Consider the following 144,179-nt stretch of genomic DNA (forward strand, 5'->3'; position numbering starts at 1 on the left):
AGTTTGCCATGGGATATTACTCTAATGGGGTGATAACAGGCATGCAAAAAGACAGAGACAAATGGTGGTTGGAGGGGGGTCATTATTCATGGATCTGTTTTCCTTCTTTTCTTGGAGTCTTCAGTTTTTTGGTTTTTGGTTTTCCCACCACGAAACCCAGTCAACCTGTGCATTATCATAAGAATGACTGCAGGGTGCCGTATGGTGCCCTTTTGCGGGGGAAGACCGTTTCGAAACATGTAGCCCTTTGTTTACCATCAGATTAACCGGTTGTTCGGATTGGTCTCAGGAATGAGCAGCTTCACACGCAGTAGGACAAATAAGTATGTCGGAGATTGGAAAGAAACTGGTAAGATGCCAGATTTGCTGAGTTTAAAGGCACTCAATGTTTTGTTCTCGATTTCAACAATATTAGTTATAAAACACACAAACACATTACTTTAATCACTTCATTGTACTGAAGGGCACCTCAGCAAAGCATATATGCCAAATATATCTTGGAATATTTGATACACAGAGTTAAAATTCCATTCCTAAGCTGCCCTCTGTAGCTTCCTCACGGGAAATGTTCGGCTTCCCCTAGGAGATACACTAGATTTACTGCTGTAGAGGTGAACTCGATGCCTTTCCACGCGTTTATGTTATGTTCGGGTATGAAAGTCATCGCAGAAAGCTGAAGAATAAATAAATAAATAACCTACAAACTCAGTGAGAAAGGTTAGTTTTATTGTTATCAAGCCTCGTCATTATTTACCAGCATATTTGTGATGAGTGAAAACAAACCAATATATTCACCACGTTAAATCAAAAATTATAAAATCCAGTCAATTCAATCAAAAGAATTATTTTCGGTTTTGGAATTTATTTAAGTTTTCATTCATCTTATTTGTTTTCCTCTTTCTGTTTTACATTTATAGCAGCGGTTACCTGATACGAACCCGTGTTTGGTTTAACCTGTTTGCACTATTTGCTGTGTGAATGTGCAGGTGATGGGGGAGGTGTGTACGTGTGTGCGCGCAAGAGGAGGGGTTAAATCACACTTCCGTATGCTCGACAGTAGACCACTATAAAAAGTCCATCAGTCAGGCTGTTACTCATATCCTGAATCCTGGTTTCACTCAGAGAGCACACGGGCGCGGAGGACAGCATCTGCAGGACTTCGGCGTTTTAAACTCGTTTTAAAAACGGTCAACATGGCTGTGGCTGAAGCAGTGATGCCTGCCTTAATCTCGTTTCCGAGTCTCAAAGGACTGGATAATGTAAGTAGAGAACATTTAAGTATGGCACATTGTGGTAACTCTAGTGTGTTATCATAATATGTTTGTAGATTTATTTCTCAGTGTTGATCGACTATGCAGCTTGGATTTCTTCTAACTGAGGTTTTTTTATTTTGCGCTCCTTTACATCTTTAAAAGGTGGATGAGGGTGTGCAGAACAGCGCAACAGGTGACGCAAATAACCCGCCGTGGGAAGTGGAGTTCAACATGGTGCGTTCTCCTGCTTTACCCTCCAAAGATGACGACGAGCTGGGAAAGTTTTTGGATCTCGATTTTATTTTGTCCAACACTATCGGCCGCGATGCTCTAAGCGACAGCGACGGCAATGGGAACATCCCGCCGACGCAGCAGCAGAACTGCATGTATTCTCTCCCGGATTCGCCGGAAAGCTGCAGCGGTGGTTCTGTGCCAGAGTGCAGCGATCATCCTCCCTCTCAACTGGGATGCCACGGGACTGTAAACGTCGCAAAGTCAAGCCCAGCTCACAGTCTTATGGTGGAGCTTCTCAGGCCTGAGATAGGTTACCCGGTTGATGCTTCACCAGACTGCGCAGGCAAGGAGAGAGACGACCGGGAATTCACCGAACTGCGAGCTTTGAATTCAGCTTCAATTCCATCGGCTCCCCTTCACCGCCCAGCTGCCACCGCACCGATCCCGCTTGGATATAAAATCAAAACCGAGTCTGGGGGTCCATCTTGCATGATGGCCGCCAGCGGTGGGAACTTTATGGAACACGTTCACGGGAAAAACATAATGCAACCAGTAACCTTTGCGCACCACCAGGCTGCATTTCATGGTGGGTTGCAGGCTCACGGCGCGCATCCCATGCAGCACTCTGCATCCCACGGACAAACGGCACACTACCACTTAAATGCGCAAATGAGCTCTCACCATCCCAGTAATCAAAGCCATCTCCAGGGCCAATATATGAACGCGCCATATCACTCGATTTACGCACACCAGGGTGTGCCATCGTTTCAGGGACACTACAACGCGCAGAGAGAGCCAGTCCACGTTCACCAGCAGCAACAGCAGCAGCATCCACTGTCGATGCAGGGGATGGTGCTCACTCCTCCCTCTTCTCCTTCTCCGGTTCTGCTCGAGTTTTACTCGCAGGATGAGGCCGGGTGCATGAAGCAGAAACGAGCCCGCAGGTCGTGGGCTAGAAAACGCGCAGCCACGCACAACTGCGAGTTCCCCGGCTGTGGAAAGACCTACACAAAGAGCTCCCATCTCAAAGCGCACATGAGAACACATACAGGTGAGAATCTAAAATCTAATAGCCTTTTTGTTTTCTTCTGCTTTTTTTTTTTTTTTGTTTGTTTGTTTTGTGAGCATGTCATATAAAATATGTTAATATGCTTCTGTTTACATATTTCAGGTGAAAAGCCCTACCACTGTAACTGGGAAGGATGTGGCTGGAAGTTCGCCAGATCAGACGAATTGACCCGCCACTTCAGAAAGCACACCGGACACAGACCCTTCCAGTGCCACCTCTGCGAACGTGCCTTCTCCCGCTCAGACCACCTGGCTCTCCACATGAAGAGGCACATGTAGGCCACAGTTCTTCTGGACTCTTGCATCCATAGGAATCCACCCCTCAGAAGAGGACCGACTTGGTTTCTCCCTGCTGGACTGTCCAAAATCAGTGTAGCATGAACTGTTTCCCCCAGACAGTTGCAGTTGTCCCCTTCCACTCCACTTTTATTTTTTTATTACCACTTGTATCATATACTGCTAAATTAAGTGCCTCTGGTGGTTACTGTACATACAGAATCTGTGCATACATGTATAACACTGCCTAAATTCTAGTTCAGTAGTATTTAAGACACTTTCTCACACTGTCTCTAAAATAAGTTATTGACTTGACGTGAGTGCCTTACCAGAATTACACAGGCCTATTTGCTCATCCTGAGCAGTTTTTGTATTTTTGTAATGTTTACATCTTGTATCTTTGATACTATAATCAGTCAGGGTGGTAATGACTTTTTTTTGTATTCTGTTTTCTTATCGTAGATTGTAAACATTTGCTAAGCATTGTAGACTGCTGTGGATCGTTATAGTTTGGTTCAGCAAAGATTCAGGTACTAAAGATTGTTTATAGGATCCCAAGAAACTGGTGCAGTGTGAAATGTATTTTTTTTTTAATGAGAATTTTTGGCAAAGTTGTCCCTGTGTTTTTTGTTTTGTTTTGTTTGTTCTTTTTTTTGTTTTGTTTTAATGTTTGCTGTGAGAAAGAATCCACTGCAACCAATGGTCTATTTGGTGTACTTGAAAATTAAATTGCAGAGCTAACAGTGTCATTCTCCTAACATGCAGTTGTTTTAAACTGCGCTCAAGGGCTCCAAAATAAAAGTTTGTTTACAAATGCACCAAGTTTGTTATTGTGTATTTCTCACTCATATATAATATCTCCAGAAGCAGGTTTGTCTGGTCATGGTGTTTTATCCTTCCTTCTGTGTCCTGTGTGATCCCACAATCCCAAGAACGGGCAAAAGCTTAGTGGGTGCATGTGTTACTCTAGTCCATGGTTGGAAATGTAGGGGACAAAGTTTGTGCCTAACATCCCATCAATCATTAACAAAAAAAAATAAGACTCAAAGTGAAATCTTAGTGAAATTGCTGGATGTAGAAGCATCAGTAAGCTCTTGTTGCTTTACTTTACCTACACAAATTGTACTCATTTAACTCTGCTTCACTTCCTGTCTCCTGGCTTCAAACCCCACAGTTTAAAACCACGCTTTACCCTTAATGGCCAGGGGTTTCTCTAATAACAGAACACATCCATGTTATTGAACATGGATGTTGCTACCAAAAAAAATCATATTCATATTCCCACATTTTTCAAGTTGAAAAAACTGAAATGCTTTCATTTATTTTAAATGCTTAGATAACCTGACATGCTCTGTACTGACACCTGAAATCACAAAATTTCTAACTACAATAAAGCCACTTTTCATAGAGGATTAATGACTCAAACAGCTTTGGATCACTACTTATGAAAGACTGCCATCTAATGTCAGTTCATATAATAACATTATCTTTAACAGGGTGTTCAATGTCTTAAACTATCCTCTTGCATGTATGTAGTGTTCAACTGTCTAATATTTATTTAGAGATGGTGAAATCTGGAATCAGGAATATGTTCCACACTGCTTTGTGATACAATGACTTCTCTTTCCCTTGTTATCACTGTTATACTTAAGAATCAGAATATTTTAATCCCAGAGGAAAACTATGTTTAGAAACGACTTTAGAGTCAGTTGAAAGGATATGAAGAGAACCCAGAGTAAATCATGAGACAGAAATTCAGCCAGGACAGTCACAGCACTGTGTTTCTGCCAAGAGGAAACTTGATATACAACAGTATGCTCAATGTGTTCAATTTACAACCAACATTCAAACGGACCACTAATTAGCACGGGAGCAATAAAGAACCAAACGGTCAAAGAGGACTGCTTTGTTGTTCCACCTCAGTTTGATAGATCAATTAACCCTGTGAAAACACTGGGGACTGGGGTCCTGCTTCTGTCTGCCCTGGAACATGTAGAGAAACCTGTTTTGCACTGTGCAGGTATCCATAAGCTAATTCCCCACAAGCACCCGTGCTTTACAGCTCACAGGTCCTCCTACACAGGAAGGCGGACCTGCCCATGTATGAACTGGGGATCTATTGTGAAGTGATTTCCTGATAATAAAACCAACCGTCTACAATAAAAATGCATCCCAGGCGCCGGCGCACTGTCACCACACCCGGACATTTCACGAGCTTTTCATCTCTGCTTAAGCAACACTGCCCTCTATTGTTAATGTATATGATAATCTCCACCTGTTTGTGGGTGAAATGCGACGAACTGCCATTTACTACCAATATTTAAATGTTGGTTGTAAATGGGAAATAGTACTTAAACCATGAAAGGTTGCCGGAGAAGATAAAGGAGCCAAAGATGAAACAAAAGTCGTTTTTAGCTGCTAGTTTTCCCACATCAGGCTGTTAGAACAACAGCGCCCGTTGACTGTCTCACTCCTCCCCTGTTTTAATAACCTTTCAGTAAAAATGTTAGCAAAGAGCCAGTTATGCCACCTAGCCCTCTCGGACTGATTTTTGGGCTTCTTAATTAAACACAATTCGTTTTCTGTTGTAAATGTTTTTTAATTGTTCTCCTTTGTCTTTTTGAATCATACATTGCTAAATTGAGGGATTTTACACATATGGAATCAAGGTTATTATAGTTCATTCAAACTAAACTAAGACTAGATGTGGGAAAAACGTAACATAAGTTAATCGCATTAAAAATAAAAACTAAACTTTAGAATAAAAAAATATACAAATTGGAAACTAACTAAAATAAAATAAAATAAAATAAAGTGTTTTAGTATCTGTTATCGACTCTACAAGTCTCAATAAACATGCTTACTGTGTTGGCTGTGAGCCAACTGCTTTCATTTCATGCTCCTGATGTATATAAAAGACTAAAACTAACACGGAAACTAAGAGGAATTAAGCTGAAAGTAAACACGTTCATAAAAACCAAAGTGAAACAAGAAAATCAACTCTGGAAACTAAACCCGATTAAAAAGTCAAAATGAAATATGAATAAAAGCTCATTAGAAAATACAAAATTTAATAACTCAAATAAAATCTATGTGTACCAGTACTTTAGTTGCAATTAAGACATTTCCTCACACTCTTTAAAATAAGTCACTGACTTGAAATAAATGTTTTACCTGGATAACAAGCTAAGGAATTTTTGTAATGTTTATTTCTCATATCACTGATACACTTATCATGCATTATTTAAATTTGTATTCTTTACCTGCAGATTACTTAGTGGATTATTTCTTGTTTGGCAAATGTTTTGTTGTTCAAGACCAAGAAATAATGTTGCTAAAAATTATTTTCAGGATCCCAATAAGGAAGCACAGTGTGAAATGGATTTCTTGTTTCTGACAAATTGTCTTTTTACTCATTTAAAACATAATTCAGAATAAAGAAATCTGTATAAATCTTCTATGTGCTACACTTTTCTTCTGAAAGTTTTTAAAACTGAGCTCAATATATCTGCAGGACAATGAAAAACAAAAACAAAACGTATAAATGATTGGTATTTGTTGAGCACTTTTAAGCCAACAAACTGAAAAATTAAAGTGAATTCTGCCCCCACTCAAGAGGAAAAAAGTAATGAAATCTCTGCACTAACAATTTGTATTTCCAAATTGTTTAAGAATATACACAACTAGTAACTTGCCTATCTCGAAGGTGATACTAGACAGACAAAAAGACAGAGCCAAAGGGGGGCTGGGGGAAACATTATGTAACCTGCTTTTCTTCTTTTGGAGACCCCTGCCTCCTTTTGTTATAGATGAAAAATGATGTAGGCAAAGACTAAAACTGGAGCACCACTGTTTATTTTAAAATGAATACATGATAGTTCAATAAATTTCATCTGAAATTGGTGCACTGTACATGTTTGCAAAACAAGGGTAAATAGTAGTAGGGAAAGCGAGAGCGCAGGTAAGACTGGAAGGAGGAAAAAGAGTAGAGGTTTGGGTTTATATCCTCTGCTCGAGCTAATCTCTTTTCTTCTTTCTTGCTCCTTTGCGTCTGCCACCTTTGCTCGTTTCTTCTCAGCTGTTATTTTGATCTTCTATGTTCTCATCACATCTTTCTCTCACTCTCAAAGTTTTCTTCACTTTCTTCTGTTCTTTGTTTTTCGTCCTTTTCCTTTCTGCTTTCTATTGTCCTTTCTTTCTTTGTTCATTTCCTCCTCTTCTACCTCTCTGATTTTCCAGTTTTTCCTCATGAGAACTTGTTTCTAGGGTTTGTTCCTGATGTTTGGCATTGGGTGCAAGCTCCTGGTTAGAAAGACTACAAATTATTTTGCTAAACTCAGTCTAAAAAAGATGTTAAGACCAAAAATGACATTATGATGGAGTGACACAATCAGCTAACCTGAAGCAAGTTTTCCCATTCAGCCTCCTTTTCCTTTAATTTCTCACAGAGAAGGCTTTTCTTAATTTGAAGCTCATCCATAGGCTCCCCTCAGACGTCTGGTAGGTGCAGCTCCAGTGTTGTTTCCTGCTGTTCATCTCTGTGTCTTTTTTAGTTAATGCTGGTCTACGCAGGCTGGGGTTTGAGCTCTCCTTTTTTAAGGCATCTTTGAAAAGCCTCATCCTGGCACTTGAGACAGTGCAATGAAAAACATCCATTTGTTCATATGAGTAAATTAGCCAAAGCATAAGTAATTTTTTAAAGATCCCTGCAGTGCATCCTTTTGTCAGATTAGTTTTATCAGATTAACCATTTGTTCTAATGAATGGCTTCACACCAAGGTATTTGTGCCAGACTGCCAGAAATATTATTCACCAGATTTCTGGGTACCCAGTTAGGTTTTTTGCACATTTGTAGTTTCAGAAGATTTCAAAAATCTTTAAGCATATGACACACAAATTTCAAAAATTTCCTGAAATCAGTTTATTGCATTGGAAGGCACCCGTGTGCAATTGTTTTCCCCACAGAAGCGTATATTATGGAATATCTGATTTACACAGACCGGCAGTTCAGGGCTTTTGCCAGGTTTTGTGTTGCTCCCAAAAACTTTATCATGGAAAACATTTCTCTTGAAAAGAAACCAGAGTTGTGAAGATGACATCAATATGTTTACAGGTTTATTTTTTAATGAGTGATGATGACAGTCATTGCAGAAGACAAAAGATGTAATAACTGACCTCCAGGTACACTTAGAAAAGTTAGTTTGGTGTGCGTGATCTTGTTCGTGTGGTGGTAGTTGTGCAAATGTTCATACTGGTTAAATCGAAACACCATATATTTTTTAAAATTTATTTTGCATTTAATACACCAAAAGCAGTGCTTGTGTGCCACTAACCCCTGCGTGATTGAACATGTTTGCACCATTTGTGAGTAAGCTGTGTCGTCTACATTCACCAGTAGCAGCTTCCACTATAGTGCACAAAACAGCGCTCACTTCTCCATCTTCTCCCTCTCCAGCTGCCCTGGGGTTTTACTCACAGAATGATGCAGAATAAAGCACAAGAAAGGCTAAGAAAAGTCTTAGCCTAGAAAAACACAACTATGAGTTTTCCGGCTGTGCAAAAATCGACAGCAAGAGCTCCCATCTTAAGGTACACGTGATGATACACACAGATAGGAAGTCAAAATGTGTTTTAAAACTCAACTCTGTACCTTTTTGGATTTTACTAAGTGTATTTTAGTACAAAAAAAAAAAGCTGGATTGGAAATAGTAGGAAGGAAATACTCCAAAAGAACCAGGCAAGCCATCTCTTGTGACTGACTGAGGGTGATGGGAGGGAGGACAGGTCAAAAGACACACAATGAACGGTAGTTGCTGGTGTCTCTAGCTTCACCAGTAACCAAAGTGTTTTCCTGAGTTGGTGTGTCGTCGAGTTGACAATCTGCTGGAGGGGGGGGGGGGTTAATTTTGGTATAGCCACTGTACCTACTACAGGGCCCTATCACGCTACAGGATTTTCAAGGCTGAGACTGGTCTCTAAAGTTACAGGCAGGCTACAGGAATGAATATTACTAAGGCAGGTGGAGGAGTAGCTAAACATTTGACACACTGAGCAGAAAAGTATGGAAGGGAAGGCTGAAGACGCCATGCTTCACCCTTAGCTAGGCTAAGCTAACAAATCCCTAAAGACATATTAAGTGAATACTATGAATATAACTTTCTGGTGATTCAGCAGAAATTTTGTTTTGGATAAAACATGTGATGATTACACTATGAAATAAGTCACCATCTAAAGTTATAATTAAAACAACCTACTTGGATTAAGCTACAATACTACAGTGAGAGCCAACACCAAGTGTAAGATAAGATAAGATAAGATAAGATAAGATAAGATAAGATAAGATAAGATAAGATAAGATAAGATAAGATAAGATAAGATAAGATAAGATAAGATAAGATGACCTTTATTAGTCCCACAGGTGGGAAATTTGTTTCGTTACTGCAAAAGTGCAAAGTTATGTAGCAGAAATTAGTAGCAAGAAACACTCAGCAGAAAGTATGATTAAAGCAAATGTTGCACAAAAAATCATTTTAGTCATTATGGATCAGAGAAAGTGTCTAGGTATAAATAAACCAGTCAAACAAGAGTCACAAGTTTATACATTGCAATTGCTGCCAATTTCAACTGTCATAAGACTTGACTGCAACGTGCATTTAAACTGTTTTTACCATTTACCATGAAAGTAACAGTTGTTAAAGGTTTTAAAAGGAACAAAAAGTACTAGATTTTAGCTCTGTTAGTACATTGCATGTTGTTGGAAACATCTTAGAATTAGGTTCTACTTCTGTTTCAGGCCCCATGTAGTAAAACCTGTTTTGCACTGTACAGGTATGCATATGTAAATTCTCCCCACAAGCACCCATGCTTTACATCTTTAAGGAAAGTGTTGAAGGGTGATTCTCACATGTCAGCATTGCAAACATTTGCCAGTTTAGGAGTGCCTGAAATGAGTTCTTGACAAATGATCTGTTTCCCAGCGAGTCATCTATCATTGCTGCAAGTCCAGCTTTGTTAGCTTTGTTTGGAGAATTAACGGCCCCATCTAACCTAATGAGACAGGAATGTAAAGTTGTTAACTAATGTTAAGGTTTATTCACACAGAATGATTTATCACTAAATACAACTCAGTTCACTGGTTGTTGGGAAACTGAGAACCAAGTGCTCCCATCTTTAGGATCCACATGAGGATACTTGGAAAGTCTGTCAATCCAAACTTCATATGCATGATTATTTTCCTGAGCCCTGATACAAGGTCCTTTGCCACTTTGTTTCTCTACCTTTAGTTCTGAGCCAAACTTATGAAGATCATTAGATTCATTTTGCCTATTGTGGGTTTGTGACTTCTTTTTGGTTTTAAAGCATGTTAAAGCTCCTTAGCTTCCTGTTTATGATGTTACTTTTACTTTCCTTGTACTTTAAAATTGCTTGTTTCTCTCTGTCTTTAGTTCCTTCTTTAGTTCTCTTTGAATTCATAACTGTAACATTAATCACACAGAGTATTACACATTATTCTACCTGACAAACAACCCTCGCCACCAGGGCATTACACTGATGTAATGATGCTGGGGGCTTCAGCATACAGACACACTAGGTGAAGGGACTTTGCAAAAATACTGGGAAGAACAGCTTCATTTCAACATAGCAGACTCAGTGTCAGATTTGATAACTCCAGTTTTAGGTGTAGGAGGAATCTTCATGGAACAATAGGGGTAAGATTTTCCCAGTCAACTGGAGAGCTGTCTTTGAAGTCAAACACAGAAACAGAAAAATCAAAACATAAAAGAATGTCACTGGAGAGAATATCATAGACCAGGAACTTCAGGATGAGAGACTGACTAAACTGATTGCTACACTCCTGTTATACTCATCTTTCCACCATTTTCTGCAGACACATTATCAGTACAGTCATTTAGATCACAATCCCTCTCATCCATAATTGCTTTGGGATTACTGACTGTAGGTCTGCACTGTCTAGCCAAACTGCTAGAAGGTGTTAACCTCTTACAAACCTGAATGGGAAACATCATTCCCTGCACCTAGCATGTTAGAATAAATTTCACAAGATTCCAGCTCTCCTGCTAGTTCTTCATAAACCATGATTTCCTTCTCTTACAAACAGTAGCCTTGCCACCACCTTTGTTAGAGGACCCGACATCATATTTAGGAGGTAACAATGTTTCGGTCCTTAACACACACTACTCACCCATCAGAACTAAACCATTTCGGACTTCATGATTGAGTTATTTCATGTCATCGAGATTTGGTTTATTTTGTTTGAGCATATATCTGTGTATGTGTGTATACATATGCAACTATCTATGTATATGTATATGTATATATTGGTTTGTTTGTTTTATATGTCCAAAATAAAAGATTATCTTCATCATCATCATCATCATCATCAAAAAGGTGAGTGAAGAAGAAAAACTCAGCAGACTTGGCCTATTGCAGTGTAACTAAGGGATGATTCAGGATCACTTGAAGCTTTATCAAAGAGGAAGGTTTTAGGCTTAATCCTAAAAGTAGAGAGGGTTTCTGTCTCTTGAATCGAAACTGGGAGCTGGTTCCACAGAAGAGTGGCCTGAAAGCTGAAGGCTCTGCCTCCCATTCTACTTTTAAATACTCTAGGAACAACAAGTAAACCAGCATTCTGATAGAGAGCTTTGTATGAGAGGAGGATTTTAAATTTGATTTTGGATTTAACAGCTAGCAATGAACAAAAGCCAATATGGGAGAAATATGCTGTCTCATGCTAATCCCTGACAGTACTGTCACATTTTGGAACAACTGAAGTTTTTTCAGGAATTTTTTAGAACAACATGAAAATAATAAATTAAAATAGTCCAGCCTCGAAGTAATAAATGCATGAACTATGTTTTCAACGGAATGTTGTGTACTTGAAATAAATAGTACATGTGATGAAACCCACTGGTATCCCAAAATTAAAGCTCTTCTGTACAGAGGAATAGGCTAAAATTCCTGTTAAATTAATGTTTAGCCGAACCTATTACTGCAGTCACTCTGAAAACAAAGGCTCATATACTGCAGCCTCTCACAGATGTGTATTATTGGATCTTTTTCCTCAGATCAAAAATGTATGAATTACTTTGTCATGTGTTGAGTTGAACTTCTCTTGAGATTCATCCACCTGGACATTACCATAATAATGGGTGCATAATAAAGTAGAATGAGGTTGTTTTCGGGATTTCCAGCAGCTCACAAATACCTAAAATATATCACCAGAAATCCATGTTACTAATATCGTTTGTGTTTTTAAAAAATAAAAATGAATTTGATCTAAACTGTAGTTCAGTTTCAAGGCTTATCTCTTATCTCTGCACAGCCATGTAATGTGTGTTTGTATGCAGGGAGAATACTGAAAGTAACCCCAGTACAAACGTCTGGGCATTGTGCTTGTGTTGTTTTAGGCTACTGCCAGTTGGGAGCAGTGTATATCAACCATACTGTTAGCTACTTCACTTCAAGTTTTTACTTGAAGTTTTTACTTTTGTTGTTGCTTTTCCCATGTTACCAAGAAGACTAGTTATACAGAGAAAAGGAATGCTGGGATTCAACTAATGCTTGTGTGCAATTATCCAAAAAGCCACAACTTACAGCTCATCAAATGTACACTAATCTGGTGAGAGCGAAAAGTCAAAAGATAACTGCTACTGCTAATCATTAGATTTATATCGCAGGCTGACTTGTATCGAAGGCTGAACGAGGCATAAGACGCAGAGAACTGTAGTCTTATACCCTTCGTCCAACTCCAGTGCTCGTGTTGCTTTGTGAAGCTCTTTGTAAATCCTGAGGTTCCTCACTAGTTGTCCTTCTTGCTTGCAGATCACAGGTAGCCGACCACTACAAGGTACAGCACTGCATTTAAAAATCAGATTAGCTGCTTGTTTAAACCTCTTATAACTCATTATGCATAATAGTTATGTTCATGCATTTTAGATCCTACAGTCCTTTATTGATTTATTATATACTCTTATATATTGTACATATATTTATTACTCTCAGATTTAGCCATTCTTATATTTTGCTTGTTTTATGTTATTGTATTTTGCACACCTCTGTTGCTTGTGAAGCTCGCACACAAGAATTTCACTCGCATGTACTGTACCAGTGTACCCGCACATGTGATGTGACAATAAAAGTGATTTGATTTGATTTGATTTGATTTTGTGTCCACTTTCTTGTGATTAAATAAAATAATGAATTTTGTTTGTTTTGGGGAGTCAACCGCTGTACCTAAAGACTTACTGTGACGCTTTGCTTTAATGTATTTATGCATGTATAAACATGAATACTTTGAATATTTTTTATCTGTAGTGTGTCCAAAAAACGAGGAAGTCCTAATATTTTGACCACACATTTTTTTGTATGTTTGTCGCTCTGCAATTAAGTCAGCATGCGGATTATGTGTTTAAAGAATTTACAAGAAAGGTGCCTAAAACAGCTCAGACTGTGTTGAAGAATTAAGGTGGTTATCATACATAAGAGCCTTTCTTTTTATACTGTCTATTTATCTAAATTTGTTAACTTCTTATCCAAATCAGAGTCTCCAGAGGTCCACTGGAGAGGTTGGTGAATTGTGGGAATTATTACAGCACCCTGCTACCAGTAAGGAGTACTCAGCTCAAGTGCATCATCTTCTGGAAAAATCTGGCTATTGCTAACAATGCACTAAGCAAGCTAAAGCAGTACCTGGAAATCAAATTTTGAAGGGGGATGAAACTAACCGAAAAGGCTGTTAAACCGCTTACTGGCTTGACTGAATGTATTGGATAAGGAGATGGAGCTAAGGCATATGCTAGTGGAGTTTAGTGTAAGGCTGAAGAAACATCACACAATAATGGAAAGACAAAAAAGATTCTGCTGCCACACTAGGTTGAGATATGAGAAATGGGCTATAAAACATCCCTCTGTCTTAGGATGTAAACATAAGAGGAATTTATGACATCTCAAATGACACAGAGGCTAATTTGCACAAATAAGAATTAGAAATGGCACTATACCACTTTTTTTTTATGTCCGATACTGATACCAATATCATAAATTTGGATATCTGCCAATACCGATATGAATCCGATATAGTCTATTTTATAATCAATAAAAATGTTTTTTTTTAATATCTCGCTGCATTTTGTATACTCAAATCTAAAAAGACAAAACACTAAAGCTATGCTATTACACTTGTATGCAAAAATACACTGCACCCAAAATATTTTGCAGCAATACAGATCTTTTTATTTAAACTTTTAGCAGAACTTTAAATCTTAGTATTCAAAAAGTAATTTAAAATGCAATTTTATGCTGATTTCAAAAATTCTTTGGTTCTGAAAAAAAAACAAGTGCAATATCAACACAAAATAATATTTATATTCAACAAGTTAAAAAAAAACAAGTTGTAGAATGGACCCTTTTATACTTAAAGCTTAACATAAATAGACATCCAGGGTGGAAAGCAGTGCAAATAAATGAGAAAACAGCTTCATGACACTCATCTTTTATCAAGATGGATGTCAGTGTAAGCTGTTTCTATCACATTTAACCTGAGACTGAATTTTGTGTAATTTATATGTGTGTGTTCCGAACCACAGAACTGTTTAGCCTGCAACACAGTTTTTTTGAGTCCATCCATTGTATGGTCAGACTTAGCAACAACAACGCACAGACCTCCGAGCTCCATATATCGGTTGTTAAGCTTAACGTAAGAATGCTTTAAAAACATTCAGAGATGAACTTACACACTTGCTTTACTTCTCTGGGATAGCTTGCATGGAGATATAATGCTGGTTGGCAGCATGTAGCGAGGCTCCAGGTGCTTTCAGTGTGAAAGCACCTGGAGACTGCCGACAGGTCTCGTACAAAACAGCCGCTTTATCACATAACGCACACTGCTCCGACGTGCTAAGGTCACTACCTGGGTTACGCCATGTCGCAAGTTTTGTGAGGTGCTTTTGTGATATTTAATGGATCGAGTTACATTTTTTATTTCTCCCCAATATCCGATCCAGTAATTTAGGTCAGGATCGGACAGATACTGTTCATCAGATCGGTCCATCCCTAATAAGAATGCAGGTGAATCTCCAAACTTTGCCATGCCCATTAGTGAGACCAAAGTTTGAGCTACACTAAGGTTAGAAGCTACTTTACCGTTGGATCATAAGCTTTGGTAGTGACCAAAGTAGTGAGTTTGCAATGTACCCCATACAGAAACAGTGTGAGAAGCTCAGACACCCAGAAGGAGCTCAAAGTAGCTGTGGGCATCTGTTGCAGATCCCAGATGGAAAACTTCCATCATTGTTTTTCTTGGGAATGTCTAACTCGATAGAGATTGACCAGTAAACTCACATAACACCCACAGAAAGTGCTGAAAATATTCATCGTGAGAGGGATGGGTGGGTATCCTTCTTCGGCCTGCTGTTACCATGATCCAACATTGTATAAGTGGAAGAAAGTTAATGAATTGATGAATGAATTTAATTGTAAACGGAGTCCCATAACCTACAGCAAAAAAGGACCATTTATTTAATGATACATTTCTTGCAAGGGTGCTTGACCTCTTATAACTGTATAAATCTAATAAAGAAAGATATGCTCAAAAGGAGCAATGTACGGTGTTGCAAGTCCTCATGTTTTGAAATAAACGATCATGTATTTAAAGTCAATCTCACTAATTACAGGTTAGTTTTTAAAACACGAGTCAACAATATTATGTATTGAGCCACTCTGTAACACAACTCCTTCCTAGTTCACTTAGTGAACTAGGAACTCTTCCTCTCTTTGCTCTTTAAATGCTTTGCTTCTTTTATTGATTTTTATGCTGATTTTTTCCCTTTTTTCCGTATGAGCTTACCTGCGATAGCTTCTGGACACTTATAGATCATTAGGACTAAAGTGTTCTTAACAGAAACAGCAACATTTTTATAGTTACCTTATCTTCAGCGCTCCGTGTGTCTGTGGCCTACACACAGCTGAAGCCTGATTACAGCGTCTGGGCACCGAACAGCCTCAATAGCCTGGAAAGGTGCTAACCGCTAGGCTAACTAGCAACAAGATGCCTTCCCTCTCCACAGATGACTACATCAGCCTCCTGCAGAAGATTGCAGTACTGGAGACAAAAATTCATCGCTTAGAAGTAAACGTGGAGGTAAATGGACTGTGTGGAAATGAAACAACCTTGCCCTTGATTCAAAACAATGGCGATGAGCAAGCTAGTACACAGCTAAGGAGCACAGATAACATGACCAAGAAAGTAGACTCTATGCATTATAATAAATCCTCAAGCGATAATCCCCCCTTGGACTGTCTTGGTGCAAAACCAAGACATAAATCATGTCTCCTGGAAGGGGGAGGACGTATCATAGGCAGGGCACAGCAAGCTGAAATCTCTGAAACCGACTAGGCTTCACTTCCTACGAGACAGAGAAGCTCTTCTACCCCTGTATACGGGAGGAAACAGGACTGGACAACCGTGAATAGGAAGGTTAACAACAAACCTCCAAAACAACTGAATGTGAAACTGCAGAACAGATTTGCTCCACTATCAAAGGACCCTGGATCTCTATCGGACAACCATCCATCTAAAAGTAGCGAAGTAAGGTCTGAAAATCTGTTGAAAAGTGAAAGGCCACAGGGAAAGCTACAGGCTAGGCCTGAAACTCTGATTGTGGGTGACTCTGCCGTAAAGGATGTACAAAGGATGTGCGGTAAGAACACTAAAGTCCTCTGCTTTCCTAAGGATATGGTCAACAATCTGAAGGACAGAATTCTTCAAATTGCAGATGAATATCCAACTGTGACAAACATTGTTCTGCATACAGGGTCAAACGATGTGTCCAAACAACAGTCGGAGGTTCTGAAACGGGACTTTACTGGATTATTAAATACTGTAAACTCTCTGAATGCAGCTGTATTCATCAGTGGACCTGTACCGCCCGTCAGAGGAGGAGACGAGAGATTCAGCAGGTTGCTTGCACTGAATAAATGGCTTATATCAGCATGTGCTGACCACTCAGTGCATTTTATCAACAATTTTAATATTTTTTGGGAACGCGGGCATCTGTTTAAAGCAAATTGATTTAATTTTAACAAGTCAGGGGTGAAACTGTTCACCTCCAACTTGTTTTGTTCCATACGTCATCCATCTGTGCTTGGTGCCAAGGCTGAGATAAACGAGGAGTTATCTCATAAAAAGGAACAAACAGTACAACAAGAACAGACAAAGCCCAGCAGAAACCTTGAGGAGCAGCTTCATCTGCCCCCACCTGGGAAGAGCCTCAGAAAGGAGAGACATCAGAGGCAAGAAGAGGGGTCCCTATTTGCCTCCAACTCTCTCAACAACACCAACGACCAGGACTAGGGACCATGACCTTCCCCAGTCCCCCAAACCCCTGACAGGCCATCACCCTCCTCCCCCTCCCTTTCTCCCTCCTCTCCACACCTGAAATTCACTGAGGATGATGGAGCGGGTCAATGCTGGGCTCTGATCTACCCCCCGGCCCAATCCCTTTTTGTCCTCCATAAACCCCCCACCAGAGCAGCCAAAGGTTCACCATCGAGCCCCGCCCTCAACAGAGCAATCGAAGTTACATTGCCCAGCCCCGCCCCCCTTAGTTCCTCCTTACCACCTTCATGCTCTGTCTCCGCAGTCTGATGTGTGATGTGTGGAGGGTCCAGGCTGTGAGGATTATGGCAGTAGTGACTTTTCCCAGGAGAAGCTGGGACCCTGTTTACTAGAAGGTTTTAAAATTTCTGTACTTTTAGGTGACAGAAGGAGACATGTGGCTTGGTCAAAACACAGAGAGCTGCACGCTAAAAGATCTTTAAATATAGTAAACATACCTTGTGTGCCACAGACTGCTCCCAAACACGAGGGGGCAAATAATACCTCTAAAACACTTAAGTTGGCTTTATCAAATGTTAGATCTTTAGCTGGAAAAACATTTTTAATTAATGATTTAATCACTGAGCACAGCCTTGATTTTATGTTTTTAACTGAAACTTGGTTGGACCAAAATAACAGTGGAGCTGTTCTCATCGAGACGACCCCTCCTAACTACAGTTTTATCAGTGAGGCCAGGGTGAGCAGGATAGGAGGAGGGGTTGCCGTCTTATTTAATGAATCATTTCAATGTAAGCAGCTATCTCCTGGAAGTTTTCAGTCTTTTGAATATGTGGCTTTACAGCTGAAGGCCCCATCCAAAGTTGTGTTTCTTAATGTTTACAGGCCTCCCAAATACTGCACAGACTTTTTTTTAATGATCTCAGTGAACTGCTGTCTGTGATCTGTGTTGATTTCGACTGTGTAATTATTGTTGGGGATTTTAACATCCATGTGGACAACCCTCAGGACAAAGGGACTAAAGACCTGAGTAACACTCTGGGCAACTTTGGGCTGACTCAGCATGTAACAGAGACCACACATAATAGAGGACACACTCTTCACCTACTGATCTCCAAGGGCCTGAGCATTTCAAAGGTTACTGTGTCTGATGTGGGCCTGTCTGATCATTACTGTTTTCTTTGAAAGTAAAATTTCAGCCCACACAAATATATCAACAGCAGTGATCACAAAACGGTGTATAACTGAACACAGTAGTGAGATCTTTAACCAGGTCTTCCCATTAACACCTGACCTGTCCAGAGGTTCAGTCAATGAGCTCGTCAATAGCTTCAATGCTAAAATGTTAAATGTAATGGACACTATTGCTCCCATTAAGGTGAAGGTTATCTCTGGAAGGAAAAAGTCTCCATGGAGAAATTCCACACTGGTGAAAAATGAAAAAAGAGAGTGTAGGAAAGCTGAGCGCAGATGGAGAAAAACAAACCTCCAGGTTCATTATGACATCTATAAAGAGAAACTTCACAATTATAATTTACAACTGAGGAGTGCAAGGAGGTCCTACTTCTCTGACATCATCACTAAAAACAGTCATAACGCTCGGGTCTTATTTGCTACAGATGCCAGGCTAACAAACCCTCCTGTGTCAGGTGCAGCTGAACTTCATTCAACCATAGCCTGCAATGACTTTGCCAAATTCTTCACAGAAAAAATCCAAAAGATTAGACAAGCAATTGGTACATCAACAGCAGATTCAGGATATGTACTGTGTCCACTGGAAAACTGTTTAAACACCATCAAACAGTTTCACCCTATTAACAGCAAAGACCTGGAGGACATTTTACATCAACTGAACTCCTCCTCTTGCTGTTTAGATGTCCTGCCAACAGGTTTTCTCAAAAAGGTCTCAAAGACTTTGGAGTCAGACCTGTTACAGATCGTCAACTTTTCTTTAATGTCAGGTGTGTTTCCAAAACCACTAAAAACTGCTGTAATTAAACCTATACTGAAAAAGGATAATCTTGACAAGACACAAATGAACAACTACAGGCCGATCTCAAATCTCCCATTTTTAAGTAAGATCATTGAAAAAGCAGTTTCTCAACAGCTCAATTACTTCTTAAAACAGAATAACTGCTATGATGCCTTCCAGTCAGGTTTTTAGACAGAACTACAGCACTGAAACTGCTCTGACCAAAGTGTTTAATGACATAAGGCATCAGTTCATGCACTGCACTGGCCTGCACCACGATTAGTATAAGGTAAGAATGAATGATTTTTTTTCCTACTCGTTATTTCCATGGTTGCATTTGAATAACAGTAAAAAACTCGTTAATGTTGTACATTAACAAGTTTTTTACAGTTATTTACGTTGCTCCCACAAAATGTGGGAGCCCGAAATTGTGTCTATACTTCTTACAATCCGGCAACAAATAAATTGCACTGCGAACAAAGTATATCAACAAAGAAAACATTTTCGTTTCATAATTTCTTCGTTATATTCCCTTACAAAGCTAGCTTTAACCTTCGAGGTTTCCTTTGTTCTTGCCGTCGCCTCGGCGCTTGACCCAGACTTTCGCTCTGTAGTTGCTTAGTACTACAAAAAATTCTAAATCTGTGATATATGATTGATAAACGTAAAGTTAACTGTATAAACGTGTTCAATGACTTTGTTACTTTTGATGATTGGAGAGCACTCGCTTCAATTCGCACACGAAAACTTTAGACTCAGTTTGAAAGCTCACGCAGCATGCGTGACTGTACGTTGCACGCTCACCTAACTTTAAGTTGCACGCGTACATGACTTTCCGTTTGTGCCTTGAATAATGAATAAGGCTACGTCCACACGTACCAGGGTATTTTTGAAACCGCTGATTTTTCTATGCGTTTGCACCTTTTGTCCACACGTAATGTATGTCTGGCCGTACATTGTGTTTGTATTTCCAGGCACATTTCACGAAGCAGAACGCAGTCTTCAGAGATATCCACGTGAACGCTGTGATACGTCTGACCTTCAGTCCGAAGAAGAAACCCAGACCAGTCTTAAAAGAAAGCACAAGTAAAACCTTTTTATTCACAAACATATCTTTGATTGTTAAGAATTTATGATCTTGTCTTTTATACATATCTGTGGTGCTTGCATACTGCAATATCGCCAAATAATATAGTCCAAAAAGTGGAAGTTTGTAAACTTTTTAAAAATGCAAAGCCGTGTACACTTGTGCACTTCAAAAATTCATTGTATACTGTACCTTCTTGCACGTCTCTGTTTCCTGTGTGTGTTGTTAGAAATCAAACTAACTTTAGGAAACAATATGCCAAAAGCATATTTACAATTACTTAAGACCGTTTTTAATTTATTTTCTTTAGACCAAATCCCCTGTACACATATACGGACTCAGAGGATGAGCAGCCTACAAAAAAACGGTTTCCCCAGGCCCCTCGAGTGAAAATACCAGGTAATAAAATACTGTCTAGTGTCTGTGTACATATCTGTGTCTGACACAAGGAGACTTTTTTGACAAGTTGTCTGTATTCTTAAATACTTAAAAAATTATCTTTTTCTAAACAGCCCTCATCACTCCGCAGTCTGCCCCCCAGCCCACTGATAGCAACCATCATAATGCCCCACCCAGCTTCCGGCACCTTTCGCCACTCCGGCACAAACCGACACAGCTTTGCGATCTCGCCAGCATGCAGAGTCTGATGTCTTCCCTATAGATGGTATGCTTTTAAAAAAGCTTTAAAGCTGCATCACAATGTCATTGTACTCTTATCTTCAAAACACCAGTTTATACTCCTGAATGTCATCTTGTTGTGATTTTTTTTTCTGTAGATTCCAGAGACTCTGTGAGGCTACTATTGCAAGGCAAGTTTGAAAATCTTGGAATTTCACAGTTTACATGGTATAACAAATATATGTGACAGGCAAAAACTAGTAAACACTTTTAGCAGTTACAAGAACTAACAAATGAATATCCAACAAAAGGGAATAGAAATACATTGTACTGCCAATACTTTGGTTTATTCTTTGTATGACTTGAAAATCAGGCTTTAGGGAAAACCAAATGACATGTTTCTATCATCAATTACATGAAGTAAACACACAAGCACTTGCATACACATTTAAGACATGAGACACGCTAATTCCATCTCTTAAAATGTGTCTATAGGTGAGACGCTTTGCGTTGATTGGTGCTGCTGGACCACACTGGAGGTGCGAGTCCGCCGTGTAATGGTTTATGCCATTACAAAGGAGCTGGCCTCTGTACTCAACTGGGCAGGGAAAAAATACCAAGGACCAGACAAAGCAAAAAAGGGCATTTAAAGAGACAGCGCTGTGCAGATGCATATTTGGTAAGTTTTAACATTTATTGTAGTTTTATGAGCCTAAAGTGAACAATAAAGGGATCAATTGATGTGCTGGGTGCATTTCACATTTCCTATGTCTGTTTTTTGCTATATTACTTTGTCTTTCTTAATAACAAGACTTTCATGTCCGGTTAATCTGGAGATGGAGTCTTTGGTCTTCGGCTTGTTTTGTCCTCGGGTTGTACACTTTGTACAGTCCGAGGACCCATGTTTTCTTTTTTTTTTTAAAGGATACACGGCACACCATGCTAAGACATATCACATTTTCAGCTTATAGCTCTTTGGGAATCAAATGCGGCAGTTTGCTGATTTCCGCCTGGTGACTTTCATGTTTATTAGCCTAGGAGTTTACATACTTTCTCCCTGCTGAAGACAATTAACAAGAGCTTATTCATGTGCTCTAATTCCCTTTTTTTGTCTTTGTTTTTTTGTGTGTGTGTCTATTTTTGTCCTAGATGGCCTGGCGCAGCAGGTAGGGGCGAACTCTATGTCTGAGTTGGTCTTTGCTCAAGCAGTCCAGAAATGGCTCAGATATGCTCCAGATCGTACGGGTGGCACGCAGGACGCACATCATCCATCCCCATCCCGGAGTAAATAAACATGTCTATTGACCTTTTTTGTTTTTTTGTTTTTTTTCAATAAAAAGCAACTGTGCGAAAGAGGTGGAAAATCAACACCATAGCTCAACAGTGTTTCAATATCAGAATCTGACATTGTTTCAATGTCAACAGTGTTAGAAAATATATAATCAATGTCAGGTTTCAACATTGATTCAACATCAAAACCTGACGTTGTTTCAACATTAAAAATGGGTGCAAGAGTGACGTTGGGTCAACGTCAGATCTCAACGTTGGTTCAATGACATTGCCTGATATTGACTCAACATTGTTTCAATGTTTCCTTGCTATCTGGGCGGTCAATTCCGCTGAGAGTAAATCAAATGTCCCGCTCTACTGTAGAAGACAATACCTGGGGGGATGTACCAATGTGAGAGGGGTGCTGTGGAATAGTCCAAGTGATCGCTGCTTTAATTTCCCGGTCAACTATACATAAATTGCACGTAGACACGATTTTTTAAAGCTGGTGAACTAGACCAAGTCATTGATAACAAATGAACAATAAATCTACTTTCTCTGGTACTTTATACCCGATCAGTTGCAATGCAATTTAATGCTCAACTACAAATCGATGGTTTTTGATGGTGACCAGAGCCGAATGATCGTCAACTATAAATAGACGTTTTCTCGACGTTGTTGTTGTCACCTGGTCGACTATAAATAGATCAAATATCAATGACAAAAAAACAACGGTGAATCAACATCGTTACAACGTCTCTATAGTAAGACCGTCGGTTTACCACAGTATTTCAATGTTGTTACAACATTGGCATTTCAACCCCGACCATATACGACGGTTCGGATGAAAAATCAACATAGATTCAATGTCGTCTTGCTATCTGGGATATGTCTGAATACAGACAGTGGAAAAATGTCAGTCTTAGTTTTACTGGATCTCAGTGCAGCATTTGATACAGTTGACCACAACATATTACTCAAATGACTGGAGAACTGGGCAGGTCTTTCAGGAACTGTACTAAACTGGTTCAAAACATACTTAGAAAACAGGACATACTTTGTATCAATAGGTAACTTCATATCTGAGCAGACAAGTATCACATGTGGAGTTCCCCAAGGTTCCATCTTGGGACCCCTTCTGTTTAACATTTACATGCTCCCACTGGCACCGATTATAAAGAACAACAAAATAAACTATCATAGCTATGCAGATGACACACAAATATATATATCACAATATCACCAGGAGACCGAGGCCCTGTACAGGCTCTTGGTAAATGCATTGAGGAAATTAATGACTGGTTGTGCCACAATTTTCTCCAGCTAAACAAAAACAAAACTGAAGTAATAGTCTTTGGTGCCAAAGAAAAACGATTACAGGTCACCAGAGAACTTCAATCTATACACCTAAAAACCACAAATCAGGCGAGAAATTTGGGTGTAGTGATGGACGCAGACCTAAACTTAGAAAAACACATTAAGACAATAACAAAGTCAGCTTACTATCACCTCAAGAATATATCAAGGATAAAAGATCTGATGTCTCAACAGGACCTGGAAAAACTAGTCCATGCATTCATCTTTAGTAGGCTTGATTACTGTAACAGCATCTTTACATGTCTACCTAAAAAATCAGTCCGACAACTACAGCCCATTCAGAACTCTGCTGCTCGAGTCCTCACTAAGACCAAAAAAGTGGACCACATCAGTCCAGCTCTGAGGTCTTTACACTGGCTGCCTGTCCGTCAGAGGATAGACTTTAAAGTTCTGATGCTGGTCTATAAAGCTCTGAATGGTTTAGGACCAAAATACATCAGTGACCTCCTGACCCAGTATGAACCTTCCAGATCCCTCAGGTCATCTGGATCCGGTTTTTTATCAGTTCCCAGAGTCAGAACCAGACACGGAGAAGCTGCATTCAGCTTTTATGCTCCATATATCTGGAACAAACTCCCAGAAAGCCTCAGATCAGCTGAAACACTCAGTTTATTTAAATCCAGGTTGAAGACTCACCTGTTCTCAGCTGCATTTGAATAAAGCACCAAATCCACACTTTTAAGCTTAAATTTCAAAACTTACATTTTAACTACTGACTTTATCTACTGTTCCTTCCTTCTTCTTTTTTTTTTCAATTTTAAATGCTTTTTATTTGTTTTTGTTTTTTAATGTCTCTGTGAAGCACTTTGAATCACCTTGTTTTTGAATTGTGCTATATAAATAAACTTGCCTTGCCTTGCCTAGTGGAATATTTGCATTCTGTGTGAGTGTTGTCAAGGAGGTTAAACTATGCATCTCTGGCTTTGTTTATCTAACCCAAGGGATTCTGGGCCTTGTCAACTGTGACTAGGTCAGAAGTCACTGCCCATCTACAAATGCTAGGCAGGAAATGGTTGATAATAGTAATGAATTCAAATTTTTGACTACTTACTCTTATGTCACCTTTAGTTACACTTTGCCTGAAATTATGGAAGCAGTGAAAAAGTTGTAAGTCACTTATTTCTGTATTTTCTGAAAACATCCTTTTTGACAGGGTTTCAGACATGCCATTCCTTAAACACTTAGATGCTATCTTTTGGGGTCAAAGGTCATGAGAAGACTCATCCTTCTGCACCATTCAGTCGAAATAACTTTCAGTTATAACTAGTTGAAAAACAGCTTGGTTTTACTTACTTACTTTTCAAAGTGACTCTTAAAGAAAAAACAAAAAAATACGTCTAAATGTATTTTGTGCATTCTATTTGTCAGCTGAAAAAACTGCACTGTAGAAACCAATGAATATTTAGTGGCTGTACTGAGGTCTTAAAACTGCACTAGGCAGTATGTTTACAGTGGCAAATTCACAAAATCACATAACTAGATAATCGATAAATAAAAGCAACATTAAATTAACCCATTAGTGCAGTTTATGAAATATCCAGATAAATATTGTCACTCATCGACACTTTCTAAACACTTCATATATATAATGGCACTCTGCACGATTCCAGTTTCTTTTTTAAAAGCATCAGACAATGGAAATGCTTTAAATGTCCTGACATAACTTTTTTTCCATTCTTAACATATGTAACCTGTTTTATTTTAAGCTATGTAACAACCATTTCTATGGAAGGCATGTTTCTTTACAGCACAAAAATAACTTCATCAAGCGCATTAGACCAAAGAAATTTGAGGAACTGTGATAGACAAGAAATTGAACAGAAAATTTTCCTCTTGTAACATCTTGTAGATTTTTAAGTAAGTTCCTCTTGCAGAATTATAGCCTCTTATTGTAAAGTGTGCTGTCCAAAAAAACCCAAAAGGAAGCACAAAGCAAGAAGTCTCTCTTTCCTCCTCTTTCGGTTTGAGTGATTTCCCACGTGTTTGCATCGACAGGTTACTAGATTTATTTCTAAGAACCCTTTTAGTCGATAGACAAAACATATTTTCTAATGTATGTTTAAAGTACGTCTTGAGTAACGTTGCGGTAAGCACAGAGTCCAAAATTGTTTGTACTTAAATACAAAGTGTCCAGTACTATTCAAATGGGCTTTAGAGGTTGGCGATATTAAGTGAGTGACAAAAACTGTGCTATCCTTGTCCAAATTACATACAGATCTACATAGTATAGATTTAAAAATATTTACATCTCTAGGCTAAAGACATGAAGGCTAATTGAATTCAGGAGTTTGCAAGCCTCAAGTCTAATTCACAAGAGACACCTGCTGATTGAACCATATCTTCCAAAAATCAATTTTACAAGGCTTATGATCATAGAGCTGAAAAGTCTCAAAGATAGAAATGCATAGAATATGTAATATAGACTCAAAACACACAACTGAATGTTTAGCAGAACAGACCACCAGAGCAGAGCAGACCAAATCTGCAAATGTATCAGATCACAATTTACGAATGGAGAAAATCAATAACTTCATGTACAGTAATGTGCAAAAGTCTTGCATTAACTGCCATTTAAAAAAAAATATTTTGCAAGGACAATGGGAAATAAGTACAGCAATTTTTCAAAACTTATTACAAGGTACATGGAAATACAGTGTATACGGTAGAAACAGTTTGTACAATTCTAGCACCGCTGAAAGACTAGATTTTGTATGACCACCTTTATTCTTTAACAAAGCCTGTAGTCTCTTTGGCTAGTTTTCTTATTTCTTTAAGTGGTCTTCAGGAATAGTTTTTCAGGCTCCTGTGAATAATTCACAGATCAGTGTTAAGTGGCTTCCTCTGAAACGGGTTAGGTACAAAGCAGTCAACGTTGAAAGAAAAATTCTTGAAAGACCTTCGAAAACCTGAAGAACTACTGCTCAAAAGTACTTGGAAAAAATATATAAGAAAATGTGTTTCCTTGGAAGCAAATTATAAAGAAATGAGGGGTAGTCCAGTACTTTTTTCTTGATATTGTAAGACCGAAAAGAATATTTTTAGTAATATTATCAGTACATTGTTGATTTGCAATAGATGTTCATATTTTTATGTATTCTTATGGGTATATATGTGTATTGTTTATTTATAAGGTTTATGTCCATAGTGTTCATTCAGCAATTTGATTTTTTGGAAGAAATATAAAGATAAATGAACTTTACCCAAGAGTCAGCTGAGGTAACTGAGGTTGTCAAAGCCCCGCAGAGATTATTCCACAGTCCTATTTTGTTATACATTAAAAGAAAAACTTCAGAATCCCCATAATTGCCATATTATTAATTTCTAGATTATATAGTGTTGATCGAAATTGCCTCTAAGAAAAATGTAAGCATCCATTTGTGGATTCATTTATTTTCATACCTTTATTGGCATTATAGATAGACATTATTATACGGCATTCAACATGAGCACCTTCACCAAAATGTTGTCTACCACCCCAACTGTAGGAAAACCCTCACCTCCCTCCTCTCACGCCAGCCTCTGACCAGCACCGTGCCGGCGTGCCTGCTTTCTCCTCGGCGTTAAACCTAACAAGCCTCCAATCTGATCTCTCCAGAAGCAAGGTAGAAGGTAAAGCCCATATCTGCATGCCATTCAAAAACCCCCTCCGGAGTATTATCATTCATTCTTCAGCTGCGTCTTATCATCCGCCACACACCCATCATGTTTTCTGTGGACGCCCAGAAGCTTCATTCTATCAGCAGTGGCTTACTGCACTACACAGCCTATAGGCTACCGCACCTGTCTGGGGCATCGCATGGACTCATTACCTCTGCCTTTATTGGGCTCAATTCGCTTCTTCATCAGAACACACTAACCCATACCGGACATACAAAATGTCAGAAAACACGCACACGCGGTGAGTCACAATCACACTGATCTGCGAGAGGAACCGCTGCAGTGTAACAAAAGAAAAAGCGTCCAGCACACCGCTGAACACGTGTAGCTTCACTAATTATGCGTTATGTAGAGGGGGAGGGGGTGACAGGCACCTACATCGTGTCACAGCAGTTTAAATGCTCCCGTAGTAATCTACAATGTTTCCATGGCACCCAAGTTTGGCTTCTAGTCACCACATAAGGGCTTTTATTCATATATAGAAAAGGCACGTGCTGTTCGGGATCGATACTTAAATACTTAAACGCGTAATTGGTGAGTGTCTGAAGCTGGCCATGCACTACAGTGAGCAGATACAGGGTAGCACCGCCAAACTGACGCAGTAACCCGCATCAATAAGAGCCTCTGACAGGTCGGTTCTGTCATTGTGCCCTCACATGGTCGCCTATTTTGGAGTAAAGCGAAAGAAAGAAAAAAAAAAAAAGGAGGAGCTGCTGTTGGCCAGGCGGTGACAGACGCCGGGGGGTGGACGACAAAACCAAGGTGATGCAACTTCCAATGAGCCAAAACTGGCGGAAAAACAACTTGTACACAGTGCAGAGTGCGACCAAGGTGGCAGGATCACCTCTACACGGCCAGATCTCCTAACGACAGGCAAAAGAAAAAGTAGGTTGTGTTTCAGTTTTTCACCTCAGTGGTCTTTTAACGTGGAGTCATTAAGGAGCAACTTTGTCTTTTACCTCGTTGCGAGTCGAGCGGCTGATGTTAAAGGGAGACAAAGCGCACAGCCGGCGGTCTCGGTTTGAAGTAAGGGTGATGATTGCTCTGCTAACTAAGTGATGTTGAGGAGCTGTTATTTGAACGGCAGCAGGAAACACGTGGCACTGCTTGTAAACCCTCCTTGTTACTACTAGAAGGGGGAAAGGAAGCATTTTTTTTGGGGGGGGGGGGGGGGGGGTGCTTGGAGATGATGTGGTGGTGGTGTTTGGGGGCGGGATAAAGAAATTGGAGGGGGGGATTTCCGCGGTAGAATGTTCTTCTTACTTCCTCTCCCCTTTCTTGCTGTCTCAAGGGTGAAAGGCTTGTATCACTAACAGAGACACTGTTGAATGAAATCAGACAAGCCCACGTGTTTATACAGTACTCCAAATAACAAAAGCGTCGGTTTTTATTAGATAATGAACTACAGAAACTTAGTTGTAGCGATCTAACATGCTAGATAGATTTAAAGGTGGCCTCAATCAGCAATTGTCCAGCTTGATCAAACACATTCTTTTTGTTCTCATGCAATGACATTACGGTGACATGGTTGTGGCCTTTGTCAAAGTGGGTGGGAAGCAAGTGCAGCGGTCAGACTCTTTTCTTGGCACCGTCTTGATCATTCCTGACAGCTCTGTTGCTGCTATTCTTCCTTCCTTACTTTGATGTTGTCTACCATTACATATCTGAAAATTGCTTGTGCTCATAGTGAACTTCTTTGAAAACAGCACTTTTAGTTATATGATTTGTTATGTACCTAAGGTAAGATGCCAATCTTACATTTATTTAATTCAAGTAATGGTTATTGAACTTCTAGTGTTATTACTGATGATAAACGCTGTAATGGCCTGAAAATCACAAAATGATGCATTTCTTGTAATATTACAGCAAGCCAGATTATTATTATTAATTATTATTATTATTATTATTATTATTATTATTATTAGTGGTAGCAGTAGTAGTATTTACAGAGAATTTCTATACATAAAATTAAAAGTATCAAATCCCTGATGATGTTAATTGAGACAACTTTTAGTTTTATATAAACAAAGATAAACATCAAATAAAGAGTTGCTGTTTCTTTGATGATAAAATGAATCATTATGTCATCAATGGTGATTCTCTAGTTTTTCAATGCAGTCTAAGCTTCCCACTGATCAGTAAAGAATTAATGTGTTCTGTATGCTTCAAGTGCATCGTCACAACTTATTCAAATTGTTTGTTGGGCTGAATGATAAATGTGTAGTATGTCAACAGAGACTGTGCATGCATTAACAGTAGTCCAGCCCACTATAAATGGACATGCCACCCTTTTCCATTGAATCTTTACTCCCACAAAAGAGTACTTTTCTTTAACATTTTCTATTTGTTTTCCCGAGGCACTGCTCTCTAGGCCACATGGATTCCTTTACCATGATTACAAGTCCAGCCCTCCTTTGAGTGTTTTAAAAGCTAGTGAAAAGTAAATTACCAATAAGAGTGTTATTTCAACAATATAATGTGGTAATTTAATGCTAGAAAATGAAAATTAAGCTTTTCCAACTTCGTTATGTCTCCAACACATCCTCATAGCTAAATAACAGAACAAGTTTATAGGTGGTGACTCCTGAACTGTCAAATATAACCATTTACATGAAAAACATCAGGTGTGTTACGTCAGAGAGTTGCTCTTGCTCACATGGTTTCATAATGCACTTCCTGACACACAGTCTCATTCTCTTAAAGAGTTCAGGTTTTCTACAAAACATGCGTGCATCTGAACAATTCAGGTTATACAAAGTGGAGAAGGGGTCTAGACAGGGCTGACAAACCTGTTTTGATAGCTTAATTAAGGACATTTAAACTTTAAAATGAATAGCTTTGTGTGCTTAAGCTATTATTCAGTGGCTTACCTGCATGTTTCTTGTTGAACATTGAAGGGGAAGTGGTAGTTTAGGAGGAAGCTCTAACATTTGGCAAGTGGTAAACTTGCTACCAGTAGTTAACACGAGCCTTCATTTTTTCTACTTTATTAAATAGTTCATAAAGTTTTGCTTATAGGTGATAAAATTTGTTCCCCATCACCGGTTCTGTAAAGTTAAACCCTACCTGTAAGTTGTCACATTGGTTCCTTATGTTTTCATATATAAATATGAAATCCTACCTGTCTGGAATTGGAATGCCAACATCCAAAGAACAGTTTCAAAGTTAAATGCATTAGGCCTAGGTTGCTGGGGGCTTTCCATGATGAGTGTTTTTTTTCTTCACTCGCCTCTTACCACTCTCCACGTGTTTATACACCACTCAGCATTTAATCATTAGTTATTATGAATTTCTCTTCCACAGTATGTGTTTTCTTCTGTCTCCTGCCCCTCATCTTCAGCTGGTCATGGCAGATGGCTGCCCCTCCCTGAGCCTGGTTCTGCCAGATGTTTCTTCCTGTTGAAAGGGAGTTTTTCCTTCCCGCTGTCACCAAGTGCTTGCTCATAGTGGGTCGTCTAATTGTTTAGGTTTTCTCTACTTGAGGCAACTGTTGTTGTGATTTGGCACAATATGAATGAAATAGACAATATGAATTAAATAAACTGTCAGCTGGATGTGGAAGTAGTTAAGTCTTAACACGTATGCCATAAAAAAGGTTATGATAATATGTCAATGTTCTGTTTAAAAACATGTTGTTGCTCACTTAATCTTTAACTAAATGGTAACTCTGGGGCTCCAAAAACTGGTTAGTTGCCGTGGTGATGTTGGTGCCTTTTTGGATGTTATCTGACAAACTGTGTGACAGCTTGAGAAGTCTGTGGTCCATTCATCTATGTTCACTCAATCATCATCTATGTTTCACCTTGTTACTTAATCATCAAGTTATAGAAAAACTCTATCCTTTGGCACTGATTATCAGTCCAGATGTCAGTCATGTGTCACAGAAGGGTTTCATGTGCTTGTAAGGTATCTTGCAACACATTTGTCTATAGCTTTGAATACCTGTAACTGTGGAATTTTCCCATGGCTTGCATCAGACAGTTTTCACAGAATGCTCTCAGATATTTCAGTGTTATTTTTGTGAAGCGTTGGGTCGGACATGTCCAGATGTCTGGAATGCCCAGACAACTAGAGCAGAAGATGAGCTTTACGCACTGAAAGACATCAAGACAAAAACAAAAGAAAACTGAGCAAAGGTATGCAGAGAAGTAGCAACACAGCAACACAACATCAGCTGTGGTGTCACAGATCTCTGTAATTAATAGCTGTAATTGCAGCTGCTTTGAAGTAGGATCAAAATGAGTAATTGATGGTACCGTTAAGTAATGCATAAAAGCTTTCTGTTAAACTCCACCCTAAAGTGGAGGAGATGACACTGGACTGGTTTAAAAGGGTGGATGGATTCTAGCCACAATATATGTTACCACCACTAGGGGGCACCGAAGTTCCTCTTTCTTCTTGCTTTGTGGTATTTGTTCTCAAAGATCCAGTCATGAAAAACATCAGGTGTTTTTTGTACACAGCCCAAGTGGATCTGGTGCAAAAATAATCTGCAAGGAAATCAAAGGCAGCTCAAAGTGGGGGGAAATTACTAATTCTGGCAACCCTGCTTATGTCCTGCATGTTTTGCTGGACTGACATATTTTCACAAAATACACAGCAAAAACCTGCATGTTTTATCCAACTTCCAGAAGAATTTGACTGACTTTTCATTTTAAAGAAAAAGACAGCAACTGTAAATTTACACTGTTTTGGATTTTTTCCATTCTTCTTTGCAGAATTTGTCCATGTTCGACGGGTTTTGAGCACAAATGGCTTGTTTATGCCAAAAAATCTCCATTGAACTTGTGTCCAAATTATATCTAGGCCTGTTATGTCTTGGTTCACTGACATCTGACCTAAACTCTGTTAAGTTCAGTGATATCTGAGTCACGATGGCTTTAGTTTTTTATCTCTTACTCATGAGCAGAGGGAGGCACGACTAGCATGAGGGATCTTAGTCTGTGGACCCCTCCCCTGGCTGGAATTTAAACGCTGACTTATTGTTACAAAAAGGGTAATGCCACTACGCTATTCAGCTACTATTGGAAGTCCAAGGTGGTCACAATGGTAATAGGAGTGTTCGGAGCTGTAACCTCCAAAGCTTCATTCGAGGCACAACATCAAAGGTCTCTGTGCTAAGAAGAACTAAGATACTGCACAGAACCCTCAAACTCTTACTCAAAAATGCTGATGTAACAATAAAAAATTTTGTAGCTGATAAGACATCAAATCAAGCAGTAAAGTTTCATCAAATGATATATATTTCATCCATTCATGAGGGATCAACAAAGACTCTTACTGTTTTTGCACTAATGTTTGAGGGGTTTTCCAGGAATGGTGATGCTATTTTCAGAGAACCTGATGGTCAGTAGGTAGGGGTTTACGATTATGACCAAAATGATTATTTTGATCAATATAGAGATCACGATAGTAGACTTTCATGTAAGGATAACACTGCTTTCACACTCATGTTGCGCAACATTCCTGATAATGTAAAACCTTTCGCCTAAAAAATAAAAATAAAAAAACCCTTCTTATTCATCTAAATTCAGTGCAGCTCGTAGAAGAAATATAACAAATAGAAAGATGTTTCAAGGCTTATCACAAATTAATTCAACAGGGCTTTCACCTTTTATACTGTGCTGTGTTCCGGTTCATTAATGCATGTTTGCAGACAAGTAAGTTGTTTATTCACCTGGCCTCAGTGTATCTCCTACAATCAAAATGTAAAATATTTACCTTCATTCATTCAGGAGTTAGACTAAAGCACTTTTTGAAGCACTTTTTACGCTGGGAAGTAGTAGAGACTGAGTTTATTTATTATCATGAACTCTTTGAGATGTACAATCACAAGGGGTCCCAACATATATCGAAGTTACTGTATGACAAAACACAATTGACAGAGTAAGTAAGGATGGCTACAGTTACTACAAGTATCTCTACACCAATAAACACACAGATGGCGCAAGAAGAGATACAAACTGAAAATTCAGAAAATTACAGCTCAGAGGCAGAAGTTCAAGTTGTATTAGCAGTATAATGCAGTTGTTTCTGTCCTGGACGCAGTTTCCATTTCAGCATTGCATTCTTATCTTTTAGTACGATGCCAGGTCTCTCTTGGAAATGAGATTTTTAATCTCAATGAGATTTTTTTACCTGGATAAATAAAGGACTAATAAAAAAAAATAGTATAATAAAAATAAAAGTAACAGCCATCCCTCCAATCCTTAAACGCTGTGGCCGCTCCACCATTTTCCACCTCCCAGCACACACAGCATTCCATAAACGTCTGGGAACTGAGGACACTGCTTGCTGGAGCTTTGGGAGGGGAATGTTTTCCTATTCTTGTCTGATAAAGGATTCTAGGTGCTCAATGGTTCTGCGTCTTTGTTATATTTATTGTTTCATGATAATCCAAATATTTTTAGTTGTGAAAGGCCTAGACTTCTGGCAGGCCAGTTCAGCACCCAGACTCTCCGACTCTGAAGCCATGCTGTTTTAATGGGTGCTGTATGGGGTTTAGCATTGTTTTGCTGAAGTATCCAAAGCCTTCGCTTAAAAAAAGATGTAATTTGGATGAGAACATGTTGCTCTAACACCTGCATATAACTTTCAGCATTAATCGTGGCTATCCAGATGTGCAGGCTGCCTATTCTACAGGCTCTAATGCAGCGGTCTTAACCTTTTTTGCACCAAATGTTGTCGGTTTATGTCCGACAACATTTTTATGGACCGGCCTTTAAGGTGTCACGGAAAAATACAACAAAATAAAACCAGTGCCGGTACCAAAAAAAAGAAGATTAACAATAAAAACGATAAAAAAAAATAACAATAAAAAACCTGAAATCCATAAATTTCACACCCACCTCAACTCTCGCGGCCCGGTAGAACTTGACCGGTCCGCTGCTCTAATGTACGTCCATACCATTGAGGTTTAAGCTATTAAACTGAATACTGATAACAAGACAGATTGTCCCCGTCGTCCAGAGGATGTGGCCTCTGTTTCAAATTTTAATTCATCTGACCACAGAACAGTTTTCCGGTTTTGCCTCAGTCCATTTTAGATGACCTTTGACCCAGCGAAGATAGCAGTGTTTCAGGATCATGTTCACATATGGTTTCTTATTTGCATGGTAGAGCTTTAACCTGTGTTTGTGGGTGGCACTGTGAACTATGTTCACAAACAATGAAGCGAAAGTGTTCCTGAGCCCATGCAGTGATTTCAGTCATCATGTTTGTTTGTTTATTAAATGCAGTGCCACCTGGGGGTGCAGAGATCATGAACATTCAATACTGATTTTTGGCGTTATCTCTTGCACACCAAGATTTCTCCAGATTACCCAAATCTTTTGATGCAGACATGTATGCTAATGATGAGATATTTTAAAGTCATCACAATCAAGGGAATTAGAGAAAGGGGCATAAAATTTATACTTTACTGTACTGGAATAAGTGTACCTTAAAGACACTTAATAGATCACAGTAATTAGAGTGATATTTAATTACCCACTGATACAACCTTTCTCATATGACATGAGATGATGTGAGCATTTTCTTTTGTGGCATATGTCTGTAAAGCGATGTGTATTTGTGGTTCTTTAAATCGTTATTATCTCTGGGCCAAAGTCTCCATTCCATTAAGTTAGAGAGGTCAGGCCCTCTTCAGGTATGTATATGCCTGTGTGTGTTTTTATTGTACCGGTTGCTTCTCACTGATTGTCGTCAGAAAAGGTTTTCTCTGCTATCTGCATTTCTATATTTAGCACTAATTTTACCTGTTGTCTTGGCAGGAGATTTGCTCCTATTGATGATATGTTGCTGTGTTTCAGCAGTCTCCTTCCACTCAAACTAGTGTACAACAGCAGACGATATAATTTAAATGCCACAATACAAAAATAATAAATCACGTTTGTGTGCTTCACAAATCCCATATCTTCTCATTCCCAAGCCATTGCCTTATTGTGAGAATCCCTATTTTTTTCTGCAGTCCACAAGTAATGCATAGTTTGCTGGCTCTATTTACTGGAAGCTGAACAAAGGCCCAAGCATAGTTACCGCTGTTTTGAGTACCCTCACAATGTCTTAGTCGTATTTAGAGGCATTTCTGTGCACAGACTGCCTGCTATGACAAAACGGAGCTTGTGAAGCTCCAATCATTCTGCTGCATATTTACTTTATTGAAAGTAGACACGGCCGATTTGCAAAAAATATGATGCATTCTAAACATGGCAAGCAATAATAATGGGTGCTGTTTTGTCTTAAATCCACTGCGTTGTACGTCGTGTCTCACAGTGCTACAGTGTAGATGTAGTGTACAAATCAAGTACAGATTCTGTGACCGTTTCACTCAGGAGGCTGGTGTTGCATCTGTCTGGTAAATAAAGGAAAGTAATTCATGAGTTCTTCTTGCGTCAATCCACCTTAGCCCTTTTATTTGCTGAAGCGATGGCTCAGCAAAAATGTAATTACAACAAACTATCTGTCATTTGTGAACCTCGTTCCTTCCAATTCTTTGACTCAGCACGCCGTTTTATCCCCAGATCAATGGGGCCCCAACAAAAAAAGAAAAAAAACTGCCTATGCATTGTGTTTAATGTGTAACTATCCAGGGCCATCATGGCTTTTTTTCCCCCCACCTTGATAAACAGCATAATTCTAATGCAGCATTTAGGATAAGTGGATTAACTAAAATATATTTACTACATTTTCTTTTGCTTTGTGAGTTTGATGGAATTAACTTGAAAGCAAAAAGTAAACCTTGAGCCTTGACTTTTGAACCCTCTTTATTATTACTCACTTGTTATTTTGCCATGACCTCTGTCGTAAGTCGTCTGTCACCTTTATGAACTTATTTAAATTTAAAGATATGGAAAGTCAAGAGGTCATAAATCAAGGCAAGGAGAGGCCCGAAGTGTCGGGTTTTGTTTGGGAAGGATTTTGTCCCAACCCAGTGCTTTAAGGCAAACTTTATATTGCACATTTTCAGGCAGCCTCCTACTCTTTTACATTTGGGGATTCACAATGAAATGCAGATTCTTTTTCTTATATTGTTAATCATGTTAGCTATCTTAGTTTCATGTATTAGCATGCATTTGTTTTCAACATAAAAGTAGTGCATGTACTTGGGCACAAGTGTGAAAATATGTGATTTTTCTCTAATCTTTGCAAAAAAAGAAACGTTGGACTTCATCCTCTGACAGCACCAGTGCTGAGGTATTTTATTCTGGACTGGAGAGATGGGCTGACACTGCTACTCACCAGGGTCTTGTAGTTGCCGTCACTGAAAAGTGCCCATCCTCAGCTTCTACCTCTATTAACTACTTATTAATTTACTCATATTTTCATTGATTAAAGAATCAATCAGAAGAAGTCTATTCATAGTTTCTTAATTATCCCCATTAAAATCCACTCACACAAGAATATGAACAAAAAAAAAAACTCTATTAGAACTGAAAAGTAGCCTTGTAAAAAATCGAATAATATAGCAATATTCTGCTTTATGGAACAAGGCATGTTGTTGTTAGCTGTTGTTGCTGCACATAGCTGTGAAACAAGTTTCTAACCTTTTGTTTGGAGGTTTATCAGGTGTGAGCTCAGGATTGTGTATGTTACACATTAATAAGATTGTGCCCAGTTGGTTATTGGCTTTGGCACTGAGACATACTGTCCTGGAAAGCTCTGCTCTTGACTACCTGATGCTTTAATGCCAGGGACATTTGTGACAATAAAACCAAAAACGGGGAACCAGAGAACTGAAGGAGCAACTGAAGGAGCAAGGAAATAAATGCAGAGCTGAGCAGGAGAATGCTTCTGAGGGTCTGTTTGGGGCCCAGCATTGAAGACGGAGCAGTTCAAGAGGCTGGCCCGCAGGTTGGCAGCGGCATCAGAGGGACCTCTCCGGAGGTGGCCAGAAGTGGTGACGGAGGTGTTCTGGGGGCTATATCAACACTTCTGGCCAGTTGGCCAGTGATGGAGACGAAGACCCTGTAGAGGCAGGCATTTACGAATGAGGGTGACCCCCTCATGGCAGGAGACCAACAACAGAGGCAGGGACCATCTGAAGTCCAGTAGTGGTCAAAGAGACCTTCTGGAGGCCAAACAGATGATCAGCAGTGGAGTCAGAGACCTTCAGATGACTCGCAAGGAGACTGTCAGGTGGATGAGCTGGAAGCCGCTCACAAACGAGTCATCCTGGCTCAATCTTAGGCTGTTCAGACTCGGGGGGTCAAACAACACAAGTCCCTTTGGGCTCAGATTCTGGAAGCTGGGGCTGCACAGTGCACACAGTCTCCTCTGGCTGGGATTGTGCAGGGCACACAGTCTGCACTGGCTCGGGATCTGGCAGCTCCTGCTTAGGCTCGGGATACACCAGAGGCTCGGGACAAATGAGGGTCACCAGCTGAGGCACAGTCTCGGAGGCATCCTGCACAGACTCTGGATTATCCACAAAATCTGGAGTAGCACAAACTACCCAGTTAGTCTGAATCTGAACATCTTGTTTCTTTTGGGTGGTGAATGCAGAAAACCATTATCCATGGAGCCTGACTACCTAACAAAAGAACTCTAATGTAAACAGGTTGTGTCTGCTGGGGCTGTGCCTGGTCAGACCATACTGTCACTGTCTGTAGGTCCTGAAGACTATGTGACGTTGAGGACCCAAAATGCAGGCTGGTTTCTACAAAAGGGAAACCGTTTATTTGATAGAGTCCAAAATGCAAAATATAAAATGATTTAAGAAATTAAGTATAAACAAAACTATAACTTTGAACAAAACTCAATTGCAAAACATGGAAAACCTGAGAATGTAAACCTTGAGAAATCAACCAGGAACCATGTGCTGGAAAACGACAAACAAACTAAGAGCTGTTGATCTGTATGGCCATGCATACAGATCAGTTTGAATGGTACTGAAACAGCTTTTACAGAGAATTTTGTGCCAGAAATGATTATGATGATGATCTTTTTATGTTTTATAAAGTTTTCCCCTTTTTATTCTGCAGGCTTGTGATTCTTTTGCTCTTTATAGTAACTTCCTATGCATTTCTTCATACAACATCTCAGTACGGTAGACTTGGATTGTGATATATTGAACTCTTAGAGAGTGTTCTTTATTTGGACTTGATGTTGTGATGCATCCTCCAAACAAGTCCTGACCCGTTTAATTTATGAAGAAATAACTAAGCAATAGCACTCACCTGCTCACGAAACGGCTTTTCAGTCAACTTTCCAATTACTTTTGGAGTGCTGTAATTCCTAAACCCTCCCTCTAATTTGGTCGTGAATAACCTCAAATTAAAAATGTCAGTCTGCACAATAAGCTCATATTCATCATCATAACTGATTTTTTTTTTTTTTTAATATTCCTTAAATTTTGAAGATGTCCAAGTAATTTTACATACAAGGGTGGAAGAAATGAGAGGTAACCAGAGACTGAGGAGCTCATTCTTACCGGGTTTATCATTAATGCTGTGTAAGCAGTCGGCTCTGAACCTACTTTGCATCATCCTTGGCTTTTTGTGGTGTAGTCGGGGCATGTATTAGTGTTCAATCTGCAGCCTGTCTTTTTACTAAGGGAAATGTTTAAATTCTCTAAAGAGCCTACGTCATCCAAACCAAAAACATTTTGTTTTTTTATCTTCGAGATTCACCTCCTGAGCCCCTCTTGCCAAGCTCATTGGTTATGGATATTTCTGCTCTTCTTTTTTTTTTTTTCTTTTTTTTTCCCCTCACAAGCAACTTAGTGGTGAATGGGGCAGGGAATAACATAATTCTCATTCTCAGTTAATCCATTAATCCGCTCCTCTGTGGAAAGTAATATAAAGTTCAAAACCAGAAAACACTTCATTTAAAAAAAAAAAAAAGTTCTCACATTTACAATAATCAGTTTTTGGCATTTTTTATTGATAAAATTACTTCATGTTAGTGACAAGGTGGTACCGTGGGACATTATGCAGTCGGTGCTTGGAAGCTACTTACCTCACAAGGGCCAGCAGACACGTCAGGTTTCAGAGTAAGTTGGAAGTAACCTCTTGCTGACACGCCTCCCTGGATTGCCCAGTAGGCTTGGCTCAACTCTTACCTTATGTATGTACATTACCCAGCCAGTGAGATGGAGCCAGAGCACGGTGATTTGATCAAAGACTTCAGCCTTTGTGTCAGTGAGTTTCTCACGGCCGAGCTGCTAGCCCTTTTCCTGACGTACAAGGTTGTGTTTTGGTTGTGTGGTTTTTCTCTATTCAGACATCATATTGTGGATGGTAAGGATCAGTTTTTAACCTCGTTTTGTTTCTTCCCATCTTTTTATCAGTGTGCATCATGATGTGTATGATGGTTGACCCCAGGGGGAGGCATTTTTTCCAGTCCCTGTAGGCTCCCGTGTATGTGACATGTGTACATGTGTGGGGGATTTTCTTTTTTTTTATGCCTGTAACAGTAAATAGTGGCTATATTTGGCCACCTTTTCTCTCCTTTTTTCACGAGCGCTTTTAGTATACTGAAGTTTTTGGGGGGGGGGGGTTGAACATTTTTATTCCTTGAGCCAAATAAAGGGAGACATACTTCAGATTTGAGGGATGTCCAGTTTATATCAGTTTGTGTTTTGGACTGTTGGAGAAATATAAGCTGCTGGGAAGACTGGCTTTTTCAGGTTTGGTAGACCAAATCAGTAATTAATTCATGAGCAGAAACAGCTGCAGATGAATCTGTAGCAATAGTATTTATAGGTGTATATCTATTATAAACTACTGTTGATGTTGTTTGCTCTGAACATGCGTGCAGGGATGCAGTGAAAGGTAAGTGCCCAGATGCGCATTTCAGAAACTTTTCCCTCAATCCAAAGTATTTTCGGCCACTTTTCTTCCAGATCCAGGCTGAGTGTTCTTTTCCCAGTCTGGCTTCCATACAGCAGTAGTCAGTGGGCAGTCTAAACGTTTCCCTAACAGTTAATCTCTTTACACAAAAGGGCACTTTGTTATGGCAGCTGCTTTGCTAAAAAAAAAAAAAAAATGCAAATCTGTCACTACATGTTTTCTGAATTGTTTGCCTGCATCCTCACTAAGTGACGCTTTACCAGTTACATTCCCACCTTTTCTTTAACTCTCACCATAAACAGTTGATGTGTGTTTTTTAAAATTTTGACCTCAGAGCAGGTCGTGTACTAAGACTGACAAGCTGTTTTTTGAACATGGCCAAAGGGGACAAGAAACTAAAAAAAAGTGTTGCTTTGCCTCCCCCCCTATTCCCCACTTACCCTACCCCTTTCTCCCCCCCCCAACTCCTGTTCTCCCTCCACCCCTCTCTGCCTGTCACGTGTTCTTTTCACAGCATAGAAAAGTTTCTGGATTAGGGCAGAATTAGCACAAAGCAGCGACGCCACTTCAGCTACACTTGCAAGCAGCACAGAAGAAGGGGGGACAGAGACGGTGAGAGCGACGCGACGGGGGTGAAGACGCTCCAGCGAACCTCGGCCACCTCAGAAAACTCCAAACTTTGCTGGGTGAGAGGCAGACGAGTCCATCCCAGACACAGAGAGAGAGAGAGAGAGAGAGAGAGAGAGAGCGCGCTAGAGAGAGGCAGGGGATCTTTGCCGACGAGGTCCTGAAGGATGGAAGAGAAGCAGTTTGCTGGGATCCTGGTAAGTTCCACTTTTGTTCAGTAAACACGTGTGCGCACACTCGTGTTTTTTAAAAGCAGTAACATGTGGATGCAAACACATCTCAGCTGTAGGCCACTGGTGGGATGCAGCTGCTGGACCACCAGTTGAGTCACCCTCTGGCTCCCCTTTGGAGGCCAGGTGGTTTGGCTTCATTTCACTAGGGGACCATTCACAGGACTCTAACCTGTTATGTGTTCAAAAGTAGGCTGTTGTGCTCATACTTTACTACTTTTTCTCCCGTTTTTATGTTGAAATTCTTAACCTGGGATGAGGATTCACAGGTTTTTCACTGAGTAAAAAACAAAACAAAACGGCCGCAGTTTCCCCACCAGGGTGATTATCCTGTCGGTGTTTATGTGCAGGAGACAGAGCTGTCACCCCCTGCTGTTCACAATGGCACTGCTTAACTACACATTAGCAACTAAACACGGTCCCAAAAGCCCCCAAAGTTCATTTGCAGGCATAGAAGCTCTCCTCTCAGCACACTCTCACCAGCTATCTGATCTCTGCAAGAGCTGAAAACAGTAAAAGTGGATTCACTTTTTTTTTTTTTTTGTTTTAGAGGAGGTGGCTGCTGGTAAAACATGAGGCCAAGAGGTAAATGTGTCAGTGTCAGGCCTACACTGTTGGGGAAGCTTTAAATAGAGGTTTGGCGTCATTGGCAGTCTGGTCACCTCTCCTTCCGTCTCTCTCTCTCTCTGGCTTTCTCCCTTTAGTCCGTCTTGAGACGGCGATAACTGAGCTCCAACTCTCATCTGACATTCTTGCCTGTTTGAAGCCTTGCTTTCCTCCCCGCTGACATTTTTTTCTCTCTCTGTCTCTCTCACTGCCGCATCCTTTTAAGATGTATATCCCCGCTAAAATGCAAACACACTGTATGAAGTTAAGAGGGCGCCGTTATCAGCGTCTCTCCCGCACAAACATTTGAAGGTGCTTGGGGGATGGAGATATAATTTTGTATTTTTTTTTGGCTTTCAAAAATTGTGTTTGTTTGTGTTGGAGAGTTTACAGCTCAGTGACAGATAGCCAGTCAGTTGTTTGATTGCTTTGGCACTGCCAGGTGTTTGGGGGGGGGGGGGGAAGAAAACCAAAAAGTTCTGTGTGTTTGGCTGTAGCTCAACAGGAGATTTTTAAATGATTGTGTCAAGAGGTAGATTGTGAATACTCTTGGCTACATGTGCCTGCATTTAACTGAGATGTAAGTGGCACTCTGTGGCCACTAGGAAGTTACAGACCTCGCGCACACAGCGGGCAAGTATAGAGGAAACAACTGAAGTATCAATCAAGTGTTTCTGTAGTTACTCCTCGCAGCCAGCAGCGGTTTGAAGGCTAATAATAATAAAGTAAAGTGAATGGATCAATTCAGGATATTGTACTGTTTCACTGCAGGCTTTAGCTATTCATCTCACCTAAAATTCTATCATTTGTAATCTTTAAACTCAATTTTGTCGACTCAAAGCGTTGGAAGCCATTCTGCTGTACTGCTCAGTGAGTGCTTTACTTAAACTGCTTCTTTATGATGATTTAACACAGCGGTCCCCAACCCCCGGGCCTCGGACCGGTACCGGTCCGTGAGTCGCTTGGTACCGGGCCGCGAGAGTTGAGGCTCAGGTGTGAAATGTATGGTTTTCAGGGTTTTTATCGGTTTTCAGCGTTATTTTGTTATCGTTTTTATCGTTAACTCGGTTTTCCTGGGTCTTTTCACGTGTGTTATGAATAAATCTTCTTTTTTTCGGTACCGGTACTAGTTTTATTTTGTTGTATTTATCCGCGACACCTTAAAGGCCGGTCCGTGAAAATATTGTCGGGCATAAACCGGTCCGTGGCGCAAAAAAGGTTGGGGACCGCTGATTTAACACATTGAAAAGCGTAATGGAGGCACAGAGCTGCAGGTAGATCGTACGCCACCTGCAGCAGTGATGGCAGACAGCAGCTAACACACACACACACACACACACGCACAGTTTCTCATGGCTGGGATTGTTGTCTTCAGCATTTGTGGACAGTGATGTCAATTGTGTCTTAGAGATGGCAACAACAGATAAAAGAAAGCGTGTGTGTGTGTGTGTGTGTGTGTGTGTGTGTGTGTGTGTGTGTGTGTGTGTGTGTGTGTGTGTGTGTGTGTGTGTGTGTGTATCTTGCTCTGCCATCGCCAACTGTCACTTGTGTTTTTTACCTCCCTCCCTCTCCTTGAGCTCTTTTTTTTTCCAGCCATTTCTGTCTCTCCGTGTTAGACCATGTTCTCATCCAGAAGATGATTTTGAATTTATGTAGTTATTTATCATGTGACTCGGTCTATTCATCTTTGCCTCTATTCAGAGGGCGGAAATGGTCTTTCCCCCCTCATTGTTTGATTCCACTCAGCAATACCCGTTTTTGAATTGTCTGGTTAAATTTATTTATGCAGGTCCAGGTGGTTGGTGGATGGACCAGTCACCGTAAATCTCAGGACACACAAGGCGCTCGCTTCCTGCTACTGCTTGGCTCGGCTGGTAGCCTTCTGCCGGGACTCTTTCTGTTTCAAACTTTACTCCCTTGCTCTTTCACAGCGGTCAAAAGGGAGCCCCGTCTCCTCAATCTTCCTGCGTTGTCTTTGACTGCCCTGGAAGTTACCACTTCCACTGAGCGGATGAGCAGATGGTGCCCTGGCACAAGGTTTTACCGCATGGATAGCTGTCTCTTTGTCTTTACTCCTTAAAGCGTCTGCTGTTAAGATGTATGTATGTGGATGTGAGAGTAGGGAGGGGAAGGAGGAGGAGTTGGACTGAGGTTTTGCTTATATTTCTGCTGGGCGCTGTATTGATATGTCTGGCCGTGCTGGGCCAGAGCTGGCCCTCCATCACCATCAAGGCCAAAGGAGGAGGAAAAGGTCAGCGAGGACTGGCTACTGATCAGAGTTTAATGTTGGCAAGCCTTTAAGAGTTTGCTTGTTACTTTTCGTTCATAATTGCTGAGACATTTGGGCTTGGGAGGGATTATCAGCGATTCTAAGTTCAGTTTCTCAAACCCTGACATTCTTACATGATACAATTTGTTTCCCTCAAAACTGAAACTTTCTGGCACTCTGTGATAAGATGATGTTAAGTCCTTAATGTCAAATTGTTTGTTGCAGCATATTCTTGAAGCTACAATGTGCTCTCAATGCAATTGTCAAGAGGGTTTTTTTTTTGTTTTGTTTTTTTAAAAATGCTATTTTTCATCCATGTTTAGTTTAAGTTACGAAGTAACCAAAAACTACAGAACATAAAGGAGTGATTTCCAGGTTACAACAATGCCCTCCACATTTGTGCATTTAAGGATGCACATGCACAGGTGCAAACAAAGGGTTTTACCTTCTGACAAAACTTAAAAAACAGAAAAATAAGGCAATGAAAAACTGCATGAAATTAGATGCAATGCTACCCCGAATCATACAAGACATATTTCTTTGTATATGTAACTAATGTGTTTGAATGCTGCCAATTTGCAACATTTTATAGACTGTAATTCCTATTAGTATGTGATGTAGACAGTAGCACAGAAGGTCCTTGGAACAAGTTATTTCCTGATCCACTGCATTCTTTACACGGATTTATACTGCCAGTAATGTAAAAAGTTGGCCTATACAGTTATATACGCATACATACATTTGGCATGTACAGTTACTCATTTAATCAGTCATGCAACAAAAGTTATGTCACTTTTTTATACAGGAATGTGCTTTTCTCTGTGCCCCCTGAGTGGTGAACCTTGGTGTGTGTGTGTGTGTGTGTGTGAGAGAGAGAGAGAGAGAGAGAGAGTCTGTTTCTCACTATGTTTGTGCGCGCGCCATTTCCCAGGGGTTGTGAGGCTAATGTGTGCTATAGGCTGTGAAGTGGAAACTAAATGGAAAGAAATAGTGGGACCCACAGCCACAACCTCCCTGAGGTCAGGATACACACAAACACACACGCATGCCTCCACGCACGCACGAGGCACTGGCACAGTTTAGAATACCACATAAACATATTTTAGATATCTGAGCAAGCGCTCAGATATGAAACTCGTTACCACCACCACCACCTGGATAAATACAGATGCACACCCACAAACAATCTGGGTATTTGTACATACTGACACACGCAGAACAAAACTCACACATCCACTCTTTATGGCTCTCCTCTGTGTGTGGAGTAAAGGCCGACCAGGCTGTGACTTTTGGTCTGAAAGTAATAAATGCAAGCCCAGAGGATATATTTGGGACTTAGCAGGGATGTGCTGAGCCTTTTAAAGATGTGTTTCTTTTTTTTCCTGGCACATCACTTTGTTAATAGCCCTGCATCATGTGCCTGAGCCTGTGAATGTTGCTAAATGTTGTTTTTTCTTGTAGTTTCCGCCCCATGGAGCTGCCTTTTGCGAGTACAATGTTGACCATGTGCGCCGCATACTCCTCATACACTTATTACAGGTGAAACAGCCTCTCTCCTTCTTTTTCTCCACTTATGTAAGAAACATATTGAGTTGCCAGTCAGCCGGTTTAGTTAACAGCAGTGCTCAGCAACCGTGTTGACTGCCTTTGGGGCGAAGGGCCAACAAACAGATGTGAACTAAGAGAGACTGATCTCTGAAGGCAGGTCGGGGGGGAGGAGAAGTCAGACATAATTTCTGTTTTTGATTTCACTCCACCCTCCAACTGATCGGCTGAATGAGGAGGGGGAGGGAAAAAAAAGAAATACAAGCATCCGCACGGGTCACAGGCGGCGCCCAGATTCAGCTGCTGTGGCGAACGTACAATTGAGCGACAAGGGCCGCAAATGCCAAACACGTCCACTGCTGGGCACTCTTGAAAAGGTAACCCACCACCAACCAACCTCCCATGTATGTTCACACACACATAGCAAAGACGGGGAAAAAAGGGGACTCCATTGTGTTTCAGAGCTTTTTAGATTTCATTTGGAAAAAACCACTCAGGCTGAAAATTTCGTATTCTGATTTTCTTCCTCTCCACTTCTTCCACTTTTTCTTTCTGTTCCTTCAATAGATCCCACTCCCTCCCACTGCACAAAAGGGACGAGCAAGTTAAAAAGCGGGGACTTAACACTTTTTTCCATTTTTATCCTCTGTAGTCAGTGAAATTATGGACAGGGTTGTGACATTGTGTCTGCACAGCAGAGCCCCTAAATCTCCCCCCTTTTCTTTGAGCGTTATTATCATTTTCAGCAGTTTCCATCAAAACCTTTTTTTCCAAGGCCTTTTCACAACCATATTTAGGTAATTTGTTGCGCTTGAACCCAACCTGATCTCTGAGGGAGGAGGGGGGTCTTTTCTGGATGGCCCTCTAATGCGTGGTTCCACCCCTCCGCACTTTTCTTCATTTCTTTGTTTCCCCCTCTCTTTACCCCTTTTCATGGGATGGAATCTATAGTATCGTTGGGTGCATTCCATCACTGCCATCTGTGTTAGCCATGATGTCAACAGTGGGATGGATGGTGGATGGATGGTTTGTATTGTCAACATATAGAAAGTACCGTATAAAGATATAAAATATCACATATTTTAACATATCAGACATATCCGTACACAGATATAAAATGTCCCATTTGACCTCTGACCTCTACCTGAAGGTCAACAGAATGATTTGAAGGTCAAAGTGATAATAATGCCATCTAGAGCTTTTTAAAACTATGTTTCTTTCTTCTTTTGTTTCTATTGACAACATATATTCATACAGCGAATGATATATGGGGACGCTAAATATCCCATCACTTGGCCCTCTGACCTCTTCAAGGTCAAATAAGGTCAAACCTTCATAAAATGTCTTTTACCTTAAAAACTGTGTTTAAAATTCTAATGCCTTTTGGTTGGATTGGCAACGTTAACGAAATGATAATGTATAGAAGGTATTCTGAATATCCTGTTATAGTTTGCATCCAAATATCATGTAACATCTGACCCCAAAATCTGTTACATCAATAAAGAAAGTATTGTTAAGAGAAAGAGTCTAGTCAGTCTGATATCCTGTAGTATAATAATAAATAATAAATAAAAGCTCAATTTACTCATATGCAGTTATTTACAAATCAATACCTATTATTCATTATCTGTTCATACATAATGTTTGTGTAATTATCATTTGTCATGCTGCTGTTATCCGTTTTTTTGTTTGTTTTTTACTGCACAAAATACAATACTGTTCCCTTAAAAGTAAATACTGAAGCACTCCAAGAAGATTGCGCTCTCGGAGTGCTTCTTGCTTAGTATCTGTATCAGGTTGTCCTAATGGCTCCCTGAAAAGTCTTAAATGGATACAAAATGCTGCACAGAGAGTACTAATGAGGACTAGAGAGAGGGAGAGAGACAGGTCCTTTTTCTCCCATACTTGCCTCTCTTATTGGCTCCCCGTTAAATCAAGAATTGACTTTAAAATCCTTCTCCTTGCATACAAAGTCCTGAATGAACAGCTCCCAGTTTAGCTTTAGGAGTCAGACACCATCTTTGCTTTTAAGATTAGGCTTAATCGGTCCTTTTTGGTAAGGCTTTTTAGTTGAAGCTTGATCACTTGACCCTAAACCATCTCGAAGTTATGCTGCAATAGGCTCTGAGGGAACATTTTCTTCTCCTGCACTCCCCTCTTTTTCCTCCAAATATGTTCATCTTCCACTACTGCATGTTATTAAACAGCAGATGAATCCTGTCTGAACCTGCTTGTGCTGGAGGTTTCTTCCTGTTAAAAGGGGGTTCTTCGTTCCCGTTGTAGTTAAGCGCTTGCTCATAGGGGACTCTCAAATCAATAGGGTTCTCTCTCTAATATTTTGCAATATTAAATAGAGCAATGAAACAGAACAAAAAGCAAATGAACAATACATTACAACAAGCCCAAAGCTTATTTTAAAGCATAATGAATAACAGGAGGGCTATTGTTGTCCCTCAAACCACAGGTGCTCATAGAAGGGTAGTCAAGGTAGCTTTAATCTCTAATGCTCTAATCTTCAAGTCATTTCTGAAAGATTTGTGTTGCTTATAGACTGATAGTAGAATATGTAGTTGGTGTACAGTGTGCATACGCTTTTGCCATAAAGAAACATGTTTGCCTTTTTGTTCGAGCGGCTGTCTTCGAAGACGTTTTTTTTAGCGAGTGAAGATGTCACGTCTCTTCCTGGCCGTTTGTCGCTCTTCCTCTCTCGCCACATTTTAAGCGCGACAGTGACTTTTGCCACGTGAGGCCAACTTCACTCACATGTTCCGCACTTTCATCCCCAGCAATGGTCCCATATGTTTGTCAAAATGTGTATGTTGTGTGCTTTTTCCGGCCCGATTTGTTCCCGTGCCTTCTCTCCAATGAGCCCCGCGCTCCCCCGGGGTCCGAGCTAAAGCCTCACGCTATTTATACAGACCGAACAGCTGGGGCCCTCCCAGCCAAAGCAGAGAGATGAGGGGTCAGGGGGATGGGTGGAGAATTTATCATGGAAACTTCAGGTTAAACCAACCGTTGGAAATGTCTCTCTGTTCCCTCTTTCTTTTTCTTTTTTTCTTTTTTTTTTATTCTCTCTTCCTTTCCTTCATTTGTCTTTCTGTCCTCGGTTCTCAGGTGCTGGCTAGGCCAGTTTGTGTTCAGGTCAGCTGGACGGCTGGACAAACATCACTCACTAATTTAAGTCATTCCATTTCCCATCTCCCTTCTATGTTTTCTTTATCTCCCTGTTTGACTTTTGTTTTTGTCTTTTTCTCCACAGCTGATGTTTTTTGCCCCCCACCCCTTCCAATTAAAGAGCTAGCTGTTTTGGACTGAATAAAAAAGGTTGATTTTCCCTCCGACTGCGCTTCAACACATTTTGTCCTTTGTGGCGCCAGACAAAGCCAAAGTGCTGTTGCAAAACTGATCTTTTTGTGTTTTCCTTCTTTTTTCCCTGCTCTGTGGCTCCTGCGGTGCTTGTCCTATTGTGAACCTCAACCCTGTGAAGTTCTCTCCTCACTGCTCTTCCGTGCACTTATGTCATCCCGTCTTCTTTCACAACCGCTCGGGCCTAAACGCTGTGTCAGATTCTTGTCACATGATCCGCTCAGGAGGCAAGAGAAAGTCGGGGCTTATCGATGCTTCAGCTGGAGGTCTCTATCACAGTCAGACGTCCCATCACAGGCGTGCTGAGCTAATGAGAGGTGAAGAGATATTAACCTAATTGCTGTAAGGGACAGATATATAGATTGTGGAGGATGTAATAAGTCTTGACATGATGTTGGCTCCCTGTGAGATTAGCGGTTCAGTGCGAATGCATGTTGATCTGTGAATGCTAAAGGGCAAGGAGACATGCTGTCAGGCAGTGAAAAAGGTATTTATTCAGTTAGCTAAAGCCCAAATTGCCAGAAGCACATAGTTACACTGAGGGGTTTTTTGTTTATTAATGGATATAATGGAAAGATTACCTATATATTAGGATTGCAAACAGTACTTAGCTCCAGGGTACACTGGGTGTGGGTTTGCGACCAAAAGTCTCCAGTGTGGTTTTGTTTCCTCGTTCACGTGGCTTCAAAGGACACAGCGAAGGCTTTGGAAGTGGATCTTTTAGTCAGCACAGAGCCCTTTTTTTTCTTAAAAATTCACTTGATGGTCTGTGCTGTTTCTTTGTGTAACTTCCTGCTCTTCTCATCTCCTGTGTGCTGCTCGAAGCAGTGCAAGTCAAAAATAGACCTATACTTAGTCTCCATGGACTGGAGAGACCCTTCCAAAGCGTGCTCTGGTCTTTCTGGTAGACTCCCAAGCACTGGCTTTAGTAGGCACAGTAGCTGACCAATACAGTGTAAATAGTGAAGCTACACTTTGTGGCTGCAGATTAAAACTTACTCGAATGCACGTTTTAATATAAAAATGGCACAGTGTCGGGCTGGGCTGGTATGCTCCAGCTGACAGATGATGACTGTTCAAAGTCAAAGTGATGTTTATTGTCATCGCAAGTAAGTGCAAGTGGCATTATGCTCTCTACATATTATATATTCATTACAGTGAGGATGGAGGGATGCTGGGATTAACAAACAAGGTCCTGAGTGTATCTACAGTACTGCGCTAGGTATGAGTTCCATGTGCAGATATAAATTACACGAGCTATATAGCTACAATGTCCAATATGGTTAGAATAGTGCTTTATTTATTGAATGTTTGCCTTCATCAGGGTCCACTGTTGTGTGTGTTTGTTCTCAAACTCACTAGTTTAGTATTAAGATTGCACCACTGTATGAGTTCAGCCACTGATCACCAACTGTGTTTGCTTGACCTTGCATTTGGAGTTTGCTCTTTTTCTCTTGCTCTTTTCATCCCTTTTGTTGTGTACCACAGTTTTGGTTGAGTCAACTCAGCTCAAAGTAGATACGTTGCACAAGTTGAGCGTTTGTTTGAGTTGACGATGTAGTTGAACCAGGAAATTTTTAGAAAAAAAACAACAACTTGATATCAGAAATTATGGAGAGAAGATTGTATATTTTTAAAATAACAGAAGACATTACTTGATTGCATTATAAATATAAATATTGTATGAAAGACAGACACTTATCATCCAGTTAGCGCTGGATGGAGGTCAAGGAAAAAGCAGCCGCCTGCATAGATATAGTGACAGTGCCATTACACCTATCGGCATCACCTTTAGACTTTAGGAGGAAACTCGTGTCAACTCACCTGAGTGAAAGAACATTTTGTGTGACTGTGCAGTTTAGTAACTTTTAGCTGAATATTAATTGTGTTGACTGGCCTTTAGGATTACAAAGCTTTTTTTTTTTGCTTTTTTTTTTTTCAACCAACAAAAGAAAGGCATGGGGAGAGAGTTATCTGTCATGATTATGCAGTGATATTTGAGTTTATTTGTCAGTGCAGATAAGGGGGGTTTCAAAAAGGAGAGACGAGCATGACGGCCGAGATGAAATGGAAAGCAAAATCAAATGGAAAGCGATTATTTCTGTCTTCACACTTGTGTTTTCATGTCCAAGTGGTGCATTTTTCTCACGTGCCCTCCACTGTCAAAGCAACTTTCTCCTTTATACCTGGGAGATTATCAGAACTCTGTCATTACAAACGTCAATGTTTAACGTACACAACATTACCACAGTAACCATAACTGTTAGACTACACTAAATGGCCTTTGTCAAATTTGATCTTCTGAGAAAAAAAAAAAAGATTTTCCATAAGAAATAATGTTACATAAAAATTAGGTGTACTTTTCAAGCTATGAATTGGTGTTTTTGATTAATATTAGGATTAAACATATGGCCAGACTTACTGAACAGGGCAAAATAGCATGTGTGTGCAATCCCCAAATAACGCCCATCAGTGTTTAGAGTTTTACAGCTACAAGAGAAGGAAAGGTTTGATAGGAGCATCGAGCCTGATTGTGATTAAGTGGAACTGCCTATTTGAACATAATCCTGAGTGTAGGGTGTGTAATACCAGAGGCATTGTACTAGCTAAGTAGTTTTTTCCTGATATGTGATTAATTTTTACAAATGGCCAATGTAAACCAAAGTTCTCCTGCTGTTCCAACTTATGAGCTTTCATCTCCCAACCCAGTTGGATGCTGCAGCTGCAGGACATAAAATGTCTTCTATTACTAATCTTCTATTAAGTCTAACTGGAAATGGGATCCATTTAATAGCTAACTGATATTTCTTTCAAAACATTAACATATGTCTTGCTATATAGATATTTTGAGCAAACCCTAATAGTGGGAAATAGTATGAGCAAATCACAGTGAGCTGGTAGATGAAGGGTAACAGATTCTGCCAATGGGCAGTCCTTAAGATAATAACATTAATACTTTTTACCATATGATTATAACATGTGGACAGATAAAAACAGCTGAATGCTTGAGGGCGTGGTCATAAACCCAAATCCATGTGCAACAGTTTGTACATGTGCAACACTTTACATCTTCTATAGCATCCTCTTATAGTATATTCTACAGTATTGTCTTATGTCATTGCCAGCTGCCAACTATTTAGAACAATGTGTAAACAACCAATGCTGATAAGTCACACGCCACACACGCATGCCATCTCAAGCCCACATTCTTCTTTCTTTTAACCTAAAATGAATCAAATAATGCATTAAATTAATGATTCATTTATAAAATGTTCCCCCACTTCTCTTTGTGTGGCCCAAAGTCAACCTGCTTTCTAATTAGAGTTGGATATGCTTAAAATAACACAGCAAGCACATTTTAGTACCTGCTTTACAAAGTCTGCTTAGTAAGCCTCCTAAAGAAACGTAAGACCCAGGGTACATTAATCTTCAAATTACTGCATATTGCTTAATTGAGGTTCGGTGTGAAGCCGTGTTTGGCCGAGCTGGAGCTTTAAAGTAATTCCTCTATTTCCATTGTTTGCTTTAAACATTTAATGGCAGAGTCTAGGATCAGTGTCTGTGTTAAAGCATTAGACTTACCTGTAATAGAAGCTGGCATGTGTTTGGAAGCTAAAGCCTTGAGGAAAAAGGAGATCCATTCTGACCTTATCAGTGTTCTGCTGCCTGCCCTCTTCATTATTTGACTTTCGGCTTTTGGCCGTTGATGTTTCCTTGCTTATATTTGGAAGCTACTAGAATCCATGCCAGTGGTTTCCAGTCAGACTTCTCTTAAGTTTGAATGAATTAATCTACTAGGTCTCAGGCAGGGCAGCTATTTTCATTTAGTTTTTTTGGCAGCTGCTTCCATCTGGGGTTCAAGTATGATGTTTCTGCTTCTCCTCCCTCTGCTGGCATTACAGGGTTCATTCTCTTTGATCTGCACTGAGATATCTGTCTGTGCAAAGAGAGATATCCTCTCTTTGGACTTGTTGCAATCGAAGCAAGCAAACAGAGAAATTAAATGTGCAGTTTAACAAGTTGGCATTATTTTCAGATGCAGCATCTGTGCTTCTCCAATTAGAGTTAAATGACCTAACATAATGGGGCAATTAGTTATTGAAACAAGGACCCCCTCCCCTCCACAAACTGCAGCTGCAGCCACAACAAGCGATTGTTTTGAGATCTGTTTGACCCACCAGATTCATACTGGGTTTTCACTGATTACCCCGACACTTACTGCCTGCATGATTTATGTGTAGTTAAGTGTCAGTATGCGTGTGGGTGGGTGGGTGCACTTGTGAAGCTTTTCATTTTCTTTGACTTAATCTGAGGCCAACAGACTCTCCGGAGGCAAAGCTAGTAAGAAGTGGCTGGATCCCTGTGGAGGAACTAATGATCGGCCGTAGTTTTGGCCTCAAATGCATGCTTGGATACCCAATACGCTCATATGCACATGCACACATCCATATTGTTACAATAGGTTGTTATATCCCTTAAATAGCCCCATAAAAGATACTAAGATTCACTCCAGTAATCTCATATTTCACCATTTCAAAAAATTTGCTTTCACAAAAATGGTCTCTGACATACATTGACACAAAGCACTGGCTCCAACACCAAAATACACACACACACATACACACACTGAAACTTTTGCCTTGGAAAAACCAGCCGCCATTGCCTGCTCCACTAGTATTTGCCGTGATAAAAAAAAACCTCTTTACATAAAAGCAGTGAGGCATTATCTATGCAAATGGGACTCTTACAACTAGAAGTGCATTCTACATGTTGCACAAAGCCAAACTGATACCACACTGTAGAGCAGACCCACTGTAGGTGCCTCAGATGCAGAACTGCGATTATATATCAGATTTTTCCCCAGTGGTCGCACCACCCCAGCAGCAAAGGAGTGGGTCGCACTGACAGGCTGTATTGTGCTTTAATTATATGTTTCCCAGCTCGTCTGGATAGCTGCTGCAAAGAAAGCCGGAGCCTTTGTATTCATTAACATGAGAAATAATTGGCTTTTTTTTGCATTTCGAGAATCTAGAGATTGCACTGAGCAGGCTTCCTGAGCTGGTGCTGGTGCTGTCTTCGCCCTGTGAATAATCACAGCTCCTGTGATGTTATCTAATATGTCTCTTGCAACTTTAGGACTGACCTGTACAAAGACTTAATGCGTTTTATAAATTTCTATCTAGTGTTGGGGTAGCTACTGTGAAACTATGCACACTCATTAGCCATGGAAGTGGTTACAAAAGTAGCAAGTTGCTCTACAAGGTGCTTAAAAAGTGCCGTAAGTAGCAAACTAGGAGCAACCTCTGGGCTGAAACATGAAAATAACAACCACGGCTAGATGCTAGCAAGCTAGCTAATTTCAAACATTTCAGAGCATTTTAATAGAATTTATGAGAGTGTAGCAAAGATTTATTGTGTAGTAGAGTTGATTCAAGAAGTCTGAGTGAAGTCCTAGTATTTTCTTTGCCTTTTGCTGTCACATATTACCAGGTATCGGTCTCTGTGCGCTACATCGTTACAATTTACCGATGTAAGTTGCAAAACAAGTATGCTAGCACAAGCTGAGAACATAGTCAGTTATAAAATAAAAATGAAAAATGTGAAAACCATAAAGCTAAACTACAGAGTCAACTTCTAGTGCTACTATTGCTAATACTTCCTCTCAGCACACTGAGTAGGGCGGGTTTATGCTAATGACTCTTTTATCGCTTTCGTTCTTTTTATTCCAAGGGAGATTCAAATCCTGTGAACTGATAGATGAATGAACAGCATCCTGTCTGCAGTGCTTGTCATGTGTTAAACATAACTTGAGGACTTCCACTCAAGTGGTGTTGGCCTACTATTGTCCACGGCTATCAAACATCCATTAGGCTGGGGGCCAGTTGCTTGTCAGCTGTTGACATAACTTCACATTTTGAAGTTAAACTACATCCGGACGTTGAACTGATGCTGAGTGACTTATTTAAAGACACCGTCTCATTCTCCCGCATGAGTGATGTTTTCTTCGATCTCTCAATCACGCCCCCATTTTGGATGCACTTTTACCCCCCCTCCCCATTTCTGCTTCCTCTTTTTGTTGTGGGTAGCCATTAGCCATATGGTGCAACAATGCGCACATCAAAACAGAGGCTTAGGAGGGAAGCGCTTAAAATTGAAAGGGTGTTACTCTGTGAACATGTTGCGGAAGAAGAGGAGGAGGAGGGCTTTGGCTTGGCCAGCCTCTCGGTGTGACCTGGTGGGTTTGGGGGGGCTGGAGGCTGGGTGGGCATTGGCAGTGTCATGGTGTAGAGACGGACGAGGATTTGGAAGAGTCAAGTACTGCTGAAAGGGAAGTTGTTGGTGGTCTGCAGAGTTGCAGCAGCTGCCTCTGAAAACAAACGGAAGAAATAAGGGAGACAGAGAGAAAGGGTTGGCAGGGTGGGGGTGGTGGGGGGTGGGGGTCCGGTGGAAGCCGTGTGGGCTCTTCACTTGTGGGCTCCTCACTTTTTTTTTTTCTTTCCTTTTTTTGTTTCCTTGCTTTAATCTGTTCGGAGAAAGAGAGAGGGAGCGCTTGGCCAAAGCCAATGGGACCTCCACGGGGTCCCCCCCCCTTTCCAACTTTACTCCGGCCAGCTAAACTAGAAGTTCGACACCCCCCTGTCCTTTCCACCATCACCACCACCATGGGTCCTCCTCTCTCCCACTTACTTGCTCTGTATTCAGCCTAGGTGCTGGAGTGACAACGAGCCATTCATTGTGGAGGTGGAGGGAAAAGACTGTGGATCTCTCCTGTGCGTTTTTTTTTCTGGGGAGGTGATGGTGGGAGTTGAACGGGGGGGGCAAGGGGAGGTGGGGCAGTGGATGGCGGAGGAGAAGGTGGGAGGGGGCATATTCCTGAAATGGTGAAGTACGACAGAAAAAGGAGGAGGCGGGAGTGAGAGAAAGTAAAAGAGTTAGAGGAGAAAGAAAGGGAGGGGTGAATTAAAGTAAGAGCGCAAAACGAGGGAGGAAGGGAGAGCGGGGTGGATGGAGGGGAGGCAGAGCTGGAATCACAGTGGGAAGGTGGGGGGGAGGGAGAAGGGAGAGAGAGAGTGGGCTACCATGCCGAATGAGCAAGAGAGGCGGAGAGGAAGCGGAGCTCCATCAGATGAAATGAGGTGAAAGTAATTCAGGCATTAATCAAGCCAGGGCAAAAGGGAGGGTATACTGTGTTTTCTCCCCCCTTTTCGCTGCGGAACTGAAAGCCAAGGTGTGAATGAAGGAGCCCACAGTGGCCAGCAGAGAAGCACCACTGGGTCACAGCATCAAATCATGTCCGAGTCGAACACCATTGCTGCTTCCACTGCGGACCAGGTCAGTTCAAGTTATCGTTGTTTTTTTTTTTTGTTGTTGTTGGTTTTTTTTTTTTTAATTTCTTCTGTTTTTTTTCTTCTTTTTTTCCTTCTTTTTTAAAAATTTTGCAACAGAAGCGGGCATGCAGATGTTTCTTCTCTATCAGGTGCACCTGACGCTTAAGCGGAAGGAGACCGCTAGGAATACAAAAGCTGAATCCCCCCCCCCACCCCACCCCCAAAAAAGAAATCACAAGTTCAGGTCAGATGTATATTATCTTTAGATCCTAATTCGGAAGTAGTTAGAGGGAGTTTCTAAGAGCAACCGAGTGAGTGTGTGTTTCTTGGACTATCAAAGCAACGATTGTTTTGCCCGGAGCTGCCTGGACAACGGTACAGGGTCCTGAAAGAATTGAATTCATCAAGACGAGCTATTGTCTGCGCCGCCTTATTTTTCGGTGATCATTCAGGGGTTCTGTGACGACTCAATACCCCCCGCACCACGTGAGGAGGGGGACGCAGCTCTTTAAAAACCCGACCACGTGTGGCGGCCCTGAAAAGTTTTATAAGTAATTGCAGTGGGAAGTCCGGGCTAGCGCTGTGAGAGATGGGGTTGGTAAGGAAGTGGGCTGGTCCGCCGTGTGTGTGAAAGAGAGTGACAGAGTGGAAAAGCAGTAGCGTCCAGAAAGGGACGATATTTATACCCCCCAGCCCCCAGCAGCCCCCCTTTCCTCCTTCGAAAGCGCCTTTAATTGCACACTTTGGCACATACATCCTTCGCTCCGCTTCCTTTTATTAACTCTCGGCTGACTTTGAAACACTTTGAAACAATTAAATCCTCGGATCCGCTTAAGATAAGATATACAGTTATTTCTTACAGCAGGTAGAGACAAAAAGACTGAAAAAAAAGATGTGTGTTTTGTTTTGGGTTTTTTTTTTTTGTTTTGTGTGCATGTGTGTGAGCATTTGACCTTGCTGCTGGCTTGTGTTGTTCGCCAAGTCCTTGTCTCCTGTTTCCGATTGCTGCTGTCAAGGCTGACTCAGCCTGCTGTAGTTGTGCAGGCAAATACACACGCTGAAAACACACATACAGACTCACACCTGCGGGCATATGCACACAAATGTTTCAAGTTATATGTGTTCCCATTCAAACAGATACTTAAATTACTCACGTACACACCCACGAAAAAGGAAAAATCCTGGAGTGTAAGGTTTTGGATGGGAATTCTGAAGAAATCTGGACCTTCACAGTGTGTATGTGTATGCAGGTGGAGGCTACTTGGGTGGATGTGTGTGTTTGCTTGTTCTTACTGAGAACAATTCCCTGAAGTGGCATTCACAACTGACAGCAGTCCACATGCTAATCCGCTGATTCTGGACAGTTTAGGTTTGGTAGCACAAGCGCCACATTTCTCCCAAAGCTTTGACTGACAGGACTTACTGGATCCTTCAGGACTTCCAAAGTAGGGTTGCCTGTGCATATAAATGCAAATTTCACTCCATTGCCCGTCGAAGTTAAATGCTGGCATCATTACCCGTGGAGTGCGAACTGAACTCTTAGTTCTAATTTGTGCATGTTTGCAGATCTGCCTGCTCACATTTGAAGAGAATTATAATTATTCATTCAGTTTTGATGGCAGACTCACTGTCATTCTTTTTTTTTTTTTTTTTTTTTTTTTTGAATAGTGTTATTAGAAATGTAGAGTTTGCAGATGCTGCTTTTTGTCTGCAATAAAAATGATGTGAACATTGCAGTTAAATCTTTTTTTAATTCAGCTGAGGAGACGTGGTTTGAGTGTTGACTGAAAAAAAAATGAAACAAAAAAAACAACAACCATGACCTCATAGAAGCCAAAAAAAATGAATAAAATAAAAGCGGAGTATCTGTTCATCGGAGCAAATGGGTTTGGTTTTTTTTTTTCATTCTTTTTTTAATTGGTAATTAACAAGCCTACGAATGAAAGAAACCTGTTTGAATGTGATGTTCAGTATTGTATCTTGTATAAGGTAACGTCTGAAACGGACGATTAAATTTAAGCGTACACCAAAGACAACAGTGTTCAGGAGATCAGTTTTTTGAGCAGTTCTGTGACTTTTTAGCAACCCCCCCCCCCCTTAATTTTTTGCAAAGGCAGCCTCCACCACCAAAGTTGTGGTGCTTTCTTGAGCTGTCTGCATGTGCAAAACGGCAGCGATAGCTCAGTGCTCGCACAATGACGATGTCATATCCATCAAAATCATTAAAACCCATTCAGAGATGGTGCTACACATTTTACAAGCTATTTCGCACACTGACTTGGTGACCATTCCCTCACCTGAACCCTGTATTTGGGAAGGCAGGTGTCGGAGTGCTAACATTCCCGCATTTCACCATAAATGGTGGGGTATTTGTAGTTCCTGTGAAGAATATGCATGTATGTAACTTTTTAAATCATTATTATAGCCTGAGGCTTATTAAAATATAACCTCCACAAATCAAACACATCATTTCTGCAATATGTACAACCTGAGGTTGTGTTATCAGCTTGTAAATGCTTGTCATGCTATAACTGTTAATTATATACTGCTCAAAAAATTGAAGGAAGGTTTGAACCATGAGCAGGTTTTGCTTTCATTTTGGGTGTGATTTTGAATTCAGCCCTCAAAGGGTTGATGATTTGTTTTCAACACTGTCTCATTTTGTATGTCAGTGAAGATTTTCAATTGGAAATTTTTATTCATGAAGTTCTGATGCGTGATTAAATCATTTTTTAATTTCTTGAGCTGTGAGTGTGTGTGCGTGCGTGTGTGTGAGAGAGAGAGAGAGAGAGAGTAGTTGGATTTTTTATATAAATTATGTGTCAGTTTTCTACTAGTCATTGCTTTTTTTTCCCCTAGAGGTGAAGGATATAATCAGGAGGTTTGAGGGAAATCTCTGTGCCGGTACTGTCTGAGCTGCTTACTGTGGAAAGATTCAAGTGCTGGCTGAGCTGATAAAGTTCATGAGACAGACACACACACACACACACACACACACACACACACACACACACACACACACACACACACACACACACACACACACACACACAACCCCGTTCAGCTATCTTAGTGAGGACCTTCATTGACATAATGGTTTCCCTAGCCCCTTACCCTAACCCTAACCATAACCTAATTGTAATCCTGACACTAAAACCACATTTTGAGCCTCAAAAAGGCCTTCAAATTTGTGAGGACCGGTGTGTGTGTGTGTGTGTGTGTGTGTGTGTGTGTGTGTGTGTGTCCTCTCAAGTGACTGATGGTTCTCACAAGTATAGTAGAATGCAGATTTCGGTCCTCACAAAGATAGCTAGACAGGAACACACACACACACGCACACGCACACACACACACGATCAGAATGTGAAACAAATAACATCTCCTAAATTTGTCAAAGGCATCTGTGGATTGTGTTACAGACATATTTACTGAAGTTTGCATGTTAACTAGATAATCTCAACAGGTACTCGTAGGTAACTATGTAATCCAACCGTCCTCTCAGCTCTGTCCAATCTGAGAGGAGAAGAGTAAGTAGTGCATCCCAGAGATGATATTCATCTTTGCTATAGTTTGTTATTCTGACCTGTTGTCAGTCATGTTGAAGGGCAGTGACTCGATGAATGAATCATGTGATGTGTCATCCACCCACTCTAACACTAATTATGTGGTAAAGACAGAACAGGGCATTTCTGACACAGGAGAGAGAAAAGAGTGATGCACCGTGGGCATGACACCAGTGAGATCATACATAACAGTAAATGGTTTAACCAACTGTAATCCCCTACTCAGTGGCCTTTAAGAGCATCGGTATGAGAAGAACTGAGCTGCTCTTACATGTGTACAAACAGTAAAGTGGAGCAATAGGCTGGTAAAGTATTGTAGTTAACTTAAAGGTTATAGCTTTTGTTTTAAAAAGGAAAATAAATTACTCCTTTTAATTTAAAGTTACATTTTTAAAAAATGGGTTACGTGAGCTTTATTTGAATATTTGATTTCAAACCTAACATTCATCCAACGGCACCATTGATTTTATTTTGCTTTCCTTTTTTCTTTTCTTTTCTTTTCTTTTCTTTTTTTTTTGTCCAGGTGCCTTTTAGTCAAACTCGTGACTGAAACCAGTGCCGTTGGATTTCCTCATTTCCAGACAGTCTGCATGTAGGAAAAAAAAAGAGTTCTGTTCTGGCACAGCCCTAGCCATTTTCCTTATCGTTATCGCGGTCTTCAAATACTTCTCCATTTTCTAAAATCACCCATCCAATATCCTGTCTCAAAAGTAGCGTGGCTGCCCAGCTTCGATCAAAACTGCGCTCCTTCATTTCCGCTGTCATTACACGGGTCACGTCCTTCCTCTCAGCAGTAGATCGTACTTGCCGTGTTGGGACAATAGTCTGAGGTCTTGTGTGATTTCAAGGCACGCTTGACTAATAATTGGAATAATAAGAAGTTCAGATGGATCTGGTAATTGCTAAGTGAGTGCTTGTGATTGGTCCTGACATCCTTTTAGTGAAAGAAGAGATCAGATAGATCAGAAACTATTTCCATATCCCGAAAATGGCTCTGAGTGCTCTGTCGTAGCTTTGACTTCATATTGTTTTTAGAAAGTGAGTCAGCCTGTCGTTACTTTAGCAATCAATTTGAGATATATATATATATATATATATATATATATATCTTAATTAAAGAAAATATGCTTGGTATAAACTAACCATATGCTAATCAAGTAAGTTTCATCTGATAAATTCTGTCTAATTTATCATTTTACATTAGACTTGTATAGCAAAGTTACATGTAATCACATTACTCAAAGTCAGCATGTTGGGTATGGTTATTTTGTTTGAGGCTTTTGAGTCTCTTAACTTTTTCGTTTCAGGTTATCATAACTCAAAGTGCATTTATAGCTTCAACAACTGACCCAGATTGTTGCTTTGCAGATTTTCACACAGTGCTTTGACAAGAAGCGCTGTTGTGTAGAAAAGTACAAGTTCTTCCACTGTGGAGGCATTCATCCAGCGCTGCTGCACTCCAACACCGACCTTTTCTGTTTATGTCTGCCTTCACGGGCGTACGTAGACATATTTAGCCTGTCTGCCCTGCAGGCGGTCACGGTTTTAGTGCCAGTTGATGTTCTAAAACAACCCTTTTAGTTTAAACATCACAAACGGATTTTTTTTTTTTTTTTTTTTTTTGGCTGCAATATTGGAAAAATAAACATTATCAGGAAATGTTAAGAACCGTATTGGAATGGAATCAACTGTGAAACATCTTTGGATGTCACATATAATGTTATGGTTGCTGCTAATACAGTTCAGTAAATTACATCTAGCGTAGGAAGCCAGCAGGGGCCCACACATGAACACACACGCACACAGAAAGAGAAACTCTGCCCATCTGGGGGCAGGTGTTGCAGTTTATGGAGCGTAAGTGCAAAGTAGCCGTGTTCAATCACCGCACCAAGGCTCGCTAAGCCTTGGGAACAGACACATGTGGAAGCGAGAAAAGAGAGAGGCTGAAACAAATTTTAAAAAATGTATGTGTGTGTGTGTGTGTGTGCCCCTTGTCCATCTCCCTGTGGTGGCTCTAACCTTCGGTCTCCCTCTGACTTCACTAAGTTGGGCTTCCGGGCTCACAGCTGCTTTGCAGAAACACAGCCTCATACTGCATCACACACAGCAAACTGATGATACGTGCATGGTTGGACAGAGGAATAGAAGAATTAATGATGGATAGTAAGTGATTGGCTTGCTAAAAGGAGAGCTGTGTAACTGATGGGAGGGATAGAGAACTGTGGGGAACTGTTATTGCCCAGCTGTGTGAACGTGCAAGTCCAGTTTTCATGCTGAGATATATAAATTCACACAATAGATTCATTTTTGTTTGTTTTCTTTGCTTAAAAATGAAATGCTTTTTTCCCCCTTTAATTTAGGGGAGACCGGGGATAGTTGTAACGTGGGTCAGTTGTAACTTATCTTGCAATTTCTCCAATCAGGGCTAAGTTTCAAATGATGTGATTCATCCTGTACATGCCCAATTCAATTTTTCTAATAGCATTATCTGCTTTGCAGTTAAACTCAGCAAACTTAAATTATGTTATTTGTATGTCTATGGGGATGTATTCTGTGTAGGTCTTTAGTGCTAATGTTTTAGCCGTTGGCTGTAATGGTAGCTAGTTCATGGCTATAGGAGTCTGGGTCAGTTGTAACAGCAACAGTCTGGGTTAGTTGTAACAATAATGCAAATGTTACAACTTACCACACTATTACTTTAACTTATATTAAACAAGTTGGGGCAAAGACATCAGCAGAGAGGGGTTCACTGGCCACCTTTGTATATGCGGTTAATGCCATTGGCAACACAATTCCTCCAATGTTTGTTTTCCCACGCATACGTTATGCAGACCACTTTGTCAGAGATGGACCAGTAGGAAGTATTGGTAGTAGAAATAAATCAGGATGGGTGCAAGAAACAGATTTCCTCATCTTTCTGAAGCACTTTGCAAACCACACCAAGGTAAGCCATGAAAAAAAGTAATTCTTCTCATGGACATCGCAATGGAATTGCGATGCTGGTGCTCAACTACATTGTTTCAGCTTCATTGTTATGTTCAAAAGTTGGTGCAAGAGTTGTAGGTTACAATGCCCACTGAGCCAATGAGGCCAAACTCAAGGAAGACCAACCAAAATTAATGAAATATTCAGTTGCTGAAAATTCCATAATTTGTCTTTTTGGGGGGGTTGGAATATGTTCAAAAGCTAGATTTCTGCATTCTGTCACACACACACACACATAGCTACATAAATAATTCTAAGTGCATTCATGTGTTGAGTAAAAAGGATTACATGTTAAGATTTTGTCAGTACCCTTATTTCATTGTGTTACATTTCACCCCAGGATATGTTACAACTAACCCAGACTATGGGGTTAATTGTAACATTTCACTCTTTGTGTTTGAGACCACACCATGCAATGAGTAATTGTGCTGCAGAGAAAATAGCTGTACTATTTAATAGCAGAGACATGTAAATACTTTGCATTACATTTTGAATCCACTACCTTAAAAGAGCTCCAAGCTACAGACAGAAATGTCAAAAATGTTACAACTATCCCCGGTCTCCCCTACTACAAGTTTGTGCTTTGACTTCAGTTTGACTCATGAATGTAAAATTAAGTGTAATAGCTTCTCCTTAGTGTTTAGTGCCACAGAGTTTCAAAGTTTGTGACCAGATTTTGGGGGGGATCATAACTTTCCTTAGCAGGAAAGCAGTATTTGATATTTGATAGCTAAAGTCAAATCCTTCTTTTTCTTTGGTAATCTTGGGATGGGATGATCTATGCTTTTATCACAGCCATACTGGATTATTGCAGTTCTTTATTCAGTGGAGTGGGTAAAGCACTACTATATCAATTACAGTTAGTCCACAATGCTGCTGCTGCTATGGCTCCTGAGTGGTACAAAGAAAAATATGTTCATATTACACCAACTCTGGCATAGTTCCAGTGGATACCTCTGCAGTTAAGGATCCAGTTTTCATATCCTTTAGTTCACTTATAAATGCTTACTTGGGCATGCTCCTAAGTATCTGTCAGAGATGTTACATATTGTTGCACCCTGTTGAATGCTTAGGTCAGCTGGTCAGCAGCTGTTAATAGTTCCAAGCATCAGACTGGCCTCTACTGCCTTTGCAGTCACAGCTCTGTAATTCTTCCCCTCCACATCAGGTTGTCTGATGTTACTTCCAGTGTGAACCTAGGTTAACACTCACTGATTACTCACAGCATTTTTTCCATTTCCCATGGGGCTGCCACAGGAAAGGCCTCCATATATTTGATTTAGCACAGATTTTTACACGGGATTCTTTTCCTGACGCCACTAGGGACATCTGTCTCTGGGGCTACACTAGCTTGTTCGCCCCTAATTCTACAGCTAAATACTTTGTCCCTCCATGCAAACTCCTGTGGTACAAATTATATGGCAATTTTGGAATTTTTTTAAAAAGTTGTTGAAAAAAGGGAAAATAATATTTCTTTCTTACGTACCTTACTTAATATGCACAAAGCTCAAATACTACAAGATGTATTTGCAATGATTTGTGTGTTATAAAACCCAAAGTTTTGCTCACAGAAGCCAAACCGCTGAAATAGGAAACTCTGGGAAGACTTTTTTTTTAGAATGCGTTTCACATGCCAGAGATACCTAAAATGACAGGGTTTGGGCTTGAGGCAAAAGGAAAGGTGGAAGCAGGCTTTGACCTAGGGTTAAAGGGGCCGGACCATGAGGTAGCTCAAACACAGATAATTTTGTTGTAGTTATTTTCTTATTATCTAATTCTATCTCTAAAAGTGGTCAGGTTTTTTCCCCTCCTGTTTTGTGAAAACTTGTCAACGTCATGCCATGTCGTAGACTTACTGTCAGTTCAAGTGATCTTTTATTATCATCCTTAAAGTTGTTAGAAATGGTAAGAGGTTGTGTTGCTGGATAGATGAAAGGGGCTCAAATGTGAAAATGCACTGTTGACCATTTTTAATAAAGGATAGGGAGCAAAATATGTGTATAGGTGGGTCGTGCTCAAGTTAGCCCTGCTAGAGTTACCATCTTCTTCCAAAACACCCTATTCAGGAATGTTGGGGTCATGGCAAGGGTGAAAAAGCCTGAAGCTTTTAATGTCACTGGTCAGCGCCTTTCAACCTGGGGGTTTTAGCCATTGGGATTGACATAAATCTGCTTTTTTTTCTATCTTTTTTTTGTCCTATGGTAGCAGTGATATTTATCATTGGCCTTTGATTTTAGGCCAAAAAAATAGAGACTGAATCTAAAAGATGTTTGTGGGGTTTTTTGTGACTCTTGTGTTTGAATTCATCGATTTTGATTAATTAACATTATATTGGTCCACATAGTCACATTTTCAGGAAGCCATAGGAGCCCTTGACCTTGAACTGTACAACACTGCGGTGACCACTGATTTATTCAGGTTCTTGGAAGTTTTTAATACAAACTGGAATTAACTGGATCATTGTGGGGAAAATCTGCCTTTTTCTGTTAAGGTCAGTCTCAGGCTAATCAGGTACTACCGTTAATTTTGTCATTCTGGGAAATTAGGATGGAAGCTCCTTTTCATCTCGACTGCTGTGATAATTAGTTAACAGTGACGGATGCTTTTACAGTCTGTCAGGCTGAGAATCAGACTTATGCAGAGCTTTTACTGCTTCACATGCAGCTGATTAACAAATGCTCTGTAAAATTCTGCACAGACAACATGGTAGAGTTAGAAGTTTATATTTATTTAGCATTTGCTGCCAGCGTCTCTGCCCAGGAAAACCTTTGTTATGTTAACTAAAGTTTAATGTGTCCATATATCAAGTACATTTGCCACATCTGTGATCCAACATCCTAGGACTTTTTACAGTTAGCTTGGTCTTATTTTTTAATTTTGAAAGGCATTTGTTTTGATGTCTCACTGTGGGATGTGCCTCCCTACGTATTCCTCATAAGCATTTATCTCTTTCCCACAGTCCTGATTGGCTGGTTATTACAACAACTACGTTGGGCAGAATCACCCATCTTTAAGTTGCACTATTCCATAGCCGTTAGTCAAATAGCTCTATAATTCATTTAAGATAAGATTACAGTTATCTGTAAATTCATCCAGATGCCTCCTTATTTATTAGTCATTTCTAAAGTAATTAAGAATCATAGCCTTTCCACCAAGCTGACCAACAAAAAACACTCCAACATACTTACCCTTTTCTGTGTTGCATCAATTTGGGTTGTCTAGACAGTCATTCTTCTTTCTTCAAAATAACTTACAAAACAGCGAGTCGGTGGCTGCAGGAGTTGCAGCGCATATTTAATTCCTATTCAGACCACATGTGCTTCCATTCTCAGCTGGTGCAACTCTTCCCTCCATAGACTAAAAAAAATAAAACAATGTCTTCTGGATAACAGCTGAAGAACAATGTTTCAATTTTGCTTTTCTCTGTAGGTATAGTTACGCCATTAGTAAAGTTAAATGTCAGTGTGACAACTTTATATCCCAAATCACACTGTAGTGGCGCTTTTTTTCTTTGTTAATGGTTATACTGTAATGTTGCTTTAGGCATTTTTGCAAATGTATCTATCTAAATGCATCTAAATATGTAAATTCTCAGTATATTCACATACATTTTTTTGGCAACTTTATACAGAAATGAGTGAAAAAGTTCATTGTTATATTGACAGTAGTAAAAGTATAAAGCATCAGATTAAGCGATGCTTCAGATTACTGAAGTAATTTCCAGGGGGCGTAATTTCCCCAAATAATCACACCCAACCAATATAACTCCCCCAATAAAATTATGAATTATCTTGCATAAATAGGCTGTTGATTTTCTTTACTCATTTCAGTTATTACCAGCAAAGTAGTTGCATGTTTAATCAGCTGGGAATTTACCCAGATTTATTTATTTATTTAGACAGATCTTGACCCCCCCCCCCCCCCCCCCCCCCCCCGAATTTCAGCATAAAGTTACGCCGATGTTACTGAGGGAACACATAAATGGGAGGTGGAGGTTATGATATTTCATAACTTCCTACTCATACTTAAAGAGAAGTGAAAAAGAATAATGAATGACTTGTTACCGTTTTTTTGGGAGGGGGGGTTTGTCTGGGTATTTGACTCAGAGTTGATCAGGAACAACTAATAAAGGAAGTACATAGACTTAAAGAAACTCCCAATCAGGAGTAATAATCAGGAGACAATACTGTCAGACCTTCTGAATCAACAAATCACATAAACAGAAACCATCTGACGAAGTGGAAGTAGGCTAAAAGATTCACAAAAGGCAACACATCATGCCAGGATCTAAAGAGACCTGAGAACAAATAAGAAACAAAGTCATCAGCATCTGTCAGTCTGAAAAGGGTTAATAAGCCGTTTCTAGACCAAACCATTACCCATAAATGGAGAAAACCTGGAACAGTGGTGAATCTTATGATTGGCCTACTAAAATTACTGTAAAAGTGACTCCTGACTCATCCAGGAGGTCATAAAGAACCCAGAACAACATCTAAAGAATTCAAGTTATTGGCAGTGTTTATAATTCAATAATAAGAAAGAGACTGGGGGGAAAAATGGCATCCATGGCTGAGAAGATTAAAAACACAAACCCTAATGCTGACCAAAAAGAACACAAAGGCTCATCTCACGTTTGCCAAACCTGTATTTTATATTTACACGGGTTATATTTGTCTAATATTAAAATTTGTTGTGTGAGAAAATATGCAAAAAAAAAAGAGAAAAGAAATCAGAACTAAATTATTTTTAATGTATTTACTGCAAAAGCCCACAGTGGAAGGTGCATTGCTGTAACCTACATGCTTCACATTTACATTACGTTGCACTGCAACTTCCAGAAAGAAGAGCAAGTTTCAAGCAAAACTCTGAAATGGGCTGAGGAGAAAAGGCTGATGAGGCTTATTCATCAGCTTTGTCATGGATTTGTAGGAAGCAAAAACCAGGGGAGAAAAGAGCTGATGATGGGGCTCGTTGAGGCAGCATGTTCACCGTGTTAGCAAGGAAACACAGGAGGGTTTGGGGCTGATAATGCTTGTTGAGGCTGCATAAGTGTGTGCGTGTGTGATTTTGTCCATGCACACTCTTGTTGAAGCAGCACACTTGCTGTGCTGTGCGAGGATTGAGGGCGACTCTATTGAGATGATGCTTGTTAATTCTGCCTCAAGTGAAGAGGGCCAAAGCAATGATTGAAAACAAGAGCAAACAAGAGAGACGAAACAAGATTGGCCCCGGCATTTTGATGAGCGTTTGCTTTTGAAAAGGAGGAAGAAAAGCAGATAAATGTCAGCGATGCATCCATCAGTGATGGCACAAAATGATAAGTCCCCAAAAATCAACTAAATATGTCAGAAATAAATTTTGATTTGCTTAACGGGAAATTCAAGTGGCACAAAATGTTGACTAGGAATAACTGATCCCCTTTTTTTCCATTAGCGTTCTACTTTTAAAATCTCTTTGCTTTATTTGAATTTTAGGTTAATCTAGAAGTACAATACATGGATCTTCTATTGTGGCTGTTTAAAAACGGTCTTTAAATGTAGTCTACAGTATATCAAACAGTACAACCCTAACCAAATGTATGGCAGGTATCACCAATGTCACAAATAACTCTACTTCAGGTGACTCAACAGGGTTATGAAGCCCCAAACCATCATCTGTGAATTTTCAACTGACCAAATGTTGTTTAGTGAACTCTGTAAAGAAATAAGCCCATCATAAATTCTCAAAATCCAAAGGTATTCAAATTTAAATCAAAGAAATATAAGAAAAGTGTAGCCATGTGTGAATTTTCACTGTTTGGGAATCATTTCAGCTCCACAATCAGCAACGCAAGCCAAAAACAATCTGAAATACTGCCCTGCAGCCCAAGTTGTAGTAAACACTCCGACTTGAACACACTGTTTACTCACACTACTGGCATCACCGGATGCCATGTCTGTGCTCTTGCATAAGGATGTGTGTCCCTACATGTGTGTGGGTGCGTGTGGGGGTGTATGGGGGCGAGATGGATGCAGGTGAACAGCTTGCAAGGGCCAACAGTTCTGCAGGCCAGTCTCGCGCATCACTTGACAGCCATGCCCGATGAAGTCCTACGCACAAATGAACTTGTTAAGCAAATGAGTGAACAAGCAAGGGAGGGGTGTGGGTATGGGTGAAGGGTAGCGGCAGGAGTGGGTAGGTGCACATGGCTACAGCAGCCCCTGCTAAACCTGCCTTCCTGTCTGCGCATATCACCCCTCTTTTCCTTTTCCCTTTCTGTCATTCTATCCTCTCAGAGAGCTCTCGCTATGCGACTCTATTTCAGTCTGCCTCTTCCCATCTCTCTCCTTCACTCAGCTCATGTAATACTATTGTTTTATTAGAGAACAGCCTATTTCTGATTTGGATTGGGAGATTATCCTCACAATGTCTTGACAAGGTACTGTCATCCTATATTCACAAATAGTGGACCGTAAAACAGACTGTCGCAACAGATCAGGGCTTTGCGTGAGATGGTAATGGTTACGCAAAATATGATGACATTTTCATGGTATTTACATGCATCGGCATGTGGCTGAGATACACAAACAGGGCTGAAAATGTGGAGACAGTTGGAGAGTTGGTGTTTCTTTCCGTCCTCCTTCCTGAAATAAAACTCTCCGATCACATCACCTGCGCTGACTACATACATATGTAATATTAATGTGCGGCACATAAATGAAAATATAAGGGTGCACTTGCATTCACTTTTAGAAACTCGTGCAGTCAGTCATAATAACAGTGCCCTAACCTTTGTCCTGACCACACCCATCTTCCTTGCCCCTTCTTAGACCCAGCCCCCACCATACTTATAAAGATGTCTACACATCTAGCCCCCCCCCCCACCTTCCTTTTCCCCCTAGGGAAGGCATTTGGGGATTCCAGCATGGTAAGTGTAGTGCTATAAATATCACAGAGGTAGAGAAGTTGGCCATTCACAAGAACGTTGGGAGCATTTGAGGGGCTCATGCTGCTTTTCCAAGTTCCCCCACCATGAAAACTTATCTCAAGGTAAGGAGGTGAATGACATAGTCCGGATGTTTAAACGTGGAGGTCCTTTTCAGATTGCAAATGACTCAAGAAATGTAAAGTAAAAAAGAGACCTCTCTAAACAGATTCATGTGAGAATGTAAATGTCTGCTGCAGCTAAAAAAGACATTAGGTGGTCTTTAAACTACCACCTTATTTCTAAAACAGGTCACTGTCATGTTGGACTGTGTGAGAGTGGAATACTGTGGACAATCTGCCAACCTGATTCTTCAGAAATTGGATAAACTGGGTAGAAACAGCAAGTGGAAGATCATGGCACATACTTATGGGCAGCATTACCACATATTTATGGTGTTGTACTTGGTTGTACATATGACAGAATTGCAAAGAATAGCAAAAAAAATCCCACAGACATTCTTCCTTTCTCACATTATTTGTTGGAAACTTGGAAACAGTTGTGAAACTGAAAAGAAGCATGCTGATGCTTTAACTTTATCCAGGTATGTTCAGGAGAATTGTCGAGACACTTTCTAATGGGTTTCAGGGCTGTAGAAATGCCTCCCAAATGACACCTCAAATCAATCTATCCCTAACCAGCTTAATCACTGAGATCTCATGTTTAATGTATTTTGGGAAGAGTAACATGCATTTAGAGCTTCCTACTGATCGGCCAAGCACTTGCTTTGTAGATCATGAAAGGAGGTTTCCTTTGTATTTTTCTATATAGCAACTTGCGGACAGGCTCTAGTAGGTTACTCTTCAACTATGCCATTGCTCACACTCTTTGGCTAGCTGTCATGATATTTTGATACACTCCTCTGTGCTTAATTTCATTCACTTGTGAATGTGTCACTCCTAAATATGTGCACCTGGAAGCATAGCTGAATGTTAATACATCAGCACTTTTTAAAAGTGAAATAGAGATGCCTGACCTTATGAAAGACACTCAGCATAGGGAGTAACGTAACCTGTAGGTGACCCTAGCTTCTGGGCAGTCATCTATCCACCGTTCATCTGACAGTGCTTGGTTTTCTCTCATCCTCCTCTCTCCTCCTCCCAACACCCCATCCATTGGTTTCAATTAATCAGCCATGGAGCGGAATTTATTCAGTCCCTGCCCAGTGGGATTCTTTGGTATGTGGCCCCAATGGTAGCAGGTTGAGAAGCCACGGTCTGCAGTGTCTTTAGGCCTATTACTCTCACCTCACAGCCCACTCATAAAGAGAGCTTTGAGCAGACTGTTTTTGCGGGGGGATCCGGTAGGCTTTTTGTACCATAATAACCAATTGGATTGAGTCACTGCAGACAGACATGTTTACTAAGCTCCTGCATAGGTGGAGTGAGAGAGATTACATGTGCCACAATCAAACACCAGGGCCCTGATTACTGGCTGGAGGACAGTCTGGGAAAATGATAATGTTTCTTCCCTGATCACCTAGAACTGGTGTTGACATTTTATTTCACTAGTAGTATCAGGACTGTATATGTAAAATGGTGAGCAACATGTTGGGTTGCAAAGTGGTTTGCAGTGGGGCAGGAACTATATACATACTAAATTATCTTAAGCAGCATGTTTGTTATAAGACTAAAATAGGATGCACAGATGGGAATCGGCTGAGGCCCCAGGTGGTGTTGGCCAGCATTTACATATAAGCTGTTGATCTGCTGGGATTGAGCATGGTCTTCTTGAACTAACATTATACTAATTTTTTGCATAACTATGATTTAAATGTAAAAGAAGATTGAATGAAAAGCACGATGAACTGATGGGGAGGAACAGAATATACTGTTAAATCCTTCTTGAAGAGTTATTCTTTTAACATTTAATAGCCTTTGATTTCTCGTAGAATTTATGGACATGAATATACTGAATACTTTCTGTAGTTTTCCTCTTTGAATGACATTTGACCTTTGCTTTTAATTTCGAGAGACTGGGTGAGTTATTCTGGTGCTAGAGGTCCTTTTAAACTGAATCAAAGCTCTACATAGTGCCTAAAATACAAAACTAGTGGTTTAGAGATCTGGTTTTACATTTGGAGCTGCTTGTGAGATTGCACACAAAATACACCTGACTACCGATTTGACAAATAGTGTGTGAGACATCAGATGCAGTTATGTGGTCTGTAGTTATGTAGCAAACAGGTAAAGCATTTGTAGATGTTCCAGAAGGATCGTTTCTTGGACCTCTTTTATTTACTCTGTAGACAAACAATATTATCTTTGCCACCCAAAACTGTAATGTACATTTTTATGTAGATTACACTATTTTATATGCCACTGGCTCCTTCCTTGACCAGCACATATACAGTCTGCTTATGATACAGTATATTTCAGAAATCCTTTCATCAGACAAAAGCTGTTTTAAACTCTGATGAAACTAAGTGCACAATATTCACCAGGTCACCTGAAAGTATCCAGCCTACAGTCTGTATTCAAACCCTCCACGGTTATAAAATTGAAAATGATTACACTTGATTAAGGCGATTTTGTTTATATGAATGTTCATCCACCTTGAAGCCTCTTTATTCTTTGTATCTGTCTGTTATGATTTATCACAGGCCATTCTTTTCTTACTCACCATTTCATCATATAATGATGCAACATGGCTCTACTGCAGACTGGCTGCTTACCTCCTTGATTGAATTTAAACACAGAACTCACAATGACAGGTCAAAGGACACTTTAACATTAGCTGTGCCTCTTATTTACACTAAACCTGCAAAAACTACATACAATTTATGTTTATAATAACAGCTATTTTATTTCTCTTTGCACTGCTGGTCAAATCCAGATTGGTGAGTCAGTGACTGTAATGCTAATGAAAAATTTAATCTATACAGTTTTAACTGGATTAGGACAAAACCTTGACATTTTTTTTAATCAACCCATATATGCACACTGATTTAGACAGACCTATCCCCAGTCTCCATTTCCTTTATGTGTCACATTTCTTTCCCTTATCCAGTTCCACTTCAAGTTCATAAACCCAAATGAGGTATTAAGAACTTACTGACCCAATTTGAATTAAAATAGCTGAAGTTTCGTGAAACAACAAGGTCTGTTTTAATAATAACACCTGGATATCACAAAGTAGCATGTACGTACATAATACAGCAGCATGAGTGTGCACATGCTAATTATATATTGGATCTTGTGTGGGTTTTCCCTCACATATATGACAGTATATAATGAAATGGTGACCAAAAATGGTCAAAAACAAATAAAGTAAGTAAAATAATCACAGTTCCTATCTGGTACGGCTGATTAAGGCAACGTCCACATGTAAAAAGGCCATCTTTCACTGGCTGCTGTAATAAAGCTCCATCTTTACCACAGCTGTTTGAGATTTGAATGGACAAAAGCAGTCAGACTGATGTTGTGACAATTTATTTCAATGAGTGCTTCTTTAAAAAGGCTAATAATGGCACCTAGGATAGGTCTTCATTTCAAATATGCTTTCATGCGTAACCACAACGAATGTGTGCTTTCTGTAGGGCTCTAACACTGTAGCATAATGTTTCCCTCCCTTGTAGTGTTTTCAAACACAATAAGGAGTGCTTAAGGATGATTTGCAGAGCACAATTACAACCACGAATAGTAACATCTGGATTTATATGAGGAAAACAGAGATTCCGGTCACAACATCTACAATCACATATAAGTAACCGGAGCATCTATAAGCGTTTAAAAGACATTTTATGTTACAAATGAATCTTGATTTGTGGCTGTTTTTTATTCAGGTCACACCCAAAACTACAAGTGTTATTAGGCAACAGTACAAACACTGTAATCTCATCCCCACATAAGAAAAAGGCAGACTAATCAGAGCCTGTGTGAAATTAACAGCTGTTGTTACTCACCTACAGTGGCTTGCAAAAGTATTCGGCCCCCTTGAACTTTCCCACATTTTGTCACATTACAGCCACAAACATGAATCAATTTTATTGGAATTCCACGTGAAAGACCAATACAAAGTGGTGTACACGTGAGAAGTGGAACGAAAATCATACATGATTCCAACCATTTTTTACAAATAAATAACTGAAAAGTGGGGTGTGCGTAATTATTCAGCCCCCTTTGGTCTGAGTGCAGTCAGTTGCCCATAGACATTGCCTGATGAGTGCTAATGACTAAATAGAGTGTGCCTGTGTGTAATCTAATGTCAGTACAAATACAGCTGCTCTGTGACGGCCTCAGAGGTTGTCTAAGAGCTGGAGCTGTTTTGCAAAGAAGAATGGGCAAGGATTTCAGTCTCTAGATGTGCAAAGCTGGTAGAGACATACCCATTCATATTCCGCCAGACCAGTTAGCTGATGCCCTAGGCCCTCTTGCTAGCCATCTCTCGCTCACTGTAAGAAATCTCGGAGTGTTCCTGGATAGCTCTTTTAAACTTGAGAAACCGGTCTCCACTGTGGTATAAAACAGCTTTTACCAGTTGCGTCAGATATCCAAAGCAAAGCCGTTCCTTCCTTTAAAGGTCCTTGAAAAGCTTATCCACACATTTATCACATCCAGATTGGACTACTGTAACTCCCTCTACTTGGGCCTCCAACACTCTTCTCTTTACCGGCTTCAGTTAGTTCAGAATGCAGCTGCGCATCTCTTAACAGGTACTAGAATCTATGAACATATCACTCCAATTTTAGCCATCTTACATTGGCTCCCTGTTAAATATCGTATAGATTTTAAAATTCTTTTGTTCACTTTTAAAATTCTAAATAATTTAGCGCCCAGCTATCTTTCCGAACTCCACCGCTTGTACAATCCCAATAGAGCACTTAGATCATCCAATCAGATGCTCCTAGCACAACCTAGGTCTCGACTGAAGTCGAGAGGTGGCCGGGCCTTTGCTACCGTAGCACCTAGACCAGGGGTGCCCAATCCCAGTCCTCGAGAGCTACTGTCCTGCAGCTTTTAGATGCATCCCTACTCCAACACAGCTGAATCAAATGGTTTGATTGCCTCTTCAGCATGCCATCAAGTTTGGCAAATGCCTGATAACAAGCCATTCATTTGATTCAGGTGTGTCGGAACAAGGATCCATCTAAAAGCTGCAGGACAGTAGCTCTCGAGGACTGGGATTGGGCACCCCTGACCTAGACTCTGGAATAACCTCCCTGTTGATATTCGTGCCGCCGAGTCTATCCAGTCTTTTAAATCACGTCCAATAAAATTGATTCATGTTTATGGCTGTAATGTGACAAAATGTGGAAAAGTTCAAGGGGACCGAATACTTTTGCAAGCCACTGTACATTACAGCATCTGTAAAGAGCTTTGCATTTACTGTGGAAACCTTTGGTACAGTCGCCCCACAGTGCTGTTGCATGTCATAGACATATGAATTATTAGCAGGATAATTCCAGTTTATGGCATACAAAAATTATTATCAAATCCTATTTAGTTGAATTGTTTTTCTTACTAAACCACTTCTGTCCTGAATATACATATCACACAACTGATGGTGTCTCTAAAATAAACATGGATGTAACTATTTGCTTAAAGAAGCCATTTAAACTTTCACTGGATGGAACTTGCAAATGTGCATGGAGAACCAGCTTCCCATGTGAGACCGCTGAACTGTCGGTAAAATGCCATCGCTCTACAGGAGATGTCTCAAAAATACATTTCTTTCAGATAGGAAATGGCACGCACAGTAAGCAGTTGCACGATATTAACAAATCACATTCTGTTAGGAGAGATTATCAAGTCTTTGCAGAGCCCAGCACTGTGCTCACTGCTCTCTGGTTGGGATTGTATGTGGAGCTGTGACTATTGAAGTGTGTGAGAGAGATGGAAGTAGTACAGGGAATTTTCAAAATAAGAGAAGCACCAGTACACTGTGCTCTAAGAACATAGTGTCCTAACCACATTTGTGGTTGTAGAAGCAAAAGTAAATTTTGTGTGCGTGTGCGCGTGCATGTGCGTTTCCATAAGCTGAAAGGAATTTTGTTGTTCTTGTCACACTCCAGTGGACAGTATCTCTTACAAACATGGCTGCAGCTGTCAGGAGATGTCGGTTTGAAGGTTTGTGCTGCTGTCTGTCAAATTGACCCGGTGTGTGCATTTAAATGCATGTGTGTGTGATATTGTGTATAGTCCACAAAGCTGAAGTGCTCTCTGTGGGCTGTGAGAGGAGGGAGGATGAGCAACAGCAACTTCAAGAGGAAACACATGAGGGGAGAGGTGCAGCGGCGGGATAAAACTGAATTACTTTTGCAGCGAGAACACAAACCAATAAGTTCTATTACATTTATTTAATATTTATGACAGGTTTCCAAAACGAGCAGGCGGTGATACTTGACACTGATGTTGAATGTGATACATCCTAACATGCTTTTCATTTATTTACACGTCTATGTTTTTTTGTTCTGGTTTTTTTGATAAAGCGTTACCTGCAGCAGACATGTGACATGCTGCGAAAAACATCTTAGTGAGTTTTTGAAGGGTTGTACATCCGTCCTACTGGAGAGCATTTATTCTCTTCACAGAACACCTGCAAACCTTTGTAGAGTGACACATGCTTGTGTAAATCGCACTGATTCCGCCTTATGTCACTTTCCATTCTAAGCCTGCACAATGCAGATCAGCAGTTCTCGTTTCATTTACATTTCAGGCACTGAGCTGACAGTCTTTTCAAGTTAAGCTTCTGGGAGAGAAGAGTTAGATGGTCTTATTTTGTCAGCTGCAGTTTGACAAAATGTTGGAGTCCCACTTGTGAGATTACTTTTACAGAATAGGTAACTAATGGCCCTTAGTACTATTGCGAGTATCGATGTATCGTTACTGCTGAGTGCCCATATGCAGCAGGCTCTGAACATAATTAAACGCTGGCTAATCAGAAATGAATCAGACACGAGCTGAAGCCAATACTTGATTTCAGCATGTGAAAGCAAAAGTACAAACCTGCCTCAGCTCCATCTGTTCTGTTTATTTGGTGCTGGTGCAGAGCATTCAGCTAATCACACTTCCTGTCACCTTGTTATTTCTTAACAATCATTTAGTAAAATGATAGAGATGCGACTTGTGTTGTACAGCCACAAATGATGTCATTTGATATTTTACTGAATGTGTCTAACAGGTTCAGTGTGTCAATGGTTCAAAGTCATTTTTAAATATATTTTTGTATTTTAGTTTCTGTTTGGTTGCCATCTTTTTTGGTTGTTTTTATATTTAGATTACTTTTTTTTTAAATGTAAATCATGTTTTTGTATGTCTATGTTTCATTAAACTATTGCTATAAAACTCTATTTAGACATTTTGAACTCCACGAGTCAGTTTCCTCAATGAGGCTGAATAATAATTTGTTATTCTTGTAGTCTCTGTTTTTTAACAACATAGGCTAAAAATGAAGCTATTATGGGAATGTCTTAGACACCTCTGGTTTAAACATAACATGAGGTTGTACAGAAGTCTATGGGACTCTGCAGTTCCCTCACTAGTTTAATGTCTTAATAAATACAACACAATGCTGATGTTGCAAATTTTGGTTCCACATTAGAGTCAAATAGGAGGATAAATCAGCTATGCTTTTCTTTGTAGCTGACAAGTAACTATCCTATGAGCGTTCACTGTCCCTTGGTTTCTCTTGTGTAAAATTAGTTACACAGAAGGCGCTGCACCAAAAATGTCCCTGTGACTGGTTTGACTACTAACTGTGGTTTGTATGGGAAATGATAACTTGTCTGCAGATGCTCGCAAGCTTCCAAGTGAAACTTCAAAATGTACATTGGAAACCAGAAATGGAAATTATTTACTTTCAAAGTAAAAGTTGCCAATTATCTTTACTTTGAAGGCAATTTCTGGTTTGCGTCACGCTTTTTCAAGTTTAGCAAGGGCTCGGAGGGTAAATGGCAAATGTTTGCAGACAAGTCGGCGTCTTCAACACAGCACAGGCGACGACAGTAATCTGCTTTCGACCAAAGTAAAGTCACAAGGAGGTTTCTGGTACAGCACGCTCTTTGTGACCCTGGTCAGGAAATGCACTCATTATATGAAGTGTAATGTGACATGATTTAGGAACTGCATGTAAGCTGAACAAATTTTGTGGTTCTCATTTTAAGTCTGTCTTTTTGAGCAGTTTTGAGTACCAAAGCAGCAACTGAGATGATAGAGTCATGAGTCTCAGTGAAGTCACCGTCACTCGAAAGAGACCCTGGAAAGAGAGAGAATTTTTAAGCTAAACAGAAGGAGAGCCACGGGGAGAGGGCACGCGTGGGTCTTATATAAAGCCCAGATGGTTCTAGGGAAGCGCATGATGGGGACATGGAAGGGTGGAGGGAAATAGAGAGCGGAATCTGTGCATCTGACTGAGTGACCGAAGGGACCTGGGAGCCAACACCACAGGCTACAACACCTGGATGGAAAGATACAGATATTGGGGTCAGTCAAGGAAGCAAGGGGTGTCATGAAAAACACAAAGTTTTGCTTGTGCGCAGCGCAAACAGGTGTGTGTGTGTGTGTGTGTGTGTGTGTGTGTGTGTGTGTGTGTGTGTGTGTATAAAGTAGTTAAACTTTTTATTTTTTGCTACAGATCGGCCTTAAGTCAGCTTCAGTAAACCCAACAATGATCTCCAAACACTATACATTTGCCTTATACGTTTTCTGATAAAGCACTTTCAAAATGACGTATCTCAGTCTGCTCGTCCACATCTTCAAGCAAATGTTGTGTTTTCCACATAGTGTTAGTCCAAGAATTACTGCTGCCGGGCATCCATTTCTGGACAAATCCAGCAAGCCACAGGACCCAACAAAGCAGATGAAGGAGGCTTTACTGCATCTAAATGAGCAAACGAGTCTGGAAAATGTATGCTATCCAAAGCCCAACCTCTAAACATCTACATGTTAAGTGCTCTCAGATGGTTAATTTAGCTTTTGAGAGTTTAAGATGGTGACATCTGACCTCAATATTTTGTGTTACTTTTTTTTTTTGGGGGGGGGGTTATATTCAAAATGATAAAGGTACACTATATAAAAGCTCAAGTTGCCCAGTTAAAACTATAAATGCTCCCATAACTTTTATATGAATTGGTGAACTTGGATGGAAGGATGGATGGAGACTGCTGCATGAAAAATAGTTTCTCATGATGCAAAAGAAAGATGGTGCCTCATAATTATCCTGCTCTCTGATCGATGAGGACTATTCCCTGTGATTAAATAGTTGCCTGCTTTTTCTTCAGAGTGATTTTAGGTGTGACCTTTAATCTTGTCTTGATGATACTGTTGTGTTACTAAGCAACCAGTCGGGACTGGTTGCATGTTTCAGATAGCTGCAAATACTCTGAAATGTAATCCCCAGCATGTTGTCTTTCCTGTTTACAGCAAGTTAGCTAAGCTAAGCTACTGCTGGCTGTCCGTTTGCATATGGCATACGTAAGAGCAGTATCAGGTTTCTCATCTGACTGTGACCAAATAAGTGTGTTTCCCAAAAAAGGTCTGACCTAATTGGATACCAATTCATTCCAATGTATTTTATTGCTACAAGAATAATCAGGTTTTTCACAGTAAATAATGATTTTTGCATTTTAAATGTATGAACTTTGCACTGACACAGTGTCTGTTTTTCAAAAGATTCGTGTCCACTGCTTGTTTTCAACTTCAAATTCACTGTGAGAGAGGTGTGTGTGTGTGTGTGTGTGTGTGTGTGTGCCTGTCTTAAAACATCAGGTTGAAGTTTTGAAGAGCTGACACCTAAGATATAGGGGTCAGCACTATTCCTAGTGTTTTGTCTCTTGCTCGTGTTTGTCTGGTCTCGAGCACACAGCGTGTCAACCTGTGTTCGTGTGCATGTGCCTGTGTGTATCTTCTAAAGGCCCACACCTGGTTTCTAATAGGGAAAGACATACAAGAGGCACAGCAAGAACACGCAGCTGTCTCGCATGTTTCTTTTCCTTCCAAAGTCAACTCCAGACGGAGATGTCATAATGTGCGACACGCTGCGCTGGCAGGCCCACCGCTGATGATTTCCACTTGCACGCCGCTGTGGCCGTGGTTTTCACTGCGAACAGCTCCTCGCCCACGACACTTGTGTTTGCTGATCTTCCTGTGTGTCCCACCTGCAGCCTTTAGCCTAGCACGACGAAAGGTCAAGGATGCTAGGGGGAAAAAAAGATCTTTGTTTTGCTCTTCTAACATGCAAGCACAGCTAGACTCAAAGACAAACTACAGGGCTTTGGGGAAAATAAGCACAGCTGTTTGTTTGTTTTGTGCGGTTGTTGCTGTTTTGTTTCTGACTTTAAAAAAATTCTATTTGTAATTTTTTTGTTTATGAACAAGATGTCTCGCCATATTCTGGAAGCATGAAGTGTGAGGCTCGTGGTTCTTTGTCTGTGCACAGTTTTCTCTCCAGAACATCGTGTCCCGAAGTATTTTTGTAATGTTAAAACCAAACATGCAAATCTAAGAAATAATAATATATATTTTTAAACTTTTATGGCATTGCAGAAGAATTACCAGTTTGCTGCTGCACTGAGGGGGTGTGTTTTTATGACCAGTATTCCTCATTTTCGTCAGATTCAAAGCCAATCGCATTGAAAATACCAGGGTATTCATGCGACGAGTCTCAGAGAGCAGCCTCTGCCGCACATAGATAACACAGGGAGCCCGGATGAATGAATGGTGTCATCCATACAGCAAACTGCAAGAGCTTACAAGACATATATTTATATTGGCCAGAACCAGACTGCTGTATAAAAGCCTCTTAAAACAAGAAAAATTCATAAAAAACTGGCAAAGTAAATCCTAATGTAATAGTCCATCCAACCACCTTGCTTTTAACACAAAGTTAAAAACTTAAATGTATGAAAATGAAATAATTATTCCAAATCTTTGCATGCTTTGTCAGGCCAATATCTAAAAGAAAGTTTCAACTTATTTCACATTATGAATCTCATACAAATCTCTCAAAAAATTGTATTCATATATATACAGTACAAATACGTCTACAATAATACAGAGCAAAGCGCAACGATCAGAAGACTCACTGTGAACAAGCCCTTGGCAGCAGCGGGAAGGAAAAACTCCCTTTTAACAGGAAGAAACCTCCAGCAGAACCATAAATAAATACAGAAATTTTACCTCTTGAAAACTTAAAACTATTAAAACAATTTTGCTGTGTTGTTGTACTGACCAAGCCTTTGTCAGTACAACTGAATTACCAGAATGAAGGCTTATCTATGTAAAACCCCAAGACTTCGTAGATCGTAGCGAGGCAGGTGAAGGAATGTATCTCTGGCAGTGCTCAAATTTCACTAAAATAAAGTACATCCTAAATTAGCAGCATTTATTACACTGAAAGAGCACAAGTACCTTGCTGTGCACACACAGACAGACAGACAGCCAGACACAGCTGAGGTTATAGAGGAGGTCAGGACAGAACGACCATCTGATGCCAGCAGATGGAGGGATGCAGGGAGGGAGTGGAGGAAGAGGAGAAGCTGCAAATCAGGACGACATGACCGAAAGCTTATCGGCTGTTCTTAAGGCGCTGATTTCACTTCTCATCCTGTTTGCTCCAGCGCACCCACCTTATGTTTATCTTAAACTTTGCAGTAGATGAGATAGTAGCTTACAGAATATATTCAATGAGCGGGAGTGCAAGCAGTGAATAATTAAACTCCACATGCACTCCAAGATGACTGCTAACAATACTTTCAATCCATTTGAATCCGATGACCAAATAAGGTTTAAAAAAGTAGAAAAAAGAGGCTCTTAGGATTCTTCTCTCTGTCATAGCATCCATTTCCCATTCGTGCTTCTAAATGAGGTGGGGGGGTTTTTCCCTTTTGATTTTTCATTTGCCTGGTGCACTTGCCGGACCTGCTGCAGCAGCACTATCTCAGGAACACACTCGCTTCCGTGTCACCTGAAGTCACCTCTATCTCTCTGTGTGTCTTTGTTGTAGAACGGAGCAGTTCCAGGAGAGCCAGTGAAGAAGGATGAAAACTCCCGGAGAGGGAACTGGGGAAACCAGATTGAGTTTGTCCTCACCAGTGTGGGCTATGCTGTGGGCCTGGGAAATGTCTGGAGGTTTCCATACCTCTGCTACAGAAATGGAGGAGGTAAGCATTACAATGAAGACCTGAGCCCATTATCTTTGCATTGACAAACTAAACTACAGTGTACCCATGTTCATAATATGATACAGACACTGATTTTTATTAAACATCAGAAGCCGCATTTATTATAATTGTTCTATTAATGAGGTCCACATATGTAAACAAGTGGCAATCAGTGTAGTATTGATATCCTGCTCCAGTTCCAGCCTCATATTAATATTCAGTCTCTAGCCTGTATGGAGCCATCAGAAAGAGAGTAATGACATTACTTTGTGCATTTGCTGCTCTTCAGCAGACTTCCACACAGCCTGCCAATCAGAAAAAAGTGGGTTTGAAGTCTAAATAAAAATATTTTCTTTCCCAGGCTAAACTGAGGGGCTGCATTCATTTATTTATTTTTGTACATTTAAATGATGACAAATTACTGCAGTGAAGTCCTAGAATGAAACTGTGAAGCTGAAAAGAAGCTTACTATGTATATATCATATATAACTTGCGTTTTGGAAGAATAAATTCTAATTAAAACAAAAGAAAGTAGACTTAGACTTGTGAACCTTTAGACTTGCTTCCCTCCCATACCTTCCTACCAGGTGTAATACTTCCATATCCATATCCTCATTGGCTCCCTGTTATTACAGGCTCGAAGTAAAAATCCTCCTCCTCACATACAAGTACTTAAATAATGATTTCATATTTAAAGACCTCCATAGTGCCATGTTATCCTAACAAAGCAGTTTGCTCTCCGACTGCTGAGTTACTTGTGGTTCAGAGGATATTCAAAAGTAGAATGAGATTTCTTTCTGCTAAAAGGGGGTTCTTGTGCATAATATAGGCATGCAGATGGACACAGTCTATAGGTTGAGAACTGAGAAAGTTTGGGTTTTCTCAGGGTTCTTTTTCTCTGTTTTTTTTTTGTTGTATTGAGATTGTACTTTGCCCTTATATTCTCTACACTGTATATATGATCAGATATGTGTCAACTTAGAAATAATTCAGTCGCTCAGAGGCAATACCACTGTTATTTAATCAGATGATGTTAGACAGCTGTTTATTCTTGGTGGATACAATAGATATGTTTCCTATCATGGCAACTAGTGCGTGTTTTCAAACTTGTATTTTGGGTTGTAACCCTAGTGTAGTAAGATACTAAGAATTTATCATCAAAAATCCTCTGTTTGAAACAAGATGGCTCCTCTCCCTTTAAGACCCCCCTTCCTTTAACCTCCTAGGACCTGGCGTCCACATACTGTATGTGGACATCACACTTTGGGTTGTCTAGACCAAAATACTAAATTTTGCTCTACAAAGGCCTGATATCCACTTATGAGGCCGTTATACTGCCACTTTCCTATCAAAATTTAAAGCAAATGTCCTCATATGTGGATCCCATTTTTCTCAGAAACAAAAATCTGGTAAAAAAAACAAAAACAACCAAAAAACCCCACGTAATTCTTTGTTTTTACATTCATCAGGTCCCAATCAGCCCAAATGGCAAAGAGAAATTAAAAATGCATGCCATGAAAGAGTTCGGGTCTTAGGGGGTTAAACCTACTTTCTTCTAATTGGCTGCCCCTCTAACAGGGCTTAGAGGGGAGTCCAAAGCCTTCTGTTCTGACTCACGGAAACTACTTTTACATCATTATTCGAAGCATTGTTTAAGTGTTGTTTAAAATGATAATCCAACGCTGTAATCGGATATACAGTTCCAAGAAAAAGTGTTTGAGTTCCAATTTGTTTTGCATATTAGCCACTCTTACATGTTTCAGATGATCAAACGCTTTTAAATATTAGACAAAGAGTAAATCAAATAAAGAGTAATAAAGAGTAAATACAAAATGCAGTTTTGGATTGATGATTTTATTTATTAAGGGAAAAAAACCATCCAAACCTGTCTGGTCCTGTGTGAAAATGTAATTACCCCCAAGTGTGCAGGAGCTTCAGGGAACAAACTGATGGCCGGATATTCCTCTCAGGAATTTTTGGTAGAGAGCAAAATTCATTGCTCCATCAGTTATGGCAAGTTATCCAAGTCCTGAAGCAGCAAAGTAGCTTCAGACCATCAGACTACCACCACCATGTTTGACTGTTGGTATGATGTTCTTTATATGAAATGCTGGGTTAGTTTTCAGCTTTTGTCTCGTCAGTCCACAGAATATTTTCTCACAAGTCTTGGGGAACAGTAAAAAGTTTTTTGGGTTTTTTTTTAGCTAACCTGTGGGTAGTTTTCTCTTGGGACATCTCCCATGGATGCCATTTTTGCTGAGACTCTTTTTTACTTTTGAATCATGAACACTGGCCTTACCTGAGGCAAGTGTGGCCTGCAGTTTTATAGATGTTGGTCTGGGTTCTTTTGTGACCTCCTGGAGGAGTCATCTGTGTACTTTCACTGTAATTTTGGTAGGGCTGCCACTACTGGGAAGGTCCACCACAAAGTTTTCTCCATTTGTGGATATTGGCTCTCACTGTGGCTCACTGAAGTAGCACATCTTTAGAAATGTCTTTGTAACCCTTTCCATACTGAAAGATGTCAGTGACTATATTTCTTAGCTTTGGGATGATGTGTTGCTTTTTGATATCCTTTACCTTGCTTCACTTTGTCAGACAGGTTCTGTTTAAGTGATTTTTTGATTCAGCAGGTCTGGCAGTTATCAGGCTTATGTGTGGCTAGTGAAATTGAACTTAACTTTCCAAACAAATGTGATTAATCACAGTTAATTCATGATTAACAAGGGGGGTGGGGGTGGGGGGGAGGTAATTCCATTTTCACATAGGGCCAGGTAGTTTGGATAGTTTTTTCCCTCTTAATAAATTAAATCAAAATTTAAAAGCTGCATTTTATTTTATATATCATATATGCACAAAAAAGAAGAAATCTGGAAGGGGGAAAATACTTTTCCACAGCACTGAACATGTGCCAGTAAAAAGGAAAAGAATAATAGGTCTTTAACAGTTAAACTGGGGTTAAAATTAAAAAAAAAAGAAGGAAAATTAGCAGATATGATTACTTATTTGTGCTAACATTATTAGCAAGATCTTTTATTCTGTGTATTTGTTTGAGATATAAAGTCAGATCATTGTGCAGGCCGGATGTTTCAAACGTATTTCATAGACCTATACTCGGTGCAGCTGTCTTTTTTCCACAATAGCTCACACATTATGTGCTCAACTTCAATGCAAAACATCTTTTTAGGCATAAAGGTTTGCAGTTATTGTTTGTTGGGCTGTGATTGCTGTCAAAATATGTCTGAGCACATAGAACAGATCCAGGTGCTGCTGCTGTTATGCTGCTTTCATAATATAGCTACCGTATTCAGTGCGTAAGAACATCGTGACAGCAAAATAAGCTCTTTTGTCAGTATTTTGCTCCCTACTCTGATGCATCCTAAAAGCTGTGGATTAAACATTAAACAGCCTAAATTGTGTTTTAAATACCTTGCATCTTCCTTTGAAAACATGCACAAGAATTGTACCAACGCGTAGTGAAAAGCAGCAGTGTTGGTCCAGTTCTCCTCACTCAGTGCTTGATTTCCTTGGCATGACCCCAGCTGCAGATAATAAGCCTACAGTGCAAATATTTGGATTTGTGTCATGCATGCAGGAGCCTTGCATTCCTGCGCAAGGACTTTGTATATGCGTTAGCTGAACACACAGATGCAGATACTGCAGCAGTGACCGTTCACTTTATCGGCAGTGAAAAGGTTCGGACGGTATCAGCTGGTTGCACCAACATAGTTCGCATGTGGAGTATCTTATGAAAGCATACTAGCGCGTGCACACACGCACAGATTGTCCCTATAGATGACCGTCTGGTTTTTGGTCCAGTCTGAACCACCAGAGAGTTGCTGCACTGCTGAACAGACTCTTCTGGACATTTAGTGACCTCTCTGCTCACTCTAGGGAGGTTATATAACAGATGAAATTCATTTGCTTTTTTTTTTTTTTTTTAAATTAATTGCAGGTTCAGTTATAAGTCTGCATACTATATTACTGGCATGGGTCCAATTCATGTAAGACTTGATTTGGTTAAGTGTTAAATTGCACATCATTGCTTATACGTAAGTATTTTAAACCGTATAATAGCACAGCCTGTTTTTAATGACAACATGTGGTCCATTGTACCTCTCTGGCTTGTAGCTGGAGAGCCTACCTATGTAGAATACTTATAGCTACATCTGCCGGCTTATATAATGTGCCTGATTTCTTTTGTCTGCTGGTGTCTGTGGACTTGGCATCTCTGCAGTAATTATGCTCATCTGGCTCCATGGTAGTTATTATCTTTGTCAGGTAACAGAATAGGAGGCAGCTGACTTTTGTTTGCCTTGTAGGTTTGGATATTTTTGTCACGACTAACACAAAAAGTGTTCTCACAACAACACAGTATTTTGTACAGACCATGCATCTAGCTATTTAAGAGTTTGCTGGTAACAAAACACTGAATAGGGCACCATTTATGTCAGAGGGGACGAGTTATGCTTGTCTTCATTTTCTCTCATATATCTTAATAACGTTGGATGCTCATATTAAATAAGGCCAAGTTTACAATAATCAGGTCATCTCAGACTTTTGAGTAGACTCACTAAACACTCAGTTTCAGTTTTGTTTTGTTTTTTTTCTACTTTTGGCTCCGAGTGATTTCATATAGAGGGGATATAATAATATTGTCTATTATTGTCAGCATACAGCTCTAACTGTAAGCACACAAGGCCCATCCAGCTGCTGTACAAACCTTCTGTTTATGAGGGGCATCCAATCAGAAGACAGTTGGCTTTGACAGAGTTAAAACAGCTTGTTCCAGACATTGGACGAAATAAGGCCACCAAGGCCCAGCAGTAGATGATTCACATTTAAATTGGGATTCATACTAAGCTACTCTAGCAAAATCCATGAATATAAATATAAAGCTGAAAACAAATATGACATGTCCCTTTAAATCAATGTGTTCGTGTATCCTTCCCAGTCTTTCTGGACCAGAGAAATTGACTTCCTTGTTAATTTTCTCCTCCAGGTGCCTTCATGCTGCCGTACTTCATCATGCTTGTGTTCTGTGGCATTCCACTCTTCTTCCTCGAGCTCTCCTTTGGTCAGTTTGCCAGCTTGGGCTGTTTGGGGGTTTGGAAGATCAGCCCCATGTTTAAAGGTAAGTATATGCGTGTGTATGTCTTTGTGTGAATATTGATTTTATTGTTCATATGAAAATTTGATTAGGCAGCAGTAGTTCCATCCACTTCACATTTCAGTTTCTAATGTTCTGTACCTGGTTATCTTTTTCTCTCCATCCTGTCCTACCTTCAGGCGTGGGCTACGGCATGATGGTGGTGTCCACCTACATTGGGATATACTACAATGTGGTCATTTGCATTGCCTTCTACTACTTTTTCTTGTCCATGACAAACCTGCTTCCATGGACTTACTGCAACAACCCATGGAACACGCCAGACTGCAGCGGTGTCGTTGGCAGCGGACACCAGTTCAACGCTAGCCTGGCAAATGCTACCAGTAGCTTGGTAGCTGGGGTGTCTGAGGTAGTGAACCGGACCAAGAGGACCAGCCCAAGCGAGGAGTACTGGAAGTAAGAACAGGAAGTATATGATGCACTTAGGCTGACACTAAAAATGCAGTTAAACCAAAAGTTTCTCTCTGCGAAGTAGTACTATATATAAAATAAATCAGGAATGCTTGCTCATGCAATGATTGAGTTTTGTACTGCACTTTGCTTTGCCGAGTTATACCAGTAACCTCTTAGAACTTGGTTGTGTAGGCCTATCATTCTTAACAGAGGTCGAAATTGACTCTGACCTATCAGATAAGCTTGGCTCAAAGAGGCCTCATGTTTGCAGAAAGCATTCAAATATTTGGACTAGATCTGACTGGACTGGCAGAAGTTTCTGTACAGTGTTGGGTCTGCATCATCTCAGCTGACATGCAGGGTGTTTACCATACTCCTGCGCATTCTGTTGTGCAGCACAGTCACAAAAATCTGCATAAAGTAGGAGATCTTTAAGCGGATATCCAGGTACATCTACTGTTTAAGTGCAGGCTTTGCTATGTTATGTAAAAGTGAGAGTGGTGTATATGCAGCAATTATCAGGGATGTGACAATGCTAGAAATTTGGTGGTTTGCATTGTAGAGTGTGCATAAACCACGAGGTTAGTAGCTGGCTTCTGGAAATTGCATTTTGTCTCAACTTTAGCGTTTTGACTCTTACTATGTTAGAGGCCGTACCGTACTATATATAATATATATTATACTGGCAGATGCTGCTTTTGTAAGAACAACTATCAGTCGCAGTAGCCATCGGTACCCAAAAAGATGAATTAAAAAAATAAACTCAAACAGCATATAGTTATGATGGGGGAAGGCTGGAAACGTGCTTTTAATCCTATGGTGACTGACTTGACACTCCAGGAACTACAGATTTTGGCACTTCCGTGTTGTCTTCAGTTTTCGCCCTCGCAGTTTGTTGCACAGGGAGCAAAAGTGTAAGAGAAATATCACGATTTTAATTACTAAAGCTGAGGTAGACCTGTCCTGCACCTGCCGCTGCCATTCCACATATTGTTATTGTACAGGATCTCTAGTGCTTGCAGAAATCTCCTTTAACGTTGGTACTTTCAGTAGCATTTCACTGTCAACTTCTTTAGAATTTTATCATCATTTTTGTGCCAGTGTAGCAGTTCCTGTGGCATTCGCATCACTTAACATCCATAATTAGTAGCATTAATATAGGCCATCAAAGTGGAAGTCAGAGTGTTGTCATTATCTGCTGCCTCTTATTCAAATGTGTTGCAGAAGGAGCAGCCCTGTGTAACTGCACTCCCTGATGCTTTTCTTGGCATTTTAATGACAGAGGGTACATATGATTATGTAATGTGGGACTGCTCAGCTTGTCGGTACAGACTACCTGTTCATTACTAATTACAATACCACATATAATACCATTTCAGATTGATGGATGTGTTTGATCACAAGATACAAGGTTTTTGTGGCTCTGCTTAAAGTTTTCTATTATCTATGTGCTGCAGACTGTTGATAGAGTGCAAAACTGGGCTTTTTTTCTCTTTCAGAGTTTTCTTCTCTTGCGCAACTTTAGTCAGACGTGTAATTATAAAGTATTTAAAGCACCTGAAACCTTCTCTGTCTGTCTATCAGACACTATGTGTTGAACATCTCTGATGATATTGGGAACTTTGGAGAGGTCCGTCTCCCTATCCTGGGATGCCTGGCTGTATCCTGGTCTGTTGTCTTCCTCTGTCTCATCAGGGGCGTTAAATCCTCTGGAAAGGTGAGCCTAGAGCACACACACATGCACACACACACCCTGGCTTGATGGCATTTTAAGGCGCTTGTGTATAGGATGATTTTATCAGCTTGTGTGATTATCTGTGTGTTCAGGTGGTGTACTTCACAGCCACATTCCCTTATGTCGTTCTGACTATCCTCTTCATCCGTGGCATCACCCTGGATGGAGCCATCAACGGCATCAAGTACTACCTGACTCCACAGTGGCAGAAAGTCCTTGATGCAAAGGTATGCACTTCCATTAGCATGTAGATGAATGAGATGCGCTGGATATAGAAATGTTTCTGAACTGGGTTTTTTTCCCCATCTTTGTACTGCCTCTGACGGTTTGTGGGTTTGTTTGTGTAGGTGTGGGGAGATGCCGCCTCACAGATCTTCTACTCCTTGGGTTGTGCCTGGGGTGGTCTCATTACCATGGCTTCATATAACAAGTTCCACAACAACTGTTTCAGGTTGGTAAAGACGATGAGTGAACTCATTATAAGCTATGCTTTAAATAAAAAAGAATACACATTCAGGGCCAGGTGATGATGAGTTATTAAGCAAGAAATTAGGAGGAAAAGACTTTGCTTTGTCTAATGGGAGTAAAATCCAACTGCCAGCACATTAAAAGCACACCTATAAAAACATTACCATGATATAGGTTTGGTTTTGTTATTGTGGTGAGTGCTGTGCTGAGTATAACTCGCTCTGGGGAAAAAAGCCCGACTTTATTTGAGTTTATGCATCAGATGAGCTAATGAGTCAGAGCAAGAGTTAAGGAGCAACTATGAGCAGTGGGGTAAAATAGTCATTCGCAAAAAGAGAAGGTGAGGTAAGTGGGCACAGAGATAAACGCTCTTTTGGACTCGTGTTAGGAGGCTGGTTGCCATGTGCTTGAACACCAGGGGAGCGTGCAAGAAGCCAAAGAGAAGGTGAAGATGGAGGAAAAAGGACAGAGAAGGAGATAAGGAGGGAAAAAGATGTCATTTACTCTCCTGAGCTTGTCCACACATGCTGATGGAGTGAGGGTGTCGGGGGAGGGGGCTAAGGAGAGAAGCTAAAGATATAATGTGTTCCTCTGCCAGAAGCCTGAAGTTGTGCTATCAGTGCACACAGCTGCACGGCAACTTAATCAGCTTGTGTTCTGCAGCTCCATCCCTGGTGGAGATGTTTTTTGCACTCCTGTAACACCACCAGTTGGTGCGCATGCAGAAGTGCAGATAGAGTGGGACCGAACAGAATCCGTATGTGTGGGGAAACGGACTGGCATCAAAGTGATCAAAGACATCCTCTGCGGTAACCCTAAACAGGAAATGTGAGAAAGGAAAGCAGTGTGGAAACACAGTATTCCCTTGTTTAGATCTGAACACGGTCAAAGTCCGAGTCTGTGTCGGAGGAAGAGAAGATGAAAAGGTGTTTCCCGGGCAACAGTCAGATGTCAAAAAAAGAGCAGAAAAACAGCACTAGTGTATTAGTGTAAACAGTGTTCTAAAGCTCATTTACCTCTATCTTGACTCATACATCGTGCCTATTAAGACTAATGAAGCCATCTTCTATATTAATTCACGGTTTTATTAAACATTGATATTTCAGCAGACAGATCGAGATCAGCTGATCCCATTTGTTTTCTTTTAACCATTTAAAATGTGTTCGGTATGTATTCATATAATTGGCTTTGTTCTTTGTTCCTTTCAACATACAGAGACAGCATCATCATCAGTATAACCAACTGTGCCACCAGCGTTTATGCTGGCTTTGTCATTTTCTCCATCCTGGGCTTCATGGCACACCACCTCAACGTCCCCGTGTCAGAGGTGGCTGACCACGGCCCGGGGCTGGCCTTTGTGGCCTACCCAGAAGCCCTCACTCTGCTTCCAATCTCGCCGCTGTGGTCGCTGCTTTTCTTCTTCATGCTCATCCTTCTGGGACTGGGAACTCAGGTGAGAGCAAGAAACTGCAGCGTCACGCACCGCTCAAAGATTTCATTATGAACTGTGTGAAATCATATAATTAATTTCTTAATTAAGCTTAGTAATCAGTATAAGTAATTAATATGCATTGACCTTGTGGATATAATTAATTAAGCATTACACTAAATGTGTATGGAGACAGACGTATAGATAGGTGACTGTATATGTGCAGTCATTAGTATAGATTGTTTTTCATGTTTTCAGCTGGAGCGGTCTACCAAATTCCAGTTTACCTTCAAACAACAAAACAATGTGCAAATGCTGTCTTTAATCCATATTGGTTGCATGCTGAGTGAACCTCCATGCTGATACTGTAAACAGACCAAATAAACTCACTGGAATGAGAACTGACTGGAATTGTTTGCGTGGGGAAATCAGGATTAGATCTGATCTGGATCTGCTGATGTGTAATGCTAAAAAGCTTACAAGTCATTTACAGTCAACAGTAAGTCTGCCTGTGTGCCACGTTTTTCATCGCTGACTCAGGGAGACTATAGGTGCTGTTTGTAGGTATAACTTAGATGTGACGTTTGAAGTAGTATGCTATATTTTTTGAAGTGATTGTGGACCCGTAGCTACAAAATGATATTCCTGCTAAAATGAGATGGTGAACATTATGTCCCACTAAATAATAGTGTTTGAATTTAATAGACGTAACCTCTCATAACCCTGATTCCAAGTTTGGACTTGCTAAACTGCTAAATATTTAAAATAAAGGAGTGGCACGCTCTGAGGTCTTCTGCTGCTAACCATTTGCATCTTACTTAATTATATATTTAGGTGAAACTGGGAAATTTGTATCTGGAAAGATGTATTTGGTGCCAGCAAAACAAAACTATCGAGTGGAAAGAAACTGAAATGGGGTGTTTCAGAAGTAAAGATGGGCGTTCACCCTCCTTAACATTTCTCAATGTAAAGTTAATCAGTGACTATGGCATCAGTGCTATTAATGCTAAAGGATATATTCAGGTTTGGAGCAACATATGCTGCTATCCAGGGGACATCTGTGGCAGGGATGGGCTTGTTTATTTCATCAAGATAACATGCACAGCACATATTACAGTGCAGCTCTGAACTGCTAAGCTGCTGAAATCTTATATTAAGCAATACACTCAACAGCCGCTTTGTTAGGTGCGCCAACTGCTCGTCAACACAATTGTTTAATCAGCCAATCACATGGCAGCATTTAGGCACGAGCACATGGTCAAGGCAACTTGCTGACATTCAAACCAAGCATTCAAATACAAAAGAAAGGCCATTTAAATTACTTTAAATGTGGCATAGCTGTTAGCCAGATAGGCTGGTTTGAGTATTTCAGAAACTGGAGATCTGCTAGGATTTTCCAGCACAAGCATCTCTGCAAAGGATGGTCCATAAAAAAGAAAATATCCAGTAAGCAGCAGCTTTCTGGGCAAAAATCCCTTGTTTGATGTCAGAGGAGATTGGGCAGATTCAAGCTGATAGACAGGCAACAGTAACTAAAATAACTACTCATAACAATCATGGTATGCAGTAAGAGCGTCTCTAAATGGCCAACACATTGAAGCAGATGAGCTCCAGCAGATTGGCCAACACAGAATTGGAAAAATGGTCTGAGTCTCATTCAGTCGGTGGTGTCACAATTTGGTATAAACAAGATGAAGGCACAGATCCATCCTGCCAGTGTTTCAGGCTGCTGGTGGTGCAGTAATGGTATGGGGGATATCTTCTACACACACTTTGGACATTTGGTACCAACTGAGCATTGTTTAAATGCAACAGCCTACAGTAGTATCATTGCTAACAATGTCCATCCCTTTATAGCCACAGTGGTCCATCAATGTGGCTATAGTCAGCTTACAGTTAGTTTCTTAAACATGAAATTAGCTGAGTATTTCCTTGTTGAATCTGTGCCATGAAAAATTTAGTTGGTTGTGAAGGGAAAAGGGGGTCAAACCTGATACTTACCAGATTAAAGGTCTGCCTAATAATGTGGCCACTGAGTGTAGAACAGGAAAACATTTGGCTGTAGAAATTGCTTGTGTGTACTTGACTTTTTCAGAATCAGGGTTGTAGTACTATTCTAACCTTTTAGCCAGTATGAATAAAAGGTGTTTTATTCTCAGACATTTATTAGACTTTCTGCGTATTTTTGGTAAAATATATAGACATTATGCTACAGAGGTGGATTTTTACTTCCATATAGTGAATATTTACAGATCAAATTCACAGTACAGTGGATATATATGTGGCTGCTCTTAAGGAATGCTGTAATAAACCAATTGTATTTCATTAAAAATACATTTAAATAGACAGGACAATGAAATTGAGGAATTTTTATCCTCACAATTACTCAACAATGAATAATCCCTTTGGTCAAGATTCCTTTTGGTCTGTCGTCATGTAAGCAGAAGTTTGATCAAGAATTCATCTCCTGTCAAATTTTTTTCCCTGTTCGTGTAGTTCTGTCTCCTGGAGACCTTGGTGACGGCCATCGTCGATGAAATTGGTACAGACTGGATCATCAAGAACAAGACCGTAGTCACGCTGTCAGTGGCCATAGCTGGTTTTCTACTGGGAGTGCCGCTAACGACACGGGTACAAACATGTGGAGAGCACATCCTTAAACACAATCACTCTCTCACTGGACTGACGTTTTTTACTCATTCTTTGTGTGTGTGTGTGTGTGTGTGCAGGCAGGAATCTATTGGCTTTTACTGATGGACAACTATGCTGCCAGTTTCTCTTTGGTCATCATCTCATGCATCATGTGCATCTGCATCATGTATATTTATGGTAAGGAGGGAAAAAGAGTGAACATGGTGCACTTTCTAAGTGTGGTAGTTCAATTTTACAAATATGTAATCACATTAAGTGTGCACAAACTGAAACACACCGAAATAAGTGTTCAAGCTGATCTCAGATATATGACCAACACTCAGTGGATGATGGAAAAAGGTCTAATTTACTTATGGATCCAAGTTATAGACGAGTAGCAGGAACAGTGGGGTGTCATTCAGAACATGAACAGGAGAGATAATGATACCACAGTAGACCAAACCCACAGTGAAACCTGGTAGTAGGTCTTGTGCATTTTGCCTACTCAGGAATTGGACACCTGCACTGATTAATAATAATAATAATAATAATGGATTGCATTTATATAGCGCTTTTCGAGGCCCTCAAAGCGCTTTACAATTCCACTATTCATTCACTCTCACATTCACACACTGGTGGAGGCAAGCTACAGTTGTAGCCACAGCTGCCCTGGGGCAGACTGACAGAAGCGAGGCTGCCATATCGCGCCATCGCCCCCTCTGGCCAACACCAGTAGGCAGCAGGTGAAGTGTCTTGCCCAAGGACACAACGACCAAGACAGACAGAGCAGGGGATCGAACCGGCAACCTTCCGGTTACAAGATAAGCTTCCCAACCCCCTGAACCATGGTCGCCCTGATTCAACTCAACACTGGCCCACGGGTCACTCCATCCAAGTATCACTCCATCCTTTATAGATTTGTTCTCCATCTTTGTGTAGAAGGGGTCATGGTTCAGTATGAGCCCAAATACACCAAAGGGCTTTGAAAGAACTCCTTAAACAACTAATTCAACAGTTACCTGACCTCTATCCCAATGACTCACCATTTATAGACAGTATCAAAGACGGACGTGGTCACTGTGATGTCACCCAGTGGTTTTGGACTCCATAGTTTGAAGCGCTAAGTTAACAGACCTAATAAAAACTAGAATACCACTTACCACAGCGAGTCATAATATTAGTCACATAATCCAGTACAAGTAATCAAAGTTGATGATGATGACGAATGCTGGGTTTTTGTTCCTTTGCAGGCCACAGGAACTACTTCAAAGATGTAGAGATGATGCTGGGCTTCCCTCCTCCTCTCTTTTTCAAAGTCTGCTGGAGATTCATCTCGCCTGTGATTATCTCTGTAAGTGAACACACACAAGCACACTGATCTAAGCATAGACATCGTGACGAAATAGCTTGTCAATATTTTGCATAGTCTGCAGGATGTTGAGTGGAAGGTTCTCAACTTCCCTGTGCTGCTGACGCATTGTTATGGACCCGACCTACATTTGAGCTGCCATCAGTGCTAATCTTTTTGGCTTTGTTTCCAGTTAAAACCTCCAAAAGCAAAGCTTTCTGACTGGGAAATGGACACATGCAGCTGATATCAATGGTATTTCCCAAGCAGGCGTATTAGTCCACTAAGCTGCTGGGCTAACGAAGAAATTCATTGTTGTGGATTACTGGTCAGATTTCAGGCATTTTTCTCTCTCTTTCATTTCTTTGCACAGAGTGCTGCCCTGCCCTCCAGGGCCACTGTTAGCGCTGTTGGCTAAACTCGCTGCCTTTGGCTGCAGTCAGGGTTTATTTAATCATCTGCAACTTTTAAATAACGCTGTCAACGGTGATTTCACCTGCACTGGCTTAATTTTCATGCTTTTACCCACCCATGTGACATATGTAGGGATGGGTATCGTTTAGGTTTTATCAGATACCGGTGCCAAACCGGTACTTTTGAAATGGTGCCGGTGCTTAAACGGTGCTCAAACCGGTGCTTAAAGAATGGAGAACACAAAATTGGTCCAAAAACCTCTCATGTTCAGCTGTTTTTTGTAAAAATATAACAATGTTAGCCTTTTCTGCAGCTATAGCGCATATATGGTATCACTCTTGGCTGGAAGCAGTGCTTAATCAATGGAAAAAACACAAACTTTGTCCAAAAACCTCTCATGTTTAACTGTTTTCCACTTTTTCTTTGGTCATTTTAGCCTTTTTGGCCAGGGTGAAGGGAGTATCTGCCGTCAAAAAAGAAGACAGCCGCATGTAGCTATGATGATGTTTGCTAGTTCACCTTACATGCATTAATGTAATAATGTGGTTAGCCTACTCAACGTGAATTACACACGAACAACATTAAGCTACTCACGCAGAGAAGAACGGCTGCTGCTGCCATCATCATCGTCATCATTTCTGCTACACTGGCAGGGCTAGGGGCCAGGACTCTACTCTTCGGGTTTTTGGGGGATGTTGCTAACTCCGGGTCCGATAACAGGCACCACACCCGCAGTAGATGTGCTCGGTGTGAGGTCTCTTGACCGCTTTGCCTTGGATATTTTTGATCTGTAGCTCTGCTCTAAAAGAACGTACGTGCCTGGCCCCGCCTACTATCCTCGGAAACATAAAATGATTGGCTAAAATCTAAAGTCATCACAGCTCAGGAAAAAAAAGCACCGAAATAAAGCACCGAAATGTGCGCTGCTTTTCGGTCTGGTTACTACCGTTTATGTCAGAACACCGGTACCCATCCCTAGACATATGTCTTTATTACTGTGTTATACATGCATTTTGCACCCATTCAGGCTCTTTCTATTCTCTCTTTGTCCCTGCAGTTCATCCTGATCTTCACAGTGATCCAGTACAAACCCATTACTTACAATGACTACGTGTATCCCGGCTGGTCCTTGGCTATTGGCTTTGCCATGGCTCTGTCCTCGGTGGTCTGCATACCCATCTACGCCCTCTACAAGATCTCAAAGTCACCAGGAGCTACCTTTAGAGAGGTACAGCTTCCCCTGAAAGTCTCCTCTCCGTTCAGCTGATATAAACAGCTCCATAGTTCAATACAAAAGGCTAAATTTCCCTCTGAAGCATTTAAACAAATTTTCAAAAAGGTCAACGTGTTAAAACATTTTTGCATGCAAGAGCTGCACTACAAATTAAAGCACTTAAAGTTTTAACATCATCTGAGCAACTGAAAAGCTCTCAACTACATATCAGCTGAAGTATGTTTGCCAAATAATGGAAAGAGCTCTTTCCATAATTCAATTGCCCGTTTGCATTATGTAAGCTCTAAAAGCAGACGAACTATTAGTTTACACCATAAACGATGTTTAAATATCAATCCAAGCGTCTCTGCTTTTGGCAAATTAGTTTGAGGAGGAAAAAATGTGTTGCTGGTGTCAGTTAGTGCTGAGGTCACTTGAACTGCCGGTTGAAATTTTATGATCCTTATTGCCGACAGCTACACTAGGAGGGAAAAGCTGGTTGTCATAGAGACTGGGAAAACAGAGGAAGGCACCATATGTGTTAGGTCTTCGTTTGGGGTAGAGGGCCTAAATGCAGACATTGCAGCAAACAGGCAGGCAACAATGAACAAAACTGAAAACACAAGAAGATATGACGAGATATAAACAGAAAGATATGACCTCACAGTGAATTGCAATACATGGCTAGCTTCCTTCTCGTTCTTTCTCCTTCTCTCTCTGCGTGTCTAAGTCTGGCTCACTTCCTGTTAAAAGGAAGTTCTTCCTTCCCACTATCGTCAAGTATTTTCTCACAGGGGAATTTTTGGTCTACTGATGTTCTCTCTCTAATACTGCACCACCCTTACCTTACAATATAAAATGCCTGGAAATTATTATTGTTGTGAACTTGTGCTATGTAAATAACACTGAATTAAGAAACACAAGGGAAGTGACATATTTGTTTTTAAAAAGGAACAAGAATAACAAAAAACCCACACACATGAAAATGAGCAGGCTATAACAGTGCACTTTTTTATGCAATCTCTCTAGGAGGACATTGTAACCACACTGATGCCACATGTTTGGTTTTATAAAGACCACGAGTGCTGCAGAACTGTTAATAACAAATGGGAGAAAGTATAGAAAGTACAATGTGTGTCAGCACAAAGCTGCCCCGCTGTTGCTGCAATTTCTGACAATTAGACAGGCCATAAATCTTGTTTAAGAGATGTGAATGTGCAATGGCAGCTGTTAAATTATCAGATGAACTAAAAAGCATGGAGGGAAAATGAAAGTAAAGTGGAGTTTAGTCACAGTGGTTATGTGTGGGAGCTGCTGAAGAAAGGAAAGCAGCTAAAGCGTCACTTAATGAAAACCTAATTTGACTTCATAAGTCTTGATGTTTCTGCTCTAAAAGGCGCGTCTGTCTTTCTCTCTCAGAGGTTGAAGGCAGCGTGCCGAGCGCATCCAAAGTGGGGTCCTGCCCTCCAGGAGCACCGGACAGGCCGCTACGCCCCTATGGCCTCCGAAGACACTGTGGAGGCCCGTCCCTTAAAGGAGAGGGATGAGCTGAAGGAAGAACAAAAGGAGAAGGAGAAAGAGAAGGAGGAGGGAAAGGAGAAGGAGAAGGAGAGGAAGGATGAGATTAGCCTCACCATCCAGGGAAGCAACGGCTCCACCAACACACACAACAACCCCAACCCCAGCGCATAGACGGCACTCCGCTCTATCGGCATCAGGGGGCAAAAGCCTCATACCTTTCCCTTTTCCTCCCTTCTCCTTCATCCTCAACCCCACTTTTCCACAGTCCTCTGTGGGGGAGATCCCATTCACTGGAGACCTTTACATATTGTAAGGGCTTATTATATCTATCCTAACCTCTTCTATCTATCTGTGTGTTGTCTCTACATAAGTGCAGAAAAACAAAATGAAAGGAAGAAAAAAAGAAAAATTGGCTCATCACCCAAAAGATTTGTGCGTATGGCATCATGTGCGTGAGTGAGTTTTTAATTTGTTCTACATAATTTAATAATATTTGGGGGTTTTTCCTTTCATTTTTTTTTTTGTGAAACTTGTATACGTCATCTTCATATGCCATTAGAGGTACAGTAGATTGTGAAGCTGCATGGTTATGTTTTTGTGCATGCAGCAGCATAGAGACACACACTGTTCTCCTTTATACCGTTAGCTGGTTCTGTTTGGGATGGGCAACTTTGTAGCGGCAGCTGGAGACTTGTTGTGGTGCTGTAACATGGAGGAGAAGGGTAAAATGTGCCTGTACGGGCCATTTACAGTCTGACAAAGATGGTAAAAGGCTCTGTTGTTTAGCCAGACAAAAAAAAAGAGGCGAATACTCTTATTGACACTCATACAATCTGTATATTTTACAGCACACAGTGACCTCAACCGTAGTTGATCTCAGCTTAAGACTAAGCCTGTTGTTTTTTTTATGCTGCTTCTTCTTATAAAGGAAAAAAAATCGAATGAGCACAAATATTTAACAAACACCCAAGATGACAACTGACACTTAGGGCTTATTTTCTCTGGAAATTTCCTCCACTGGTAACTTTTTTTCCTCCTACTAAAGCTGCTTAAACCTTAAGCGGAGAAACATCAGTGAACTGTACTGTAACTCTGCATTCGCATACATGTGCACACACAAACACACATACAATCATTGTTTTTAACAGAAGAGGTCCCAGTGCCCAATTCTCTGGATCGAAGCGAAGGTGAACTTTGTGGTTCCTCGCTAGTGGAAACCTTGCTTTGACTGAGTTGGCCTGTTCTAGATTTTAGGGACTGTCCAAAAACGCATACACACACACACACAAAACAGGTCAATGCAACTCCGTATATATATATATATATATATATATATATATATATATATATGACAACTGACACTTAGGTGCCATCTCTTATTAAGTCTTCCAGAAATTCTGTTTGAGTGAAACTCATCATGAGATGTGATCTGTGAAGGAGAATCCAGGCTAGGAAGTTTTAAAAAGTGTGCCGTAGTCTGTGTGTCCTATGGGTCATAGCAATCTGCCCCATTCAGGCATGTTACCAAAAACATTTCCTAAGTTACCTGAGTCCTGCACATGTTTTTGGTAACATATGTTTCTCAGAGACTGATACGTCAGTCACTTACAGTCAGTGTAAACCTTTAATGTATTTACAGACATTTGTTTTTAAAAGCTCTGAGCCAAGCTGTGCTGTAACTGGCAGAGACGGAAAGCAGAGAAGATGCTGCTTCTTTCCAGAAGAAAAACCTTTTCATTGATGTAGTTTTACATGTAGCTGCATAGTACTGTTGTCTTGCTAGACGTCTCTTTATTACCTCTCATTCTTGTAAACTTAGTAAATAGTAACGACCGCATATGTTTATTTTGTACAAAAAAAGTGACACTACGGAATCACATTTAACCGTGTTTACCATTCCTCATTTGTTACTTGACTTATTGTGGTTATGTCGGAGGGTTGACACGCAGTAGGGAGTGGACTCTTTAGCATGCAGGGTCGGGCTTCCCCGGAGACCGGAAGGCCTCTGGTAGACTGCTGTAGAAGTGTGGTGTCAGAGATTTATATGGTGGTGTGAAGGAAGAACAGGGCAAGGGTTTTCTATTCACTCCTCCTTAGATGTTGTGAGATGCTTTTTGCTTGAAAGGCAAAGTTGTGTCTCCAGTTCCAGGTTCTTACAGTTTGTCAGATTATCCAGACTGGTTAAATGAGGGCTGTGATGTGCAGGCAGTGAACATGTTAGTATAATAAACCAAACTGTCTATTATATGCCCCATATTTATTTGTAGAAACCATATTCACTTTTTTGCTCAGAGTTAGAGTAGAATATCGATGTCAATCTCATAGCTACAGTTGGCTTACATTAGCATAACAACTGGACTACAGCTAGCCCCGCGCTGTGTCTTGGCTGGTGTCTCAATCATTAACAGGCAACTTATTTCATTTTCGGTTTAAAAAAAAAAGAGTAATATTAAGAAGAAATATAGCAAATTCATTTTTAATTAGTGGCCATTTGAAGTGCAGGATGTGAATTTTTCTACACAGTCACAGTTGCCTAAGCTAACGCTGTAAGCTTAGCTAACACAAGCTGTAGTGTATTCAGTCTTTAACTTTCAGTAAGAACTTAGAGTAAGCACACTACCAAAAATGGTAAATGATTCAGTACATACCTATATCAGATATATTTAAGCACAATGTCACCGTGAACTGGCACATATTCTTTTGACTCTAGGAAAAGCGCAGGGGTAGCATTGATAGCTACATACTGCATTATTGGAGGGCCTTCTTTTGACCGTGCCAGAGCACTTTCACAGCTTACTTCTACTCTTAATGGAACTGAGCTGTCATTAATTGCATCTGTGACCAATAAAATGTCAAGAAAAAAGTTCAGGTCCCCACAGTTGTTTCTTCAGAAGCAGAAAGTGTTTTTTAATATATCAGCACAGTTGCTCCGGTAATCCACAAAATGGAGCACAAGATTGGGGGGTGGAAAAGTTGGCTGAAGAGGCTAAACATCATGTAAGAAATATTAAGAGAGCCCAATAAGCACAGTGAGCATTCTAAGACGAGCACAATTCTACTGATCGTATTTAAGGAGCTTTTGCACAGGAAAGGAAAGCTGATAGGAAGCCGTTCTTGTAGATGGAGAACTGTAGCTTTAGTTGGTTAGCCGACTGTTTGGACCCGCTGGTTCTGATTTACTCCTAAACTATCAGGCCACATGTGGTGGATTTTTTTGTTTTGTTTTGTTTTTTTTGGCAGGGGGGTGATTAGTGTTGATTTCTAATTAAATTACTCCAAAACCAGGTGCTCTGTGAAACAATACATTATCACCATCTGCTAACCTAGCTTAACCTACCACGTTGGATATGTTAGGAAGTCTGCTTTATAGGTAAGGTCGTGCTTGCTGAAAAAGATGATGAAGAACTTGATTATTCTCAGTGTATGTTGGGACAGCTTGTAGCTCAGACCACGTCCTGTCTGTGATTGCCTGCCTCGTTGTGTTCATGTTGTAATAAGTGAAGATTAGCCAGCCTGCTGCAATGCTATCTCTATATATATTTCAACCCTGGCCACCTCTGCTGGCCCCCGCATCTCCTCCTCACATTGTACAGTAATGTAAAGAAAAACGTATATAATCAGACTGTGCGTGTTTTACTTTGCTTTTATTTCTGGGGTGGGTGTTCATTTTTTTTTTTCTTTTTGGGGGTTGGGTCTTGAGGGGCAGATATCGACTGAGGTTTTTTGTTGTTGTTGTGTTTGTTGTTGTTGTTGTTTTCAGTTTTTATTTGTTTTTTTTGTTGTTTTTTTCCCCCTGATTTGTAGTGTAATGTAGAAAATGTCGAGTGTACTGTGTATTCTGTGTGTAGTGGATTAGCTCTAACTGCTGAGCCTGCATGTAGAGCAGGCGTAGTGTCAGTATTGATGTCCATGTACCTCTAATCTAGTCCTACTCTGCTAATCATATACAGTCTATCTTTTGTACTAAAAGAAGGACAAGTACATATTTTATCCTCTGATTTTAACCATCGTTCATCCACGTTCAGTGACGCAACTTTTTGTTGGTTTTTGACACTGTATCCACAGAGAAATTCCGACGAAGCCAACTGGTATTAACAAAAGCATTGCCAAACAAAAAGCTTTGTATTGAAACTTGAACTACAAAAGAGTGGTTAGTTTTTACTGTGTGCTCTGGTGTAGACAGTGGCAGCCACTACATGACAATGCTTTTTTTTGTTTTTTGTATGTGTGTGTGTTTAACAGTATTACATTGACTTTCATCTGTGCAGTGCCAACAGTCATACATCACTGTTTACTTTTAATATCCTGTGGCCCTCAGCGTGAACAGTTTGCCTTTTTTTCTGTGTAGTCCTTAAAAACAAAAAAAATTAATGAAATCAAAACACCAAAATTACTCAGCAACCACGATGGAATCGGCATCAGGAATACACAGTTTTTATTCTTGCGTGTAATGTTGTTTTGTGTGGAAATGTAGGCAAATTACATGGCATATGTTTCAGAAATGGGTCCATCTATTGTTTGGTTTTGATTAAGTATGATTTCTTGATAACTGCATGAATAGAAAGATAAAACTTGACTACTTACCATCGCTTTCCACTGCTGGCGGCTGTGCAGAAAGTCACTGGTGTTGATGAAGAACATTAGCTAGGCAAAGGTTTGCAGGACAACTGCTCCACTGTAGTGAAAAAACAAAACATTTTTTGCATTTTGCATTGCTTTCTCTGTGAATTACAAAACATTACCTCTTGTATTTCTTACTACTGGTCATAAAAGCATAATGTCATGTCACAGCACTTTAAAGAGATCATGAGTGTTTATATAAGCAACACAATGTATAAATATATAATTACAATAATAACTCAAACTTCCATTTTTAAAAAAATTAAACAAAACAAGAAAAGTAAATCATGTCTGTTCAGTGTTCTGGCTGAAGGACATTGCTTTGTTGTTGCTATGCCAATGTGAATTGTTTCATGGGTGGAGTGGAGGGGGAAAAAGCACAAGTAAAAAGAAAAAATGAAAAGAAAAGAGAGCACAGTTCTTCTGGTACCTTCTATCATATCTGTCTGTGTATCTAACCATGTCTGTTCTTCGTGTTCTTCAACATTTAGGGCCAAAATTCATTGAAATGTCTTAGTCCTGTCAGCTGTGTATCGTAAACTGTTGAATTACAAAATGATAAATAAAATCTATTTTAAAGATCACTGCTCGGTGTTGTCTTTTAAAGTTTTGTTGATTTTAATGCACGTGCAGAAATGATGGTTTTACTACATGTGTACCTAGAATACTTTATATGTATGGAAATGACTTGAGCTACAAAAAAAAAAACACAAATCACAGTACAGAGGCTACAAGATTGAAATGTTCACATCTTTGCGAGTTGGGATGGGAATTGCTAAGAATTTAGCGATTCAGATTCTATTATTGATATCACTTAAAGATTCAAGACCTTATCAATTCCCTTATCGATTCTCATTGGCTCCACTTTGAGAGTCACCAGCATATCAAAGGCATTCATACAAATGAGTTACATGCTGCATGGTCAAATGTTTGAGCATGTTGGAGGTATTTCCCCTCTTTGTTGTGATCAGCGTTGGTGTTATTACTCAAAACAGTTACTACACATGTTATACAGAACGCTCTTCTTAAAAGTAACGCAGTACGTTATTTAATTACACCCAGGAGAAAGACATTCGCTGTACTACTTATTTCGTTACTTTCATGTTACTCTGTAAAATTATCTGAAACACACTGTCTCATAATTACCAATTAACCGTGTGATCTTTCCCTTAGTATTTAGGTATGAACACAAAGTTTAAAGCGATCGTCACAGTGATTCTACTGCAGAAACATGAACAGGTAGAAACAGGCTGCAGCCTTACTGCTCATCCACTTCACTGCAAATGGAGGCTCACTTTATAACTGTGCTGGGCTTGGGTTTACCAATCACTCAGCTTTAACATCACTCTGGGTTCTTGGCTAGCTTAGCGTTAGCATGCTGTCTGTACAGATGCTTGTGAAGAGCCGAAGTTATGTTAACAATTTAATCTAGATTTTTCTGGCCTGGAGCAGTTTCCACTTAATCCATCGCAGTCTCATCCTTTTGTGCAATATGGACTAAAGTTAAAGTTGATAGCATGCAGTGTAAAATGCACCTTTACTCAGTTTGATACAGTATTACCTGTATTAGGACTAATGTTAGTTTTACATCTTTCTGTACAGCTGACAATTAGTTTGGACACACTGTTTCTGCTCATCCTGTTGCATCATATTTTCAAGATGTACAGATGGCCAACCAACTTTTCTTTCAGTCTCTGAACACAACAGCAAAACTTAAATCTTCCTTCCATTTCCCTTGAACTTCTCGCAGTATATGACTAGCCTTCCCTGAGCCTGGTTCTGCTAGAGGTTTCTTCCTGTTAAAAGGGTTTTTTCCCCCCCACTGTCACCAAGTGATTGCTCATAGAGGTCATTTGATTGCTGAATTATTGTAGGGTCTTACCTTACAATATAAAGCGCTTTGAGGCAACTGTTGTGATTTAGTGCTATATATGTAAAATTGAATTGAATAGAGCCTTCGTGTTTAAAATTACAGTGTACAGCTACTAAATCAACACTTTGAATCAACTTGAGATATCAAGTTTGCTTTATTTTTCATGAAATAGTAAAAGGTCACAGACCTAACCTGGTCATGAAACTACTTGTCACTAAACTTTAACTTTCAGCCTCTGAACATGTAAAAGAATTGCTGCAATTCACTAAACACTTGATACCTTTTTTTTTTTGTTCAAAAATCCATTTAATTTAAGCTGAAAGTCTGCACTAACTGTTTGATTTAAAATCCGCTTTGGAGGTGTACTGAGGCAAAACTGCAAAACAATGTTACAATTTTAAGTACGCCCTCATGCGAGAACAGAGGACTTGTATCAGGATTGAAAACTTTCATCACAGGAAATAAGTGATTGCTCTGTAATTATTTTGACTGGGATCAAACCAATCTGCTCCTCACTCTATGGGTCAAAGGGTCAAGGTTTACAATACAATGCCTAGAATTAAACATGGTGACTTAAGAAAGTCTTGGGGAATAAAGGGACTTTAAAGGGAAAGGGTATTAAACTGTAATTTCCACTGTTAAGCAAAATTTTCAGTCTTGCTAACCTCTTAACATTTAATTCTTTAACACAGCTAAGCTTAGATCCATTTTCTTCACGCTTTTTAAATAGTGCATGTACAGTGATTCAACATATATGCACCCATGCCAATGAAGCTGAACAGGTGATCACTTACTCCACTGTATGTCCTGGATGCTGGATGTAATGATTACACTACCCATGTGGAGTCAGAAGAGGGCAGTATGGCTGCAAATATAAAAGAAAATCATCAACATGTAGGCAAAGCTTCACCCGTCTTAGTCAGCACTGATGTGAAGAGTACAAGCAAACGATGAGCAACAAAAAGACACATTTTTATTCATGTGGGGGGAAAGATTGTAGCTTTCACTTCTCTTTTATTTGGATATGGATATTTTAATATCTTAGTTGAGTCCTAAAATGAAGCCATGCGTGGTGGTGTAATGTTCATCGACACCTAAGATACAAAAGAGATGCCGTCTTTAGAGCCTTCTGTCTTATTTATCTTCACTGGTACAACAGCTCCAAAAACCATCCTTGATATATAACCTGTATCACTAAGTTCTCATTCATCCATTTGTTTCACTGGCATAAAAATATCTCATCATTGATCTAAGGAAACTCATACATACTCATACTCGTACAGTGCATAACTGATTAATGGTTCAGGGATTGTAAGGTTTCAGAATTAGCTTGAGGATATAAAGATTTCTTCAGTATTAAATTAATTACATTATAGTCATCAGTAAAAACCTTTCAAAAAAAACCCCTCAGTTAATAGCTCATTTGTAATATTTCTAGATTCTGTTTCAACATTTTTGCTAAAGTTTGTGCCTTTTCATCCAAATGAAGGCATGTAGTGTGAATTCTTCCAAAATGTTTTTTATATATATGCTGATATTCATTGCATTATATCAGATACATCCACCGCTTCTGTCCTCTCAAGTTAAGTGATGATTGATAGATAACAGCCTTAACCTTTCCAAGACCTTTGTAACACATCAAGATATCATAAATATCAAATCTTTTTTGTACCCATCAGACAAGATTCTGAGATAAGTAGCCCAGTAGTCACCATAGGTGCAGTATGTAACCTCTACAGCACATTCTCTTCATTTGTGAGGCATCTTGTCACAGACCAAAAGCATTAACCTGACTGTGCTAAGAGACCAAAATCCAAAGGAATCATCGACTGAGACTGATGACTGCCGGACCCCGCAGCAATTTGGGCTAAAGTGGCTGAAATGTCACGTAGGATAGATGAATGGACACATCAGATTCATCATCCTTAAAATGTTCAGTGAGGTCCTTCATCAAGTGTAATCAGAAAAGGGCAGTGAGAGTGTGACTGTAAGACCCAACAGACTCTTTTACAGGCACAGCAACTGCAGTCAAGCTATTTTATCACTGGGTCATAACATCCATCATGGGTACCACCAGACTACAGGATTAAGCTACATAATGAACACAGCTAGATGTCAGTGGCTTGTTAGCCGCTAACACACACACACACACACACACACACACACACACACACACACACACACACACACACACACACACACACACAAGGCTTGTTATTCTCTTTGCTGGTGAACTATCAGGTCTGCTTATAAGTTACAGAATCCCATCAGTTACAGCAGTTTTGTTAGGAAACTACATGATGCAATGAAGTGCCTCATAGCTGCTGAATTCTAAGTACCTTTCTGGACAGTAACAGACAGAGGACAAGTGTGGAGGCGTAACTGCTGATTGTTATCCACGAATACTTACCATATTCTACTGAGAACAGCAGTGGACTGTTGCAGCCTTTGTGTTGAGGGGTGGCTGAAGGACATTTCCCAGACTGAGGTTTTCATTTTTGACAGAAAGTAATTTTGCTGCTTGTGGGTCTATTGTTGCTTGTTGTTTGAAAGGTGACTTTAGTTCTGGGAATCCATCTTAGGAGAAAAGAAAAACAGCCTTCATTCAGGGTCACAGGCAAGCTAGCTATTGGTCCTTCACCTTTGTCAGGAGTAATATATGACATACCCACTGCTGTGACACCTTTACTTTATAATGCTGCGGGCCACATGAGTAAGTTCAACCTTAAGTGTTAACCTACAGTATATTTTATATAATGGATCCATTCTTTAAATCATTTGTCAAATAAAAGCATGCAACTTTTTTCTCCTTTTTTAAAAAAGAAATCTTTTATGAGCCTTTTTTATTTCAAAAACCTTGGCTAACCTTGGCTAATTAGCATAGTTATATATTCTGTTGATTAGCAGCAGTTGCTGACCCCAGAATAAGTTCCACAAATAGGACATATGGGAGGAACATAGAAAGCTTAGTTATACCAGTTTAGCTGATGTTTTACAGCTTGATGTAGGAACTTAAAAAGCACTGAATGCTGAAGCATTGAATGCTAGCATGAAGTTAGCATGAAGCTCAAACCACATTTTGGCCCGATTTTGTAACTTTTGTTGGTTACAAAAGTTCAGGGGTCTAGAATCGAACATTCCAGAGTGGGACACGACTCTTTATGTACAAAAAAGAGGAAATGAATATGGAAATGCCATTTATCCCTGCTGGGCTTAAGCCTAGCTATCGTGAAACATGTACGTCTCTGGACTGGGAGAGAAACCTAGAGAACATGCAAACTCCACACAGCTAGATTGTGGATTTGAACTCAGTAGTCTGTTGTTGTGAGGTAAGAGTGCTAACTGCTGCATCACTGTGTTACCTAGTATGGGAATGCACGATGTTTGCTCATTTATTCACTTAATAATTTATTGAAAAAGACAAATTTGCTGTAGTTCTGTGATGTTGTCTATGGCAACATGTTACCAGAGCTCAGAGTATGCTGAGAAGATCCTGCTGTGGAGAAAGTGGTGGACAAGAAGACATTACTGATGTAAGGGATTCTATATATTCTCCAGTAGTAAAAGTGAGTAAGTCTTACAGACAACTGCAACAAAAACATGTTGTTACTGCAATGAAAATGTGATGCGAAAGTATCAAATAACCATTCAAGTTCAGAGATTTAACAGATGGAAAAGTTTTTAATTATTTACACCTATACCTGTTACACCTAATACTAATGTTGACAGGCCCATTTATTATATTTTAGACCAAAAAGAAGTCCAGCTGCCTTCATTTTGAGCCCTTAAGAATATTATGACCTAAATTACTGTGGACCGACACAGAAATCAGTGACTATGACGTCAGTGATTTGTGGCTCAAGGATAAACACTGCAGATGGAGTTGGTGATTCTAATACATAATTATATTTATGAATACAAGAATGTTACTTTCATTGAGCTGTTCATGAAACAAGTCCCTGTTAAATAGCTGATCTGTCATTTGATTTTAAGTCATAATTTGTTACATGGCAATATCTTTCCTAAATTAATTACATTATATTTAAAGCCTTGAACTTTTTGAACTCTCACAAGCTAAAATGAAAATAGAGAAGTAAGGGGGTAGATCTGACTGGGAAACCGAGGACACTCCGCACTCTTACGGCAGGGACTTGTTGTATACAATCAGAAATCTTTTTAAGGAGTCGCCCCCTGATGGTTGTTAAAAAGAATACAAGTTTAAGACACTCCGGCTTTGGCTCTGAATATTTCGATCTCAAAAACTTTGTTGTTCTCTTGTTATTTTTTACAAATGGCCACACGTCCATTTTCATAAGCTTGGTAGTTGTTGGCTAGTAAACATGTCAACCTGATGACTGCACTTGATCATTACGTTTGCCTCTTTTTAATTAGCTGATTTGTATTTATAATTGGTAAAAACTACTGATTTAATTGACGTAGCACTTACTCTATCTGATTCATTCAGTAATGTAGTGTAGCCTTCTTCAATCTGTCTGTGACGTTGACAGATTTGAACACTGTCTGAGCATTATGTTGGCTGAGCTGAATGTTCAGCTGCAAACCTGTCAGTCTCCCAGTAATTGCTTTGCCACTCTGTATTTCTTTTCGGATTACCAAAAGATAGTAGAACATGTCAGCTGTTAAATTGAAGGAAAACAGTCTCTGTAGTAAGCTAACAACACAGACTTTATTGAATTAACATAGTGTTGTCTTTGCCAAGGTTTTCACAATATGTCCATCTCAGGAAAAGTTAATTCCTGTTTCCTGAAGGGTGACTCAGCATATCTCTTATGAATTAAAGAACAGCGAGTGTTTTTGTCAGTGCTGATGCAAATATTTATAGAGCATGTGGGGAAATGTGTTTTCTTGGCACTGCATTAGCGTTTAAATCCCACAGGTGCCAAGTCTGTTATAATACCAAACCTCTGATGCCAGAATAGAGCGAAAATGATTCTTCCTAGGGTTTTTTTTCTTGCCGATATGACCTATTATTTTATACAAAAAGAACATTTAAACCACTTAACATCTTGATATCTTCTGAATATTGTTGTTTGTGGGTATAAGTATTCATGTTGTACAAAAACCCTGCACTGCAATGGTCTGGTGGATGTTACCTCCCAACTTTTGGGGGGTAAACACCCACTAGTAAAGTAATTAACTTATTTGCCAGGCCGAAGTTTGAGAAAGCCTTGACAGTGCTTAAGTCAACTGCAATGAGGTTTAGGTTGACGGGGGGGTGGGGTGGGGGGGTGGGGGGGTGGGGTGGGGGGGTGGGGGGGGGTGGGGGTAGGCGTAGGCCACATGTGGAAACTGAGAACTTGCTTAGACTTCCCAGGTCAGTCATTCTCTTTCCCTTTGCCGGGGTGTCATGCCCACATTGACTGATTCGGATCAGTGGGTCCTGCGAATTATTCTGGACTGCAGAAGGTTGGAGAAACGGACCGTTCATCACCTTAATGGAAGAGTATTGATTGTGGTGCAGAAGCACGACCCGTCTGCAATAGTAATGGACTTCCTGAAATCACAAATGAAAAGGCATCAGGGGATATCGAGGAAGATGGGAGACACTGCTCCCATGATTGTTAGCACCTTGTTATCTGTTTGGATGTGTACGTGCCAGGCAGCACCATTTTGTCTAATAATGTGCTCACATAGATAAACCTATTAAGGGATCAGTTCTCCATAACATGAAAAATCTAAATCTACCAGACTGGAAGCGAACCCTATCTTGTAGTGCTGACAAGATAATCACCTTTTTAAACTCAATAGGTTTCCTTTAGCCTTCAGTTGGAGTCAGTCTTCTGTTAGTGCAATAATCATTTGTTGATTTTTTCTGTTTGTGGCCATTGGCCCGTGAGCAAATATTTCGGTCATTAGGTGCTCACTTCTACCTTGCCTTGAATTGAATAAAGCTCCTTAGAGCTCCAGAGTCATGGTTTCTAATTCACAAATGGAAAATTTGGAACCTAATCCAGAGTCAGTGCTGGTAGACATGTGCTCTGTAATAAGCTTATTAATATAACCAAATGGTGAGAAAGCTGAGGTTGAGTACCCCAAAACTCATGCGTTGCTCAAAACATTGACCTTTACCAAAATCTTAGCCAAGTTTGTTTTAGCTTCTTAAACTTAACCATGCACTGATGCACTTTAGATGGCCTAGCTTTCAAGGCAAGAAGACACTCCTTAGTGGACACCGAAAAGGAGAAGTTCTTCTTACTGCACTACTAGCCCTTGGAGTCTAACAAAAACTTGGAGGTCAGGGGGTCCATAACTACAAAGTCTTATTTACAGCCTCTGATGATGACATTTGTTTAAAGCAGCGGTCCCCAACCCCCGGGCCTCGGACCGGTACCGGTCCGTGAGTCGTTTGGTACCGGGCCGTGAGAGTTGAGGCTCAGGTGTGAAATGTATGGTTTTCAGGGTTTTTATCGGTTTTCAGCGTTATTTTGTTATCGTTTTTATCGTTAACTCGGTTTTCCTGGGTCTTTTCACGTGTGTTATGAATAAATCTTCTTTTTTCGGTACCGGTACTAGTTTTATTTTGTTGTATTTATCCGCGACACCTTAAAGGCCGGTCCGTGAAAATATTGTCGGGCATAAACCGGTCCGTGGCACAAAAAAGGTTGGGGACCGCTGGTTTAAAGTCTTACAATCTAAAACTGCCTTCTAGTTTTTTGTTCAGCACAGTTTTTTTCTAGGATCAACTTTGAGGATCAGCATCATCGTTTCAGGAATGAAACTGCACCGATTCAATGCCTGTGTCATAGAGTAATGAATGTTTCTGCTAATTTACTGGAAAAAAGCTATAAAAATTGCACACCGGGCAAACGCTCAAGGCTCATATCGCCATATGGGTTAGGGGGTTGGTCAAAACAAGTTATAGCATATGAAATGTGTCCTTTGACGATGTTGAAAACTCGATTTTGTTGCCCTATAACTAGTTTTTTATTTTATTTTTATTTAAATAGGTTTAAGTCTTTAATCTGCAAGCTTGTACAATCCACCACTGTTTACTTGATGTGTAGCCCATGCTCTCTGATGTATCTGCTTGAAGCACTCCTTTTCTCCACCGGTCAGTGTAATCCCCTTATTCTGTAATGTCATGTGTCAAAATCACTGACAGCTGTCAAGGTGTGAGGGCCAAAGCAAGGGATGACGGACTGCACACTCGTCCACAATGTGCATGTATGTTTGTGTTGTGGCGTTCCGACTGCAGAACCTAATATCATAAGACTCTCTTGGCCTCCATTCGGTCGCATTTGACAATCCCCTAAGTGATTAGTGGAACAAATATCTGCCTGTCGTATTACAGCTGTTGTTTTGCCGGCCATTTGTAAAGCTCTTGTGTCTTGCATGTTTTTCATTGGGAGATCATCTCATTACACAGCAGTGTGTGTGTGTGTGTGTGTGTGTGTGTGTGTGTGTGTGTGTGTGTGTGTGTGTGCGCAGGTCTGCCTTAAATCGCTGTTATCCCGGCATCTGTTCTGTGCATGTTATTGATTCTAACCTTTGTAGACCACACCACAAACAAAAAGGTGATTTCCTCACCTGGATATTTTCTTCCCCGCATTTATATGGAAATTGCGCTCATTTATAATGCTCCGTAAAATATGTAAATGGAAATTATACTGCCCCACTGGTAATTTGGTTTCGTCTGTATCGCTCCATCTCCATCTGCCTGTCGGACTGTGAGTCGATTCGTCAGACTTTATCTTTGCCAGCCATTTTGAAAATTGCTCAAACCTGTCAATTTTAGTAAGAAAAAGATGAATGATTCAGTCACAATTATCTTTCTTGCAGTGACAAAGAGCTTGTGTCTTTTTCTGTGCCAGTTTGCATGTCTTAATTTAAGCCTCCTCCGCATGCTGTGAGGGAAAAGGAAAAACAATTTTTCATTTTTCTACTTGAATTTTCTCGACTACAGAGGAAGCGAAAAGCTATAAAGGCACGTCATTGCAAGATCAGAGGTGGGAAAACCTCTGTAGCAGGGTTGTATCCAACGTGCTCCTTTGATATAGAGGTGTTTTCATTTACAAGGCAAGTTGAGAAAAGAGAACATTCCTAATTACAGTCAATCCCTGTGGGAGTAGCTGCAAAGGGATGAAGGGTTTTTATTCAAGCACACACACACACAGACATGCCCACATACCTGGAGACAGTCCAGAGAACCTCAGTCTTCTAAGGCTGGACTGAGAGCAGCACTAATGGAAGTGTGACTAGTTCAAGTGCACTTAGACAGTTGAGCAATGTAGTGAGTGGGTGTAGTGGAGTGATTTCCCTGCAGATCTGGGGATTCATGCTGGCAACTATGACATAAGCCAGATTGTCTCACATTAAGCTGTTTAATAAGGCGCTTTTGGTTTTTATGGCTGGAAAACACAACTTGTTGGGGAAGTTTATGGAGCAATTAATGTGCAAATAAAATGTGTATGGGACTTTGCATGCATACAAATAGCCAGCGGGTTGTAATTTAGCATTTGTTGCTTCTCCTCTGAGCCAAAAAAAAGAGAGATGAGTTAAGAGCAGCAAGGAAGATGGTGAAAGGATCTCTGTGCTCGTACAGACATTTGAGTGTGATGTTAATTATCCAGATGTGGGTCGAAATAGGCTCATCCTGGCCCAGAGGGGGAAGGAGGAGATCATTAAAATCCAAGCCCAAACACACAGTGCGGCGCGCTCAGCATCACAAAGACACGCAATTAGGCACCAGCTAATATACCTGCTTAGGCATGGGAACCTTTTCACATATGGCTATGCATCAGTGCACATTTAAGTATGTGCGTATGCGTGTGTGCTCAAACACGCACGCACAAGCTGTCAATCAAGCAACGCTAAATATGGGTCAGCACGGATTTAACTACTGTGTGATTAGCGTGCGATCAAGTCAACATCAAAGACACACAGGAGCATGCATGTGTGTCTTTGATTCACAACCATGTTTGGAAACTACAGCTTACACCAGGTGGACTTGAGCAGTGGCAGTGGGTTTTATGGTAACATTTCAGTACAGCATAAGTACTTAAAAAAAATAATAATAAAAAATGCACGCCCTAACACCTAAAGGCATGCCACCTGTTGTAACTAAGAGTGTGAAACTGGCTAGCAAGTAAAGAGAGCGATGTAAACTGTTAGCTAACTGCTATATAACTGCTAGCTTAAAATTATATAAAAAGATTTTGGAAAAAAAATGTACAAAGACTAACTAAGAGAATTACAATAACAACGGAGTGTCAAAGATAGTTTACCTAAAAGTAATCAAAAAAATAGCTAAAACAGTTAGCATGACTAAAACTGCTAGCTTAAATTAGTAGGTAATATGTTGAGCTAAAACAGCTAAAAGCAGGCGTATCTAGCTTTTAACCATTAAACAGTTGGAATAACTAGAATTACTAGTGATGTACGATACCACTGATTTCCTTTCCGATCTGATACCAAGTAAAATTCAGGGTGGTATCGATGATACTGCTCCGATACTTTGTGCGAAAACTTAATGTTTTATTGTATTTCAAATTATAGCTTCATTATGATTACAGGACATCAGACTACTTGTTTTTATTGTTTAATAATGCAGAATTATCATATAGAAATAAAAACCTGAAGTTGTGAGCTATTTGAACACGCTGCCTGCCTGCAGCACTAAAGGACTCCGCGAGAGACGTCTGTCTCGCCCTAGCAGCACCTGTCCCTCTATTCCTCTTCAGTTCGCCTCAGCATAAGCTCGTCATATTCTGTGTTATGATTTACTCTGAGGTGTTTGACAAGGTTAGTAGTGTTGCCACAACACCTCACTGTCTTGCCACATGTATCGCAAATCGCGTCTTGACTGTTTGTGGAGGAAATATACGTCTACACACAACTCCGTTTACGCTCAGCTGTTGTTGTGAGTGCACATGCCAAGGGGCTGCGACACATTCATACAGCCGTAAGAGAAAGTAGTTCCTTCCAAATGGTATAGTTTCTTTCCACTGTGTTCCTGTTAATGATAAACTACAAATTTACCCCAAATTACTAAAATATCGATATTTTAATATGAGAATCGATTCTAGAACATAAATAACTGGTATCGGAGGAATCGATATTTCAATATTCAATACCACCTCACTGCTGAATGCCCTCACCAGCCAAGTCTGTCCAGAATCCCAACTTACAGTGAAGACTTGAAAAGGACTGGATCAAATGTGCTCAATGTATTTATCCTCGCCCAATAAAGCTGATTCTGACAGAACACCAAGCTGAGGCCGCTGGTGTAGATGGTGCTTGAAACATGACTGTTGCTGCAAAGATGCTGCAAATTCTAACTAGTGGATGACTCACACATATCAGTCTGGCAGGTTCAAACTATAGGGAGGGCACCCAGTTTTAGTGACGAAGCTGATTCAATGGCTTCCCCCATGTGAAATATAGTTACAACCTCCCTGTTTCTGAGTTATGGCTTTGAATAATGACATAATGATATTACAGTGAAGAGACGATCGACCTATTGGAAAAAAAAAATGTGATCACATCGTTAATTTCATCCTGTTTGACATTTTGCATAATTAGCATATGGAGCTATTTATTATCAAAACCACTGAGTCAACCATTTAACTGTATTTTATATATCCTATCTGTTCAAGTTGAAGTTTAATGGATGAAAGAGAAAATTAGCTAGAAGAGGTGGATATTGTTAAGTTGAAAGTTATGGATAAAAGTGAACCCAATTTACAATTTGACTGATACTAGTGATTTTCATTAACCTCCAGACATGTCTGTTTGTGTGTCCCCTGACACATGCAAACTATGTTTTTTTCATTTTTTGTAATTATTTCAATTAAATTTCTCACAAGAGCCACAGTATACGTACATTAAAGTGTCAGAGGATAAAGAGTCTAAATGACCATATTTTGTCAATCTAAGGAGTATAATGCACATCAACATTAACATTTGTTCTGTATTCAGTAATTGTGTAGGCTGTTTAAACCTATTTAAAATGCGATAAATCGAGTGCTGTTGATATCAGGCTGTAACGTCTTTGGATAAAAAATGAAGCCAAGTTCTTCTAATGCTCATTTGAGTCTGGCTCCAAAAGCAAGTCAGTCCCCATAGACTCTCTTTTTAAGATGGCCAACTAAATGGCATTATAAAGCATGTTTACAGCCTAGTTAAACTAATTGTTTTGGATAGTTTATGTCTAACGACTGTACAGAGGGTGATTTGTTTTCAATAACTCATGCATCATCGATACTGGTAAGACATAAAATCTAAGCGTGTGGCTGCTTTAATTGACAGGACGCTGTAGCTGATTGCTGTCTGTTAGGCCTCACCCCTGCGAATTTGGCTCATCAGACTGGACATGTTGACTGTGTTTGTACTGTTGGGTATTTTTTAATGCCGTTATAAGAAAAATAATCAGGCTTGCTGAGAATGGAACAGAGCTGTCCGTGCTTCAGAGCTGGTGAGTATAGGATTAGACTGTTAGCACTCATTAGCAGATATTCGTCAGATCGCTAACAAAGCTTGTCATCTGGTAAATATGCATGTCAACCTTTCATCTAGATATGGTCACATCTGATTCCTAAAAACCAATATTGTCATGGTCCTTTTCCAAATGCTAACTTTACAGTCCAAACCAAGTGGGAACTCCACGATGGCTATGTCTATCATTTATAAACAGTCTATGGTTGATACAGGAGCTGGGAGCTCATTGAGTAGGACACAGTACGTCCAATATAAGGTACTGTGCAAAGGTTTTGAACCACCCCTTAATTCATTACAGTTTCCTTCCAAGAAGCCAGACTTTCATGTTATTTTTAAAAAGTGTTCTTAACCCTTTCATGCATGAATTATGACAACCTCAATCAGGATTTTTTTTCTTAAGTATTTTTATTCTTTAGGCATGAAAAGACAAATAAAGAAAAAAATCCTGATTGAGGTTGTCATAATTCATGCGTGACAGGGTTAAATAACAATAATTACAGTGAAACACTTTATACACCTATAGTAACATTAAATGACCAGTGGGTGGCAGGGTATGGGGCGACACATCAGTGTCCAATGTAGTGGTTTATGTGCAAGTATGCCATCAACACTGACACAAATAAAAGAAAACACCCTTTGAATAGCTGTCCACTGTAGTGACCACTATGAGTGAAAGGGTTACGGAAATAGTTGTGTAGGCTTTCTGAATGTCTTTCAATTTTTTTCTTTGGACATTGGTTGCGTTTTCACCAATTCTTTAGTCTGGTCCGTGTTTTCAAAGAATTTTTTTTAGGTCACCTAACACTGACCTATGATTGTTTAAGAATAAATATGGAGCCTAACTCAAAGGATGGACCAATGTTGTTTCCATGGCGATCCAGGGTGGCTGTAAATAAGCCTTTCTTAGCCTTTCTTAAAGAAAACTTTAAGGTATGCCAAATTCCATGAGAACTGTCCACTGATCAGACCATATTTAAATCACCTGTCTAATATTTTGTAGGTCCCCACCATTCCAGGATATGAACAGAGAACCTCTGACACCAGGGCGTTGGCAGCTGACCTTCTGAGTCCTGTGGGTTTTAGAGTGGGACCTCCATGGATCTGGTTTCTTCTTGCACGTCGCATACAAACTTGATCAGACTGGGATCTGGGAATGTTGGAGGCCTTGGGCTGTTACTGGTGTTCTAATACAATAACTGTTCGTGAAACTTGCCATTAATAGCAGCGTAGCAGGGACGTTTTCCTGCTGGGAACGAGTGCTGCTGTTGAGTGGATGTCACCTGTCAGAGGAGCAGAACAAATTGATTGATATTATTTACCTGTCAGTAGCTTTAAAGTTGTTTGTATTGTGCCACAGTACAAGACAGCAGGCTGCAAAATGCTGCAAAATAGAATGTAACCTGTGCTCAAAATCATCCTCTGCCACACAGCCGGTAATGAACTGTGGCTGCAGTATGACTGAGCAGTGTGGTTTTTCAGGATATTGAGAGGCTGGCGGTTCAGCTTGGATTCTCTTGCCCTTGGCCAGATCGAAATAGGACTTTTTCAACTCAGAATCTCATTCCTGTCGTCGTCACAGCCGGAAATATATGATGAGCGTCTCTTTCTCAGCAGTAGACCATGGATGATCACATTTTACACGCCCGTAACCTTTCACAATAAAAGACGAGGCCGCTGTCCGTGGTGCTGAAACCACTCTGCTTCCCTCCCTGCTAATGTGTTGTTTCACAGTAACGTGGCGCTTTTTCTTTAGCGTCCTTCCTTCTGCTGTGGAACTGTCACTTAAAGTTAACTGTAACAAAAGGTTGACGGCGGCAAGAGGACCACCTAGTGTGTTATGAAAGTGAATAAATGAGAGTAAAAGGAGTGAGGGATCTCCATCTCTATTGCTCTCTCACTCATCCACACAGAGCGAGAAGGAGAGAGAGAGAGAGAAGGGGGAGGGAGTCCGTTCAAGCAGAGATAATTAGAAGAGTGGGTCACTATTGGAAGAAAGCAACCGATGAAGTCAGGGAAAAAAGGGGGAATACGAATCAAAGCCGCATAATAATATGAGAGGAGGGAGACAAGAGTCTTAATGGAGCATCATCAGCGCTGAAGTCCAGCCCTGGCAGACGCGAGCAGTTTCCTCCGGCTCGCAGCGTCCAATTACAGCGGAGCAGCTCAGCCTGTGTGGACTCCTCAGCGCTGCCCAGCCAGGAGCGAGCAGGGCAGAGGGAGGGAAACAATGTTCCGACGCTTTCCCCTGCTGTGATTTCAAGTGGAATTCCTCTTTTTGTTTTAAAATTATTGTTATTATTATTATTATAAAAATTCTTATTATAGTTTTTCTTTCAAGTCGCCCGACCGCTGCTGCCGAGACCAAGTCCGTGCACGCAAAGAAAAGGGTAGGTTGTAAATGCGCTTTCTTTTCTCTTTTTTTGCCGGCGGCGACGGGGGGGTGCTTGGCACAGTGCGCCTGGGATAGTGAGACGGAGGTATCTCACACTGTCGGTTGTTAGCGACCCCGTTTGACGTTTGATTTAAATCCACATTGGTTGATTTGGGTTTTTTTTTTTTTTTTTCCTTTTCTGTGTTGAAGTAACAGAAAACTGTGCAGCCCACTCACACAGATACCAGAAAGGGAGTAAAACAAAAGAGGTGGCTTGTTTTGGGAAATGTTATTATTATCATCTCATAGTTTAAGCTAGGGAGAACACCATTTTTTATATTTTTATTCCTTTTTGGGGATTTTTGTTGTTGTTGTTGTTGTTTTTTTCCCCCGTGTCTGTGAATACGTGTTACTTGAACTTACAGGTGACATATAACAGTTGCTAGAATATGTTAACTGACGTTTTTAAGTGGAAAAAATAAGACCCTTTTGTTTCTGTATAGTGTTAATACTACAGTATTTAACCTGGTCTTTGTAATTTTTTTTTCTGTGTGTGTGTGTGTGGGGGGGGGGGGGGGGGGGGGGGGATAGAAACACGCCCTACAGACTTCAAATTCAACAGCCTAGTGTAAAGTCCTCACATGGAAACTGTGTCTAACTGTGTGTATGCTAAATCACTTGTTATTGCTGTGTATGCTTGTGTAGTTCCAATCAATCTGGTGCAGCTGCTCATTTCTCCTTACATGATGCCAGATATTTGTTTGTTTGTCTTTTTTGTTACAATGATTGTACATGAGACGGACAAAAAATGTAAATACCTCCCGGTATACAACACATATAACACACATATTGAGTACAAATACTGCAAGTCCAATTCTGTATTGACACACGCATCACTCAAAACTCACCTTTGTATACATGACTGCTATAACAGGGTTATTGCATTGCACAGCATTATACTTTGCAGGTGTACCTAACAAATGGGCCAGTGAGTGCACATAAATAAATAATGACCTATACAGCTCAACAGCAGCACAAAAGGCAGCCGCCATGAAACAGAATCAACACCTGTCAAAGAGAAAAGAAAAGAAAAAAACTTGAGGAATGATGAGCATCACATATTCTGGGTTCCGCTGCAGAGCGGTTGTATCTCACTGCACTGGGTCTGCCGGATAAACTGGGTCATCACTGTTTGACCAGCTGTCAAAGGTTCTTGCTGTTTGTCTTGACACAGAACTCCAGGCGTGATTAATTAGCAATCAGGTCACAGCAGTGATTTGGAACTTTGTACTTTGTGTCATCATGTGTCAGCGCTACAATGCTTAAACAGTTCTCTTAGACTGTAGAATACCTTTCAGACAACTTACACTAATGTCACTGCAGACAGAGCCGCAGCATAACCAGATTATCTGACGAGCTGCTGCTGCTATTGGAGATATTTTAAAGTGAGGGACCAAGAGTAATATATGATTAGCATGCAGTAGTGTAACCCTACAGGAAGACCACCCTGCTTTCTTATTCGGAATTTTAGACGTCTCTCTTCCCTAATGTCAAGAGTTGTAATGTGCTTGCCTCTGCTTAATTGCTATTCTGCACATGAAGCGGTGTGGAGCCAAACAGCAAACCCCCCCCCCCCCCCCCCCCCCCCCCCCCCCCCCAGATAGGACCTCGTTTGTTTAACTCCGAGGGTGGGGAATCTGTCTTCCGTGGACATATCCGTACGGACAAGTTGACTTCTGCAGAGATGTTTAATTTTTCATTGGCTACTGTCTGCCAGACAATGATGACTGAAACGTCTCATGGCTGTAATTGTATAGTACCCTCAATTCTGGCCTGACTTGATACGGGCAGATGGCAAAGATCAGCTGAAATAAGAAATTCATGAGAAAAAAAAAAGAAGCAGATTCTGTTAAAGTTTCATTAATTCCTGCCTGTATGCCAGACTGTACAGATAACCACAGTATAGGCTAGGTGTCAGAGTGCAATTTGACACACGCCTGACATCCATTACTTGGAGTCAGCAGATGCTGTCACTTCCATGGCAACAAAGAAACATAATTTATGAGGATTCAGTGGCTCCTACTGCAGACAACCACTGCACACCCAAGTATTGCAGAAGTGCAATATAGACGGACGATAAGCAATCATTATCGGAGCATTTCATTTCATTTCTGGACACATACGCTTTCACACACAGTTTCACTGCTGCTTGAGTAATACCTGCACTTTCAACTCGACTGCTATAAACAATATTTACAATTCAGATTCGCCCATCCAGAACAACGGGGGAGGGGGGTGGGGGGCAGTAATGCAGCCGCTTAAAAGAAAACAGTCGCATAGAAAAAGAAAATCCATTCAACTTAATGCTTCTGTCAAATCCAGGGAAATATAAAAATGGAAGGGATTGTTCTGCTTTGCCATACAGGATGATCTGTCTTCCCAGCATTCGCCTTCAAACTTGTCTGATCTCATCCATCCTTAAGCCTTCAAACGTGAGTGGTGTTTGTCAGTGTGACATGTCATACTGGGCACAGCAGAAAAACAAGAGGTTTGCAGCCCGACTGATGAAAACGGACCAAAATGTATATAAATATTAAAATAAATCAATCAGTCAAACTGCTTATTTTAATCTGGGGCAAATTAGGCAGCCTGTCAGATGCGGCTACTGTGAGAGAAACGGCTGGGACTGATCGCATCCACCAACCTTGACAATTAGAATGGACAGTGTGCGACAGAGAGAGGCTGGAGGAAAATGTCTGTGAAAATGGAAAAAGTTGTGAGAGAGCACATGCGTATGTGTGACGTTGTGTTCGAAAAGGTGACACAGCCTGCTGCCAGTGTGTTTACTAAGTGAGTAATTGAGGCACGCATACACAAACACACAATTGGCTCATTTATGTTTATTGTTCTCTCAAAATTTGCACTTAACTATAATTTCTTCAGGCAGGAAGACTGACACCATGCTCGCAGCTGTAAAGATGAAGTTAGAGCCAAAGTTAGTTTGGCTTATCATAAAGACTGGATACAAGAAACAGCTCGCTCTAAGTACCCACTCAGTTTTGGCCGCTCAGCACATTTAGGCATGCAGACATGATCAAGACGATCTGCTGAAGTTCAAGCCAAGCATCAGAGTGGGGAAGAGGGGTGATTTAAGTGACCATTATAGTGGTGTTGTGAAAGCCACGGGGGCTGGTCTGAGTATTTTAGAAACTGCTGGGATTTTCCTGCACAACCATCTCTAGGGTTTACACAGAACAGTCGAACAAAGAGAAAATATCCAGTGAGTGGCAATTCACTGGACCAAAATGTCTTGTTGATACCGGAGGTCAGAGGAGAATGGCCAGACTGCTTGGAGTGGACAGGAAGGCAACAGCAACTCAAATAACCACCTGTAACAACTAAGGTGGCAGAAGAGCATCTCTGAAGCCACAACTTGAAGCAGATGGGCTGGAGCAGTAGAGGATCACTCCAGGTGCCACTCCTGTGAGCTGACAACAGGAAACTGAGGCTACTATTCGCATGGGGCCACTGAAAGTAAACAACAGAAGATTGGAAAAATGTTGCTAGATCTGATGAGTCTGTTTCTCATCCAGATGGTAGGGTCAGAACTGGGCATAAACAAAGTGAAAGCATGGATCGATCCTCCCTTATGTTAATGATTCAGGCTGCTGCTGCTGCTGCTGTAATACTGTTGAGCATATTTTCTTGGCACACTTTGAACATTATTTAAACACCGCAACCTACCCGAGTATTGACCACAGTGTACCCATCTCCTGATGGCTGCTTCCAACAGGATAACACATCATGTCATAAAGCTCAGATCATCTTATACCGAATGGTTTCTTGAACATGACAATGAGGTCAGATGGTCTCTACAATCCCCAGATGTGGTGGAAGAGGAGATTTGCATAATGGATATGCAGCTGACAAATCTGCAGTAACTGTGTGATGCTATCACATCAATGTGGACCAAAATCTCTGGGGAATGTTGAATCTGTGCCATAAATGATAAAGGCGGCTATGATGCAGTTGCTGCACTTGTCTAATCATTGTAGCTTAAACCAAAGCAGGTGCCGACTCCTAACCTAAAAGGTAGTCAACTCAAAGTGAAAACAAAGCTCAGCTGTTAGTGAAAAAAGAACACGAAACATGGCGTTCAGGTTAACAGTGTGGTGATTTTTGTCACTAACAGCCCACCTGGTTTTTTAAAAACAAGTATTAAGGCCGTCCAGATAACGTTCATCTGCTTACACACACATATACTAATGTTGGTTATTACAAAGTGCTGTAACTTTGGAGCTTGTTAGAAAATTTGTAAAAGATTTAAACATGGTGTTTACTGTTTGTGCAGCGTCTACAAGCGTCTCCACATGAATCTGAAGAAACTGAAGACAATGGGCCAAAGTTTTGCTAACTGAAACTGTCTGTATTGTATTTGTGGTCTGAGTCTGACTTAACCAATCATATTTGAGCAGGTAATCCATCACCAATCCATCAAATAGCAAGCATAGACCTGGATATACTGATATCGTGGCTAAAGCAGAAGATCTGGAAATTTGGCTCCTCCTCCCAGAGGCTAGTTAGTGAGGTTCCCAGACTGATGTATGTGTGTTTGCCTCTTATTATAATCATGTAGTCTGTTAGTAAGTGGGCAGCAGTTTCATGCTCTGTATTCTTTTATAAAAGGTTCTTGGTTAGTGAAAATGAAATGCTTTTGCTTTGCATTAAATCCATCTGGATATCCATCCATGGTCAGTATACAGTATATAGTGGACTGTGTATGGCACCTTCATGCTGGTGCAAATACAATGGCTGATTTATTACTTTATCTGGTTTCCTTTGAATTGTTAGCTGTGTGTACTTTGTCAGTTAGGGTCGCACTCTACACCTGTTGTCTGAGTACAATTTAATTGTCAAAAATAGCAAAAACAGAAGCAAAAGCACATCCTAGAAAAAAGGTTTAAAATGCATTTTAAAAAAACTATGAATTTAAACTTGTTACATTTTTGGCCACATTAGTTTGTTCTATTCATAAATAATAAGATATTTATGTGATATAGCATTCAGCCTTATTTTTATGTCAGACATTTTCTGACACACTGCTTTTGCAGTGTTGCTTGTATTTCATCATACTAACCAGATTTGGGGGAGAAAAAAACGAAAAAGAAGGCATGGAGCAACAGAAAACAAGTCGCAAGGCTAAAACAGGTCGAAAATCTTCTCCTGAGCTGTGAGCAATCATGACGTGATGTTTCAGCCACCCTTCCCGGACCACGAGGGCATAAAAATAAATCTTATGTGGAAAATGGAATATTGATTATGCAGCGCCGCAGTCGCCGCTGTGCTTTTAGTTCTCAATTATCAGTCGCAAATCAAACTGACTTGCAAGGATTCCAGCACACAGACTTGTTGAGCCTGCGGGAGACACCGTACGCTGATATTTCTAAATTGCTCCGCTCGTGGTTGCAGTTTCAGCCGGAGCAGCAGCCTGTATAAAGCGTCGCATGAACCTCGAAACAAAATCAGAGTTTGTGGGTTTATTCGAGGCTCCGTGCAGTTTATATCAATACCTTCAGAGTCTTTCTGCTTGCCAGCTTACATTAGCAACAACAGCCTCCACGTCACAGACAGACGTGTCACAGCAGTTTATCATGTGAACTCTTAAAAAGCAAAGATTTATCGAGTTTGTCTTAGTACGCGGAGAGGGAGTGAAGGTTTTAGAGTAAATGCTCCTCTGGGAGCGGTGGCGGAGTGCTGCTGCTGCTCAGAGGGTGATTTGGCTCGAGGCAACCTGACAGTGAGCTAGACACACACAGACAGACACACACACAGACACATACACACACAAGTAACCCAGCAATAAGCAACATGCAGTCATTTACTCTGTTTCTCCTCAACACAGACATTCACAAATGCCAGCTCCCCTCCCCACTGCTTTCACGGTGAAAATCAATGGTTGCAGAGCCCAACTGGACAGAGTAATAGTGGAAAAATAAAGAAATCAATGCAGACTTATTAACTGAACAGAGCTTCCTTTACCGCTGACACAAAAATATGTGAGTGTTTGACTTGTCTGTGTCTGTGAATGATGATAGCTGCTGCTGGTTGTAGACAGGATGTGCGAGCGCATAAGCATATGAGCGTCTTCCTCTATGTGTGTGTGCGTCTGCCAGTCAAGAGTGTGTGTCCCTGAACGTTGGTGGCTGGTGCTTGTGTATGAGTGTTGTATTGTAGGCGTGCTTTGCATGTTCATGAGCGCTCCTGTGTGTGTTTGTGCATTTTGGTGCGCACCAACAAGACTATCTCTCAAAGTCAGTGTGTTACTCTTGGGTTAGTGCCACAGTGCACTGCCGGAGCCTTGGCCCTCAGTTTATTTGTGGACAAAAGGATGCTCGGAGACAAATGATTTAGCACCTGTCAGTCAGAGCTGAAGGACGGGCGATGAGAAAAGAGAGAGGTCAGAGACTATGGAAAGGGAAAATGATGGCGGCTTTTCAAGGAAACTGCGAAGGGAACAAGGAGAGAAAGAGGGGGGGAAAGTTGAAGCTGGAAAAAGAGAAAGAGATTCAGAACCAAAAAAAAGAGAGCGAGAGAGAGAATTTACGATTTAGCTCTGGGTCATCACATAGCTCAAGTGCCTGTGAGCAATTTTCCCCTGGAAATGACAGCTTCTATTTCTGCAGAGTTGTTTGCCTAACAGCAGCTCACAGGAACTGTGGCTGGCCTTCAGGCCCTGCAAGCAGAACCTTCCCTGATCGCGAGAGTTACCATAACAACGGATGAGGCCGACCTGCACCGATGGCAACGCGGGGATGTGAACTTTGATTCCCGCCTCCAGCACTCTGGCTAGTCTGCTGCACCTCTGACATATCAACACCTACCCTTCTTGGCAAAAACAAGAGAAAATCCTAAGAGCGCTGCGCGGCGAGCTGTGAGTGTTTGGTCAGCCAGAATGTAACTGTTCACCAGTGGATGATGATTTTGTTTGCAGAAACAGATCACTGTGTCAAGAGCAAAAGAGACATTTGTAATTCAGAAATGCCCAAATAAACAAGTCCAGTGCAAAATAATGTTTGCAGAGATGTGCGTGGGCGGACGTTAGGAGCTGCTGGTGAATGCTGAGCAGGGCTTTGTGTGATGCCAGGTTTATTAGATTTCCTTTGGCATTTGTTGACTGACATCTGCCCTGGCAGGTCTCTGCGGCCGCTCTCTCCCTGACTCTTGGCTCGCTCTACAAACCAACAAGCCTTAATCATCTTATGTACACTTTCCCACGTGGTCAATAAAGATATATTGCTGACCTCGTTTTTTTTAATGCCGAACAAAGCGCCTCCCTCCACGAAAACGCGGACAGCACAGACAGAGGCTTAGCTAACAAGCATCTGATTGTGCAGATTACCGCGTGTTCCGCGAGGGATTACTGAGACAGAAATGAACAAATTGACCTCTTACCACCAAAATCCCACATCAGCAAAACAAAAGATAAGAGTCAAGTCTCTGCTGAATCTAGAAAAAGTGGAGTATACATTGTACTGCAAAACAAGTGTCAGCAGCATTATTTAAAGAAGCCTGCCACCGCCCGTTGTGTTATTTTTGTCACTGAGTCCTTTCAGTTTGCAGAACCTGATGACTCCATGGGTACCCTTTGTGTGTGGGTCTCACTGGGCCATCCAGACTCTGTATACGTGCGGTTTTTAAAAAACTGAGCAGCCCTGGAAGCAAGGAGAGAAATGCACGAGCTGTATTCTGGCAGTGCGTCGTTTGCATTGATGTTGGGCTCATGTTCTAACAACAAATATCAGACTGTGCACCCTGTTCTGAGTGTATTCTTAGCCGAGGGCAGGCGTCTTCCTCTCCGGTTCCCCTTCTGACACTTTTCAAGTTAAGTCAAAGCTATTTAGAAGTCATCTCACTGTGAGAAGTAAAAAAGGCTCAATGACAGACCAAGGCCTAATTCAGAATTCAATTTTTGTGCTTTCTCTTCCCAACAATAGAAATACCTAATTTCTCTGCATGCTTGTTTGGCGAGCTCCAGAGAGGAAATGGCACGCTTTTGTTAAGAAGTGTTTTTTTGGTGAGAGGAGACGATTGAAAAGCTTATGTAGGTCACATTGTATTAATTAAGCTGGCTACCCTTGCAAATGCGTTCTAAATGAAACACACAGTGTTAATTTTTTTTTTTTTTTAATCCAGTTTTATTTCGTATTTGCTTAATACTGCAGCGTGACCGCACTGAGAATTACTTCTCAGCCACTGAAACAGCGATCCCAGTACTTTTACGCTTAGGCATTTCGTCTGGATTATAACGCTGCATACGGGGTGGACAGGCTTGATATCGGTCCGACAGAAGAGTTCAAACACCCGGCAAATGAAATATTTATCAGTCACAGTTTATTTCAGGCACAGGACCCTTTCATCATTTAGCTTTAATGAGAGCTGTGTGCATTCTGATGATTAATAAACTAAACGATCTTCAGATCGTTCCGAGCAAGATGCAAATACTATCAATTATCTGTCCGGGAGACTCTTTAAGTAAACTAGGATTTTTCACAAGTCAGACAAGCTTAACGGGGGCCGGGGTACGAGCGAATGTTTTCTAACAATGTGAGATTTTAGATTGGATCAATGAGACGTCGGCTTCTCTGCTGGAAGAAGCTGCTCCAGGACGAGGCAGGTGGCACAGTAAAGCGCGGTAAATCAACCTGCTGTCACGGGGACAGAATGACAGGCTCAGTGTGACATTTCAGTGCATATTATATCTCCAGCCCTCCGGTATCCTCGTGTGATCTGCTGCAGATGAACTATTTTGAACACTGCCGGGCTGCATAGCGTTGGCCAGCATTGAGTTTTGATGTGAACAACCAAGCAGAACAATAAATCCCTTCTGGACCGTATAGATGCAAAAAAAAAAAGAAAAAAAAAAGAAAAAAAAACAGGTGGAAAAAAAGAAGTGCATGGATGAGTTGCTCTGCGATGGGTTTATATCAAAGCAAGACGTTGCTGTAAGGTGCAGCGAGCAGCCGATGCTGATGGTTTTGATCAGATGATTAGAGCTGGTTACCACTGGAGAGTTGCTTTGAGGAGGTAAATGTGCTTTCTGAGATTACAGAGTTCAAAACAGAGACCGTGACTCTTTGCTACACATTTGTGTGTGTGCGTGATTGTAAGACAAAGAAAGAGACCGAAAATGAGGGAGAGTGTGTTTGTGCATGCATTAAGCAGACAAGAGAGAGGTCCTTGAGGCAACCTGAACATCTTTTATCACATCTTTAATTAATTGAAGCCCATAATAGAAGCTGCTGCAGTCCCGCAGAATAGACACAGTTGAATGGATAATAGCCGGGGATGAAGAGATACGCTTGTTTTTGCTTGCTTTTTTGTCAATCCTCCCTTGCCATTTGACAGTTATATGCTTTAACAGCACATCTGGAGCTGCTGTCAGTCTCCGCTTTGAGAATAAAGTGCATTAACCAAGAAGAGAGAAATGTTTTCCCCTTTTTTTCCATCTTCTCTTTTCAGGTTCTGCCTCTGAAGACCTACTGTAAAGCCGTCATGGGCCTCTTGTGGTTCTCCAGACTAATCCTGATCATCCTAGTCCTCATCCCTCAGCCGTCCCTGGGCTGTCCCTCCGGCTGTCGCTGCTACAGCCTCACAGTGGAGTGCGGATCTCTCGGGGTCAAAGAAATCCCACAGGGCATCCTGTCTGTCACCGAGGTCAGTTGGACGATCGACTGTATGTTAGGGCACTAGTTGCCCGTGCCCCCGCCCCATCCAAACACACACACATGCACACCAGAGGTTTTCAGTTGACTTCCTCTCTGATCCATTCTTATTACCCTGAAATGATTGTGGTTAATCAATTCACCGTGACCCTCTTTGATGTAAGCCTGAGGGAGGGGCTGCGCTGTTGGCTGTGTAATTATTCATTCTTGCTCAGAGCGCGACTCTCGCACGCGCTCTGATCATCTGTTGAGAAGATGTTTAACATTATGCCGTGTTTTTTTTTCCTCCTGGTATCAAACCCCCCCCCCCCCCAACATCACTGCAGCTCATGAATATTAATGTAAAGCATGCCCTGCATAAATTGTTCCATTAACCTCAATCAGCAGGTCTATCTCGTCCATCACACTTTACCTCGTGGCCCCCGTGTTTTCCTCCAAGGAAGCGTCACAGATGAATGCATATTACCAATCAAGCTGCAAAATCGTGCATGCCAGATCCAACGCAGAAAGCACGTCTCATAAAAAAACTCAGTCTAATGTTCTTTTTTGGGGATATGCTGACTTAAAAGACCTGTGATTTCTGACTAAGACACGTGAAACGCAACCAACTACCATTACTACCACAGTGCTCATTCAGGCAGAATATAACCCATGTCCTTCTCAATTTACAGACGGCCCCTAAATACATCACATGCAGGTAATCATATATTGACAACAAGAAGGTTGCACTCGCAGAATGCGCGTGGGTGTGACTGTGCCGGCTCAAAATGGGGCTCTGCAGAACAGGCAGATTGTTGGCTGCAGCTAAAAGATGTAAATAAAAGATGGACCTAGCCACTGTGACATCACTCACTGTGGAGGCTCAATATGAAGCCTGATTTTGAATGTCTATGTCTTCACCCGGTGTTTTGAAACTGAACGTGAAGGGCAAAGGGGCAGATCTGGTTCCGAAACAGAGGCTCGAAACTTTTCAGTAACATAGTAAAGCATACCCTCAGCCGTCCCTGGGCTGTCCCTCCGGCTCTCGCTGTTCCAGCCTCACAGTGGAGTGCAGATCTCTCAGGGTCAAAGTTCCGGTTTGTTAAGTCAACACATTTTACTCAATTAAAATCATGTTGTATTCATTATGACTTGAAATTAGTGATGGATCCTATTGGGAGAGTAGGATCGCAGACAAGTGAGCTGATATGAGAACCACTCAACCAAACCTATCTGAAGCTTACATACTTTGGATGTTATTTGGATTCTCAGCAACACATATGCCAGATTTGAGAAAGATCAGATGAACAATGATTACCGATGATAGGTTTAGAGCATACAGACATCATTAGAATTAGTAAGATTATCATAACTGTAAACTAGTTCATTCTGTGGTACATGGAACACCACACATGACTACATTTAACATGCACAGCCTAGTGAGACAGTGTTTCAAGGTGGGTCTGTTTCTGGTTTAATCCATCGTGTGGTTAATTTCTACCCGCTGAGTGCAGCACAGCTATAAGCCACACTCATTTTCTTGTACAAAACAAACCTCAGATGAAACCTCACATCCTATCTTCTGTTTCCCTAATGTAATCAATGTGTGATCACTCTGCTAATTTCATTTACCCTGTCGTCCATAAAGACCATTTTCCTCCAGGACAACGCGATAGTGCAGATCCGTCTTCAGGACCTGACTCGCCTTGGCAGCCTCCATTATCTATACCTGCAGAACAACAGCATCTCAGCCCTGGAGCCTGGGGCTTTTCTCGGGCAGGGGCAGCTGCTGGAGCTGGCCCTTAATGGTAACCTCATCCACCTGGTTACCTCTGATATGTTTCGGGGTCTGGAGCACCTAAGGATCCTGTATCTCGCTGGCAACCAGATCACTCGAGTCCAGGACCACACCTTCAGAGGACTACAGGTTAGGTTGTGTATTAATTGGAAATAATTAATGCAAACTTTGAAATAGGTGTTCTAGGAAACAAATATAGAATGTTTTTACAGAATGATGTCTTCAAATCTAAAGCTGCGTTCACACTGCAGGCGAAAGCGCATCAAATACGACTTTTTTGACCCTACGCGACCCATATCCGATCATGGTATGACAGTGTGAACGGCACAAATCTGATATTTTCAAATCCGACCTGGGTCACTTTCATATGTGGTACTGAATCCGATACATATCTGATGTTTTAGAAAGCGACTGCTGTTTGAATGGTCATGTTGCATTAAATTTGTATTTTACGTCACTGACACAAGACAGACGCCAATTATCAGCGCCGGAGAAGCGCCCAAGAAGACATTGCGAACGCTTGCTGGCCATCCAGTGAAACTGTTGGGAAGACAACGTTGGAGAAACGTGAACATTTTATTTGTACTGTATAATCTGCAGATTCTGACAGAAATCTGCAACTATCCTTTGAAGCACCGCTCCTCTCTAAAACAGCAATAAGGATAATTATTAGGCCATATGTAAATAACAAAATAGCTTTATAACTTAAAGCAAAATTGGGAAACGTAAAGTCCGAAACAAGTCTTTATTTTAAGGGCCATCAGTCAAACAATACCGTTTGGTCTGGGTCTAAACAGAGCGCGTTGTGTGTGACGTCTTCTTTTGCGCATGCGGGCCACTAGAGCGCGTTTGCTGTCACATTTTATTTGTAGTGTGAACAAGCAGACAAAAAAATCGGATTTGATCAAAAAATCAGAATTGAGCATTAAGACCTGCAGTGTGAACGTAGCCTAAGTCTTATTCGTGACTGATGTCTCCTTAATCCCTAGCATGTGGTAATACAGTACAGACTGACTCAGGTGGACCTGAGACACCCTCCTGTCACTATACTGGATAATTCTATCCCTTATGAACTTGCACATTTTATACTTACCTCTGCTTCCCCTGCTTTGTGTCATTTTTGCTGTCTGCAGCGTCTGCAGGAACTCCACTTGCAAGAAAACAGCATTGAGCTGCTAGCTGAGCAAGCCTTGTCTGGATTGTCGTCTCTGGCCTTGCTGGACCTCAGCAGGAATCACCTCCGCACCCTGGGAGCCTCATCACTCAAACCGCTTGTCAGTCTGCAGGTGCTCCGTGTTACAGGTAGGTAGAATTCCTAGATTATATTAAGTGTTACTATAATATGATTGAATCATCCAACACTGATTTTAATTCAAGGTGCCTTGAATAACTCCTCTATTTCCACACTTCTGAATAACTCACACCCCTGCAATAATGTACTTCCAACCACTGAAATTCACACTCTACCAATGAAATTATAACAGCGGGTCACAGCAGGCAGACTTCCGAGAATTAAAACTAGAGGAAAAAGCCAACTAAATTAAAGAAACAGCTAATTAATGGGACCTCATGTGGAGGAGCCTGTTTACTCAGATAAAATCTGGTAATCCCTCCTCCCACACTTTTCTAAAGTTGGACTGACCCTTACTGTAACTTCCAAGAAAGCAACAATCCCAACTTCACACTCGTTACATTTAATGACAGAGGCGTTAATGGATTCAAAGAGTGAACTTTTCTCGAAGTTTGACATTTTTGTCACTGTCTATATGTCCCAAAGAGTGTAAAAAATGTACACAGTCTGTTTTTGTTACTATTTAAACAGCTCTATGATGTCTCTGTGACTATAAACATGAATAATTATTTAGTCTTGATTACTAAGGCCCATGGTCTTGCAGTGGGCTCAAAAGAACTCCACAGCACCACAGTATGTTTTTTGTCCTGTCTCACTCCCATTATCCTCAACTGGTCATGGCAGAGCCTGGTTCTGCTGGTAGTTTCTTATGTCCTGGGTTTGAAATCTTGGTAAATCTAAATTGCCCATAGGTGTAAATGTGAGTGCAAATGGTTATCTCTCTCTCTGTGGTAGCCCTGCGACAGACTGGCAACCCGTCCAGGGTGTACCCCGCCTCTCACTCTACAGCAGCTGGGATAGGTTCCAGCCCCCCCAACCCTGATTGGATAAGCGGAAGAGAATTGATGGATGGATTAATTGAATTGAATTGGAAAGTTGATATTACATGAACAAAAAAATATATTTAACAAATCCACTTCAGTAGATCATGCAGGTGGCCAGGGTTACTTTCCACCATGCTATCAGATTTATGCTAGGTTCATTTTGACCTTGAAAACTGCGTTCTGTTTATGTCTGTTTCCTTAACTGCTTTCTTTCATTCCCCTATAGAGAACCCATGGCGCTGTGATTGCGCTCTTGGCTGGCTGAGAACCTGGATAAGCGAAGACGGACAGCGTCTCTTGAGTTCTGCAGAGCAGCGTCGGCTAATGTGCTCCGAACCTCCTCGCCTCTCCCATCTCAGCCTGGTGGAGGTACCTCCAAACAGTCTGGTCTGCATCCCTCCAGTAGTGCAGCTCGAGCCAAGCCACCTGACCGTTCGCCTAGGAGAGAGTCTTCGAGTCTCCTGCCAGGCCTCGGGATACCCTCAGCCTCAAGTGACTTGGAAAAAAGCCTCCCATGGTAAACCACAGTTGTCACCTCGAGGCCTGGTTCAAGAGCTGGGACCCAATGGGGAGCTGTTTAGGCCTGGGGCCGGTGGAGTGGTGACAGCCTTACCTAGCAGTGGAGGGATCAAGGTGGGAGGTGTTGGAGCAATCCACGGGCCTGTACGTGGAACTGAGGAAGGTGGCGAGAGGGACAGCTTTGATCCAGACATGGGCAGCGGCATGCTGTTTCTCAGCAATGTGACCGTAGCACATGCTGGGCGCTACGAATGCGAGGCCTGGAACCCTGGTGGTGTGGCTAGGGTTACTTTCCACCTAGCAGTCAACATGTCTTCTTCCTCCTATTCATCTCAGTTTTGGCCTCGTTTGAACACTCACTCCTATGTTTCATCTTCGTCCAACTCCTTTTACCAGCCTGAGGTTGTGGATGTTAGCCAGGAGCCTCTGTATGAGCAAGACAGCATGGACTTTAATGCCCTGGGCCCTGCCACACAGACTGCTATTGCTGTTGGCATCTCCTTGCTGGCACTCACTGCTGTTCTCCTCTTGATTATGATCTACACTCGTCACCAGCAGTATCAGAAAGACGACACTGGCTCCTATTGCACGAGCAAGGAAGAGAGCATCCTCTATGTGAACGACTACTCTGACGGACCCACCACCTTTGCGCAGCTGGAGGAGTACCGCGATGACCATGGCCACGAGATGTACGTACTCAACCGAGCCAAGCCGGTCCTGGGTTCCACTTCGTCTGCATGTCCCATGATGAGTGGGTTTGTCCAACAGAAGGGCATGAAGGAGGCTCTCCTCGATCACGAAATGGTTCAGACTCTGACACGATCGGGGGGATTGGGACTACGCAGAAACCCAGCGGATGGGGGAGAGGGGCCCCTAACAACAGACCCAGAAGAGCTCTTCCTCAGTCAGAGTCTCCTGTTCGGATCACAGGTTGCCTATGAGATCCATTGTTAAGGAGTCATTATTATGCTCTGGCATGAAACAATATGTTGATGGACTTTTAATTAAAGACAATAATGGAAATCACCTTGGTGCAGTGATTTGAAGCATCAGATTATTATCTGGCCTTTTAAAGAGGGGAGATTGTCAGTCAGTAATTTCTGGGGGAACCTGGTTCACAAGTGGCCTCTGAGAGAGCTTCAGGATTGATTGTATGACACTCGTGATGGGTTAAGAAGACTGACGATTGAAGGGGAAATAACACATGAACCACAGCTTTCTGTCTCAAAATCAACCCTTTAAGGATAACTCTAAGTGGCTAACCTCGTCAGAAATGTTTAGTTACACTAAGAAGAGGCTGAAACGATGCAGCACACAGTGTCTGCTTTATTCTAATTTCGTTAGTTACGCTTTACTTTTCGTGTTTCGTCTATGTTTTGTGTAATATAATACAAAGTTAATTCTCAGAGTGAAGTACAGTTGTTTTGTGAATCCTGCTACACATCCCATTAGAATTAGGCCTAAAGCAATCCTCTTACTGAAACTACATTAACATTACCCATATGTGCGAGTGGGTGTGGGTAGGTGAATTTGTTTATAGAGGTTCATTCTGAATGCAGAAATCTAGTCTTTTTTATGTTTGTATCATAGCATTGTTTTTCTTGATGTTAACATGTTGTGTTGTTTTATACCTGCTGACTGCAACACTAGAACAAGATATTAGCATTTCTAATGTGTGAAGTCGACTCTCTGAAAGAACTCAAGCTTCATTAACGTCAGTCTGTAATTACCATTATGATGTTAATAATGTACATTTTGTCTTTGGTTTCTACATAATAAAATGTATTTTAAAAGAGAAAATTTTTCCCTTTTCCCTCTTTTTCCGACTCTATAGTCCATATTTGAAGCGTGTAGTTTTTCTCTGTGGTCTTCCCTTCATTCTATGAGATGTGAAAAGGGCTTTATAGAGAGACTGTAGATCTGAGTCACAGTGTAGAGGCCAGTCTGTGAGAGGTCCATGGTTCATAAACCATTTATTCTTTCCCTTTGCCGCTAAACACTGCAGATATCAAGTGTCCTTTCACAGCTACTTGTGGACTAAGATAGATGGTTGCAACTGAAAATGTGTTGAAAACCCAAATAATCTCTGCTGCTTTACACCAAGACCCAGAGCTGTATTGATTCTCGTTCAAAAACATGTCAATATTCTTTTTAAACTGGCCTCTCTGTAGGTATTTTAAAGCTGTTTATTACTGAGTATTAAATGTCATGGTTATGCTATGCAGCTTAATAAGGATTACAGCCAAAGGACATGTTTTAAAAATGTAAAGCCTGCTTCTGTCTGCCACTAACACTGAAAGTATCAGCACGATGACACGGAGCCAAATAAACTAAAGTTTTATATAGCCTGAGAATGCTCTCTTAAATAGTCCAGAACTGTTATATGCACAAGTCAACCATCCTGCGCATGAAGTACATTTTTGTTGCTGTATGTGTTTGCTGAAGGTGGTTTCTATATAGCTATATGATAAAACAAGCAAAATTGCTTCAAAATTGTTTGGTTTCATGAACTTTCTAGACAAGAGCCATTTTTGAAACAAAAAACAAACAAGCAGCTCTGTATGGGGTTGAAAATAGAGAAGGTGGCACAGGCTTCAGGTATCAACATTACTAACTTTTAGCGCATAAAACATGGACATGCAGTGCCATATTTATGATTATTTGCTACTTATGCATTTTGGAACCTAGAGCTTGGCAGACTCAGGAGTAGCCATTTTTGTATATATATCTACTGTAGCCGCCACTATTGAGGTTCATCAAAATTAAGCAGTAAGGCACCAGAGAGGTTTGGTGAAGTGGGTCTTACTGTCTGGCTGAAGAGCTTCAGTTTAAAATCATGATTCTTTTATTTGCTTTCCTCTAAGTCTGATATAGATTCTCTCCTGAAGAAATAACTTTTATATAAGCGATCAGTAAAGCTTAACGTTACTGAATGAAGCCCACTTACAGTAAACTGTGCAACACATTATCACTGCAGTGTGCATGTAAACAAGTACACTTAGTCCAAATGCTGCTGAGCTACACTGCTGGACTTACAGACACTGGAACACAGATTAAAAAACTGATTAGTTACATTTGTAGCCTATCACCAAAAATGCCTGTTTAATAGCCAGAATAAAACACCCTTTATTAGGCTGACAGCAACCTTTAATGTTTAAATGTATCAGTTTTAATGTTGCAGAGCTCTAACGTGGAACTGTCATGTTAGAAATAAACAGCAGCACTAAGGGCACACTCGCCATTAAAACATATATGTGGCACGAATGACGGACTCCACCACATTATCACACTTGTCAACACACACTTTATTTCCCCTTGTGGTTTCCACAATACTCGCGCCTGCAGCTTTTCAGCTCCCAGCCGCCCATACGCCACCAACAACAACAACTACAACAGGACCCAGTACAGACTTTTATACAGAGCTTCCCCCGCAGCCACGCCACAAACCACGCCCCGCCACATACCCACCACCCAAGTGAGGCCGGGGCCATGTCCAGCCGAACCTCATCACCATCTGATGGTGTCTCTGACTGGAGTCGGTGGCGAGTATAGGGGGCATTTTGTGAGGAAGAAGAGTCACATGACATTTTAAAAAAGCCCCTTTTTAGGCTTTTACCTTTTCTGAAGTGCAAAGCCTAGCTTAACAAAGAAAGTTTGTAATCACTGTTGAGATCCTGAGAAAGCCTGACTACGTTAACCATAATTCATAGTATACTCCTCTACTGACAGATGTAGGCCATGATGCATTACAAAATTGTTTTAATTTGATGTAAATACATTTTTACATATGTAAAGAATCATTTACAGCAACAATAAATATAATAATTAAGATGTTTAAAAAACCCAACCCTTATTCATTTCAATATTAATTTAGGTTTTTCTGTCAAACCCACAAGACCCACTAAAGATGGGTAAAAGAGCCACATAGTTAGGGTCTCCCTTCAATGGCAGGACATAGTTGGGGCCTTCCAGGACTCAGGTTCAGCTAAGACTTGTAATTTTTCATAAGGCATGTTATCCAGTTTCCGTAGACTCCAACAGAGATGGTCTTCCAGCAAAGACGCCAGTGGGACACCGTGGTGTACTTGAGAGCTCAACAGGCACGTACACTGAGAGATTTTCTGCAGTGGAGTTAAATCAGTCAGGGTAAGTATTGTGAGCAAGATTACAGCTAAGCAGACACAAACGCTGCCAAAATACTAAGAGGCCTACACTATACAACTGCACTGAGTAGTCAAATCTGGCCATGAGTGGAAAGAACAGCCAGGGTTAAATACTGTAGGTGAGTGGGAGGAACAGGTCTACCCAGTTAGAGTCCTCTAGTGACCGCACCTACTCTGGAAAGAGGTAAGCACACATATACAAACACATGCCAGTGGGAGACACAAAACACAGAAGGAGAAGGACCTCAATGAATGCATCGGCTGTTGCAAATGAATATCAAGAATGTTTAGGAAAAGAGGGAGATCAAATAATCAAATGGGCAACTAACCCACATTAGCATAAAGACTGAAACTAGAAAAACAGCTAGCCTGCCCATTCATTACTATAAATAACTCTGGATTTGTTTTATACCCAGATTTCCGTTTGATGGTATGATCACTAATGGAAAACTCAGTTTCAGGTGACACTGTACATACAGATTTGCCAACAGCAGCATTACCGCCAGGGAGCTAAGCTAACACAAAGGATAAAAGTAAAGCATTCCCCAGACACTGAAAAAAGACACGACTGTCTGGCTGAAACTCACAACAACACCTTCTTATCACAGATGATGTATTATGCTGCCTATCTCACACAATGAAATGTGAAATACTCTTATTCCAGTTGCCCCCACCAAGTAAATGGATTTTCTTTGTGTCTACTATAACACAATTCGCGGGCTGTGTCATTACATGTCCGACAAAGCTCGGCTCACAATGGTTGTCATGGGCACAATGGATTCGGTACATATAAGTCATCAGGCTAATGTTGCTGTCTCTGATTGAGTCTTACTTTCTCTGTGTGGATCACAGCAGGTAGACAAAAACACAGAAGCAAGCACAAGACTGTCCAATAAAACTGCAGTACATCCAAAAATGGCAACGCTTGCTCGTCTCCATTAAAGCATGAAAGCTGAATGCATTGAAACCACATTGTGCACCTTTGCTAATCACTCCAAATGATTCCCTCGACCAGTTTACCTGCAGACCCATGCTGGTTATTAGAGACCTCCCTAATTGATTTAACAGACAGAAATTTATGCAAAAATAACACTAATGATGGCAGTAATATGGAAATCAAGTCTTTTAATGTACTGCCACTGCTAAGTGCACCTCAAATGAGTAGTCAGTACATGATTTTGCTATTCCAAAATACACGGGCACTTTGCAATACAACATTGGTCACTGTGTGAGTGGATTATTCCCCATTTTTCATGCAGGAGGCAGTTTATGGTTTCTGAAAGGCATATTGTAGGGATGAATATGTTTAAGATCGAAGAAGAGATTAGAGTTTTTGGTTTATTAAAACCCTTCAAGGACTGTCAAGGGCAGCTGTCAACATTAAAAATTTAATTCTTTTCATTAAAAAGATAGAACGAGAGAGTTTAGCACACGTTACTAGTATAATATATATTCACAATAGGTACGCACACAAGCCTTTATTGCTGAGATGTTTTACCAATCTGATGTAGCTGTCTCTTTTTTTATGCCTAAGTGATCCCATCAATCAACACGTGAGTGAGGATGCAGCAGAGAGGAGTGAAAGCTCATGGTTCTCATACTGATGCTGTTCTTTTCTTTTTTGTTATTTATTTATTTTGCTATTGTATTTTTCCCCATCTACACCTTCTCTCAAGCATCTGTTTTCATCTCTCTTCAAACTCACTTCCACACAAGGGAATGAATTTTTCTGTGAGGTCAAATATGAGATATGTGAGACTGAATTATTGACGCATTTCTGCCTCGCCTGTCCTTTTCCCAGAAGAAGGGTTTGCACAAATTCCATCTAATGCTTGATGGCACTAACTTTGCGCACAGATTTCCTCCGCACATGCTTTTTTGTTTTGAATTTATGCAACTTTGATGGTGTTTAAACTGTTTTGCAACGTGAGATCAGATGTGAGATTTATTCATATTTAACAGCTGTAGTAAATAGAATACCAGAGCTGGGATTGTAAGCTTGTGCGTACCTGCAGAAAAAACAAAGAGTAAGAAACAGTAATTAACCCCCTGTGTGTTGTTTCAAGTCAAGTGGAATGTTTTTCAGCAGCGGTGTTTAGTTTGGATGCTCGGTTGAAAATGTGGAATTTTTTCCGTAGTCATTTTTATTCGAGGCATGATTGAACACAGAGTGATATTTCACCCAGGTTTACATGATTCAAAGCTAGAAAATCTATTCAGGTCATTGCTATGTTTTTTAGCACAAACTGTGGAAAACAGAAGAGCGATATAAAAATCAGCCATGGGTCTGCTTTCTGTCCCTCGCACTAACCTCCATACCTTTGGGGACACAACCTTCAGTGTGGCAGCCCCCGCTTTCTGGTACTTTCTCCCATATGATCTTCCCAATGCCCCGTCACAATGCCCCGTCACTTGGGCTTCTCAGAACTCACCTCTTCAACAAAACCCTCAACCTCTAGCAATTAGTGTTTTTACTCTTGTGTAAAGTGTCCTTGGGTTTCTTGAAAAGTGCAATACAAATCTAAGTTGTTATTATTATTATTATTATTATTATTATTATTATTATCATTATTATTATTAAATTAAATAAAAATTCTCACCTCACTTTGTTTCTCCCAAGCCAACAGGCACAGCAGAGTCCTGTGGAAAGAAAAATGTCAGGTAATCACACTGATAAAAAAAAGATTATAGATCTCAAATATGACTGATTACGACTGTATTGATAAAAATCATTATTTTTTAATGTTATGACACGAGTAAAGTCACCAGCTGCCATAATAAAGCAGTGACTTTATTAGGTGCTCATAACAAATACTGACTTTTAAGCTTCCCACATAGCAAAATTGGTATGGCCCAGATCTGGCCCACACAATGTGCTTACACATGGCCCACATACTGCAAAGAATGACAGCCCTTTGGTGGCCTAGATCTGGTTTGCCAAATGTGGCCCATTCGTGGGCCAGCACAGGGCCAGTTGCAGACTGGCCTTGTGCTGGCCAGTCTGCAACTGGCCAGCACAAGAAAGCTACAGAAAGCTCTTATTAGCTCAAATAAGTTTCCAAACAATAAATATGTAGAATAAATTCATAGAAGATAAAACACACACACACACACACAACTTCAATCAGTCTGAAGAAGGTAAACCAAAAGATCCAACATGAATGTTAGTGCGCTAAAACTTAGTGAGTGTAGATTTGACTTGTGAAGGGAACATCTCCCTTTTCAAGAGCTTCATATGTGACCTCAATTCAAGCAATGATACTGTATTTATATAGAAATGTTTTAATAAATGTGCAGTGCTTAGTATTAAGGATTAAAGTCATTTGTTATTACACTTTTCCTTCAATATGGCTACTGTTAATGGCAAAAAATGTTTGCCAGAGATAATGTGTGGATTATCTCTGGCAAACCTGGTCTGGGCAACCAAAGGGCCGTCATTCTTTGCGGTATGTGGGCCATGTGTAAGTTCTGGGCCAGCACAGGGCCAGTTGCAGACACACTGCTGGCCCTGTGCTGGCCCAGAACAGTTTCAGCTCTGGCCCCAGATGTCAGCCTAATGTGTACCTTAATTAAGCCATGTAATAACAACATGTGCATAATAGTGCAAAAGTAACATGAAAAACCTCTGTTCATACAGTGAATGGACTGATTCTTATATAGCATTTTTCAACTCTCCCGGGTTACTCAAAGTGCTCTATACAACATGCCACATTCACCCAATCACACACTTTCGCTTAACTGAGTGCTTCCTAACTACATTCATACACACTCACACTCTTGACATGCAAACTGGAGGAGCCAGGGGCATCGAACCACTATCCTTCCGATCAGTAGGTGACCTGCTCTACCGCCTGAGCTACAGCCACCCACTGGCAAAGATGAGTAAACCCTCACTAGGTTTTGGATAAAGTGTACCCTCACAAACCTGTCAAACCTGCATTTGAAACGTTGGCTACCATAGCAGTACAGTATTGCAACTTGGCATTTGGGTCTTCTAACTAAAATAGGAAAATAGGAACATAAATAGTGCATCATTGCCAGACCTGGCCCACATCTGGTTGCCATACACCCTGCCATAACACCAGTCAGTCAGAAGTGCCAGATTGATGCCGGATCCCGGCCAGACCTGTTTTCTATGGGCCTGGGCTACATAAACCAAACCATAATTGGGCCAGATATGGCATGCCATTGCGTAGAGAGTGCCATCATTGCCAGACCTGGCCCATATCTGGATGACATACGTCTTATCATGCCAGAAGTCAGCCAGCAGTGCTGGCTTGATACCAGATCCGGGCCAGACCTGGTTGCTATGTGGGTTATCGCTTATATACTGTATTTCCAAGTATGTTTGCTTATGTTTCAATAAACCTCTGCACCTATTTCCATTTTCCAGTAAATAAAACATAACAAAATTAGGGTTGGGTAGACTTTTTTGGGGGGCGATCGTGGCTCAGGAGTTGGGAATTTGCCTTGTAATCGGAAGGTTGCCGGTTCGAGCCCCAGCTTGGACAGTCTCGGTCATTGTGTCCTTGGGCAAGACACTTCACCCGTTGCCAACTGGTGGTGGTCAGAGAGCCCGGTGGCGCCAGTGTCTGGCAACCTTACCTCTGTCAGTGCGCCCCAGGATGGCTGTGGCTACAATGTAGCTTGCCATCACGTGTGTGTGGATGACTGGATGTGTGAAGCGCTAGTCCTTAGGGACTAGTAAAGCGCTATACAAATACAGGCCATTTACCATTTTTTTCCACAATACCTTAATACCTCTTTTCATATAAAGCACATTATAAAGCTACAAGGATTTCTTAAAGCTTTATATAAGGACTGAATAAAATGTTTAGCCTTTTGAACATATGGATAGGCAGTTGTGTTGTCTGTGAAGTAAATCAAGACTGTAAACACGGAGACTGTGTGTAGTATACTTTTCCTTCAATATGGCTACTGTTAATGGCAAAAAATGTTAAACACATAAAGACATTAAGCTTATGCAATGATAAATATAACAGTACAAATTAATCATGCATTACAGTTGTAATGCACTCTAAAACTAAGCAGTAAAAGTGTACAGTACAGTCTAACTTTAGGGAAACATTAAAGAGCCACACTTAGCTTAGAAAGCTACGTCTCCACTGATGATAGGCTATTCATGCACTACAGGCTATAATACACAAATAGAACAAGCTAAAGAAGAGTCTGAAATCCCCTAATGGCTGCATCTACTGCTCATCCTGCAGGAACATAAACATTTCAATATACTAAAACCCCAACAGCACAGTGATAGACAACAAATCAAGATAAATTGCATTGTTGGGGATTCTCTGCATTACAACAGGGTAACAAGATGATGTGGCTATATTACAGAGTACTATCACAATATGCCATTATGCAGTCACTACTATGGCAAAGTCAGCTACAACAATGCCAGTAACATAAGTAACAGAAATAAAAACAAGATTCCCACATTACTCTGGACACACAGGAATTTATCAGGTACAACAACATGGGAAAACTGATTTAGCAGAAAAATGAGAAGACACTTCCAGCCGGCGCAGATTTAGTCAAGTCTTTGTCACTGCTCTTTTAAGTGAATTTCATTTGCAAAGCTCCAGACTTTGAACGTTTACTGGGAATACGTGCATTGAAACTGTGCGGATAATTGGATGAACCCTCTGAAGGGCTAGGTTTGCCCACTGAAGATGTTAACTCTGCATGCTAAAAATGGTATACGCAAAGCCACTGCATTCAAATGTGACGTTAAGACATCCTACTCAAGCGTGCCTGGGTGAGGAGTTGGTAGTGAGACCGGTGTCAGTGCTGTGACAATCATGCACTTGTGTCTCTGCACACTGCACGAATCTCTGTGCAGCTGAAACAGTAGGGGCTGGGACTTTTAGTACAGAGCAGCAATAACATTTGGTAGTTATTATATATAAACTGTTTTGTACCATTGTCATCAGAATATCATTGCTATGTCTAAGCTAGCCACAAAATAAATCATCAGGTAAACGGAGCAGGCTAATTAGTTTCATCAACAGCTGACACATCTACATTTAAACTCTCGAATCAACGTTTTAAATGTTTAGCTGAAAGTAACGCCCTCACTGCAAGTAAAGTGCAAAGTTGACCAAACCAAATTCAAACGTTATTGATTTTTGATTTGTTGAAATGACCTTATGAATTGCACTTGATATAATTAGCAATAGTGTATTGATTTTTTTAAGTGTGGCAGTAAGCCACAGAGCAACTATTTTAAAGGCCTTGATTCTTTTTATGTACATATTTTTGTTTATTGTTTTTTATTTTTTATTTTTTTATTTTTTTTTTTGCATTACTGTGGTTTGTAAGAATGTCACACTGTGTGTGATTATTGAGCATTGAGACACACGATGTGCAGTTCCTGCAGTGGCTGATGTTCTTCAGCTTTTGTACCAGAGTCAAAGGCTTTTTTTACACTGAGCTAAAGTTATTATGATACAGCTATGCTAGCTTTTGATCAGCTAGTAACACCTTGTAATTTAATTTCATTCTTCATTCTTCCTCTCATTCTTCCTAAGAAGATAACAAACCTTTTTAGTCCAGAAAAGAATCCAACCTCAACTATTGTACTTATTGGGGATGTGCGTGACTGTTTGGTTAGACATTCAAAAGTTGCTATCATTGTTGGTCGATGTCAGAAATACTAGTCAGTTAAACATGTTATCCATCTTTTATTAATGTGTAAAGGTAGTTATCGGATCCAAGATATCGCAACACCATAAGCTACTCACCTGGGCTGCAGCCGTGATGGTCACCCTCTCCCTATTGTGGTTTTGCAGACATGTGACCATTAACCATGTGACATTAACTTATCTGCTATTTTGGATATGTGACAATCATGGTGACAATGTAGGATCAAGTGAATAAAGCCCCAGTCACACAGGCCTAGAGATTGGTCTGTAAACATCTGGCAATCACCAGTACTGAGGAAAAAAATGACTAGTGGTTTCTGGAGGTTGGACGCAGTCGCTGGGAAAATGATTTGTAGAGACGCCGTGGCCATAGTTTGAATTAAAGTGATGGACTTGTCTACAAACAATAGCCAGGTACTCTCAGAGCTGTAGTTAAACTGTGAAAAGTGCAACCAGATATGAAGATCGTTTGCCTTCAAAGTAAAAGTTCAACCTTATGAAACATGTTAGCAGTTTTTCAAGTTGTAAAACCACTCCGATAGTTGCAATGTTTGCCTGCAAATACTCACTATTTGCAGGCAAACATGGAAAATTATAGGCAACTGTGGCAGTGTGCTAACAAGCAGTCTGCTAGCAACTAGCTGTGCCTACTTTGAATCTGATTCCACCTGAGAAGACCCAGCAACCTTTGGAAACCACTGCCAACCAGTCAGGGAATACACATTTTTCCAGAGCAGTGATTGTAGCAGATCCAATATCGAGAATAAATCTCAACCAAAGCGTGCATGACGTAGCATGTATGATGTCATATCCTCTATATCTGTAAATAGAAGCAGAGGTGGAGAGTAAACAGATGCCTATGCTAATCAGTGCGGTTCTGCTGCACTTTGAAGTTTAAAAAAAAACTTGTATTATCAGAATAAAATGGAATTTAACCAAGAAACCAAAGCCACGTTTTTCACCGAGGGTGTGAACGC

The 144,179-nt window shown here is 40.7% G+C and overlaps 3 protein-coding genes and 1 long non-coding RNA gene across 6 annotated transcripts; all 4 read left to right on the forward strand.

Annotated features, from left to right (window-relative positions):
• The first annotated feature begins 1,193 nt into the window (after nucleotides 1-1,193).
• On the forward strand, nucleotides 1,194-3,168 carry klf17 (Kruppel like factor 17). Its single transcript, XM_063462650.1, is given in 3 exon segments — nucleotides 1,194-1,257; nucleotides 1,405-2,538; nucleotides 2,659-3,168. Coding segments are annotated over 3 exon segments (1,374 nt in total). The 3' UTR covers nucleotides 2,835-3,168.
• A 17,646-nt stretch (nucleotides 3,169-20,814) lies between these two features.
• Nucleotides 20,815-22,830, forward strand: LOC135932230 (uncharacterized). Its single transcript, XR_010573341.1, has 4 exons — nucleotides 20,815-20,907; nucleotides 21,020-21,052; nucleotides 21,357-21,540; nucleotides 22,011-22,830. It is a non-coding gene; the product is annotated as an uncharacterized LOC135932230 (long non-coding RNA).
• A 5,109-nt stretch (nucleotides 22,831-27,939) lies between these two features.
• slc6a9 (solute carrier family 6 member 9) lies at nucleotides 27,940-103,064 on the forward strand. 2 transcript variants are annotated; one of them, XM_063462878.1, is made up of 14 exons: nucleotides 27,940-28,049; nucleotides 40,470-40,779; nucleotides 81,382-81,538; nucleotides 86,541-86,672; nucleotides 86,828-87,104; nucleotides 88,686-88,818; nucleotides 88,929-89,063; nucleotides 89,184-89,287; nucleotides 90,520-90,757; nucleotides 93,230-93,364; nucleotides 93,463-93,562; nucleotides 94,615-94,715; nucleotides 96,184-96,354; nucleotides 97,759-103,064. In XM_063462878.1, the coding sequence occupies exons 2-14, from the start codon at nucleotides 40,750-40,752 to the stop codon at nucleotides 98,029-98,031; spliced, it is 1,986 nt and encodes a 661-aa protein (XP_063318948.1). In that variant the 5' UTR covers nucleotides 27,940-28,049; nucleotides 40,470-40,749; the 3' UTR covers nucleotides 98,032-103,064. The 2 variants fall into 2 exon arrangements, with proteins under 2 accessions (XP_063318948.1, XP_063318947.1); XM_063462877.1 differs by lacking the exons at nucleotides 27,940-28,049; nucleotides 40,470-40,779 and adding an exon at nucleotides 55,687-55,930.
• Nucleotides 103,065-117,722: 14,658 nt separating this feature from the next.
• Nucleotides 117,723-134,161, forward strand: LOC134616474 (leucine-rich repeat-containing protein 24-like). 2 transcript variants are annotated; one of them, XM_063461292.1, is made up of 5 exons: nucleotides 117,723-118,197; nucleotides 127,701-127,895; nucleotides 129,531-129,809; nucleotides 130,814-130,982; nucleotides 132,082-134,161. In XM_063461292.1, exons 2-5 carry the CDS (start codon nucleotides 127,734-127,736, stop codon nucleotides 133,326-133,328), a joined length of 1,857 nt encoding a protein of 618 aa, XP_063317362.1. In that variant the 5' UTR covers nucleotides 117,723-118,197; nucleotides 127,701-127,733; the 3' UTR covers nucleotides 133,329-134,161. The 2 variants fall into 2 exon arrangements, with proteins under 2 accessions (XP_063317362.1, XP_063317363.1); XM_063461293.2 differs by lacking the exon at nucleotides 117,723-118,197 and adding an exon at nucleotides 123,216-125,112.
• The last annotated feature ends 10,018 nt before the right edge of the window (nucleotides 134,162-144,179 follow it).

Source organism: Pelmatolapia mariae, linkage group LG18 (genome assembly GCF_036321145.2).
Source record: "Pelmatolapia mariae isolate MD_Pm_ZW linkage group LG18, Pm_UMD_F_2, whole genome shotgun sequence".
Taxonomy (NCBI): domain Eukaryota; kingdom Metazoa; phylum Chordata; class Actinopteri; order Cichliformes; family Cichlidae; genus Pelmatolapia; species Pelmatolapia mariae.

What these genes read in the sequence shown, in the direction of transcription:
- LOC134616474 (XM_063461292.1), top strand. Translation starts at nt 127,734, where the DNA reads ATGGGCCTCTTGTGGTTCTCCAGACTAATCCTGATCATCCTAGTCCTC. An exon ending in GCATCCTGTCTGTCACCGAG is followed by an intron (nt 127,896 to 129,530) that starts GTCAGTTGGACG and finishes TCGTCCATAAAG; the next exon opens with ACCATTTTCCTCCAGGACAA. An exon ending in ACACCTTCAGAGGACTACAG is followed by an intron (nt 129,810 to 130,813) that starts GTTAGGTTGTGT and finishes TGCTGTCTGCAG; the next exon opens with CGTCTGCAGGAACTCCACTT.
- slc6a9 (XM_063462877.1), top strand. Translation starts at nt 55,889, where the DNA reads ATGTCCGAGTCGAACACCATTGCTGCTTCCACTGCGGACCAG. An exon ending in AGAAAGTCCTTGATGCAAAG is followed by an intron (nt 89,064 to 89,183) that starts GTATGCACTTCC and finishes TTGTTTGTGTAG; the next exon opens with GTGTGGGGAGATGCCGCCTC. An exon ending in CAGGAGCTACCTTTAGAGAG is followed by an intron (nt 96,355 to 97,758) that starts GTACAGCTTCCC and finishes TTTCTCTCTCAG; the next exon opens with AGGTTGAAGGCAGCGTGCCG.